At 40.2% G+C, this 144,179-nt stretch overlaps 5 protein-coding genes across 10 annotated transcripts; 3 read left to right on the forward strand and 2 right to left on the reverse strand.

Moving 5' to 3' along the window:
* Nucleotides 1-3,602: 3,602 nt before the first annotated feature.
* rab3gap1 (RAB3 GTPase activating protein subunit 1) lies at nucleotides 3,603-44,368 on the reverse strand. Of its 6 annotated transcripts, XR_003410626.2 has the most exons (26): nucleotides 44,351-44,368; nucleotides 44,194-44,249; nucleotides 38,635-38,710; nucleotides 38,319-38,451; nucleotides 38,152-38,230; nucleotides 35,642-35,761; nucleotides 31,334-31,499; nucleotides 30,905-31,004; nucleotides 29,532-29,613; nucleotides 29,203-29,271; nucleotides 27,925-27,998; nucleotides 26,059-26,151; nucleotides 25,356-25,525; nucleotides 23,132-23,272; nucleotides 22,577-22,749; nucleotides 21,798-21,852; nucleotides 20,305-20,649; nucleotides 17,233-17,370; nucleotides 13,585-13,812; nucleotides 12,150-12,246; nucleotides 11,799-11,902; nucleotides 11,558-11,673; nucleotides 9,568-9,670; nucleotides 7,523-7,603; nucleotides 6,187-6,207; nucleotides 5,075-5,125 (listed from the first exon to the last, which is right to left on the reverse strand). XR_003410626.2 is itself a non-coding variant. In XM_027010036.2 (25 exons), exons 1-25 carry the CDS (start codon nucleotides 44,366-44,368, stop codon nucleotides 4,880-4,882), a joined length of 3,003 nt encoding a protein of 1,000 aa, XP_026865837.2. In that variant the 3' UTR covers nucleotides 3,603-4,879. The 6 variants fall into 6 exon arrangements, 5 of the variants coding, with proteins under 5 accessions (XP_026865837.2, XP_026865839.2, XP_026865840.2 ...); XM_027010036.2 differs by lacking the exon at nucleotides 7,523-7,603 and having other exon boundaries at nucleotides 3,603-5,125; XM_027010038.2 differs by lacking the exon at nucleotides 7,523-7,603 and having other exon boundaries at nucleotides 4,880-5,125; nucleotides 23,165-23,272.
* A 541-nt stretch (nucleotides 44,369-44,909) lies between these two features.
* ubxn4 (UBX domain protein 4) lies at nucleotides 44,910-51,949 on the forward strand. The gene is made up of 13 exons (XM_027010053.2): nucleotides 44,910-45,093; nucleotides 45,701-45,803; nucleotides 45,922-45,950; nucleotides 46,272-46,390; nucleotides 46,786-46,954; nucleotides 47,426-47,558; nucleotides 47,825-47,879; nucleotides 48,164-48,328; nucleotides 48,885-49,012; nucleotides 49,791-49,893; nucleotides 50,384-50,515; nucleotides 50,744-50,970; nucleotides 51,202-51,949. Exons 1-13 carry the CDS (start codon nucleotides 44,958-44,960, stop codon nucleotides 51,338-51,340), a joined length of 1,638 nt encoding a protein of 545 aa, XP_026865854.1. The 5' UTR covers nucleotides 44,910-44,957; the 3' UTR covers nucleotides 51,341-51,949.
* Nucleotides 51,950-52,584: 635 nt separating this feature from the next.
* Nucleotides 52,585-62,927, reverse strand: parp14rs3 (poly(ADP-ribose) polymerase family member 14-related sequence 3). Its single transcript, XM_027010023.2, has 26 exons — nucleotides 62,590-62,927; nucleotides 62,237-62,424; nucleotides 61,860-61,881; nucleotides 61,546-61,704; nucleotides 61,063-61,299; nucleotides 60,736-60,972; nucleotides 58,423-60,482; nucleotides 58,253-58,310; nucleotides 58,031-58,135; nucleotides 57,856-57,918; nucleotides 57,578-57,754; nucleotides 57,303-57,469; nucleotides 57,124-57,175; nucleotides 56,926-57,030; nucleotides 56,499-56,561; nucleotides 56,193-56,369; nucleotides 55,929-56,101; nucleotides 55,712-55,808; nucleotides 55,510-55,629; nucleotides 55,306-55,368; nucleotides 54,956-55,132; nucleotides 54,605-54,784; nucleotides 53,869-54,492; nucleotides 53,516-53,670; nucleotides 53,250-53,424; nucleotides 52,585-53,143 (listed from the first exon to the last, which is right to left on the reverse strand). Exons 1-26 carry the CDS (start codon nucleotides 62,759-62,761, stop codon nucleotides 52,848-52,850), a joined length of 6,102 nt encoding a protein of 2,033 aa, XP_026865824.2. The 5' UTR covers nucleotides 62,762-62,927; the 3' UTR covers nucleotides 52,585-52,847.
* Nucleotides 62,928-63,024: 97 nt separating this feature from the next.
* nmi (N-myc (and STAT) interactor) lies at nucleotides 63,025-67,932 on the forward strand. Its single transcript, XM_027010031.2, has 9 exons — nucleotides 63,025-63,214; nucleotides 63,387-63,446; nucleotides 64,671-64,829; nucleotides 65,235-65,351; nucleotides 65,691-65,862; nucleotides 66,198-66,304; nucleotides 66,431-66,617; nucleotides 66,738-66,841; nucleotides 67,132-67,932. Exons 1-9 carry the CDS (start codon nucleotides 63,179-63,181, stop codon nucleotides 67,336-67,338), a joined length of 1,149 nt encoding a protein of 382 aa, XP_026865832.2. The 5' UTR covers nucleotides 63,025-63,178; the 3' UTR covers nucleotides 67,339-67,932.
* A 33,859-nt stretch (nucleotides 67,933-101,791) lies between these two features.
* LOC113577410 (rho-related GTP-binding protein RhoE-like) lies at nucleotides 101,792-109,176 on the forward strand. Its single transcript, XM_027010041.2, has 5 exons — nucleotides 101,792-102,083; nucleotides 102,378-102,465; nucleotides 106,261-106,370; nucleotides 107,118-107,252; nucleotides 107,369-109,176. Exons 1-5 carry the CDS (start codon nucleotides 101,934-101,936, stop codon nucleotides 107,615-107,617), a joined length of 732 nt encoding a protein of 243 aa, XP_026865842.2. The 5' UTR covers nucleotides 101,792-101,933; the 3' UTR covers nucleotides 107,618-109,176.
* Nucleotides 109,177-144,179: the final 35,003 nt, after the last annotated feature.

A 144,179-nucleotide genomic window follows, 5' to 3' on the forward strand; every position in this document is an offset into this window, starting at 1 on the left:
TCTGCCGCTGGATGCCTCTCAGGGGCGTCTGTGTCTAAAGAGGTGGATTGGTCTGCTGGGTCAGACATACAATTCGAAATGGCAGCATTCACGCTTGCACGAGCCACTCAGGGATTTCTTGAAGCGCTTGGCTCACGTCTGCTTGTATCCTCAAGAAACAGAAACACTTTTGTTTCACTAGCAGTGACATGGCAGGCATAAACAAATCTTTGCATAATATATTTCTTCAGTATTACCCCACAAGCAGCCAGCCAGCCTTGCACTAAATCATGAGGTCTGTTGTGTCTGTAGAAATCCTGCGTTTGATTTAAGGACACCCAGATAAGCTCATGACCTCTGAGACAGCTTCTCAGGCAAACATCATAAATATGAAAGAAAACTGAAAAGACACAAGTCTTATGGTCTGACCAGTTGAGCAAATTATGTACCAAGAATGGCTTTCACCACATAGGCTTGTGTCTGAAAATTACTACTGTTTATTTCAAACACAAGAGCTGCTTTAACTGTTGCTTGGCTATGATGATAATTCTTTAAATATACAAACATTTTCATGACAGTCTCAGCTTCAGTGAATGGCTGAGTTCTAAATTGGGTTGAAGACAAAGGAGCACACTCTGCTCCTGGTGGCGGTGCCTGTTTGTATGCACCACCTGCCTACTGCGAGAGACCAGCGAGCTCCCATTACCTGTCTGCCATCAGTTAATCAACATGCCCACACTTGCACTTAATTCGACTCTAGCAGTCACGCTCTCCGATTCCCACTGCCGATGAGAATCAATTTTCAGGATCTCAAAAGATCAACGGAGGAATATCGGCAAACTTGTGAATCACATGAACCACCGCGTCTAGCGAGCACATCCCTTTGTCCACATTGCCTGAATGGGATCGGTTGTGTAATTGCTCCCCCCCCCCCACACCATTCTTGGCTTGTATAATGGAGAATGTCAGCATGGCACAGCATAGGGTGTCTAATTCACTTTGAGGTGACTGTGTAGATGAGTCCATGGCGTCGCTAACCAGGGGGAGTGGGCAGTGCCCACACACTCCTATCCACTTCCATTCAGGAATCATTTAATCCTGACACTAATCTGTGCGTCTGCCTTTCACAAAGAGCAAAAAGCCAATTCAACAGCATGGGCCCCATGTGGATCTGCCAACATCAAATTAGCTCTAAAAAGTATTTTATATATATATATATATATATATATATATATATATATATATATATATATATATATATATATATAGATAGATAGATAGATAGATAGATAGACAGATAGATAGAATGAATATACATATAGCATATAGTAAACTTTTTTCCCTAACAAGTTTAAGATCACAAGTCACTGCTGTCCATGTTCTCAACTTCCCTTATACTGAGTACTTGACAAGAGTTCGGGTGGTTTTTCATTGGGATCTTATGCAATCTATTTCATGTGGGAGTTATGCTTTTGAGGCACAGAGCCACATTTAGCTAATCCTATACAGTGCTTCCTACTCTAAAGAACTTGTTACAGTGAAAGTTAGCACTGTATTAGTTGAGGTCAGTGCTGACCCAATACTTGCCTCATCCAAGTTGCTCAGGTGAAACCCCATGCTGGCGTTCTCATCATAATGAGCCGATATGTCACTTTGGCAACAGCGTTGGTGGATCTGTACGCCTACATTGTCAGGAAGAGTCCGAACGGCTTGTACAGGGTGCAACAGAAATATTTAAAAATAGACAGCTATTTATGGAATTACTAACAGATTATATACTAGTGTATATGCTGATTCTAGTCTGTGTTACAGAAATGAACAGAGTGAGTGCAGAAGCTCATGGTTGCTAACTATTGGTAGAATCTGTCTTACCTAAGAGCATACATGTGAAACAGTACTTAGATGGTATTGTTTACATCTGGTCTCCAACACTGCAAACATGCATCCTAAACTGTATGGGTCAACACCTATTAAAACACACAGTCGTGCACTTGTATTCTGTTCCAGCCCACTCATTTACCACTGCGTGCTCTAGCAGAGAACAGAGAGCCCGACAATTATTTAATCAGTTGTTTGATATGGCATTGTTGTTTGATATGGCTTTGACCCAAAGGTGTGGCAGGTGGTCAGCTGGGGGGGGGTTCACAACCTGCCTCAGTCTCAGTCGTGCTTGTTGGCATGCTGCAGATTGACCTGTAGCTCTGACCGCACAGTGAAGGGTAAGAAAAGATTTGTCCGAGTAAAAGCCTTATGGGTGACAGTTGCCTCGGAGCTCTGTCACTACTGAGCGGCATGAGCTAGCATCTGCCATCATCCTGCCCGCATCCATCTTCCTCACTGAACTGTGTTTTTTTTTCCAGTGGAGCTGAGCTGGGTTTGATTTATGACAGGCCTATCTGGCTGGGGGTGGGGCGTCGGCATAGAGGAAAGAGGGAACTGAAGTGCCGTCGTTTCTGAAAGTGGAGCAAAACTTTGTGAAATATGGCTTTGCAAAAAATATATAATTTTTTTTTTCTTTCCCTGCCCTCTTGCCAAAGTTATTGTAACATCTTAGCCTTGTTTGGCTTGGATACAGCACTAGAAAGGGGAGGAAGGCTTTTAAAGTAGAAGAAAGCAATAAAGTTCTGAACCTTTGTGGTTTTTTTTGGTTACGCTACGTTGCTTTGTTCTTGACGCCTCAATTTTGCGCATTGTATCGGCTCCATGTTGTGTGTGTGTGTGTGTGTGTGTGTGTGTGTGTGCGTGTGCGATTTTGGACAGCGATTGGCCCGCGAAAAGGGAATTCAAAATAACAAGGCCTCCGTCCTCCGCAGACACACAGGCAAAAATCTGTCCATCGTCCCAGAGAGACCAGTGGGCATGTGTATGTAACACCACCCACGGCTTGCACAGTCAAGATCTCCTTGTGTGTGTGTGTGTGTGGAGGGGGGTGCGGGGGTGGGGTGGGTGTTGGTACATAAACCATAAAGGGGGGGAGAGAGGAATGAAAAAAAAAGTCAAGAGAGGTTGAGGACATAGGAGGGGTGGAGGGGGAGGAAGTGCCGAATGTTGTCATGGCAACAGGAGCGGGAGAATGAAGAGCAGTGCTGGAGAGTGTTAAAGCGTTTCGCAGCCATATCTCTGTTTATGGAAACGCTACGGGACCAGGCAGCAGACACCAATCAAGCTGTGAACCGCTCCCCCACAGCACCGGGCTCATTGTGCCAAGCCAATGATATCTCAAGCTGTCTCACGTTTGCAACGGTAGGGGAGAAAAAAAGAAGAGTTAAATAAATAAGGGTGTGGAGAAATAAAGTTTTGGGGTTTTTTGGAGGCTCCAGTTTGAGTGCAGTGTGTCCAAGTAGGGAGGACATTTAAAGATGTCATCACTTAATTTCTTGAACATAATGCAGACAGATGTCTGACTATTCTGTAATGTGCCATTTTTCCAGTCCACCACCCCATTCTGACAACACTAGTATGCCTTTACAAGCACGAATATGAACAAGTTTCAGGGAGTGGAACCGGTTATTATCAAATGTATCTAGTCAAAAGGAAGGCTAGAAGAAATATTTCAGAAAGAAGCTGAAAAATTAAGTCGAATGACTTGAGAGTTTGGAAACAGTTGATGCAGTGGACAAGAATTCTAGGGTGATATTAAAATGCTTTATTTAATCCTGGGAAAACAGAGCTAAACTAGGAATATCTTAAATTTAAGATCAACATCAGACATTTAGAAGCTTTTCCAGTGGTGGAACCTATTCATGATCAAATACTAATGGAACATACAAAAGAGACCCTCACAAGATCTGATAGAATTACCGTGCAATTGGGATGACTAACAGCACATACTGCCATTTTAAACCGAAAGATTTCTAACATGAAACACATCTCTCACTGGTAAGGCTACAATGTATAATATGTAATTGCACTTTAAACCTGGATTATTATAATATTTTTTTTATTCGACTCAAACTGTACAGACATACTGCTGAAAGGATAAGTCATGGTTGGACACGCAGTAGGTGACTGGCCTGTGATTCACTGCGTCCCTGAAACAGGACTTCAAGAAAGATTGTGAGAAGCGTTGTGATTGAATGCAGAAGATAGTGAGGGAGCAAAACTTTACATACCGATTCGGTGTTGGTTTACAAGCTGATGCATGCTAGTCGGCTCTGGGTGACACTTCAACTGTTATCTATTTAAAATGTTTACATAGCTATAGTTAACAAAAAGGATCATTAGCCAGCTCAGTATTAAAAGCTTTTTTTCTGAAGCAACAAAATACCAGAATGAATGTTCAGACATTTGGATACACAGGTTCAGACTGGTTTAAACCTCAACCTTATCACCGCTTTGGTGTGTTGCCTTGCGTCTCAATTCAGTTTAGCCTAGACAAGGACATATATAGTCTTTAACAGAAAACTGCTAGACACTAGCCTAGAATAGACTAACTGCCCTAAACATTACAAATGTCTATTTGTTTAGCAGAATTTAAGGAATGAACTCACTGAACTAAAACATGGATGTTTCACATATCTCATCAACTTATTAGTGGGGGAGAACCTAACCAGTTGATATAACTGAGGATGTGATAACCTAACAGATGTGAAAAGATCTGAATATCCTCTATCAGAGATGATGACATTGCTCAAGGGTGAAGCTGTCCAGAGGGACAGCTCTAGAAACTGGGGCCTTCACCAGTTATAATTCTAATTGTTTTCAACAGTACTGCTTCCTCGTCTACTCTTAAAGGAAACTTGGATTCAACACTAACAGGAATACAGAGACAACTGGACCATGTTAGGGTTTCCTGTGTTGCTTTTCAGAACAACCAGCATGTGTATAATACGGCGAAATGTGTGTCTCTTGACAAACTCATTCTGTCCTTTGCCCTTCCCAGGTGCTTCAGCATATCCCCTCAGAAGAAAGACGTGTCCGACGAAAATGCTCCGGCGAGCCGGAAGTCCTCCCTCATGAGGACGCAGTAGAGTCTCTGGGGCAGGGCTCTGGAGTACGGAGCCGGACGGGGCACACACGTGCGCAGAAGAATCTCTCGTCCGGCCGGGGGAGGGAAATCTGGAACACCACCTCCTCCCATTGGTTTCCGATTCTCAGGTCCTCCCGCTCGCCCAGCCTCTTCTTCAAGTGGAGCCAATAGGGCAGCCTACATGGGTTGACAGACAACTTCAACCTACACAAATACAGACTGCCTCTATTGTTTTAGGATATTCTTTAATAGATTGTTTGCAATGCCAACCGCTTTTTCAAGCTTTTTTTTTTTTTTTTTTTTTTACATTTCTTCAAATAAATGCAGAGGTTATTAAGGAAGTCTATTTTAAATTAGACAATGTTCAACATGTTTTTCTTCTAACATGAAAGTCAAGGAGAAATGAAGGCAGGAAATACTTAACAAATTCCATGTTACATGCCCTGAGACGTAAATGAGCGTGCCGGGACTGGGAAACTAGCAAATTGGCACAATCTATTTTTTTCAGCCGAGAAACAAATCTCACTAATTAGTAAGCTGATTGCAAATTAGCAAATGTCTTATCACATCCATGAGGTTTCAACTAATGAGGGGAGGAGGAGGTAGGAAAGCACACTCAAAGGACATATTCAAAAGGCTCCTGTGAAAATGGTGGCCATTTCCTTAAGAGCACAAATGCACGTGAAAATGCTGAGGCTTTAGTTTGGCTCGTCTTCACGAGGGGAACTACAACAAAGAGGGTCCAAACGACAATCAGCACTTCTGTCCTAATGGCCCAGCATTACAGGAGAGGGGAAATGAGCCCTTAGGCAATGCTGACCTCCACGTTCACCAGCAAACTCGCGTTATTACACAGCGCCTGCAAGAAGATGAATGGGAGGGAGGCAACGAAAATGAGCGATTATCGCCAGGCAGATCGCCTTTTAAAAGGCTGGGAAATAAAAGGGAACAGTTCAAAAAAGGTGATGAAGCAGAGGCCGTGGACACGCTGTAGCTACCACTTTCAACTAGCTGCCGTACTAATCCCCTCCACCCCGGCCTCCACACACCTGTTCATTAGAGAACTGAGGATCGAGGACCGCTAACTTTAATCATGTATAAACATTCAGCAAACAAAACTTTTTTTCCCTTCTTTCTCTTTATGTAGCGCGGTGGGGAATGGGGCGACTACAAATTAACCCCAGAGAGGGAAGCGCATAGCGAGGAAGTTGTGGGGAAAGCATGTAGCTAGTGGTTACCTCATCACTGGAATCAGCCAGCTTGGTAAAGGGGGAGAGGCAAGCCGCATTGGGAGAGAAAGAAAACAACAACAACAACAACAACAAAAAAAATAACACAAAAGCTCTCAAATTTACACAAAGTTTAGAAATACTTGTGGCCTGGTAATGGGCCCAACAACATCCAGACAGTGAAGGAGCTATTAATACTCAACTTATGTCAGAATAAATCTAAATGAATATGTTTTAAATTAAGAACATATTGTAAAAGTGCAACTATATTGTAGCAGCATTTACACATTTTGAAAAAAAAAAATGCATAGAAATGTGTAAAAATTGCACAGGACAGTTATCTAATGATGTGAATTAACAATTAATTTCTCTCACAAAAAGAAGTAAATGCAGTTTGTCCAGCATCTATTTTTGTGATGGTGTGCAGAGTGATCTCACCCCACATGCTCCGTTCAATAGACAAGCATTCATACAACAAAACTCCACACTTCAAACTACAATGCAAAATGGCCAAGACTGGCGGCAGCTAGTGCGAGCTCTGCGTCTGCTTCACCAAGCTGCTGCATAGCCATCCAGCATGCACACATACCCACATACCGCACCCACCCACCCACCCACCCCCAATGATAACATGCAGTTCTGTGTCAGTCTGTCAACTCAGCGCAGTGGTCAGATTTTAATGACAGGATTTTAGCTGGGCTGACATCTCTCCTCCTCCCCATTGTTCCTCCCTTCCCATCTTTCTCCCTCACTCCTCCTCTCTCACTTTCTTCATTTATCTCGCTTTCCCTTCCAAGAAAGCTCACCTCATTTGAATCCCCCGATTTCACATGATTTACATGAGGATGCTTGGGATAATTATTGCCTTTCTATTTCCATCTTGGCAACATACAGGGTATAATTTCACACACAAACACATGTACACACACACGTGTACACACACACACACACACACACACACAGACCTTGCAGAGCCGAGTGAGAGAAAGAGAAAAAGAGAGAGACAGCAAGAGAGGAAAGAGACAGACTGAGGGAGAGTTTAGGCAAACAAACTTGATTTCAGACAGTTCTTATCTAAAGAAGATGCATGAATCTTAGCACTCTATGTGCACCCAGACTGAGACTGAAATGCACATGCGTCTTAATAATGTCTATACTTTAGAATATACTCGTTCACATGTAAACAGCCAAGATTTAGCAGACAGAGAGGAGCGATTAGCCGCGACACAGAAACAACCGCCTGGTGGGCATTTTATTAGCACACTTTGATCACAATTAACCTGATCAAATATTGTAAACACAGTTGCTGATCAGGTCATGCAGAATTAACTGGTGGAGAACTAACCAGGACTTCACTGCACTGTATCCCTGCACTCATACTATGCTTCTGATTGTCCAGAATATGTAATAATTAAACAGTCACCATCTGCAAAGAAAATTTGCAGTAATCAATCTGACATAAATGACCAGGAGACTTTGCTGCATCATGTGGATTCATCTGGAATGTCTCAGGTTATGTGGCTTACAGCACACAACATTAAAAAAAGCAATGAGGATTAATTTGTATATTTCATTTGTATATTGGCCTACTGACTATACACTAGCACCACTCCCTTTATTAATGCTCATAACTTCATTGTTTGCACTAAACAAATGCATCATCCCAGCTATGACTACATGCTCAATTTCCCATTTCATACAGTAATAAACCGTAATCAGCACTGCATCATGTCTCTGCAATCCTTTCCCATGCATACATAATGTAGATTCTTTTAAAAAAAACCCTCTGATCTAATGCGCTTTTATTCTCTATTCTCTACTGTTAATAGTTTGACGTGCCGGCCTGTTTGGTATGTTACATGAACACTCACTATGTTCCTCATATGCGTAATTCACGGGGCGACCAGAGATCGCTGCGGTTCTGATTGCAACTTCTTGCAGGATCAGAACTACAACAGAATGAGTGAAGCACTATCTGGGCCGTGCCCTGCAGAGCAGTGTAGACAGACCCAGACGTGTCTGCGTTTATGTGTAACATGCCCTGTCTCATGGCCATTCCACATGTTGGGCAAAAGTGGAAACGCCCAATATAGACCCAGCGCCATCATTCCCTCTTGAAGCCACATTTCCTATTACACTTAATGTTTAAAAATAAACATGACAAAAATCTTCCAGCCTGCCATATTAGGCAGAATACAAGCAATAGCAGAAGTGTGTTTAATCTGCACATCCTTGGACTGCACTGGAGTAGGTAGCGGGATTAAAGTTCATGGTGTGCAATTACTTTGGGCTCAGGAGGTTTGGGAACTTCAGATCGCAAAGGTCTACGTTCAGAAATTTAACAGAAGGTTAAAGCAACAAATGACCCCCTAAAAAAGAGAGTTTCGAGGTTTGTCATGAAGAAACTTGAAAGCAGGAAAAAATGCCATCAAACTAACCACTGCAGCAGACAAGCTGATTTCATTTTCCACTTGCTGAGAGGAACGTATTTTTCCCCCACCTTTTAAACAAGTTACTCGACCAATGTGTTCAGTCACCTCTGTGTCACTGTAAAGCCTGCTAAATGAAATACAGACATCTGCTTCATTTAATTAATTTAGTTAATTATGATGAACAGCTAAAAGCAGCTTCTTTATGCCACTCAAAAACGAGTGAGTAATGAATGTCCTCCCAGCAGTTTAGCTGAAGATAGTCTACTTGCTTTGAAAGATGGCATTTTACATTTATGATTCATTCTATTTAACGATATCAGTTATATGTCCAGGGTGTATGATGTAGAAGTATTTTCTTATTTCAGAATGTAATTATTTACTTGTACTAAAAATATTCTATTTTAATGCTAAAAACAATATTTTTTTAACAACCTATAAAATGAAACAAAGAAACAAAAAAGATTTCCTATAGTTTTCCCTTACAAATTTTAAACTGTCCATAGACCGTATATAAATATCCTCTGAGGCCATTTCGCTATAGTAACACTGGTTCAACACACAAACCAGCAGTACCTATCAGCTGGGAATAATCACCTTCCAAGAACCATGGCATACGGCACTCTCCCCAACACTGAGCTGACATGACACTGAACGTTCACAAGATGCTGGAGACCAGGCAGCAGGCCAGCACAGGGTCCGGTCACTCTCACTACTCGGCCCCCATACTCGTTAGCCACACCGAACGGGTTCGGGCCCTTTAGGCCCATGATCGATAGGTGGGCATTTTCCGCTTCCGCTGTTTCTCGACTCCAGGGGGCCTCTGCAGCTGATGTGATGCGCTACGATGCCAACACTGGCCAAAGGGCCCCTGTGGGGATGTGGCAGGCACAAGTGCGTGCGAGAGAGCGAGCAAGCATTCGTGTGTGCGTGTGTGAGCATGCACTGGAGGAGTGTTTACCCGCTGAGCGCTGCCGAACAGCTTGTGGATGATGGTGCCGGCGGGGCCGCGCCCTGCGCCAGTCACGGCTACCTCCGGTTCCTCCAGCAGAGAGCTCACGAACCTGGGAGACACAGCGGAGAGAGAGAGAGAGAGAGAGAGAGAGAGAGAGAGAGGGAGGGAAGCAGGAAACACAGGATAGATTAGATATAGATACACATGACAGATGAGCACATTCAAGATCTGCAGTGAGAACAATCAGAAATGCAGACAGCCGCAAAGACAACAGGAGGATTTAGACAGGAAGATGAGGAAGATGAGCCTTTTAGCGTCAAACAAGTAAGACATGCTCAGGTTCCCCCTTTGCACAGCTGAGCACCTGCTCGATCTGATCTCACTTTTTCACTAAACATGCCGTTAAACACTGCATCTCAGTCAGCAAGCCTCTCTCCCAAACCCTTACCCTGGTAAACACTCTACATCTCAGTGAGAAGCCCTTTCCCCTAAACCCTCACCCTGGCACCTCTCTACAATATACAGGTAGAAGTGATGGTCATTAAACCACAAGAAAAACAAACCAAAAACAGAGCTATGTATTTGCCCTTCTTTTTGGGTACAGTCCGAACCGTTTTAAATATATCCGTCATACTCCAACTTGCACACTATCTCTCATGAACGTACAATGCACACGCGTGCACACACACACGCGCACACACACACACGTCCCTTAAAACCTGTCTACACCTCCCCTCCCCCGGGCCAGCTCCGGGTCTCTCCTTAATGAGGCCGGGGAGCCTCTCATGACTGGTCCCCTGGTGGCCCCCGAGCTCCCCCCCGGGGACTAACGAGGGCCCGGAGCATTCGCCTGACGTGCCCCCGCCTAGCCCTGTCAGAGCAGAACACAGCGGCCGGGCCGGCTCGGCTCTCCGCCTCCGCCTCCACACACAGCCACGCCACCTCCACTATAAGAGCCTGAGCAGCCGATGTTAAAGGGCAGGTTCACCTACTTTCTGGGAGGGCTCTGAAGGAGCTCATGATTGGGAGGAGTCCAGGAACAAGGTCCAGCTAGGGAGAGCTAGCACTTATAACTGGGGCACATTTTTAAGCGTCAGGCTAAATCTTGTAGGAATCTTCAAATGATTTTAGCAGGGAACAGGAGGAAGATGAGCCACGGAATCGTATCTGCCAACGACACCTCTGTGGAAGCGAGAAGAGCAACGAGACCTTGCACAGAGAGACGAGTGCTTCAGAAAGAGCGTTCCAGGGAAAGGAAATGATTCATTTACATGTCTCTTCTACCCATTAATCACTATCTGAGGCATTAACAAATCAGTGTGTTGACGTATGCAGGGGCTGCATGGAGGTCAGATATGTGGGACTTGTATACATCACACAAAGCATCAGCAGGCCATGTGAGCGTGAAGGGAGGCGGTGTCCATCACAAACAAGAGAGCTGAGAAGTAAACAAGGCCATAAAATGAGCACAGAGCCCTGGAGAATGCACAATGGCAGGCCGGCATCCAGGACACAGAGCCTGGGTCATCAGACACTTCTGACACTTCGTCAGACTCTCCCCTAGTCAGACTCTCGTCTACAGAGATTAGCGTGACCTGCTTTGCACACACCCAGCGCAGCCTGGTATGTGCTGTGTCGGCGCTCAGTCCGTTCTGCTATACAGGCCCACTTCAGGGACCTATTAGAGCAGGTTTCTTTAATAGCACCGATATGCTCGGTGGGCCCTTGAAATAAGATTGCTCTTCTCTTTGAGAGGCATCAAGTCATTTCGGGACCCCTGAGTAAACCTTTGATGACCACTCTGGTTATTATTTTATTACCACACCTTAAAAAAAACCCCACCCTTTTATTATGAACCAGAAAATGCCACATAAAAAAAAAAAAAGACGAAAGAAAAACCTCACTAGGGTTTGATTAAAAAATACTAAGATGTCACTCAAGCATGTCCATTTCAATAACAAACAGACGAAATAAAATCTACAGAAAGAAGATTTACTTTTCTAGGTCCTCGGAGTCCTCTCCTTTATCTCCCTTCACCACGCCAAACTTTGCTTTAAGGGAGCGGGCACGGGCCACGATGGCTTCCAGTGCCATGATCTGGTTAATAATGTCCTGGGAATAAAGCCAGAAGGGAGGAGATTAGAGGGGAGATGAATGCGTGCGTGCATGTACGAGGTTCGGCAGCACCGGCTGAGCTGGTTTAGCGAGGGAGCGGGCCGAGCACCACAGAGACTCACTTCCAGTTTCCTGCAGTCAGGGCTGGGGTGGCGAAGAAGCTTGCTGGCCTGAGAGATGACCTGCTGGAGAGCTTTGCGCACTGAGTGGATGTCCTCAGATGCTTCTGTGGGCATGAGAGAGAGGGAAAAATGTTTGTGTAAGAGAGAGAGAAGCAGACACAGAGGGAGAGAAGTGTAAAAAGCAGGCGAAAGAAAGAAACAGCTATAAACAGCAGAAAAAAGGAGCTTCTTTCATAAGGGACAACATGACCTAAGCTATGTCCTAACCACACACACACACAAACATGTATCCTGTACATAAAAGCACACTGGTAAAGAGTTAACCTGGAAAGCTAGTGCGAGTGCACCCACCTTCCTCCTTCACTTTCAGCATGGCAGCGTGGAGGACACAGGGCAGCAGGTGTCTCACAAGGTCGGCGGGTTTCTGCACAGCCAGGTAGTGCAGCACCTATGGAGGAGAGAAACGATGCGCGTCGACCCAGGGCATGAGCAAGGTCCTCACAGGCGTGCGATAGCTCCACGAGAATGTGGTTCGAGCCCATAATGAACCCTTGTTTTGACGCCAACGCCTTGCCTTTACTTCAGCGGGTGCTTGACTCGCGCTGTGTTCAGAACACATGCACGAGGGACAATGTGGAGGCCTGTGTCAGACTGCCAAGAAGTTTTAATTGCTACGAGGTCATTCTGCGTGATTAAGCGTCTGTGCAATATATTCTGGGCCCTATCCCCTCCCCAACGAATCTCTAATGAGACATAAATCCTTCCAGTTCTGGAACATCTGACATAAAAGAGCCTTTTTGGCTGGGTGACCTGTTTTCAGCTCTACTCTTTGCTGTGACCAGACCAAAGGAAACCGTGTACACTTCTGTCATTGCCTGGGACGAGTTACTGGAGCAAAAAAAAAAAGGAAGCCGCAAAATTAAATCAGCAAATTAATTCAAAATAAACCCTGCACCTCAAGTTTCCCCAGAAGAGCTCGACAGACGGTTGAAGGACGTGGAAAGATGGTGACCTCCAAATCTGGGCAAGGTTCCCCCGATCTCCCCTTCAACTCTGCATGGAGGAACTCGTGGAGGGGAACACCTTGCCTGCACCTCCTCGCAATCTAACCCATTTTCATGCAGGCTCGGCGTTTTGATTGGCCGGGTGCGGAGCCGCCCGGGACACACGTTCGAGGCCAGAGCCTGCGTTTGATCAGTGCAGCCACTGAGACCGGTGTCGTTTTTAATAGCACAGGTGACATGCAGTAAGGTCTTTGGGGCTTGAGCATCGTCGTGAATGCTGGGAAACCTTGCAAATTCTCACCATGGTTTTCATGTTAGAGACCTTGAAGTAACTACAATATGGTGGATAGGCAGATGTTTCAAAAACCTGCTTTAAATTAATATAACAATTAATCAGCTTAAGACCAGTTTTACTTTAATAAATAAATAAAATATATAACCCTAAAATGTCAATGATTTTTGAACCATCCCTAAGCACATCAATCTGTCCAACATTAAACAGATTTTACTGTTTTTTCCTTATTTCTCTTGACAATTTGTCTCCAATATGCTGAGAAACACATGTTCACAAAGAGAAGCAGAGAATTAAATCTGTTGAGTTAAAAAAAAAAAAAACGATCCCATTTGCTGTTTCTTTTCAAAAACCTTTCTCTCAGAACATCAGTGAGTTTCGGGTGAAATATCTCTTTAAATCGCAGTGAACAGCACTTAAGCTCCCAGCCTATTGTCTGCTTGGAGCACTCAGAGGTAACAGACGTCCGTGCCAGCCTGAAGGTGCCTACCCTCTCGGCCTCTTTGGTGTCATCAAACAGCCTCTTCTGTCTGCGTGCTGGCGTGGCCTTGGCTGTCTCCCAGGCCTCCACCCACATGTTGCCTGGGATCTTCATCCTGGCACTGAGGTCACTGAGGACGACCGTCTGTCCTGTGTCATCGGTCACCTCCTCCTCCACATAGTCTCTCGGGGAGTACCACCGCACAAAGTCCTCCAGGGAGCAGCCGGGGTTGGCCGCCTGGTGGAGTTAAGCAACACGCACACGTCTGATTAAGAGCCCTTACACAGTACACCATCCTGTCTGTTTCTTCTCTCTCAGCCATTTAGATGTTTGATGAACAAATTCACAAGCAGCAATAAACGATATTGGCTCATTTCTAAATAAATAGTCAGCATGAAGTTGGCATTTTTCGTTTACCATTTTATACTGTGTACTATGAAATTATATGAGAGTATATGAAGAATGACATTCGACTGTACTGCTTAAAATGCCATATCAAACTTGGTAATAATGGCAGAAACATTTTCTTTTGAATACACTCCAAATGAGAAGGTGGGAGAAAACAGTGCAGTAATGAATGCCTCAGTACATCACCACAAACAAGCCGTCTTTAAAAAAGACCACAATACTAGAACAAAAATGTCAACCTTTCTGGAAGCGCTTTATGCGCTTACTAAAATCAATCTGGCTAAATTGGAATAATGACTCCCAGAGTACCTTACACCAAGAGAAAGTCTGTATACATCATTTAAGGATTCTGTATTGCTGGGTTAAAACAAACCACAGCATTGCATCAAAGGCACCTTTCCAAATGCCAGAGCCAGTCAAAACTGTGAGGAATTTTTAGAAGAGGAATTTAATGGAATGTTTACAAGCGTTGCCAGTTTTGTATTAATTGTGCATAATAGCATTCATCTAAAAGAACAAAGATGCTCTGTGTTTGTATGTATAGAGCAAATAAAGGAAGGTGATATATACCGATCCTGAAGACTACACACGACATGAATAGTTTTCATTTACAGACAGACCCATACAGAAAAATGGTACATGACTCTGGTTTAAAAAGAACTGAAAGAATCTGACACACAATAACATGACTATCACAGACATGTTTTTCCTGTATCCAGGACGTTCCAAATCCTTTCGACATTGTTCGTATTAAATCAGAATGCTCTGCATTCTGAACAACAGAATCATGAGATGCAGCTCCTCTGTATCCTCATGAATTACACATGCACACTTGTTTCCCTCCAGAGTCAGTAACAGAACAAAGCTTTATGTCCCACCTTAAGAACTACATGAATGGTTAGCCATGTTTAAAAAAATGTAAAAAGTACCCTCCCCCATCCAAACCCTGAATGACACCGTACCATTCTGTACCCATCAACAAGCGAGGAGAAGTAGGACGAATGAAACGAAACGAAGAGAAGAAAGACAAACACCCCCTGTGATGCGCTATCAGGTTTTTTTTTAGTTATTATTATTACTGGCAAACAGGCATGAGTGCATGAATCAGCCCAGTAGTGAGGAAAGAGGGAGCTGGCTCATCCGCCATGTGCTGTTGTAAATGAGCTGGCTGACAAATTCTAGCAGCAAACTTTGTGTGTGTGACCTTTCCGGCCGCTGGTGAAAGCCCCGCATGCTTTCATGGTCGATAATTACTGGGAGACAGAGCTCCGAGACATAATGATGTGAGTTTTTTATGGGAACGAGACAGCTCAGAGACTTAAGAGAGTGAGGTGTAAGGGGGGGTAATAGCTCAGCAGGCTGACCTGAATTTCAGCTCAGGACATTTACTGGAGACAGCTACACAGTTAAAGTATGTGCTAGAGTACATGAGGTAAAACTCCCAGCCCTTACATTAAACACATCTCCAATCTGATCATGTCCCTTTAGCAGAGTTTGATGGAGATGTCAGGCCTCTTCCAGCTCTAGCTATGATCCATTAACACTACCAAATGTTGCTGAGAAGAAAACTCCAGTCAGCGCCCAGTCAGAGCGAAGAAGGGGGAGAAGCTCAAAATAGGGCAGGGTGGAGACAGATGATAACAGCAAAGCAGCTTGGGACCACAACAGATGTACAGTCAGCTGTGGCCCAGCTCATACTGCAGTCCCTCCAGCGATGGGACGGGTTACTGGTGAGGGCGGGGACGTCGCTGGTGTGGAGAAGGGTGGGGGTTCTGAGCGCTGTCATATTGTTAAGTCGGCCCATTCATCATATCCAAGACTCTCAATTCTCCGCCCAGAGGGAGATGGTAATTAAAGCCAAAATGCCAAATTATGCTTGGCTAAGCACAATTGAAGACAGCGCTTACGCTAAATTTAGAGGCCATCTCCAGCTAAGGGGACCATTTACTGCGATAGCCACACTCACAGTATTTATCTGCTTCAGCCTCGAAGACACGAGGCGAAGGGGAAAAAACAGAAAAGTTGGTGTGTCTGCTCGACAGAAATTAGAGCAGTTTTTTAGAGCAGCGGAATCCAATCCAGCGAACGCATAACCTTCCCTAGTCCGGCCTGCCCCACGCGCTCTGAAACAAGCCATCGGCGCGGGGGATACACAAACATGCTAGAAATAAGAGCACATTTGTTTAAGGAACCCTCCAAATCCTCTTTTTTAAAAAGGCGAAACAGGTCAAAATGACAGGGGTTTAAGGGCTGTGCAACTTCATCCTCGGGTCAGTGAATTCTGCACCACTAAAATTAAGACAGAGGAATGGGCAGAGAGATTTCTGACTCTTGGTCCAAGGATGAGGAGCCCGGTGATCCTACGAGCTTGTCATTGTTAAGGTAAAAGATATGGGGTGATATTTTAACCTGCCTCGCAGGTGGTGACATTTCACCAACAGGGACAAATTTGTTGGGTTACATGGACGAATGTGTTGGGTGTGCTAAACTACCTGCTTTTGATTGAATGCACAAAATCAGAAACATGACCAAAGCCCCAAGAAAGGCAATTACCTTAACCCATATCTTGAAACAGCATCTAATATATGTGAAAAATATGATGAAAATTTTAGCAATTGTATCTCCTCCGATTATAGGGAAGATGAAAAAAAAAATCTGTTAATGTAGCTTAATCAGCTAAATTTCTTACCTTGAATCACTTGAACATCCGACATAGTAATTCATTAGGCCAACTACCTCTTGCATTCCAAACTGAAATTTCTGTTAATTAGCCGCATCCTCCATGGTGACGGAGGTATCAAACACAATTAAATTAAGCATACGAAGGTGGCATCTAATAACATTTCTCCTTTTATACTTAGACACATTATTCCTGCTGATGACTTTGCTAACAATCAGTTTCAACTGACTGAGATGCAGCTGAAGGGCTGATCAGAATGTTCAGCATTTTTTGGTACAACCCATTCAAGAAGCCTTGAGAGGACAGATTGGTTTTTCCATGAGGGTGTACTGGCTTGCATGATCAACACGAAGACCATGACTACAAGTAGCATCAACGCTCTGTCCCAGGCCATCAACTCCATTTGAACACCTAGCATATGGTTATCTCCCTCCCTTCGGTTCACAAATTGTGCCACCCTGGGACATGTTTGACACACTCCTTTGGCAGGCACTTCAAATATGTTTCAAACCTTAATGGAGATGACAGGAAGTGGCGTAACCATGTGTGAACCCCCGTGACGCGCTCACCTTGAAGGACTCCATGTCGGAAAGGAGGCAGGCGCTCTGCATGCGGGCGCGCAGGTGTGCACCCTCAGCCGATGTGCCCAGCTTGGCCAGCACCTCCGACTGCTCCTCCAGCACGTCCTCCGTCATGGGAGCCGGCTCCTGCGTGCCACAGACAGAGTGACGGACCAAAACCATGACCTCCCCTGTGTGTTCGCTACTGTAGCCTTTCTGAAGACCTTCCTCACATGAGTGTCAGAACCTATTTGAAGTCCATTCAGTGGAATTGCTGACCTCAAAGCCAAAATCAAGAGCAAGCAAACAGTAAGGTTTGCGATTTTTAAAGCTTGTATACGTGTGATCCTTGGTGAAACATTCCAAGGCCTTTACAACGCGTATCTCGTCAAGAAAACAATTCCTCCATGGCAATGCAACATAACCTTTGTTGAGAAAAAGGCATTCGCAGGTCTGTTCGTTCAACTGGACAGGGACAGCAAACCGATCTGGCTGTCAGCCAGCACACGTGGACCTGTGGCCAACTGACAGCTCTATAGATTCATTATTATGAACCTGACAGGCCACACCTGTCCTGCAAAAGCTCTGATTCAAACCTTCGACCCACTAATGACCACAGAGCCTCACTAACAAGTCTTCTATGGCAGATCTCAGAACAAAACCAGACAATCACACAGGACGATGTGTTCTAATCTTACCAGTGTTAAGCTGGTAAGGTAAAAAAAACTCAGCTAATGTTATTTTTTGAATGATTTGACAGAGCCTCCCTAAATGAAATACAACACTGATGTCTTCCCATCTCAGGATGGGAAGCCGTAGAAACCGTAGTAATCTCATGGTCTTTACCAGCAGGACCTTCGATACGCAGCTCAATGGCATGTCTTGACCGAGGACCGCGCCATCGCCACTCATTTTCCTGACAAACAGCGGCGGGGGCCTGGATGCTTGGGTGACACGCTTGTCCCTTTTGGGATGGAGGCTTGTGAGGTTTTGCTTGACACGCGCCATCGGCGGCATGGTTCCTGGCTGTTAGCAGAGGGCAGAGGAGGGCGCCCAGCTCCGGAACAAGAGGCCCGTCACTCGGCAGGCTCCCCACAAAACGTGTCAGTAGCCAACCGCAAACGGGGGCAGGAGGGAAGGAGTGCAATATGGAAGAAGAGAGCGGTAAAAAAGCACAGCTGGAATTGCAGCTCATAATGAACGGAGGCAACACGCAGGCCCCTGCTAATGTTCTGTGAGCAGGCATGCAAAGGAACAAAAAAAGTGTGTGCAGAAAGCACGTCCAATTCTTTGGTTTGCAGTTCTCTTGCTAGATGGTGAATAGGTCATTTTTAACTATAGATTTTTAACAATAGCTTTTTAACAATAGCTTGATGCTGTGTTCACCCTGGGATTGTGTGGACTATGTAGAGGGGGATAATGTGTGAGCGGGTTCAGAGAAAGTTCTAATGAAATTAGAAGGGTAAAAAAGCAGCAGTGGGTGTGTGTAGAAAAAAAAAGCACATAGTCAGAGGAGCCATTAGTGGCGCACTTGAGAAAGTGTGGGGAGCATAAATAGGGCCAGTCGCCGCGACCACGGCATAGCAACACTTTACTAGCAGACTAATTAAAACGGGGGAAGGAGAGACTGGAGAGCCTCATTAGCAATGAAGAGCCACTGCTAAGACCTCCCCCCCAAACCTATCCATGGCTGCAGAGCCACCGTTAAGACAGTGGACGAGGGGAGGGGAGAGGGGAGGACAGTGATCGGGGGGGACAGTGATTGAGGGGAAGACAGTGGACGAGGGAGGGGACCGTGGACAATGGAGGGGATCGAGGGCAGGGGTTGGGGTAAGGGAGCATGGATTATGCAGACAAATATAAGGGAATTATGGAATTATTCAACAGAAGTAGCTCAGAAGAAAACGAGAAAGACTGTTAAAGAAAAGAATGTGCTGAAGATCTAAGGGGGAAAGTGGGTGGGGAAACGTGTGAAGAAACAGAATGAAAAACTGTAATAATGACAGAGAGAAAGAAAGAACAGATTCATCCAGCACTACACCCCAAAAACAAACAAGCCAGAAAAAAAAAAAAATCTGCTGACATTCTCTCTCCACTGTTCCCAGGTCAGCCACCCTTTATTTCCCTCTGGCCCGGCATTCTCTGCTGCATCTCCCCAGCAGATCCCAGAACAGTGAGTCATGTGCTCCAGGTGTGCCAAGGGAGATGTCTTCCTGCACAGCGGCAGGCTCTGGTTACTCAGCGGGGTTCAGACGATCGGCTTCGTTAACCTCACCGAAGTGAAGCTGTCTGTCTCCAGATGACAGTGAGGTTCAGGGGGAAAACAAGCAAGCAAGCTAGCAAAAAAAAAAAAAACCCTCAAAAAACAAACAAAAAAAACCCAACAAAAACCTCCAACGAGGACAATGAGGTAGTGAACGCCACGTTGGGTTGGCGCTTAAGAATCAGATCAGGTTTAACTGTAGTTGTAGACGCATACAAGGAGTAGTATCACAGGATGAAATTAATTTTTTGGGGTTCAGGAAGTGCTCGATATTCCAAGGTGCGAAAACGTGTATGAGCTTTCGCAACAAAAGACCGTGCTACTGGCAAACGCCAGTGTTATCCATCTGTGCCCTACTTCTGTGTGCTGACTAACTGCAGAACAATCCTTTTATGTGCTGAGCTTCAACTGCTTTTATATGATTGTGATATAACTTGATTTGAACTCCTGGTTTTGGAGCCAAACAATCTGCATTGAATAATAATAAAAAGAAGATAACGAAGTAGTGGCTTGCAAAGTTTTTTCGGTCTGCAACAGCAATGTCTACAATCGATGTCCAAAAGCCACTTTTTTCTGCATTATGACATAAGTGAGGAGCAAAAACACAAACATAACACACATCCCACCACCACCCACCCACATCTCATCACTGCCATACCTACACCACATAGAAACAGAATTACGCACACACCCAAGACCATTCTGTTAAAGAGAGTTCTATTACCACAGTAAAATGCAAAATATGTATATACATGAGATATTCAGTGCCTCATATAAGAGCCATACACCCAAGAAAGTGTGGCACCCCACCCACGCACCTGTGTGACCGGGACATAGAGTGGCTCGTCTGTATTCAGCAGTGTCAGCTTCCCGTGGGGCTGGAGGCGGCCCTCTGGCTTGGCCCTGCCCACTTCCTTGGCCCCGCCTTTGGCCCTGTCTGCAGGCACATCCTTAATTTCTTCCGTGTCACTCAGGCACTCAAAGAACTCATCTTCACTGTCACTCCATGAGTCCCAAGGCTTTCCCAGCGGGGTCTCAGATAGGGTGGGGCCGGCACCAGTGGAGGTGGGGCTAAGAATTCCATTCTCAGAAGCTGCCTCCTTCCGGTCACGCCCGCTGCCACTGTCCCTTGCCCTCTTGTGCTCAATGCAGCAGTTAAGCATCTGCGTTTGGGTACCAAAAAAAGCCTCTGATCAGGTAGTTACAGGAGGGCAATAAGAAACAGTGTAATTTAATGTGCACTTCTACAACGACTGCCATGATATTCTTTTGGAATATGCTCCAAATGACCCAGTCCCAATGAGGGATCATTTAATAAATTAGAGGAACCTTTTTTGTCTGTGAATAATGAAGAATAGACTCTTGCTGTAAATCCAAGCGAGCCAGCTGTGTGCTTAGCTACACTGGAACAGCTAGGCCACTGACCGGCCTATTCTGCACTGGGCCTCTGAAACTGAACATATGATTTTTATTTTTTTCCTTTTTTCAATGAAGTCCTTTGGGTTACCAGTTTCTTTCCATAAAATTGGCTTGAAGAATTACGTTAAGACAGACAGACAGATAGATACACACACACACGACTTTAGTCAGTGAGAGAATGGGGCAAAGAGAAACAGTCAAACAGAGAGGTAATGGCAGCTTGGGTTACGTTTCTCCCTTTATGACCACAGATTCCGTCTGGGTGCCCCATTTTATTGAAGTGATTGCAGATAAAGAGGCTTTCTCTGCTCCAGCTACCCAGACAGATATTACCCCCTTCTCTCTTTCTCTCTGTGCATTTCTGTCTCTTTCCCTCCATTTCTTTCGGTTCCCTCTGGATAGCTTTATTAAAGTCTCTCTACCTACCTCTCTCCCTACCTCATGGCACAGATGAGTAAATAATAAAGCCCGTTTCCATGCCTGACTACAATGGATGCAAAGGAATAGCAGGGAAATGGTCATCAGAGGCCCCACTGGACCTCCATTTTAAATAAGGGCTTTGGTAACACTTGGCTACTGTGACTAAAATTGAAGAAAAAGGGAGGAACAAAGCCAGTTTAAAGCTATTGTGACACTGGAAAGCTACTAGAGACTGCAAAGTTGCGGTGTGCTATTTAGACTAATTTAGCTACTTTGGGCAACTTCCACTTTTAATGAGACACAGATACTACACAGAGCGCCTTTAAGTGTTTGGATCCCATGTGGTTCAAATTTCCATTAAGTGATTCTGGGGTCTCCAAGTCGAAATGACGCAAGGCCCTAGCGCACCGGGAAAAGCAGGAAAAGGGGTAAAAAAGCCCAAAGACGAGGAACACAAATCATGGATGTTTACCTGGAGCTTCTGGTGGAGGAGGCAACAGCGGAGGTCGGGGGGGCCGGCAGCCAACCTGAAAATGCCAAAGGGAGATCAGCAACAACAACAACAACAACAACAACAACAACAACATTAGCAGACGCATTGCTGATAAAGAATTAACACGTGGACAGGCACACCACACAATGGGCCTCCTTCGGCCAGCTTCCATTGACGTGTTCAACGGGCCCGCCCGGCATTGACGTCCGCAAGCGCCGCCTCTCATTTGCACACAATGACATGGCAGGGCGGAGCAGCTGGGGAGCGAGCAGTACCGGCCCGCTCATTGTTTCTCGGGCCACTTCATCAACAAGCGGGACAGGACATGGCTCTCCCTGCAAACGCCGAACAAAGTCTGGGTCCGCAGTGCAGCAAGACGCTGGCACGCAGAGGGACTCGATCGCCATGTTTGCCAAAGACTCGGCTGAACTCGATGTGGCTTTGGTCCGAGATTGGACAGAGAGGTACAGGTGGGTGGGTTTGAGGACGCGGTCATCTGGTTCTGTGGCTTTAGGGTCCATAGAGGAGGACTTGAATTAGAAGTCATGTGGCGATTTCAAAGTATTTTATGTTGTGCGCATCAGACATTGTCTATTCATTAGTAAAGATTTATGTTTGACATTTTGGTCTTCAGGTCAAAGACAAACCAACCAACCAAAAAAACCTTGCAAAAAACCTAAAACCAATAAGGCCTTCTGCAGAAAACAAATTTCCTATCTAAATAACATCAAATTAAAATCATCATGTTATCATCTTACCCGTAGACGAGGCAGTTATTCTCCCAGCGGTAGCGCATTTCCAGAACGAACTCCTGCCAGAGGTGGGCCACTGCCCTGACGCCTCCGTGGTAGAAATTGACCAAGCACATGCAGAGGGCCAAGCGGAAGGTCAGGCTGTGGGATGGAGCCGACTTCAGCAGGTTAAACAGGTTCTGCGCACAGTGGAGAGAGATGAGGAGGACGTACAAGAACCCTACACACGCACTGCTGAAGGGTTATTCGCCGTTCCCCTTCACACGAGCTGGCCTGAGTTTGGTTAAACCTGGCCTCAATTAAGCCACAGTGCTCATGCTGTTATAAAGGACAGTCCTAGTGAATAAACTCCAATACTGCAGCTCACGAAAACAAGTCATAAATATGAAGTCTGTTGTGTAAAATCATAGAGTCATTAATACAAATGCAGGTTTAATTGACCACTACACTTCACTACAAATACTTTGCAGTCAATAGAAACTACAGTTAATGAAGATGTTTCTTCTGCGTTGCTACACTGTAGTGATTGTTGGGCATCCTGAGACAGTGAAGACGACAGACGTGTGGTAGGTGGGGTTGTATGGCGCCTCCTACATAGTCATCGCTTTCTGTGTCACGTTCACTCTTTCCCCCTGAGCTGGACTGGGGGGATTTGGCATCAGTTAAATCTGGCCGATCCACAGCTGCATCTGGGAAAAGATACTAACAGAGGAGTGTACACACACACGCGTGCGCGCGCGCGCACACACACACACACACACACACACACACACACACACACACACACACACACAGTCAGCAATAATAGTCCAAATTAAACAAGTGTACTGAGAAACAATGTAACACCTAAGAAAAAATGTTTTCCAGGACTTTGACTTTGCGACAAATCGAATCCACCACTCTTGCAAAGGAAGCAATTAGTTTCGCCTAACTAATCAACTCTTAATTGGTCCCTAGTATAAAAAGACTCATTAGCAAAACTTTTTTGCTTTAGTTTCTCACACCTCCGATCACCTAAGTGCATGAGTCCTTGTCTCCGTGAATGCGTCTGTAAACCACAGTATGTAAATGTATGGAACACCCTGCACCATTCACTGCAATGTTTAATTCATTGATGAGTCACTGCTGAGACTCTGGGCCAATGAGATTCGAGTCGATGACTGTTTAGGCTAATTACTAAAAAATTGCTATGTCAGCTCTGTGAAATGGCACCTGAGTTTCATAAAACTAAATCCACAATAACTATGTGCTTTCATATCTCTGTTTAACAACAGGGGTAAAAATAAAAAGACAGCACATTGCAGCATATTTGTATAAAACTGCTTTAGTCATATGCTTCACTAGCCAATGTCGCGCCAATGGAGCAAAAGACATTAAAATTCTTTTCACAGACAAAACAACTTTGTTCAAATCTCAAATTTCTTTGCTTCATTTTGTTCAATTATGACTTGATTCTTCAAATGGCATTTTCTTCAATGGTGGAAGCGCAGTGGTGGAATTAACAACAGTGCAGTGGCACACATGGCCACTTTGAGGCACAAAGCTTCACCGTCTCGTGTCACGGCCGAGCCAAAGCGCTCAGCTCAGCACATCTGTCTGCCCAACCAGCCAGGGTCACATTTAAACAGATTTGCTATTCTTCAGGAGGCCGCACACGTAGTGTTTCTCCCAGAGAAGATAGAGGATAGTCATATGAGTATTATTATATTAATCACAGATGATAAATCAATCCAATTCTGTAGCTCACCTGACAGAGCAGGCAGCGCATGGTGCTAGTAACACCAAGGTCAAAAGGTTCAATCCCCAGGGAGCACACGTACCATCGTACTGTAAGTCACTCTGGATAAGAGAGTCTGCCAAATGCAGTCACCTTAACCCTGGATTCAAGGGTGGAATTACATGTGATGAGTGTGCGGGTTGTTGGTTTGGAGGCACACGTCCGTGTTTGGACGTGGGCGCCTGTTATGAGTCTCTCAGCCCGGGCCCCTCGCGAGCGGGACAGGGACGTGGCTGCTGTCCACCATCCAGCCTACCATCTGTCCTTCTGCTGAATTAAAGCAGACGTGTTGAGTCAGGGGCAGCCCCAAGAACACGCTGGCCTTGAGCTGGCCTATTACAATTACGCTAGAAAGGCGTAATGCAATCTGTTATTGTCTGCTCATACTGTGCTAAAGCCCAGCAAATGTGTTTGTAATACACATCAGACAGAGAAGGAAAACAGAGTCATGGTTTACATAAATGAAACCTAAATGTGATTAACTTTTTACAGTGGACCTAATAGTGTAGGTGATTGTAATTCATTAAAACAAAAAAAGGAATACCGTTTGCTTTTGTGTTTAAGTATATCAACATATAAAGTTATATGTGGAGTCAGTAAATAAGTGTAAAGTTTGATTTCTTTGCTCATGTGCTGCAGCATACCTGATTGCATTAGAATGATTGCATTAGTATTCACCGTTGTAGTATGGAGAGACGTTTTATTCCAAGTTGCATATTGTACTTTGGAACAAACTGTACTGCTGTAGAAGTACTTTGGGACTCTGAGCTCATGTCGGTGATGTCATCTGTATCAGAACGGTTTTATTTCGAGATGCTGTTACTCATACCTCACTTCCCAACTGTCCTCGGATGAACGTGAAGGTGGATCGTAGTAGATGTGCCAATACACATTCAGTAAGGCTGAGCTTGAGAAACTATGGTTGTATGTGTGGTTGTGTGTGTGTGTGTGTGGGGTGGGGGGTGCGTGCATTGCGCACATGTACATGCGTGGGTGTGTGTCCCTCACCAAGAGGATGGAGTTGAGCATGTCGTTGCTGAGGGGGGACTGGTCGAGGCGGCGATGTCTGCGGATGCGCTTCCGGGCGCTGTGCACCATGTTGGAGACGGAGAGCTTGGGAATGGGCACGGCTGCAGGCTCCGTCAGCTTGGACAGAGCTTGCGTGATGTCACTGTTTTCTGCAATGCCGCCACACAGGCAAGTTCAAAAATTAGTCCTAAAATGCCACACACATCAGCAAACCTGTTAAAAGCAGCAATGCACAATATATTGCTGGTTGATCGCCATCAAGAAAAATATTTGCCTCTGCAGTACTGACTTTGTGGAAGACTGCAGTAAGCAAACATGGCCTCTAAAAAAATAAAATAAAATTAGAGGATTTTCTGTTTGTATTGTGTGCTATGAGTACCCTGACCCTTCTTTAGACACTGCAAATGACTGTTCTGTGGGTGTTAGGATGAATCACAGCCTCTACGCATCCCAAAAATGTAAATCATCTTGATCAAATTAAAACATGCCAGTGTTTTACATGACTGTCACATGAAGGGACCACCAACATCACATGAACGGTTTCACTGTATTGTCAAGATGCATTGCTGTGTAAACCAGCAATAAAAATCTCACATCAAAAGCATATGACAGGTATGTAATAAGAACCTCCATGCCATCGTTCAGTAGGCTGGAGCAGCACTGTTCGGATCCAGACACTAACCTTTGCCTTCCTCTTCCACTGAGTTCCTCCCTAGGATCTCTTCTGTGGACTCCTTCTGACTGCACAGTTTGAAGAACTCCATGAGAAAGTCACCTGAGGTTCAAAGGTCATCATCAAAGACTTGGCATAAAGCCAGTGACTGAATCGATCTGTTTGAGCTCATGAGGAAAAAAAATAAAAAATAAAAATCACTGCTACATACACCATTGCCTCACCACCACACACACTCTCTCTTATACTGCCCGCGTACCTCATACAGCTCAGTATGTCTGCAGTTGGTTCTAAATGCCGATGCATGAGTACACAGTGGTGGAAAAAAGAGGAAGCATATTATTCAGTCTCAGCTGCACATCACTGCTTACCAATTCACTTTAGAATTCAACACAATATATTATTTGTTTTATTGTTGTTAAAACTCTGAAGGGTATGGGTCTTGGCTAGATTTCATATCCATTATGTCTGTCTTCTGCCACCAGACCCTTGAGGTTATCTTCACAGCAGATCATCAATGTTTCTCACATTGGATGAAAGTTAAAGGTCAGCCGTGTGTTTGCAGTTGGTGCTCGAAATGCTTCTTCTGTTGCAGATTTTAAAACTAAAAAAACATACTTGTATGCACTGGCTTTTGGACACCAATGACATTATCTGTCACAGGAAATATAGTTTTGTTACTGGAACTTATAAGTTTTTTAAATATTTTCTCTAAATGTCTTCCTTGTCATACAGCACTATGGATCAACAGCAGTTGTGTAAACACGCTCTATAATTAAATGTTACCTACTTACTTACCAGTACAAGCAAACCCCATATTATACATCCTGCCATAGCAAAAAAACCAAGATTTGCTTTTGTAATCTGAGAAATAAACCCAGTTCTGGAAATCCTCTGTTATAGTTAAGAGGTATCAGTACATGTTGAGCCTTGCCGTGTCTGATAAGTTCCCCCTAGGCGCTTCATCGGTTTGCACACTTGCTCGGCACACTGTGAAACTGGCTCGGTGAACTTCCAGGGAGAAATCCGGTGCGTTTTTCCCCACAGGGAAGAATGATAAACAGCAGATGCATGCGGCTGGTAGCTGGACTCGGAAAAGCTCGCTAGATATGTGGAGCACTACGCTCAGTACAGAGAAGGTGGCACAAGGGATTTTGGTGTTACAAGCAGTGAAAGGCAAAGTCAGATATGGAATAATATGGCTTGACTGGTGTAGCTCTGCTCCTGTGAGGCCCTCAATGCTTCTTTTATAAACGGAGGACAATGAGAGCCAGTGTGAAGCACACCTTTAAGAGCCCACGTGCCTATGGCCACCACAAAAATCACAGGCCACTGCTCACGTTTGTTTTCCTGCTCCTTTAAATCCTGCTTACCTTTGCCATTTCTCCTATGCAGTAACCACATTCTGCAGTTATGATTATCCAAACAGAGTCCTACTATCAAAAGGTTTCTCCAGGAAATGAGATCCTACTTCTCACTCCCCTACACTGAGTCATCAGACTCTTCCTGTCCATTTTATTTCACTGGCTGAATGATTATTTTCATGCTCATTACTAAATACTCACAGTGACTTTTGCTTACCAATCTTTTTATGTGCAACTTGAAAACAACAATTTTCTAGCTAATCTCTCTCCTTACAGTAGCCTACGAGAGTGGATTCCAGCTCAAAGTGAGAGACTTCCAGACAGCTGCGTTTTTGTTTCATTTTAATTCTTCTCTTCCACACTGTGCTAATGTGCTAATGATCTATTGCTGCGATATGTATTCCAATATAATATTTGAAATGAAAAAGCATGCTAACTGCATGATGGTTTCAGGTGCTTTCCCGACTGATTGTAAAGCGTTGTTGTTCTAACATCAGTGTGACATTCTTACCAAGTAAGCACTGGGGGTTGTCTGCTTTCCGCACTCTAACAGACCAATGAGGGGCCTGAAGTGGGTCCAAGTCACTACAGGGGGAGAGAGTGGACACAAAGAATCTCAGCAGGCCACTAGCACAGCTTAGAAAAAAATCTAAGACCAATGCTGTGCAGAATTCATTACTGCGAAAACAGCGACAAACAATTAAAAACAAAGAAAACAAACATTTATCATGCAAAGTCAGCTGCTACAGAAACAAGGCGCTAGAATGGAGGCGAGAGGAAAATTCACCTGTGGCAAGCACACCTGAAGATTCATAATTTCAATTTAGCAGCCTATGGGTTTATTCGCTGTTCCTGAGTCATTAATAATGGAGTACTAAATGTTCGTAACCTTATAACTCGTGAAAACTTAAACTTCTGCACAATTATTCATGGTAATCATACAGTTAATGAGCCATGAGCGTTGTTACTCTACCTGTATTCACGAAATGGTGGCGCAAAGGTAGCTAGAAACCTCGAGTGGCTTAAAGGCCCCCCCCCCGATATTGCTGTCCATTGTTCATATTTAAGCTTCAAAACAGTCTAAATCATTTGGGTACAACAGTGCCTCGGAGGGGCTCAAGAGGATATTAAATGAGAACAGTTACATTGTTCACACAAGCACCCTCAGTTATTCTGTCCCTCCTCACCTACAGGTGTTAGTATTTGTGCCTCTACTTAAAAAAAACCCCAAAAAAACCCCACAAAAGCAAAACAGTAAAAAGCTCTTCAGAAGTGAGAGCTCTGTCAGCAGAGTGTCCCAGCGCACTGAATGCAAACGAGGGGGCGGATCCTAAACGACGTCGATGACAACAGCGATAATACAATGCAATGGCTCACAGAGCAGCCTCTCATCAACAAGCTAAAAAGCGTTAAAATCATTCAGCGTGAATTAATTTTGGCTTGGGTGCCGTCCGTCGCCGGTGTCGAGGTACGTTTCGAACCCCCCGCACACACCGCCTTATTTGCCACTTTCCACCCGCTAAAGCTGTTTGGAGCTGCGAGAAATTATTATGAGTAACAGGTTCTTTGAGAGGTGACAAAAAATTCATTTGGCACCGACATCATCTGGGTGTTTTGATTTTTCACACCTGATGCATATTCATGGGCCACACACCCTGCAACTGAGCACCTCATCGTGCCATTTTCTACACCCTAAGTTTTTGCCCCCCTCAACTTCAATGCTTTCAACTTCATAAAGCCACTGTGTGTTCATTTTCTGAGTAGCTGGATACATCTGGTAGGTACTCACGAGTAAACATCGTTGTCCACGACTATGCCCTCTGTAAGGTGGGGCCATGTTGTTGCTAGGTGCAGCTCACTTAGGAAAGAGAGTAAATGGCTTTAGAAGCAATTCATATTGGTGCAAAAGCACTTTCCAGAATACTTATCTTTAAGCCACAGAAAATGCCAAATTCCTAACAATTTGAAATTTTACCGTTTCATATTTATTCATCCACATCTGTTTATTCTCATTTCATTAATTTGACACATTATATCATTCTGATACTCTTACAGTCCAGCCATAACATTAACAACACTCAGTACAGGAACAGGAAAGTCAGTTTTGCAGGGCCAAACCTTATTGGGTCTTCACAAGGACCAAACGGAAGTTTGCCAAACTCGACCCCTCCAACTTCTCCAGCAAGCAGACCATCAAAGTCTACAGTGGGAGGTAGACCATGTGACTTGTGTCAGTCATTTTAGATTCAAGTTCTGCAATTTACCAGTCATATCGATATATGTCTCTCCCGCGTTCCTCCCACACTAATCCATTAAGATATAAATGGAAGAATATCATTAGTCTGAATAAACATTTCAAGAATGGCTTAATACAGAGGTAAACATTCATGCAGCGATGAATCCTATGAGCAAACACAATCTTAAGATGTTCCTATCCCCGCAGCAGCCAGACAGGATTCCATGGCAACAATGCTACGCTTAGGTGGTGTATCAAAAAAATGCTGTTTTCATGCCTCTGAGAGTACGCCCGGTTAAAAAGAACCGGCTCACAGTGCACAGGTGAAGCCCACAGTTGGGACCCGGGTTTGAGTCTCAGCTGTGCCTTATGCTGTCAGTGGGTCCCTGAGGGGCGGTCTGCTCTGTGCCCGTCACCCACGCATCTGCGAAACAGGAGTCGAGCGGCTGCACTGCGGCACTGCTAAATGCTCGACGGTCTCCAGGGAAGACCATGCTGAATAGCACTGATAATGGGGATCCAATGGCGGTTGTGATAAGCATCACAAGAGCTGGGTGCTGCCTGGTGGAGCCCTCCTACAGGAACCACGATGGGACTGACTACGATAACCTACTGATTAAAAAAAAGGAAATATAAAGGTCCAAAAAAAAAAAAAAAAAAGTCACCTTCACCATCCTGCTTGCCACAGAGTATAACAGTGTAACTGGAACAGATAAAGGAGTTTGACAGTAATGTTACTAGATATAAGGCCAAATTCATCGCTAGCCGCTGGCTTCACTAGGATCACTGGCAAAGGCATAGCACAAAAGGGAACCTTAGAGTTAAGCTACGGAAACAACAAAATGAAGGGCCAGGAAGTGAGAGGACGACTCAGAAAGAGAGATTATCTTACAATGTTTTTACTGAGGTACTTACTCATAGAAAAGAGAACAAAAAAAGGGGAGAAAACCTTCCCCGCGCCTCGCACATAGTACACGTGCCACTGCAGAATCTGGCCACCATTCTAACAATGAGCCTACGAGCTCAGCACGGGCCGGGTGGAGTCGACTGTGAAACGGCAAGCGACCAAGAACAGGGGACGCGAGTGTGTGGCAAGAGGAGGTGCTCGATTAGACCTGCCTGTAGGCCAGTGGATAAGGCTCATACACCTAACTTCTTAACTTTCTGCCTCACAGCTTCCTGTGAATAGCAATATTCTGAAGCAAGACCATCGATCAGTTTCTTTCTAATGCTGAGCAGAAAAAATGTGGCATACCAGGAGGTTGCTGGGGCCAAGTATACTGCTGCCAGTCCTGCAGGATGTAGGTGAAGCGGATGGCGATGTTTATGGGTGGCAGTGGTGACAGTGGGCAGCCCTGGGGATTACAAACAGGTATGAAAACCCCGGAAGATAGAGAAGATACCCACAGGATAAAGGATCCACCTGGAAAAGGAGAGCGGGACCGAATGTAGCAATTGAGAAAAATGCCACAAAAAAATCACCTTTTGTGTACTGGGCTGATTAACATTTTAAACTCTAAAGTAACATGTAAAAACTGTTTTAACCAGATTTTAGATTTTATTTGTAATTTCAGTGTGAGGGAAATCACCTCCATCACTGCTTACAGAAATGAAAGCATTTTTTGTTCGTCACATATCGGAGCAAGATGAGCTCATGAGTGTCACATGTGGTAGTGGTACTTACTATCTTGCCCTTGAAGACGTCCAGCAGGCCAGAGAGGTGGTTGTACTGGCTGGGCACCTTGCGAAGGTGCACCATCTCAAAGTTTGTACGAACGCCAGGGCCCTGGCACTCTCCTGAATACATCTTCCTCCACTTCTGTTGGATCTGTACAAACACAGGCACCTGGCTACACACACACCGCCACACCCACATAGGAGAAAGCCAGAAACTGTGTGAGGCTGTACGTTAATCAAAACAACCTCTTAATAGGTGAACTTATCATGTGGTACTGAACGTGACAATCACACATTAACAGATGTCGGTACATGAGGTTGCTCAGAAAGATTTCTTTTTTTTTTTGCGCATTGACTTGAACATTGCAGGCATGTGAAAGGTGTGTTTGGGCTTGTTTGCTAAGATTGCATCGCCCCCTGTGTGCAAGTGCATATTACTATCATTGTTCAGTTGAACTACTGTATTAATCTCTATGATGTAGCAGCACTGTACATACAAGTCACCCACATTAGCAGCTCCTAAAACACCATGTTATGTCACACCCTTAAAGACAGGTTTTCATTGGGTTTTTTTCTTTTTTTTAAGGGGACTGTAACAAGTGTTTCAAATTGGTCTTCATGGCTAGGTACTCTTGTCGATGCACAATAAGGTGTTCTGACTATGTGCATACCTTAACCCGTTAATTAAGCAGGGGAGTGCTTCAAAGCCTTCAAAGCCATTTTTCCACATATTTGGAGGGGTGTCATCTCATGCAGTCTTGCAGGACATTGAATAAGCAGTTTATACCAGAAAAGTGACCAAAGATTCAAGATTCAAGTTTTGATTTTGAAGTGAAGCACTTTAACCCTAATTAAGCATATTTATTAATAGCTTCTCAACCCTGAGGTTATAGTGTGGTTGCATTTGATCAACTGTAATAAGAAAGTCTTTGCAGCTGAACAGCTGGACATTAGACATTTAATTTGTAAGGAAAATACAGCACTTTATTCATGTGTAGTAAAATAAATAATTATGAAGTAGTCTGGTAGTACTGTGACCAAGCCAAAACACAAATGCAGCTCAACATCACCATCTGGTGGCACAGCAGAGCAATTGCTTCTAGTGTACTGAAACGTGCTTACGGTTTAACAAAGAAACAGCTCCAAAAACGTGTCATGAGAGCACCAGGCAGACTTACTTTACATACAAGTCTGATGAAAATAATGTTTAAGGGACGCTGTTCAAATAAAAAACTCATAAACCATTTTATTCAAGCAGCAGCATTATTTAAGCATGTCAGTAGGACGATTGTGGCTCCAACAAAGGTTGGAAAATACTAGAGGTTTTCTAACAAAGAGTGAAAACCTGGACTCTGCAGTGTGTAGTACTGCGTCTCCTACAAGACCCCACAACACCATCATCTGTGCATATCAAGGCCTGTCTGTACGCCGCATCTAAAAAAAGCAGCAGTCGCTCGCAGAAATGCAGTGACCTCCCACCCCACCGGGCCTCGTGAGGCTCCCAGAAGTACAGCAGCGAGTTGCCGGGGGCAACGCTTTCATCCTCCAGCAGCATTCCGGTGAGATATACGCCATAACCTATTGTAGAACGTTGCTCTGGGAAACCAGGCTGCTGGCCCAGCCGCCCACGCATGCACACACGCATGTCCCGCCCACGCTGCCCAGAAACAGCCTGTCACAAGCACACCATCAGCAAAGTGCATGACGGAGCAGAGCGTCGAAAGCTGACACCTCAGTGGTGGAAAGCGAGCCTGTTTTTCAAAAGGCAGGTCATGTAACAGAGCAGGAGAACACACATTTGGTACAGTCTGTCCTGCAATGTACAATCTGACCAAACTATGGCAGTTTGATGAGGGAATGGAGCTGAGGAAATGAAACTTAAAAGTGCATTAATGTGTATTAAGCTCAGGTCTATATTTCAGCAGGATAACTTCACAGACATGCAAAAGTCCATGTTCACAGATAATGTCAGTTTACTGCTGCTCATATCATAGATGATGTCATTTATTACCTAAGTAGGCTATCAAAAAGTAGAATCATTTAAAAAGCAGGCTTGTATGCATCTTCCCCAATCTGCCGGTTTGGCCATGTAAAATTAAATGACAGGAAATTAAATGACATGGGAAAAAAAAAGGTCAATCAGAATAATAAAAACATTGAACAAATGACATCATATCCTGGATTATTGTGTAAATTATGACAATGTAAACAATTGTCAAGAATGTTTGGCATTGAATCATTATTTACCTAATAACTTGGTTGTTGGATTCCCTCCTGCTAACTTGTTTCTTTACCTACTGCTCAACTGCTCTGGAAATGAAACTATTCTGCTGAACTCTTCAGTTACTTACAACATCAACAACAAAACATGCAGAAAATACATATTTGTGAGGAAAAAAAATGAACCAATGAATAAAACGTTTTAGTAAAGTTGATGAGTCTGTCATATCTAAATTCCTATCTGCCTGGTGATTCTGTTGCATTTCCTTGAAAATAAGTCAAAGTAGATGAGTTGTTTTCTTTCCAATTAGTCATGTGTCTGTGCATAAACATCCAAGAGAGACAGTGGTTAAGCTTAATTTGCCACGATAATAAAGTCATTATCTGCCAAAGATGTGGAACTGAAGCCAAGGTAGATTATCTTGCTTCTAAACTGACTTTTGGAAACTCTTACTCGGTCTGACTCTCATGGTCAATTCACCAATTTAACAGGAATGTGATAGTATTTTTCACTCCAAGTGCTTTAGTACATGCTAGTTCAAGTTTACAATTTCATGCTAGTACATGCTGGTTTACTGTACAATTTTGGGAGTAAGACTATAGAATCTGTTCCCTAAAAATGACCAGTTTTCTGAGCCAGTGAAAAAGCTGTTCCCAAATTTTGCCCATCAGACATATGAGACTATGTGTGCAATCCCTTTATGACCACAGTGTACCTTCTGATGTGCATCTTCTGATGGCCTCAAACTGGTTTCTTGAACATGACAATGAGTTCACTGTACTCAAATGGCCTTCATGGTCACCATATCTCAATTCAATAGATCACCTTTAGAATTTGGTGGAATGGGAGATTTGCATCATGAATATGCAGCCATCAAATCTGCAGCAACTGCGTGATGCCATCATGTCAATATGGACCAACATCTCTGAAGAAAGTTTCCAGCACCTTGTTGAATCTACGCCATGAAGAATTCAGGCAGTTCTGAAGGCAAAAGGGGGTCCAGGCACTAGCAAGGTGTACCAAATTAAGTGGCCAGTGACTATAACTTATAACATGCACATTCACATATTTATAAACAGGTGTTTTAAACTCAAGGAAAAGTACCCAATGTCTGCACAATGTTCCACACTAGTAGACTTAAACTCAACCTGTGTAATACCCAGGTGGGTTGAATTTTTATTTATTTATTTATTTATTTATTTATTATTAACTAAGGGACCATTTAGAACAGTGTGCAGGCAATCACTGTTTTTTGCTGCATGTCCAGGTATTTTACATGTGCCTTTGCCACAGCTTCACCAAATAATACAAATATGAACGTGTCTTGTCTTACATCAATGTTTTCTTGTGATATTGATCATGCCCAAACTGGATAGTGCCGTTGTGCATGCACATCAGTAGTTAAGGTACTTGACTTGTAATTGGAAGGTTGCTGGTTCAAGTCCCACTACTGTCAAGTTGCCACTGTTGGGCCCCTAAGCAAGACCCTTAACCCTCAATTGCTCAAGTTGTACTCAGAGATAACTGTAATTCACTTTGGACAAAAGCGTCAGCTAAATGCTGCAAGAGTAAACGGGTGTAAGTCAGGCAGTGAACGTAGATCAGTTGGACAGCCATGGTCCAACTGTGCACTCTCACTCAAATACACACACAGTAACAAATAGATGTGTGTGCACTGTCAAATATACACATAGCACAGAGTAAACAAGTGTGTGAGCACACTGAAATACACAAACAGCATGTAGTAAACAAATAGGTTAGCTCATAAATAGTACTTGCACCCTAATATAAACTTAATGTTCACATGCATTCATCTCTAGATGAGCATCATAAATAATCTTTAATTATTTTTTTAATCTTAAAAGAAGGAACAATCTTTGATAATATAACCACATGTAGCATCAGTTCAATTATCACATTGTTTAAATCATAAAACAACCCCTTATTTACTCTTTGAATTTTTACATCAAATAGACTAATTAACTTTTAAAACTTAAACCTTCCTCTGGTGCCCACAGTAAGGCTTTCAGCCTACCCATCACAGCCAGTGAACAACATTTTTCGATGGGACACTCCAGTGTTGTTGTTACTTACCAGCCAGTGTTGGCGAGAGCAATGGAGACAGAACTGAGAAGGAGGTTGCATTTGGACTCGCTGATGATTGCCTCGCAGTTCGCCCCTGGTGATATCACCACAAATTCCCGAACTCCATACCTACCCAAGAACAGTAAGGTAGTCAAGGTAAGGCCACATTTACAAATAATCTAGATTTAAGTTGTTGTTACCCAATTTAAAAGGTTTCTGTTAATCAAAATGTAATGACATTTTAGTCTTTGTCCCTTTTTTGAAGCCCTTGGTATACTTTAAAACAAAATCACACTGAAGTAGAAGGACCAGCACTACTTTGAAGCATTTACAATCCATAGGACATTAGACCCACATTTAACACCCACTTTGAAAAATCACAGCAACAAAATCATTCACCTCACTGAAATAGGAAGATGGAGGTTTCTTCATATGAATAGCTTTCTAATAACTGTAATCATCCCTTTGATAGATTCTGCCCAAGGACATCAGCTAGGTAAAATAACTAGCTATCGTCTGACATCTAAAATACTACAGTGTAGCATGAATGGTACCTAAATGATTGTGCACAAGAACCTGAATTACTTTGCATCAATGAAAAGCTCCACTAATAAACCACACATGTTGGTTGTTTCTCATCACCATCACTCCTCTCTGTAGGCCTTTCTTCGCAATATTGTAGGCATTTCCCATTCAATTTCACTTAGGCCAGGCGCAAAGTCGAGAAGTGCTTGCAATAGACAAGCAAGCAGGGTGTGTGTCGGTCTTCACCTTTAATGTCTTCAAACATCACTTTGGCAGAAAAGTCAGCAAAAATATGATTCTAATGTATCCCCTTGGGCTTCTATTGTGTTTAGGTAAAGTCGTGATCTAGACTGCCACTAAGCAGTTTAACTTTGTGTCTTTGGACAGTAATGTTGCTAGACTTATAGGCTACTTCAGTTCTTTACAAACATGTTTAAGTAAACTGGTTTCTGGAAATAAACACTGGAACGCCACCTCATTTACACAGGAGTTATTATTGACTAAAAGCACAGTAACTAGCTGGGTAACCTTTTTCTGTACTGAATAAGTGCAAAAGGATTTAAATAATATATAGTCTAGATAACAGAACATATGTAATGTAATGTAGACCATTCAGGAAAAGATATGCAAATAACATTCACTCACTGGAAATAACAAGGTTGGTTAACTGATAAAATGTGAAGTGAGTGTAGGCTGAGCTTTAATCTTCATCTGATTCTTCCACAGGCCAAATGTTAATGATGTAAGCAGCTGCACCCTTGTAACACACTAGGGATACTGCAGAAGTAGAGCTGCACCTCTACTGTGTACCCTTCTTACTGAAAATATACTCAGCACAAGCCAAAAAAACCCCAAAACATTTTGGGATAATAAATGATGAAGTTTTTTAAATTAAACCTCTTTTAAGGTAGCCATCATTAATAGTTTGTAAAAAGCATCTGTAACTGTTCTAGGTGACTCTGTGACTCTAATAATTAAAAATTGCAGTACAGTCTGGCTCAGCTGAAATAACCAATTAGGAATCACATCTACAAGGAGGAGGTCTTCCCTGCTCTTCAGTTATTTTGCATGTGGACACATCATAAACTAGGGTAGGCTAAATGCCAATTGTGGAGGGAGGGGTTTGAGGAAAGGTCTAGATGCAGGGCGTGGCATTCATGGGAGGCATGCACACTGTCAAACTGAATACAACAGCTTTAAATACAGCCAGAAATCAAAACGTACCTTTTAAAACCGTATTACCTCATGTCTTTGATCATATAAAGTACAATTTATAGTGGAATATCATTTAAAACAGACAAAATTCTCCAAAATCTTCAGTTAAAGTGTAGTAAATGTGTCCTGCCTAAAGTCTTTCTAACTTATTTTTTTAAAATAGATTTAAAAAACAACAACAACAACAACAACAGCAGCAACAATAACAAGGCATGAGGTATGTATTTAGTTGTTCTCTACCAATACCCTTGTTCCCCACACCTAAAATACCATGGTTATGGACCCAGTGGCTCAAATCTTCACGTTCTGAACACCAGATTATAGTGGAGGCATTTACACAGGACTGTTTCAAGAACGCAGCTCGCCTACATTACGTTACTGACAGGCAACGAAATTCGGCTGGATACATTTTTTTTTAATGTAAATACAATTTAACAATGCTCTGCCTTTTTATTCATTGTTATAACTGTTTACTGTTATCAAACGTATGCTTCTCATCCAAATACTGACCATCTAGGACTATGTAATGATAAAGTACGTAAACATGTGTTCATTATCATCCACAATGAGAGTCATTTTCCCCCAACGCAATATCCTGTTTTAGTCAGAAATGTCATGTTAATGAAGTGAAGCAAATTCCAATTCATGTTGATTTTAATAATGGATTCATTTTCTGGGCACGGAGTGTTATTAACAGCTTCCTGGACCCCCTGAATCAAAATGTACCCCAGTGGGCACCTGTGAAGGGAGGCTTAACGGTTCAGTGCGGTGATACTAACCATCTGACGAGGCAGTGTGCCCTGGGTGGGAAGTCATTGTTCATGCACAGCAGATCCTGCATGGCCAGAGGGAAAGCATCTGGAAAAGGACACGGTCCAGATTCAGAGATGGGGAGAGCAAGCAGCAGCAACACCTCTCACCAGATTGGTTTGTGGCCAGCATGTACCTTCTTCTACATCCTCCCTCCCCTCACTCTCCACACACTCCTGCTTCAGATAGTGGTGCGTTATGGAGAACCTGAAATCAGCAAAGTTGATGTCCCTGGACTTCTCATCCCAAGTGCGGCTGGTATATTCTCCCTAAACCAGGCAAATCCAAGAGTGGTTATATTTTTGTGGTAAAAAATGACTCCTGTGATTCTGAAGCACACACAAATTACAAATGTGTAAGCCACAATTACAAATGCATGCAATACTGTATTTAAATTTCATTATAACAGGTATTTTAAAGCAATAAAATAGAAAGAAAATTAGGTGAGGGACCTTTTCGGGTGGTTTGCCAAAGTTGCTGCCAATCAGTTTCCAGTCATTCAGCACTTCCTCGACTCTGGATATAAACCTGTTAACACACAATTTACCACAAAGATATATTACAGTGACCACACCAGCACATACACAGAAACGTACTCTCAATAAAACAATAATTTTGAAAAAATGAACATAAGTAACTTAATTAATGCAATATGAGGTACGCCTTGGATTTGTAAAAAAGAGCAGAAATTTCAAACAGAGAATACAGGAAGATGATAATATTATTATTATTTTAAAGTATTTTTTGTATGTGTGTATTCACACACACACACACACACACACACACACACACACACACACACACACACACACTGTCACACACACTTTTAGTTTTTTACACAACAGATGTCCAAGAGCGAGTCATAAACATGAAGAACTGGGAGCCCCTGGCCCTGACATGATCCATGCCTACTGGCTACAGAAACTAACAACTCTGCACGGCTGACTAGCAGAACTAATGAACCAGCTGCTAGCTACCAGCTCCCATCCAAGCTGGCTACCATAAGGTAGGACAGTACTTGTCAGGAAGGACAAACAACAAACAATTACACACTGAAAAATTGCCTGTCCACAAAACAGAACTCCTGTCAGGAATAGAGATGAAACAGTACAAAAATGTAATATTACCATTACAATAACCAAAATTATCATGATTGTCAGTAATATTGCAGTATTGTAACATTTCACAGTGTATTAATATTATTATTATTATTATTATTATTATTAACATTATTATTATTATTATTATTATTATTAATAATAATAATAATAATAATAATTTATTATTATTAACACACACACACACAAACACACACAAACACTCCTATGCTGCATTTGACCATATGCAATGACCACAGGCAAAATGAGTCTTATGAAGAACATTATAGTAATTGCAATGAGCCCTACAACTGACAAAAAAACAAACAAACAAACAAACAAAAAAAAAAACCAGGAGTACAGTTTTTCTCCTGCTGGAACAAGCAAACAGGCCTCTATCAGACTTTAAACTTATTTTTTCGGAGAGCGTCAGCAGATAGACGACAATGTGGAGAAGCTGTGTGTCAAAGCCAGTATTGTTATAATATTAATAATAATAATAATAATAATAATAACAATAAAAATATAATTATTGTTAATATTATTGTTGTTGTTGTTAATAATAACAATAACAACAATAATAACAATTATTATTATTATTATTATTATTAGCCTATTATCGTTGTTAAATGCCCGCATGAAAAATGCTATAGCAAAGCCTAAATCTATTCTGCCCACTAGCATGAAATAGGGTACATCAGTCTCAAAAGTTTTTTATGGATAATATTACTTTCTCAGGCTACAGAAACACTCTAAAATTAAGTGCAGATATATATTTTTAAATGCAAAAGTTAAGATACCTGGTCCAAAAGCCCACGCATGTCGCTCAAACGAGCTTGTAAGGTAGGCGTGAATTTCTGAGTTTAAGGATGCGTTATTCATCATGAGTCAAGCACAAAGCGAAGAGTCGAGTCTGATTGTGCATGTTTCTAAACGTCTTGGTATTTTAATAGGATAATTTGTAGTTTGTTTCAGAATATAATGATAATGCTGAAGAGGGCAAATTAAATAGCCATATTTTCCAATGTTCAGTACCCCCTGACAGCAAAGTAGAATAACTGCCTCAAGACTTCATAACATCTCAAATATTTACCGAACTTCAGACGAATACAATGTGGCCACGTCGTAGTTATGATAGAAAATCTACACAGAAGAAGGAAATAAACTGGTTTAAACAGTGTTCTGTTTCAAAAATATTCAAATACAAACATACAAGGAATTCATTCTTAATGGGCCTTCAGCTAATGCTCCACTACACTACGGGAAAGTAGTGTTTTTACAAGCGTACACAACACAGTTTACACTACTGGCAAGCTATTAACCTAGTAAGTTAGCACGACAGTTAATAAAATCATTAGCTAGTAAGACAGTCAAACCATGACATTTTGCACCATTCTGTAGTGTGTAAACCACACTTCTTAGTTCTTAGAAGGTAGAAAAATCTCCAAAGCACCCACGTTGCATGCTGTGTCTGTGTGTTGCAAAACTATTACTACTGCGGGTTGATACGGAACAGTATTTAACATGAGTTTTTCAAACTGCGGTAATCAACCAGGGTTTTAAAGATAATTAAAATTTGAAAATTTGTTAATACTAACTATTTGGAATTTAACCATCGCTAAAGTGTGAAACCAGTAAATTTCATAACTAGTCAAGAATACTAGCTACCAAAATGAATATGCATATAATAAAGAACTTAAGCTTTGCTCAGAAGCACCGCCTACTGAGAGAAAGAACAGGTTTCCAAGACCAGATAGATCAACCTAAGCATTGCCTGAAAGAAAACAGCTCAGTCACACACCTGGATACTTTAATGCCTAGTCCTGTCAATAAGACCATAAGGGCCTTCATTCAGAACTGAATAGGTCACATGAAACCAACTTGAAGACAACTTCCCAGGTGAACAAAAAGTATGATATATATATACCAAGAAGATGCAGCATCCCTACTGCTGTTCTGCACAGATTCAGAAGGGGTATGAGTACAGATTCAAAAGCAGAACTACCATCAGTCATAAACCATAAAACCACTGATAAACCTGACCAGGATCTACAGCAGGAAAACAGGAATGTCAGTTCATGCTGGATACATGTGGTCAGTTGATAGTAAAAAGTGAATTGAACTTCAACAAGGCTGTATTACAAACCTGGAGGACAGCTACAAACACCTGTGAATTCTCTAATCACTTCATGGGACAGAAATGAGCGGACAAGAACTTACAAGTTTCTCCATGGTGTAAGGCATGTCCTCAAAAGTCAGGTGAATGAGAACAATAAGATTAAAGCCATACACAGGTATGCCGCTGCAGTCATCAGATTCCCAGCACTCACAATAACCTGGCCAGGAGAAGAAGAGGAAGCTGCCCACGTCAAAACCAGAAATCTCTTCATGATGTATGAGGCACTCCACCCAAGATCCAACATCCAGAGGTCGTATGCCAGCCGGAAATAGAGGGAAGGATTCTACAAAGCGTAAGATCTACTGTTTAGAGTAAAAAATAAAACACCCACGAATAAGTCTAAGCAATGGACTCCAAGGATAAGATCATGAGGGAGGGACAGATGAGGAGCGACATCTCTGTGGAAGCAAAGGTGGTGCCATGTCAGTATCAGCCACTCCACGGAATGTGCCACTAGCAGAACAGGCTGGAAAAGGCAGGACTGAAGGACAGCACTCGGGCACTAATCATAGCGTTACTCGAAGCAGGACTGCATCACTTTAGACAAGACCCAAGATGCAGACTGTGCAGAGAACCTCTGAAACAATCCAGCACCTAGTAGTAGGATGCAAGAGGCTGACGGTGACAGCATATATTAAGTGGATTTCACATCTCTGTTTGCTACCATCTCAGTTCCACTGTCCTACCTACCAGCCCATGACCTAGAAACCAATCACATGTCTGCTATTGTTAAGGACATTTCTTTATGAAGAGAGAGAAGGCATGCGAGGAAACCAAGGTCCTAACTGGAAGAATATATTTTTAGCACAGTATGTGGCATATGCCCATGGTATAAATTCTCTACCTCCAGCCACATCTGGTTCAGTTTAAAAGCCATGGTGGGAGCAACATGGCTTCACAAAGTACATTTCATTTTTCAAATTCATTTTGTTCTGTATTTCATATTGAGCTAATTATTGGTCCATTTAGGTTTCTTGTTCAATAAATTGTTCACATTTGGAAATACACAGATAAGCATCCCATCCAAATCCTATTTCATGTGTATGTGTTTTCAGACTGTATAAACTATCAGTACGGCATGTCTTTTGCAATGCAACAGGGTAGGTGTTTGAATAAAATACAACCTTTTGGGTAGCAACAGATCCATAAAAAGCCCAGTGACATGCAATACAGCTGTGCATCACAACATCAACAAGTGATGCTGCCTGAAAGTGATGACAGAGTGAACTAAGACATTTCAATCTTTAACTCTATTTAGCAACAATTCTTCCGCCCTTGGATCTTTTTCTTGTTTCCTCTGAATGAGGAGGTAAGACACGAGGAAAGGAGGCAAGAAAAGGAAACAGCAAAGAACAATTAAAGATACAAAATACACCTATTGAGAGACAGAACCAAGTGACAGGGATACAGGAACACAGGCAAAGCATACGAGCTGAACACCCTCAAGTGCAAAATGGAAGGAACTTCAGAGAGTGGTGTAAAACAAGGCTAAGTTCCCGTGGGACTTCGACATCCAGACAGATAGTCAAGTACTAGCAAACTAACCAGACATTGTGATAATAGATAAGATGCAGAAAACAGAAGTGGTAATAGATATGGCAGTCTCAAATGATGGAAACATTCAAATAAAGGAATATAAGAAGTTGGAAAAATATATGGAACTAAAACAAGTAATAGAGAGCATGTGGAAGATTAACTGGCAATGGAGCCAGAAATGACAACATCTTAGCCCAGAACAGCACAATCCTAGGAACAGTGAAAATACTGGGTTGCAGCTTTAAACTCCCAGACCTCTGGCAGAAATCCTGAGTATGAGTTTTGGCAAAGTGAGACAGGATTTATATATAACTGTTAATGCTAAAGTGCCATATTCATTAGTTCATAATCTGTAAGTGCATTTTCATTATTTTCACCTACCTTTGGTCAAACACTACTTATGAAACAATGTACACAGGAGAGCTACAGGATTCACGTACAGTTAGTTACCTGAATACAATAATATGCCAGCAGTGGTGGAGTACAACTGACTGTAAAATGTATGGAAGATAAAGTAAAACTATAGAGCAGTTGCACTTTCTGTACTGGCATAATTCTCTGCAATATGAGGGATTCTATCAAATGCAGAGAGAGCCTTTGTAAAGTTATAGTAACATTTGTTATGTCAAGATCTTGAGTCACACGAATAGCCACAAGTATCATTTCTACTCTCCAAGCATCAAACCTTTGGTAGCGGAGAACACGTGATGAGCGGGCGTTTACCTTCTTAATAGGCATGAAGCGCTTTAACCGGCGTTACAAACAAACTATGATTAGCGAATGTAACGTTACTACAACTGCCAGTTACGCCAACTGTTTCCACGCAAACAAGAGACGCACTAGCGACATTTGTAGTTACTGGCAATTCTGCTTTCTGGGTTAAATCCAGATAAAGGCGATTTTGCGGATTCCTCACTAACGTGGCAGATAGCTAACGCTAGCGGTCTAAGCATCTGTTGTGTTAGTTAAGCATCAGGACCTTGGGGCGAGTTTTATATCTGCATAATTCCTTACACACAATAAACGAATTAAAAGATAAAGTGAGAAGTGTATTGTGATTCTACATAAGGCATGTCTTGCGAAAGTACCGAACTCTGGTGGCTGTCTAATGCGTTTTACTAATCTCCAGTCACTGACCCTCGCTAGTGTTAGCTTAGCTAGTTAGCTAGTTACCTGGGAAAGTAACATAGTAGCCTTACCTTTCCCATTCGGACGCAGTGGTGAAATCTGTAATCTCAAACACCTCAGACTCAGGCTAAAACAACAACAAATAAGATGTTTGAACTGTCAAATTTATGCAGCAAAATGACACTTCAGTTTTATGACATATATTCCTGCTAAGGATGTAAAACTCACATCACTGTCGGCCGCCATATTGCGCTGTTTACTACGTTGTTTCTTCCACATGCACTATGGGAAATGCAGTCAGTGCAGCGGAAGTCGTTTAATAATGCATCTTGTACAACAGGACCGTTCTTATCCTAAGGCACAAATGTAAAGTAAGTCCCGCAAATATCTGCTCAAATTGGCGCATGGCAATTGCATATAAAAGATTAATGTTACACAAGTAGCAGAATTAATCCAGCCAAGTATCATTTACATTATCAGTTAATGCGTTTCGCAATTTTACACAAGAGAACAGAACTTTGATTCGAGTAACGTGTTACTTTATATGACCCTAAATTATTTCTAATTGTTCTCCACCAAAATCCACAATAAAATTAACTAAACTAACTTATTAAAAATTGAATTTCTATTGCTCCAAATTAAGTGCAGTTTGGCTTGGCTTGCTGTCACTGATGGCGACTGTGATTAATGTATTTAAATATAAAATATGTCCTTGCCGGTCGACCTATAGACGATCTAAAACTGACTACTTTTGCATTCAATTCCCAATATGCTTTGCAACCTTTACGCAACGTCCGTGATGGGCTTGAAGGTTCTAGTTGCTCTGACAGGATAAATGCAACCTACCAACTGCTACATAGAAGTGTCAAAAACAGCTCATTTAGAAAAGATGCGTTGGTTCGACGGCTCTATTCCAGCAGCCATCGCCGCATCCAAGCGATACAATTATATTTTTGTCGTCGTCATCACAGGTAATCCACGATGAATGATGCGTATTACTGTAGGACAGGTTACAGGAAAGGCCTAGCTGCTATGTGACGTGTGCTAGCTATTGTATACATGAGTGTCATCGATGTAGTCTAAAGTAGAAATCGGCTGTTTTACTCTACTGTTTCAGATATCTGTCAGAAATAAATACTCCCGTTTAACGGTAATTTACTAGCTAACTAGCCAGCCATCTGGCTAACAACACCGCTAGGTTAGCAAGATACAGCTGGCCGGCTAGTTAGTTAACTAGTAGTTGTTAGTTAGTTAACTAGTAGTTGTGTAATCTGTGGGGCCAAATACGATGTTTTATTCCTGAATTTCATCGCGTTAGCTACCTGTTAGTTACATCATAGCTACTTTGGCGTCATGCTACTGGGAAGAAGATCATCAGGCCCGATATAGTTTAGCAAGTTGATAAAGATCGCTGAACATCATTGCTAGAAAGGTCAGAGAGTTTTAAACTTGGCCAACTGGTTAAATTAACAATTGCTTTAAGATTGTCAAACATGATTGTTAACTCCGCTAACAGTGTTTTTCGTATTATTTAACTAGCTATCATAGCAATATCGTATTCTTGCCCTTTCTCTCAAGGAGACGATGAGCAATCCACCCAGATGTTGTCAAGCTGGAAGGATGGCCGTGTAGCGGAGGCCACGAAGAATTGCTGTGTCGCAATTAAAGTTGATGCCAAAAGGTAAGGAACTGGGAAGACACAAACTGTACGTACAAAACTGTATTTACTTTACTTTAATAATATGAAAAAAAACTATTTACTTTAATAACATGAAATACATCCATTTTTGTTTTTACAGTGAAACATGTGTGCAGTTTTCGCAGATATGTATCCTTTCTTGCGTCCTCCTTGATCAGTATGTGCGACATCCGTCACCTTAACTTGACGAGCTGTGCTTTTATTAGTTCATATGCTTTTTCAAAGAAATGTTTAAAAAAAAAATCATAGGCATACTAAATATGAACCTGCTGCACAATTTGCAAATGCTACACATTTTGCATCAAGAAAAGTAACATTGGCCAACAGCAGTTTTATTTCTGAATGTCAGTAAAATTGCAGTTAGGATGCTTTAATATAAGGAATCCATTGATGTTTTTGAGAGCTAGATTACTACCTGTGTATCATAACCTTAATGTTGGTACTGTGTAGATCCAGTGGTTTGCATTCCATCCAGTTTCTTCATAGGAGAGAATGGCATCCCGCTGGAGGTGATTGCAGGTGGTATCTCAGCAGAGGAGCTCGCAAAGAGGATAAACAAAGTCAAGCAGGTATGGAGTCAGGTGGCCAGTCACTACAACCATATTAGCTTTACATGATAGAAATGGATCTGGTAGAACATGAACATAACAGAAATGTATATGTGTATTCAAAGGGTGTTTGTGTGTGTTTGTTTGTGTTTGTGTGTGTGTGTGTGTGTGTGTGTGTGTGTGTGTGTGTGTGTGTGTGTGTGTGTGTGTGTGTGTGTGTGTGGTAAGCTAGTATGAAGCTTTTTCAAATCATCCATGCTGCTCTAGCAGTTATAAACTTGACTATTGCTTTTTCCCCCCACAATAAAATATATTGTCAGCGCACAGCCATCTTGGAAATCCATGGGTAATTATTTTTAGAGCATATAACAGCTGTACAGCCCCTCTTATTTGTATCCTTGTGCTGTCATGTGTAGATGCACTCTGCACAGAGAGGCAGCATTCCTCAGCTCGAGGCAGAGGTAGTGATGCAAGTGGAGAGTCCTGGGCCTGCCCCGGAAACGGTTGCCTCTCCCTCTGAAACCCTATCTGTAAAGAGCTCTGCCACAGCAACAGGAAACCCCTCCACTGCTGCTACATCTAAAGGTAACAGATGAAGTGTTTTGTGATAATGGCTTTGGGAATGAACTCCACCAAAGCTTATTTGAATCTAGTTCATTTGCTTTACACTGTTATAGGGGAGATGTGATCCAGCCACTGTCTTTATGTTGCTCATATATAAATTGAACTGGATGGAGAACCATTTATATATGCATGTGTGGGAAACTATGGTCATAAATAAGCTGAATAATATCCAAAACCTCTGTGCATTTAAATTATCAGTGCAGTAATTAAAAGTGTAAGTGTCTGTAACTTTGAAATGTAGAAGTCACACAAAGTGATAATTATGCAAATATTACTTTGCCCGTTCTGAGTCTCAGTTTCATTTGATCAAAGGCATGAGTGCGTATTGCCTGCCTTTCCCATCCATTCTTTTGTCTCGTTTGTGTCTTTACCTGCTTTACGTAGGCCAAAGCACTGCAATGGTTTTAATTGAACTATTCTTTGACTTCCCAGAATCTCTCTCTCTACCTATGGAGGAATGTGGAGCTTCAGGTTATGTGACTCCAGGTGATGATAGAAGCCTGTCCTCCGATGACACGTCTCAGGCCTCTCAGTCAGAAGAGTCTATGGATGCCAAGGTGGAGAGGTAAATCATTTGTGGTAATGTGTGTTTTTTGTATTTCAGCAATGTTCAGCTTCAGGTTTGGCTGCTTGGTTGTTGACTAACTTTGCTTTCATTTTCACAAGTGATAAGCCTGTTGAGTCTAAGATATTAATTCTAATATAGAGATTACATGCATTTTTTTTATTTTATTTTATTTTATTTTTTTGCATTTGTTGCTTTAACGTTAACTGTCAAGTAGATTCTGAAGTTGATTTGTTGATTATTTCTTTAATGATTTTTCTGTTTAGGTTGACAAAAAAACTAGAAGAAAGACGGGAACAGAAAAGGAAAGGAGAAGAAGAGGTAATTTACATTTAAGGCATTTAACAGACACTCTTATCCTCGGCAGCTTACAAAAGTGCTTTGTCATCCACTCATAGAATGCATCCTAGCCAGTACAATAGGTGAGAGTCTAAGATATAATTGAACTAAGATTCTGCTATGTACAGTATTTGGCGCTGATACCTAGAAATAATTACTTTGTAGGTAATTCTCATTTCTCGTCGCACTGCTTCTGACCTGTAAGGGGCGTTAATTCTGAGCCGTTTGCGATTGCCGGAGTGACAATGCTTCTGTTTGCTGCACAGTCCGAGATAAAGAAGGAGATTGAGAGACGGAAGCTGGGGAAGGACATGCTGGACTTCAAGCGGAAGCAGGAGGAGGAGAAGACCAAGCGGCTGCTGGAGGAACGAAACCGGGAGAAGGCGGAGGAGAGAGCTGCCAGGGAGCGGGTCAAACAGCAGATCGCTCAGGTCAGCAGCCTTGTCCTGGGGCCTGCGTGCTTCACCCAGCCAATACAACGCTGACACGATTACAGCTAACATTGGTGGTGTTTATTACAACTGAAGTCAAATTAAGTTGCCTGTTGCATGCACATTGGTGCACATCGTCTGCGGTAGGCAGCCCCTCTAAGAGAAAGGATGTAAATCACCCATTGCTACTGCTATAGCAATAGCATTCTGGAAAAGATCAATCATGGATTTTCTGTGTAGTTACTGGCTGAACATGTATATGAGAATCATACTTTTATTCACCAGTCCATGTCATTTGTCCTGGCATTTATGATGCTACTCGCACAGAAACGCAAACAGCAAGGCCCAGAAATGGATGCCGCTAATGGCAGTTTTGTACGCCACATATTGGTACACAGTGTGCAACTTAAGTAACATATTAAACTCATGGGACAGTATATACTGTGGGGGATTATGTGCAAAATGTTGCAATTTACAATAGCACACCATACACTGCAGTTAAGGACTGACATATGAGGAAGCGAGAATGAGTCTGTGTTACTGCTGTGAAATGCAGGACCGTGCTGACCGGGCAGCTCGCTACGCTAAAACCCAAGAGGAGGCGGAGGCCACCAGGCTGGCAGCGCTACAGGCCAGGCAGGTGGAGCAGGAGCTCAAGAGAGCGGCGTTACAGAGAGAGAAAAGGTTGCTTGTCTTAAACCTCCACCTTCTTTTTCTTCCATCTTCAGGCCATTTGTATTTGCTGGTGTATTTTATGAGTGGCGTCTTGGCTCATTAAATTGGGGTAATTTGTGCTTCCATTTAATTAACTTGAAAATTCACATTAGAGAATTTTCAGAAAGTGTGACCACCACATTCAGACAGAAAAAAACATCGTCTTTTTCTGTTTTGATCTGTCTGATTGCGGTGATCAGTGTATATACAGATCTTTCTGACCATTTTTGATTTACTAGCTGTTTTTGCTGTGTAATTAATTATACTTTGTATATATTGTGTTTGTATGATTTAGATAAATTATGTATAAATGCTCAGGATTATTTTTTTTCTTTGTTCTGTTTGTTTTAGTTAAAGGAATGGGTTAGTTTAATAAGATAACAAATCCAAATAGCTTTTTCTTTTCTTGTTTCCTTACTTAGATTAAATAGGATTATTTCAGTAATAATTTAGTGGTGACCAAATATTAGATCATATTAAGAAACAATTTTCCCTAACTGTGGTGCAAATATATCAAGATTATAAACATTTATAGTGTCATTAGCCTTAGAATGCTATTTTTGTTGCTTGATCTCTACTTTTGGGACGTTTTATTTGTAAACTGACTAGTGGGTCATACACAGACACTCAGATTTGAATATAAAGCATGCGGATATGCATATGAATTCTATAATAGCTTTTGTGATACTGATTGTAAGATGTTACTTACTGAGTCTTTTGTGTGCGCTTCATTTTCCATCCTTCACAGTGCAATTGCCAGGATACAGTTCCGCCTGCCTGATGGTTCATCCTTGACCAACCAGTTCCCTTCAGAGGCTCGGCTGCATGAGGCCAGGCAGTATGCTGCACAGGTTGGCTTCCTCACCAGGAACTCAGCATGCCAGCCCATTGCCTGGTTCCCAGAAACCCTGCTCACTTTGAACTCTGGCACTGATGAAGCTTACTGCTCACTGCCAATTTTTGGCATATTTACAGAGTACTGTAAACAACCGGCCTCCCCTTATAAAGCATTTAAAAGGATTTGCCCATTGAAACAGACACTGAATTATTTACCTGTCAGCATTCTATGTTTAAAATGCTAGTTTGAACATACACTTGACTTTTATAGTTATTTGATGGAGATTTCACAGGCATATATTAGCAAAGTGGAAGCAAATCTCAGTGTGTCGGTGTCTAAAACTTGGATTACAATAATGCTGGTCTGTTTTAAAAAAACAAAAACAAACAAAAAAAAAAAACTGAAAGTTTTAAACACAAGAAGTAATCTCAGAGCAGGGTGATTGAGTTTGCTGATCAGTTTTACTACCTGTGAGGCCTCCTAAACAACAAATCTCCATACAGGAGGTGGGCAACAGGTTTGGGCACTTCTCGTTGGCCACCATGTTCCCCAGGCGGGAGTTCACAGCAGAAGACCTGGAGAAGACGCTGCTGGAGCTGGAGCTAGCCCCCAGTGCCTCCATCGTCCTGCTTCCGGTGAGGAGACCCTCGCTTGTAGGCCACTGGCCACTGCTGAGTTCTTGTCTACAAGAACGAGTAGTATCCTGATGATAGCCATCTTGGTTACAGTGTAATGTTGCTGTGAACTAACACAGCCCACAGATGTTAATTGGGAAAATGCTGTTTTAAGTATATTATGTCTGTCATGTTTGTGAATAGATTGCAAGTTCTTAGTGTCCTCCTTGGTGCTTTTTGTTCTTACAGCAGTCGAGCAGGCCGGCCAACACCGTAGTCCAGTCGTCTGGTGGGGGTGGGATCTGGGCCTTACTGGGCACCATCCTGTACCCCTTGTTGGCTGTGTGGCGGTTCCTCAGCGGGTTCCTCTTCAGCGGGCCCTCTCCTGGGGCAGCTGCGGCAACAGCTGTCCCTCATTCCCAGCCACAACGGCCTTCAAATACCAACACCTCAGCCTCCCCTACAGAACCAAAGAGGTGAGTTCTGTTCTTTTGTTAAAAACAGCAGAAGTATCTCAGGTTTGACCATGAACCATACTTACCTTAGGGCAGAATTCACATTTATGCAAGTACCCTTTGATCAGAAGTGGCCAGATGTTTGCATATAGCTGTACATGGGCGCAAATAACCACCATATTAATTTAAGGTCGTAACCAGAGGAGATGTGATTGTCCCCACCCCCACCCCCCACCCCCATTTTAACGTCAGAGAAATGATTCGCAAAAGGGTCCTAGAGAAGCGATCGGAAGACTTCAAAAAGGATGGCAAGATCTACCGGCTGAGGACTCAAGAGGACAGTGAAGATGACAACAACACATGGAATGGAAACTCCACCCAGCAGATGTAGCATAGTAGTACCCCCTCTAGCTTTCTTTCATTGATTTGCCTCACTGTCTCCTTCTCATCCTAGCCTGATTTTGTTTAAGTGCGTATCTATGGTGGATTACACTGATTTAGGGGCTGCCGTTTGCATTTCCCCTTCCTCCCCTTCTCTACATGTGATCCTTTTCCCTCTCCCTTGCATGGGTAGATAAAAAAAATAAATAAAAAAAAACCGAAAAAAAAAACAACCAATCAATCTCTTAAGTCATCTTAAACAGAGATCCCCTCTGTGTGTAGTCTACTTGATTTTTAGCTTTCAGAGTACATTTGAGTGTAGTCTTGAAATAAGACCTTACATTTGAGACTCAAGGCTTGGAAGCTTAAACGCTGCGCATCTGTTGTTGCAAGGAAAATTGCTTTTTATTTAACTGTATTCTCTGACAAAAAAAAGTTTCCAGTAAAAATGTGTGAGGGGTTTTGATGCATGGGGACCTAGATACCAGTGTCTTTTCTATGGAAGCCTGGGCCCTTTGACATGACCTGACTCGACGGTAAAATGTTTCTTCTAGCTAACCATGGAAGTCACTTTACCACTGTCATTTAGCAAAAGAATAAATGATGTTTTTCAATTAAACATCTGACTTGCTCTTTACTTTTTAGACGAACCTAAAACCTTTAGGCTTAGCTGTGCTTATTTATTGTGCATTATACAATTAATTAGATCTAATTAGAAAATGTTTTTGTCTGTGCCTGTGTGTGGATAGATAGATAGATAGATAGATAGATAGATAGATAGATAGATAGATAGATAGATAGATAGATAGATAGATAGATAGATAGATAGATAGATATTACAAAATTATAGTGAAGTACAGTTTCCATAAAAAAAAAAAAAAGGACATTAGGGCAGTTCAAATATGGTTCTAATAAATTCCAAGTTGAGCCTGACCACTGGTACTTGCATTCAAAAGAAGCTTTCACTGCACTCAAATATCCAAGCTTAGCAAGCGTGTTTAATCAAACTACAATAGGATCAATAAGTCTGCCTTCACTGGCAAAATCTAGTTATTTTAGACAAGGAAAAACCAAAATACACTACATGTTTTTTAGCATTCACCATTTTTGTGCTTTTCATTTTTGCTAGTACTTTCATTTGAATGACTATTAAAAATAGTGTCCAACTGTGTTAAAAAACCTAAATAATTCAGTTCAAGGCCACATTTCCCTGAGGGAAGAAAAAAAAAAACAAAACAAAAAGACATCCCAGTGTAAGATTCTTCAGTTCTATTTATTGTATTTAAGTGTGAAAGCACATTTAATTAATTGATTTTTTAAATCCTTCAGATCCTTCATATTTAGGTATTATTTTGCTTTAAGTGTATTTACTAATCTTCATTTGATTTTGTAAATCAGTGTAAGTATTACACAGAGTGAGAAATAATTAAAATCATTGTTATTGCTTAGGTGGTCTAGGCCTGGGAAACATAAGTCAAAGGAAGCTGAAGTATTAAAAACCCCAAAAGGTTGTGGAGTTATACATTCTTAAAGGTGATGAGGTAGTCTGGGTAGGCCCCTGCATCACAGAACACCACAAAGATGAATGGACATTGTAAATTATCCACCGCACAGTCATATAAGCCAGCCTTGGGGTCGTTTGGGTCCAGGGGGTCTGGCTCCTTCATTCCTTTTCGACTTTTACATGGTAACCCAGTCACAACTCTGGCTTTGTAGATGTATTTGAGTCCATTCTCATCCTTGTTTGAGTACCGATCCTGGCAGGAGTACCAGGCCTCTTTGGCAAAGTAGGTGCCATCACCATGAACAACAGCTTAAAAGAGGATAGAGCAAGACTCAGTGCTATAGGTAAATACTAAACATATTATATACTATACTATATAGTACAAATACGATTAAAAAGACAACTTGTGACATACCATTTCTCCCGCAGAAGCTCCTATTAAAACCATTCTTATTTATTTTCTCACAAATGTCCTTGGTAGTGCCATGATAAAGAAACTGTTCATTTTTCTGTTTGGGATATTTCTTATCAACTGCCTGTTTCAGCACAGAGTATCTTTGCCATTGTCGTTGACTCTGGATTCGCTGTATCTATGATTTGAATAAAAAAATAACATTTTAAAACTTAATAACATTATACCCAAAAATGTAATATAGTGACAAGATTAAATTATCAATATACCTGCACAACTTGGACAGCAGCTATATTTTGAAGTTTACATGAGTGTAAAAAGTCTTTCCCTATTTTCTTGTACTCTTCTGTATCTTCAAGGAGAGTAATTATTTCCAGGTCCCTTCCATCCATTTTATCCCAGGTTGGTGGAGACTGAATAATGGCTGAAAAGCACAAATTTATAGTACATGTGCACCCAGTTTTACCTACAGTTGTTTGCCTGGAAATCTATGCAGCTCTGTTAACTAAAACCACTGAATTATGGTCCATTTTCACGTATACTTAAATACTATGTAATTCAAGTAAATAATATCCCAGTAACCACAGAAAAGGAGGCTTGTAGAAGCTGTTAAGGTTATTACCTGTCTCTGAGTCCCCCAGCAGGGTCCTTTTGATCCTACAGGTGTTCCCCTTTATGTTTACCACTTTCATCTCCTTGAAGTCTACTGTATAGGTGTCTCCTTTCTCCTGGTACGTAAGCATCTGCTCTTTCTTGTGGAATGCTAGTTCCAGTTGGTAGCTAATGCTGGACTCCAGTGATACCCATGCATCACCTTCTGCCTTCTCCCAGCAAAGAGTTTCCCTCAGTCTCCTCTCCTCACCTTTCTGAGTCTCCCTGTCCCTGGCTGCCTGAAGGAAGTTGTTGATCTTCAAGACAGCATCTAAAACATCATCCTTCTTCCCTGACACAGTCAACTTGTCTGGGGCAGCCACAAGCACACACACTTGATTGCTCTGGCTGAGTGCTACAATGGCCTCTTTCTCAGCTTTAGGAAGACTTGCCAGGTGGGAGGACTGGATTTCCTTGCTGGTGCACTCTTCAGAAATAAGATCTTCAAGGAACTTTTTGATCTTGGCAAGGTCAACACTAGAGAGCCCATATACCTCAACATTCGTGACAGGGAACGTCACTGCAGCTGTCGCAGCAGCAAGGCACAATGGTGGGTTGACTGGGTTTGATCCTACCTGGGTTTGTTTTGTTTGGCCTATACAGAAAGCAGAAAACGATAGCGCTGTGATCATTTAAAACTTCAAAATACAGTATGGGTAGTTCTCTCAAAAATTACCTAAACTTAAACTTAAATGACCTAAAATTACCTAAACTTCTCAGGGAGATTTTCTTAAACTTCTTCAGAGCTTCTTGAAAGTCTTGCAACATTTTTTGTTGGAAAATGACAATATGGACACTTTTTAAAAATATTGGTGAGTCAATGGAAAAATTGGCCACAGCGTCAATCATGGCATTTGCCACCTGAGATGCTGCTAAGTTCCCTGCTCCTGTGAGAAAGTACAAATGTCTTTTACTTCAGTCGCAATATTTCATAGAATATAAGCTACTAGAAGCTGTAAAATGTAATATCTAATCACTAAAACAGACTATAACAGACACTTAATAATCATTACCCAATGCTAAACACCGCAATGATTTTGAGAAAACACAGTGCTTACCAGTTCCAAGAGCAGGAAAAGAGACTGACTGAATAGTGCTTTCTTCACACTTCTTTAGAACTTTATACATGGACCTGGTAATTTCTTTCTCCTTGGTCTGACCAACCATGTGAACAATATTCTTAATCGGAAGGTTTCCCGCTTTGGTAAGGACCACACCGTTACTGGGTTGAGTACCTTTATCCAAAGGTGGATTGATTAGAATATCTTTTCATTAGCAATAATCACTAAATCAACTCAAGCTTATCTTAACTTTGTGGAGCTATGCTAGTGAATCTATGTATAACTACCGCATGGTTAGTTATACATAGATTAGTTGGTTAGTTAATGCTTTAGAAGAAGACTCATACCAAATTTCTTGCACTCTTCCTCAACACTCTGTCCTGCAGCTTTAAGAATAGCCCCTGATACACCTGAGATCAATCAGTTGATAGATGAATACTCTACAGAATTTTTTATGTATCTTTCATTATCTTGGTAATTAGTGTAATCAATAAAACCTTTCTGTGAAAAACAATTCTAAGCATGAAATAAACAAACAAAGTAAATCTTACCTGAGCGTAGATTAAGGCTGGTATTAGTGCTGCTCACAATTGCTTCTGTTGCCTGTTTTGTGATGTCACCACAAAACACTTTCACTCTGACTGGACCAATAAGTGCTTCTGTAGGATTTGCTGAATATAAAATCAAAAGAATGTTCAGTATCTCATAAAATATGAAACAGTTTTGTTCACTAAATTGTAACACTGCTGTTACCATTTCCCACATTCTCTTCTTCTTCATCTTCATCCAAACTGCAACATGATTCAAATTCCTCATCCTCCAATTCACCATCTTCATCGTCACTGTCCTCCTAATAACATTGTTATAATGTGTAAGTCATAAGTGCATTACATATTGATTTGTAACCATGCAACTATTTCTGATTATTCTAATTCATATAATGAAGACTGGTCTGCATTAGGTTTTCTACCTGGGTGTTTGCAGCCCATTGTTTCAGACCTTGCAGGAACTCACTCAGAACTTCATCTTGGTCAATTACAACATAGATGAGTTTAATAGCAGTAGAGGCACACATAGATAAATGCTCTTCAAAGCCTTGTAGCATGGCAGTAATGGATTCCATATTCTTAAGCCTGCCCCCACCTTTAGGAAAAGGAAACTTGTATATTAATAATTAAAATTACATTTATATGGAGCAGTTCTCAAAAGGCAATTTTAAAGACTTATTCTATACCAGTGCCAACAGCAGGAAAGGAAACAGTTCTGATCTGCTTCTCTTCACATCGCTCCAATACTTTCTTCACCCGTAAGGTGGCATCCACTGCAGAATGGGGTCCCATCATATGAATGATGTAATCACATTGTAAATTTCCAGCACTGGTTACTGCAGTTGTATCACTCTGAAGTTTCCCTTCAAAGTTAAACAGAAACCAGACTGTCTGTAATTCAGGTTTGTTTTCAAATACTGTGTATACTAAGACAAACATGTCTCAAATTGTTGTCACAGGTATCAGCTTGTGGGTATTTGTTTGGCCCTTACCATGTTTTTGACATTCTTGCTCAACAGAGGGTCCAGCTGCTCTGAATATGGCCCCTGATACTCCTGAGCATAAAAGTTGTATGTTGTACATTTTACATGAAAACACTAGGAGGTTCACTGTATGGGTCATAAGGCAATGTCATCATCCTCCAAAAATCACTTTTGAATCAGAGAAGATGGTATAGCTTTGGAGTGTCACAGTGGTGACACATAGGTGTGCCTATTTGGAATCAATTTGCCCAAATTCCTATAAAACCTTCATTCACAATAAGCTCCATAAATCAAGATATGCCACCTCTATCAAACAAAGAAGAATGCAGAAAGTGCTATGGACTTTCTGATATAATGAGTCATCTGAAAATGATATAATCAGGTTTTATTGTTGAACGTGCTGATATGGCAAGAATAAATGAAGTGTGACACTTACCTCTTTTCAAGTTCATCTGGTCATTGGTGGTGTTGACAATTCCTTGGACAGTTTCATTGGTGATGTTACCTTTCTTTACCTCAATCCTTACACCTGCAATTTTGACTGGGGACAGAGGAATAGGAGAATTAATATTTTCTCTGTTAAAAGACTTCCAATTAAGTAAAAAAAGTAATTAAGTAATTCTAATCTAGAAACCTTGATTTGCAGGCATTGTACTATGTGCTGTTTGTGTCCTTGTAGCAGATGGCTTGGGGATGAAAAACAGCCAATAATTTAAAAAACAAATGATTATAATAATAATAATGATGATGTACAACAGAAAATGTTATGATGATAAGGCATTAGATAAGATAAGGCACTAGATAAGCATTAACCTTCTTGATCCTCTCTTTGAAATAACTGCAGTATGCGTCCAAAACCTTTTGCTCAAATACTGCTACAATGATTTCCTTAAGGCAGGATGACTTTGACTTTGTCAAATGGTTTTCAAGTCCAGCAATTATAGCTTTGATTGATTCTTTTGCTCCAATACTTCCTCTTCCTGTGAAAAATCATCTTAAAAAATAATTCACATCCACCCAAATCTGCTGCTAAAGAATGTGCTTTGTAAGGTGATGGTGCAACAGAAAATAGTGTGGTGTGGTCTTACCTGTCCCAATCGCAGGGACGGCCACTTTGGCAGCCTTACTGCTTTCACACAAGTTCAGGATTTTCTCAATGGAGACTACAATATCATCAGCACTCTTGGGCCCAACCATATGAGCGATATGCTTACATGAAAGGTTACCACCACTTGTGAACACCACTCCATTATGTTTTTGAGGACCTGTCAACACAACACAATTGTACAACACAAAGACCATATTTATGTATAACATTTTCCTACTTTGATGGGAATCAAATGCTGTATGTATATACAATAATCACCATGCTTTTTGCATTCATCTTCAACAGATTTACCAGCTCCACTCAAAATTGCACCAGAAACACCTAACCAAAATGAAAAATGCATTTGATCATTGCATTACAACACTGCAAAGGACACACTTTTTAATTGAAGGATTACATTTTTAATGCTACAAACAGCATGGAAATACCTTACCTGTGTTAAGATCCAATGATATGTTATTGGAATTAACAATGACATCCACTGTCTCTTTGGTGATGTCTCCTTTTTTGAGAGATACCAACACTCCATGAACAGTCACTGTTTGTATCCCCATATGTGTGAAAACAAATGTAGAAATAAATGTAGTGAGGATTCTGAAATTTATGGAAGATTAAGTTACATTTATACGTTGATACCATGATAAGACAAGGATACCTTCAGTGTCTGATTGAGATGCAGTGCTTGTTGGATGGGCAGATGTATTAGAAAAACCCTGTTATGGGAATAAAAAAATAATACATTCTGTTATGGGTACATTTTTGTTTATTTTAACATTCATTGTCAGATACAATATCTGGACTTGTTAAAAATAAATGAAAATATACCATTTGAGCAATGGTCGTGTTGAATTCTTTCACTGTTTTCACATCAGAATCTACCACAAATATGTTTTTCATATTTGTTGTGGAATTTGGATTATCATTGCTGAACTTCTGTATTGCTGCCCTGATTGCCATGCAACTTTCTTTGACAGAAAATCCAAAAGTCCCACAGCCAATTGCTGGCATTGCAATAGAAGCACAATTTTTAATTTCTGCTTCCCGGAGACTTTCAAGAACGACTGATTCCATGTAATGAGAGCTCAAATACTGGCCACTGTCAGGTAACACAGCATAAATAAGGGTCTTGGCTTGGAGATTTCCTGGGTCACTGAGGACTACATCCCCAGCTAGTAAAGTTTGCATTTGTTTCTGGATCTTCTTACACACTTCTTGATTCTGAGAACCTGCAACTTGAAGGAACTCTTTGGCAATGGGATTTTCAAAAGCTAGGTTTCTTTTCATGGGACAAATAAAAGCATCAACTATACAATGCAGCAAATCACCTTCTGCAATTGTTAAAGTGATGCAGTTGCTTATTTTATGGGAGTAGCTGACTGCACACACATTCTTTGTTGATAAGTAAACCTTGCAATGCCACTCCCTGGCTTTGGCATTAACATTGGCCTCATGTTTATGTATGACCTTTGACTCTCCAGCTTTAGAATAAGTTTGCTTCTCCATGCAAATGGAGGACACATGCTTCTTCACCAAACTTATTGCATTCTGGATGTTTTCTTTTGTTGTAGTAATCTTTAGACAAGGAGAGTTCTGTGTTCTACAAGCATGTATGGTTATGCCAAGGTTACAGAACTCTGGGATTTCTGAAAAATTCATACAAGAGTCAACAAACTCCACTTCTTGAAGAGATTTCAAATGGACATCTTCAGTTGCTGGTGTCTTTTTCTCCAGATAATGTTTCACTTTTTGTGAAAGATCTGCCACTACTTGAGCATATCCACAAATAATAATTTGTAGCTCTGAAAGTGTTATGCTAACACTGTGAGCATTATGGCTTAATTCCACTTCATCTTTAAGTGACTTTAGAAAGTACACCCAGTTTTCACTGTTTATCATAGTAGTTAGATCAGGTGTAAGATGGATGACCTCCTCTTTAATGATCTCTTCAACTTTTTTTTCAACTTTCTTGACATTTTCTTTTTCTACAAGGATGCCAAAAAGATCTCCATTGCTCAGAAAGGAAGCTGGAATAAGGTTTGTCACAAAATGATCTTGCTCAAATTTCTTTAGATCTAAGTTCTTCAGAAACTGAAGCAGATGAGTTGAAAGTTTCAAGTGTTGAAAGATAACATTGTCCTGGGATTGCTTGATGACCATCTCAGCATCACTTACATTATCTTTCAAACCTCTAAGATGAAAGGTCAGAGTACTTTCATCTTTAGAAAAATTCACACTCTGAATTTTGGAATGTACATTTTGTGCTACCAACTCAAACATCTCTTTTGAATCAAATTGAATCACATTATCAACAGTGTTCCTTTCTACTTCTAAATCTGCAGTGGCAACCTTTTGAATATTCCTAATCTTGTATAAAATGGTACTGACTTGTTCTTTAAGTCCAACAATTTTGCATTTGTCCTCCATGAATGAAACATTAACATCAAAAGTGAGTAATTGGAGGCATTCATTCTTTATTCGTTTCCACACCTCGACCTCAAGATCCAGCTCAGCCATGCTGTACTTGCTCAGGAAGGCTAGTGCTTCATTTCTGGCCTTGCTCTCCCAAGTGAGACCAACTCGCAATGCACCTAAAGACTCTTTGTCTATATCCATCTCCAGCACAATCACTTTGGGAGATGTGGTCTTGTCAAAAGTGACATTAGCATGAACCATCTTAAGCTGATTTTGAAAGTCATTTTTGTGCTGTTCGTTTTTTTCAATGAAACTGAGGATGTTCTCTTCAACAGGAACGATTATGCTTGTAGGTATGTTAGACAATGAAGGCATTTTTCCCATCAAACCCTTATTCTGACATGGATAGTAAAGCAAAGTGCTAAGCTCTGTGTTACAGAGATGATGCTTCTGCTCCACGACTTGTTGTGCAACTGTTGAAGGAGAAGAGAGACTCAGAATAAATTCTCAAAACTCTTAAATGTTTCAAATTTCATTCCCTCAATTGAAAATTAAACTTACAAAATTCAGTGAATTTCCTTAGTATTATTTGATTTAAATTGTCTTGGTGTAAAGCACTCAGCTGAAATAAAGTACTTCCACTATCAGTAGTGACATAAAAAAAATGAGAATATGAGCTTTAAATGATTCACAGATATTTGTTATAAATATTATATGAAAACATACCGTAACAATCTTCAAATGATATCATCGCACTGTTGTTTTCCTTAACCCATACTAAGGACTTAATTTCCCCTCCTCCACTCCTTTTCTTGTTGCTGAAGTAGAGATTAAGAATATCTTCCTTAATTTTGCTCAGATCCCCCTGTACCAGAACTGAATCCGTGAGCTCTAACTGAATGGCCGCAATCTCCATGTCCTGTAGCCTTTTACTCGCACACTTCTTCAAGAATGACTGTGCATCTAGAGACATAATATTAATAATTAGAAAGTGGTTCTTTAGTTTAATTTTATTTAATTTGTTCAGGCCCATTTATTGCTTTCTGAAATTACCAATATCTTCTTTGAAGGTGACCACAATTCTGTCATCATCTAGAAGCTCCCATGTATGATCTGATTTTTGACTGCAGCTACCAATAAACACTGTAATCAGTTTACATTTGCAGCTGTCTTTGAACCCAGTTAAGATGAAACGATGTGGGTCCCATTTGTCTGCCACATATCCTTCTTTATACACCTCCACAGACAGACCGAATTCATGCTCTTCCTGTGTCAGAATTTTCTGTAAATCTAAGAAACCACATTAGCTTTTTAATTTTAATTTTAATTTTTAATGGTCAGCACACATGTAATTTCATATTTGCACTTTTTGTAATTATTGCTGCAGTAGTGACTATGTCTTCCAACCACAACAGTCAAACATCAGAAATATAACATCCAAGAAATGCAACAAAATAAACTGACTTCATTCCAAGTATGAATGAAAAAATAACATCACAAATAATTCCTTCGATTATCACACATGGCAAAATGTACCTGTCTGGTTGGTTAGCTTTAGGATCCAGCTGTTTTGTCCATGATTTATTATTTCAACGTGCTCTGTAAACTGTTCAAAATACATTGTAAGAGTATCTTTTTCAATTGATTCCACCGTGCTGATGAGCAAGTTAAGTGCATTGGTATTCTTTTCATTTCCTGAAAGACAGAGATTATAGAGATCTTTCTTTTTAAATTCAGTAACTTTCATGTAAAATTTGGCCAGCACAACAGATTTGATATGTGTTAAATATCACTGTACCTGATGACTTACAATATGTACTAAAATATAAAACAAGATTCTCAAAGCCTACCTTTGTGAATTTCAGTCCCAGCCTTCTCACATTAAAGGTACGTAAAGAACAAAAAGACAAAATACATTTAGTCTTGGCTATGTAAATATCACTCTTTCTTATCAGTAGCATGGTTATGTAATAAACATACACAAGGACACTTCCTAATTCTTCAGGTTTACCAGAAGCATGGTCCTCAGTCATTGGATCTTTTAGGGGAATTCACAAAAACAGGCCAACTGAAATGTGTCTGAATTATGAGTTGATTCTTTTTCATGGTCAGAAGTATTGTTCAGCTCAAACAAATGAAGCAAGACAGCAGTTTGTACTGTTATTTAAAACAGAGAAGTAAAAAACAAACAAACAAACAAACAAACGGCAACAATAAACCCAGTCACCTTGTCGCCAGTGCCTTGCGCTACTTTGCTATGTTCAAGCGTTTGTAGCTGACTTGTAGGTGGTACAGAAGCTGTAACTCTTTCAACATCAGTACATTGCTCTTGCAGAAGTTTAACTGTTAGTTCGACGACGCCAATGCCTTTAAAATCGATTCGGTGGACTCGTTTTTCAAGAACTTTCTTTAAATCTAGAGATTGAAAGAGCAAGCAGTATTACACAAATGGCAACGTTTTTCTTTACATAGTCTTAGAATCGATTAATTTCTAACAGGAGTCACAAACAAAACTAAGAGCCAAACTAGTTGTCATGACAGAGCATTTTGATTTCTATAGTACTGGGGAACACATCCTACCCATTTCATTCACGTAAATGAGCAGCGCTTTTCGTTTGTTTTCAGGGTCCTCCCGAATCTGCAAAATCTCTCCGCCTGATCTCCTCTTATTTTTAAAATATAATTCCAGTTTTGATTTCACGCGGTCTAAATAATCCGGCAGACCCTCGAGAATCAACGTTCTTTCACCCATTATGGCTTTTGGATTATATAGATCTTAACTGCCAAGCCCCTACTGTAAAAGTACTACCCGACTTAAGTTAAAAGAAACATCTGTCCCTTTCATTTGGATAGTGATCGTAACAAGTTTAGTCAGTAGTGACCGGAGTAATGTCACCAAGTGAAACGAAATAAATGCATGTTTCTCCTGGCAAAAAAAAACATTACATTTAAGACGCTTTCACTTTTGCTTTAAATATAACAAGACCCATGTGATTTCCTGGAAGAAAGTACAAAGCGACGAGTGCGCAGTCACCAGGAAGTTGAATGATTAGTTCGGCCATGATCCGACATTAAGTCGGTTATTTTATTTCCAAATGTTTTGAAAGACTAAATTAAAATAGAGTAAAATTATCAGGTGTTTATAAAGGTGTTTGTTTCTTTTTCAAATATGTCTGATACCAAACACGGTGAAATCGACGGCGAGGTAGGCTTGTGGGTTTTATAGATACCATTTGTCAAAATAAGCTTAGTAGTCGGCACTGTTTACAGTAATCAGAGGAAATCTAGAATTATTTACAATTATACAATTATAGAATCAAAGTTTAGTAGAGAGGCCTCCTATTTACATCTTATTTTTAACCTTCTGTACCAAACAGCTTGCCATGACATGCAGTCAGCCTCTAGCCGATGCCTTCAAGGAGCTGGAGAAATGGAAGGTAATATTTTATGGGTTCAAGCACGACATGTATTTCTCGTAGAATATAGAAGAGTTGGTGTTGGTTTTGATTCCGCTCTAAAACATATGGTGAAACCATGCTACTCGTGTGGATGAGATAAGGCCAAACCAGCTGAGATAAAGGGCTGCTACAGCGCGTAGTGTTGTGTTAGTGCATTAAACTCCTACATTTTCAACACTAGATCCATGCGTAATTTATAACAAAATGCTTGAAAGAGCCTAACTTTAATAAAAATCAAAAACATACAAAAGAGTACCTCACACCTTTCTGAGGTGACGCTCCTTTCACTTACATAGTTGTAAATCATGAACATTATGACTAGTTCTTACAGAACTTGACAAACTTAAAAAGGGCATGATTTTGACAATACCAAACAATATTGCACAGGTTTGTCAGTAGGGCGTGCTATGAGCTCAACAGTTTCTCTGCAATAACTTATCCAATCATATTGAAAATATTGATTTGCTCTATCTGTTAGGATGGTTCCTAAGATTCACCCAGTAATTGGAAAATGGAGCCAGTAATTGGAAAACATGGCCGGAATTGCATAACATTAGTCCAACAGCAAGGACTTGATAGGTTTAACATTAACCAGTCAACAAGAAACTTAAAAAAAAAAATACAAGAGAACTTAAAGAGAAAAGACAAGTGTTTGAAATTTCATATCAACCATTGGGGGTGCTACTAATAACAGCCAAATTATTAATGAATAGGAGGCAATGCAATGCAAAACAAGTTTATTTTTATGGCACTTGTCATGCACAGTTGCAGTTCAAAGTACTTCACATGTATCATTCCCTCCATTCTTTTTCCTAACTCCCAAACACATTTCAAACACAGATATGTTTCTTGCTTTAAGCCCTATGACTGATATATCAACCTCTACATTTTATCTTATGAAGTCATAGTGCTTGACCCTCTGTAAATGCTGCTTGCGGCAATATTTTCTCTTCTAATACTGTAACATCGCGATAGAGAGCCAGACACAAACGCTGAGAGGAGCGAGATTTATTAGGGGCAAATCCATAATCAGGGCTGGTAGAACAGCCCAGAGTCCAGAAACCAAGGTGAACAGATCCTGAAACATAAACAAAATAATAATAATAAAAATATTGCATCCTGAATTGGTGAATTGGTGGTGTAATTTTATTCATTTATAATGAGTCTTTTGGTAACGTATGTGTTTAACATATTAACTACCAGAAATTAGTCGAGGCAGCAGAGACGGCGAAGTCCACACTGCTGCTGGACAAACTGGATACAGAGGAAACAAAGAAAAAAGCTCAGCAAGAAACAACCGAGATAATGAGTACTGAAGAGCAACTTACAAAAAGCTTTAACAAAAAGGGGAAAATAATAGAGGTATGCTGTATTCCTTGCCAAAAATAGAATATCATTTTTAAATTTCTAGGCTAATATATAATCCTGTGTTTTCCTGCTTAAGCCTATTTTTAGTCTTTTTTTCTATTATTATTCTAATTTAAAGTAAAAAAAAATGAATAGTGACATACAAATTATTATTATTATTATTGTTGTTGTTGTTGTTGTTGTTGTTAAAAATGTTTTGTAATAACATACAACCTAATGTTTCAGACATGTGAATTCTCATACGTCTGGCATTGTAGCAGATCATTCACATTTTACTGCTAATGTCAATGTTCATACTTAAGTTACAATATTTAACTTCTTTTGTTGCCCCACTTATTAATAGTGATTTATTTTTATTTTATTGTCCCACTTATTAATAGTGATTGTTTCTCATTGTAGGAAGAAATTGGTGATCTTGATAAAGTTATTCAGGATCTGATGAAAAAATTACAGCAATACAAAGAGCAACTGAAAGTCAAGAAGGCTGAAAGAGACTCTTTGCAACAGAGATTTAAGGTACTGGCTAAAGAAACTGCTCTGAATGTTTGCTTCCTCTGGTTCCGCTTGTTGGATAAAGCTTGTTGCTTCATTAGCACAACTTCTGCTGAACAGGACTGAATGAATTTTCCTATTTGACTCACAAACAGAACTTTTCCATAATTACAGTTAAATCCCCTTAAGAATATTTTTGTTGACATGTTGCAATGATAATCAGTGAGCAACATAAACCTCAAAGAGTAACAAAGCTTCCGGTTCCAAACATAATCCCACAAATCTTAAATGCTCAAAAGTTGCAAAGAAGAATAATTATCAGCTCAAGCGCATTCCCACAATAGTGTCACTGTGCCTTCTCAGATTAAAGCTCAGATCCCTGAGAAGAGAATGAAGTTTACTCATGTGGAAAAAGAAGCGAGAGATGAGACAGAGGACTCAGTCCAGAACACTAAGGCAGTGTTCACCATCACCCAGAGGCCTTCCCTGCTGCTGAAGGGTGGCCAAGCTCTTATTACGTTCGAGGAAGAGAAAGGTGGAGTCGAAAACAATCATATTGTTTTTGTGATTTCTTTCTTTTCTCCCTCCACCACTTTAAAGGACCACCCCCCCCCCCCCCCCCCCCAAATAATTGGATAATTTCACAGTAGTTTGTTGAGTTTGTCAAGTTTCTCACATCTGGTCAGTAAACACCATAAAATCAACATATTAATTGTTAATAAAAACAAAATATACCTTGAGTCCAGTAGCCTCTACATTCTGTTCTCATGAGAACTGTGAAAATTAATTGAATAAGTAGCCAATGCTGCATTTGAGTGCTTTGTATATGCTATAATAACAGCATATATTTTTGCAAATTCTTTCTTCAAGTGGCTGAGCAGATCCTGAGGCTGGCGAAGTGCACTGTGTCCTGTGACAAGGACAAGGTAGACGTGAAGCCATATGCCATAACTCTGGACCCCTCTGTGAAATTTGAGGTATAGTGAAATGTTTTTGTTGCCTTTAACATTATAATCTGATATCCATTTTAACTATAAATGGTCACTGCAGATGGTGACACGAAACCAAAACTGGACCCTTGTTGATCAATTTGTTGTTTATAGGTGCATGTTAGCATGTCTAAGAAAAGCATTGAGTTTTCCAATGCTCCTCCTCACATATCTGAGGAGCGAATGAGGGACCGGCTGGAGCTGAGCTTTTCAAAGCCCAGCTGCGGTGGAGGAGAGGTGGAGACACTGCATTATGACCCGGAGACTGGCAAAGGTCGCGTCACCTTCCTCAATTCTGGAGGTTTGGAAAAACTAGGATTTTTCTTTATCCTTAGTTCATATTTGAACAATGGAAATCGATTTGTTGTCTTCAGTGTAATTATATTGGGTCTATGATGACATGTTTTGGTTTCACTTTCAGTTGCAGAGAATTTGGCTCTTAAAGAAACGTTCTGTGCTGATATTGGTAATGGCATGGAAATCAATGTTGGACCAGTATATGAATATCAGCTGAAGAAATTTCAGGTGAGATTTAGCAAAGATGGTAATCTTAAAGTCTTATTTAAGGTTCTATTTGGCATTACTGTCGCAAACCTGTTAATGGATGACAGCGATGCAGAAGTATGACCATACGTCTGATCCATTGCCTATTTCCTAATCTTACCTATCAAGTCCACCTGTATTGAATCCTTTGCAATCTCACATTATCTTTTTAGTCAGTTTAAGTGGTTATCCATAACCAAACAATAACATAAATATAAACTATTATGTATTTTGTGTATGTTACTAATGGGGCGATGTTTGATGTGTTCTAGACCTTTTCGGGAGTGCCAAAGCGTTCTCTGCTGCTGGGAGGGATTCAGGATGTGACCGATGATGAGGAACTGCAGGACCATCTGGAGATTCACTTTCAGAAGCCCAGCAACTACGGTGGAGAGGTGGAGGCCATCAAGTACATCTCTACTACAAAAAAGCTGAAGGTTTTCTTCAGTGAGGACAGCAACGATGTGGCAGCCCAATAAGCAAATCTCCTACCCTACTGTACACATGTACGCAATCTCTCTATGTAACTTTAAAAAGATTATCAGGATTTTTTAGCCTTAACTATATGAAAAATGTATATGTATGTATGAAGCAGTTTGCTTGTACATCAATGAAGTACTTTTGAAACATATTGCAATTCATGATTATTTTACTGGGGGTTTTCTCAGGTTTAACTAAATAAAATATTTTTAAGAGTGCTAGGTCTTAAATTCTAGTGGCAGTCTAAACTGGCTTGAGGAAATATTAATTTTTTACCTCTGTAGATCACGTCATTCTACAGTGGGCCTGTGTTATCATAAACCCAGAGATTAACATTCTTGGCTAATGGTTTTCTTTGTCCAATAATCTTATGTGCAAGAGTAAATTCTGTCTCATGGCTGTGCACTCTTCTGTGAAAAAAGGTTTGGTAGTAAAAACAACTGGTCTTTTTAAAATTATTATTTATGCCTGCAACTATACTCTGTGGTTCAAAACTTCCTTGAATCTTTTACATCCTGTGGTAAATTTCATTTTTTTCTTCAGTTTGGACTTCAAGGTGAAGTCTATTCATTAAAACTGCTCAATAATCTCAAGGCATGGTTCTTTTTGTTTCTGAATAGCTGAATTAATTTTGGAAAGATCATTACTTCAACTGCAGCTTTGACTATGATTTGTTACCACTAGATGGCAGCAATAAGCTATGACAAATTGCTAAACGCCTCCGTGCTAAAGAGATTGATAGGTTTAATGTACTCTGCACTGAGAATGATCAATGTATGTAATTTTATAGTAGTGTATAGTGTGTTTTTTTTGTTTTTGTTTTTGTTCATAATGAATGCATTACACAACAATACACAACATACAGTCAGGAGCTGGGTGACCTAGAGTGAAAGCTTCAGAGAAACATAACCTTTTCTAATCAGGATGCAAATATCTAGTCAAATACAAGTCACTTTCCTTTTAATTATTCATTGATAAAACAAAAAGACTGTGAATAAAGCAACAGAGAAATGTATAATGTTCATTACTGAACACCTTCACAGCCACTCAAATAAGATTAGCAGTCCAAAGTTGTAAATAATTCATAGCCACCATGCCCTGCAAAACAATATGATCTATATGGTCATTTTATATATATATATATATATATATATATATATATATATATATGCATACATACATATATCTATCTTTATAGCCCTGGGTCAATTGAAAGAAGAAAGATTAGGTAAGATTGGTGCTCATCCATTGTCATGAAAACATATGGTTCCAAGGTGGAAATAAAACCACTTGGCACAGGAAAGATGCTCTTTACCAGACAAACCAGATGATTGATGATAACAAGTGCAGAGTGAGAAGAACTTAGGGGAGGGATCACTTCAGTGCTCATCATGCATAGACACTACTTTGAGGAACACCCGTTATTTGATCCTTACAGAGGTCTGTGAAACTGGAATGGTTCTGTCTTTTGGCAGCTATACAAATCCAAAGTTGCAAATTGCAACATATAGTCACTTCAAAGGGGGATGATGGGTGTGTCATTAAAATGTTCCATTCTTAAATTAAGAAGCACAAATATCATGGATTTTACTCTTATTAAGCATGTTTAACATTAATTTTTTTAATTCCTGAGAATGGATGGTGCTTTAATACTAAGTACACAAAGGAGAAATTGTTATTAAGCACAAAGCTTTATATTTGGCTGTAAAACAGATTTTTTGCTCCCATGTGACTCAATAAATGTCATCTTATAAAACATTTTGTAATATTTTACTGAAGGGCACTGTTTGGATGGCTGCATGACACCTTTGCAAGCTCTTTGTGACAACTGACAAACATACATAAACACTTAGAAATGCTTATTCCAACAAATGTCAGCTGTGAAAAAAATTTGCTTTTGCCAACTTTGCTATCAAGTTCACATAACTATGTCAAGTAATACATATTTTTGGTGATAACAGAATGTGTCACAACCCTTGGTGGATAAAAATGACATTTGCACATTATGGCAACTGACTTTGCCCCCTTTTACTTTTGCATATCAAGGTGACATAACGTTGATGATATGACAGCTTGTCAGGTGAGACTGCTGGTAAAACTGAGCAAAACTGAATACTTTAAAAGAAGGTCTGTTGTATCTCTTGAGCTGCCTTTAAAATGGCATGATAAACTACTGCATAAGATATTTCAGTAAAATATCTGACACTGACAGTTTTTCTGTAATAATGACAGACTTATGTATTTTACTTGGCAATTAATACAAACTGTGACTAATGGGCTATCGACTATAAAGCACTTTTGCACAATTGTATTTTATCATGTGTGAATGTTTAAAAATCTGTACAACCTGTATTAACCTGTATTAAACTTTTATTAAAGTAATCACATAAGGAATCATTATTAAAGAGAGAATAGGGGATATCAGCTAAAGCTGGTGGTCTTCAAAAGTTTAAATTTGTTCCATTCAGCTATTTATACATTTTTGAAGGAATCTTTATGCACTGTCTCTACAATGACTTATTTATATTTTCTTTAGCCCTTAGATAAATGAGTTTTGTTTATAAGGGTTTTATGAATCCTTGTGCCATGCCATAACACTATAATGACAGAATTGTCCCTAGACCTTAAGTAAAGTCAGTTGGCTGAGTTATTAATTTTACCTTGTGACATTAAAAGTAATATACATAGCATAAAATGAATGATACAAGGCACAAGTGTATAATATTCAAAAAGTGTTATTAGCTAGCATCACAGTGGTTTATAGCAGAAATAGTGCAAGGACCTTGACACGTTGACAGAACACAATTATCCTCAAACACAGAATAAAATGTTTTAAGTTGAATAGTAAAAATTAAACAGTGATTAATAAATTATGATTTTGTTTCCTCTTTGGGGCAGTTACACAGCACTTCTTCATGTCCTTGTTACAACAGTACAGGAGACTTTTTTTGAAGTCCTCAGTTTTGATCAGTTTTACCAGCATGCGCTCTTGGTAATCTGTCATATCAGCATTATGTTACCATAACATACCAAAAATCTACTGAACTGCAAAGTCAGTTGTCATTATGTGCGACATCTTTTTACCCCAAGCAGTATCATGACATCCGAATGTCACCAAAAATTTGACATAGTTGTTATATCAACATCAAAGTTAATAAAAGTAGTTTTTATGACAACTGATGCTTGTTGCAAGGAACATTTTAAATATCTATGTATATTTATGTCAGTTGTCATGAAGGAGTTATGTAGGTGTTGTGTGACCATCTAAAATGTTACCAAACATTTAAAGGTTGCTATAGAGAAAAGCTACATAAAGGTCCAGGTTACATCTGCCTCAGGATGGGAGCAGTGTGCAGATAAAGTTTCAAACAACAACAACAACAACAACATGTAATTATAGTTCAACGTATCACAAAACGTATTCCACTGAGATATGATCAAGGTTGAAAGCAGAATTGTAACGAGTGTGAGGTGGGGGGGCGAACACATGTGCAAAGTACCAGCGACTTAGACTTGAGAACGAGCAGAATCCAAAACAGGGACAGTGAAAATGAAAAACAGGACAATGTAAATAAATGACAAGTTGAATAACAGAAATACCAGGAACAAACAAAAAGGATAAAGAGGCCAATTCAGGTTGAGCATTGGATAAATAAGGGGACTAAATATTAAAAGGGGAACCTACGGGATAACAAGGAAGCATAACACTCAGACAAACAGGGTAAAAAACAAGGAAGGGGAAAGAAACCTAAAGGGAGCAAAGCGACGAGGAAAGAGACTAGACTACGACGTGGGATTATAGATCAGGAAAGAAATTTAGGAGAGTACACAGAAATAATGTATAATGTATAATAATGTATAGCGGACAGGAGATCAGAATCAACTTAACGAACAAGAACCGGGAAGGTAATACTGACAAAGGCGGCAACATAAACTAGAATACCAAGAGAAAGCATGTAGGAACCAAACAAGATATAACACTAACAGGAAAATGACAATAGTAAACGGATAGAGTAACTTAACTTGAAACATAAAGAAAGAGTACAGCGTAACCATAAGCGAGGCAGAGTCAGAACATCGAAGATACATGTAAATGGAATTAGAAATGACCAACCAATCTAAGATGCAGTGACACGGTTTAAATATACAAAGCTAACAAGACTATAAACAAGGAGCAGGTGAAAGCAGTGACGGGTGTTGAAAACAAACGAGGATGTGGAGAAAACGAAACTAAGGACAGGAACACACGGAAGAGATCATGAAGCCGGGGAAACCGGAGAAGCTCCGGTCCGCAAACATGACAAGAACAAAGATTATTTCCACAGATTCAGGGTAAGTTTTACATTCCCCATCAAAAGGTTCATGATTGGAGTGAAAGAAACTACCACTGGAATTCAGGGGTGTCTGGCCATTTCGGTTAGACCTTAAGACTCACAACTGACTTTCTAAAAGGTAAAAACACTTGTCTGTGACACGGTGTTGGCTGTGGTTAAAAAGAGATAAGCTCTGTCATTAAAATGAACTTGATGGGGCAATTCTGTCCGCCAAGTGAACTAACTTCATTCCACGTTATGAACTGGGACACTGGCCAGAATGGATCCGCTATTCACAGGTGAAGCAGTCAGAGGTGTCTGCATTATGAAACAGCAAATGAGTTTTAAGATCGCTCGAAGTTTTACGAGATGGCCGTGAATCATGAACCTCATCTACTGAGCCTCTGTCTACTCACTGTATTTCCTTTATTTATTTGTGATCTTGAATGCAACTTTTAAATGACTGTGCAAAACCAGTAATTTCCCACCAGGCAACACTAGGCTGGGTCATATAATTCACACCATGATGTTTTACCTAACTGTGCAAACAAACAAACAACAATCAATAAACTAGGCAGATTATGGGCTATTACTGCCTATCTATGTCACCTTGTGCGAAATACAGTAAATGTGTTTTTATGATGAATGTATTTTTTAAAATTATCCCTGTGTGGGAAAACACCAAAAGGATGCAAAGGAGTGTCCCTAGTATAGTGTATAAGCTGAGAGTATTGCAACTGTTGTCATGACAACAGGCATGCATTTAAGCAAGGCTATACCTCTGAGGATCAGACTAGATGTGAAGTAACCTTTGCAAGGGCAATAAATATTTAAGGGCTATCTGTGTTTCTTTGGAGAGATGGCTTTGGCTACAGCAGTTTTTTTTGTTTAGAGAAATAGGAGAAATGAATGAGACTGGAAGCCTATTCACAGATTTCTACATTCAGATTGATTTTAACCTGCATCAGCACACTGCAGCTAATGAAACATGTAAACGAAACATAACTGTCAAAGATGTAGCTCTAGCTAATCCTAATGGAGCTTTACATTAGAACATGTGAATTTGTTTTCACTCTGCCCTGTCCTCACATGAAAACATTATTCACCAACTGTTTCCTTCTCAGGAGGTTATCCAACCACACCAAATGTGAAGTATCTTTAAAACCAAAAATGTTCCTTTTAGATTTGAAGATGAAATAGGAGAACCTTTGAACTTCAACTCTAAGCCTCTGGTCTGGAACCTACACTGGCACTCTGTACTTCTTTGTCATTCTTCAGGTGCCTGCAAAGAAATTCCTTTGGTTGTAGTTCACATGAAATGGGAGCCTCCAGTCAGGATGGCCAGGCCTTGGGAGAGGCTGGGCCCACTCCCTGCGCCAGATGGTTATGAGTCCAGTGAGAGAGCTCCATCACTGGGATGGGCGACCATCGTGGACCGACCTGTTGGAGTGTTGTTGCACATGACTGCGCCATCCTGTTTCAGCAGGGCTGGAGGATTTTGAGTGCTCTCCAGTTGATTTTGGAATAACAGTGACTTCACCACATGGGCTAGACACATGCAGCCTTTACCAAGGGGAACTTTTCAAATACAATCAGGATTAATGGCTGAAAAAAGAGGTTGGACCATTGGACTTAGGTTCTGATAAGTTTAACATATAGAAAAGTTATATGAAAAGTATTGGTATTTGTGGGATATTTGCACACAATCTCACCATCTGTCTAACTGCACTGTTACATTGTAAAATGATCATTACCAGAAACTATAAAAGAGTCATGTAAAGAATCACTGCTGTGAAACTCTAAAACACATTAGATGCCATAAGATTGCATTTTTGCTCTTTAGCCTCCTGATATGGCTTAAAATGTTTTTAAAAAAAGCCAAAAGATAAGATTCTGTACTTTGACAACAGCATCTTTCTCAGTTTGTTTTCATTCTGTCATTTATAGTTGCCTTAGCGGTGTCACATGCTAATGTAGGACCACTTTTTAGCTTTCTCTTTGGGGTAACAATGTCTCAGCCACCCTGTGAACCAATTACTAAAGTGTTCATTGACAGGGGTTCAGTCCCCGTGGTAACACCATGGAAACAGAATGGAAACCAAGTAATCATCGCACCTGAGTGGCTGACTGATAACAACCCTGTTGTGTGTTCTGCTGCTTGATTGACGGACATATGTAAATCTGCTGTCTTGGAGATAGGAAATGCTAATGAGAACGTCTGTTAGGAAAAACATCACTTTTGACATGATGTGAATTGGTTATCATTACACACACACATGCACACACACAGACACAAAGAGCAGAGAGAAAGAGTATGTGCCTCATGAAACAGGTACTCAGGTAGCAGCAGACATCATGACCAATATTCCCCATAACAAGGGTAACAATTCACAGGACCTTTACTAAATGGTTTAAAAGATCAGGCCTACTATTTTATCTTCCTGGCATCTCAGTATCCTGGGTTGGCTTAGACGGAACAGGCAGCTTTTCAGTAAAGTACCTGCGTCCAAATGAGAGTTGGAATTAGCATTAAAATGATTACCAAAGAAAGCTTTAAAACATTACAAAATTTTACTAAAACCAAGTCAAACCCACCAAACCAACTGTTACACAAAAGTGCAGTAATAAAATGGTTTGACACAGACATTTTGCAGCAGTCAAATAAAGCATGCAATGGCAATATTTAAATTCTGAACATTCTCTGAAGCACTAGTTGTAAATACTGAGGTGAACTTATCTAACCAGCTGTAAGAGCAAAGCTTTTTTCCCCTCATATGGTTAAAGTTACTTAGTTCATTTCTGGTAGACAGCTACAAAAACACTTTTCAAATACAATTTTGAAACTGGATGTTAATTTAGAGAATAAATTACTATAAAATGAATCTTGGGAATGTTGGATTGTTGCTGCTGACTTGGTTTTAAATTAGGCTATTTTGAAGAGGACATGACTAGATTGTATAAAATATAAAACTCATTGCTAGTTGAATACCAACCATAGACACTTGAGTAAGATATTTCAGGGCGATTCTTATGATAGGCTGATTTTAAGTTATTGTAATGAACTATACAACATAAATAGGTTCCTTGAGATTGCTTAAGTCACTCGGCATATTAACATTTATAGGCAGATCTTAGCTTTTAGGCTGGGGAAACTCTTCCTGAATAGAAATGACAGAATCTGTTTTCTGTGTGCTGTGGCTGTTAAAAGTCCCCAGCTTCAAAGGTACGTACGTGAGCCAAGATGTGTAAATAAATCCTGCCTGATCACTTGGCTTTTCTGGCTCTGATTTGGTGGCATTCTGATAAAGCCCAGGGTAATTGTTAGCATGTGGGGTATTACTCCTGGATTGTTTCCTGAGAAAAGGCACCAAGCACCACACAACAGACACCCCCACTCTCTACTCTGTCTGTCTGTCTGTCTCTCTCTCTCACACACACACACTCCTTGAATTTCCTATCTGCGCCACAATGAGTTCCACATGGTTGCCTTGACACCACCATTGCTTTACAGTTGAGGCAGACCCAAATATGCCCTCTGTTTTGTTTATTTGAAAGCTTGCAAGCTTTGTCCATTCATTGGCTGTAAGAGAACCAAGTTGATTTATATATGTTTTAATTACGCTCATCATTAAAATATACAGCTTTGGACATACCAAGTATAAAAGTCACTGGATATTTGTCTTATCTGTATAGCTTATACATGATGAATTTTCCCTTACATTTGCAAGAACTGCCAAAGATGAAAAAAAGGCAAACGTGAAACCATATCAAAACCCTGTAATGGAGAATTTGGTTTTTGGTGATACAGGAAGTAAATCATGAAAAAGTGTTTACTCTGTACCTTAAAGTTGAAGAACAGATGGTGCATTGCATTCTGGGATCTGCCCTGACCTACAACCCAGAAATGTATTTCTGGACCAGCCAACCCAGCCCCCACCTTCCTTGCCGTTGCCTGCCTGTGAACTCAGGAGGATTCCTGGGGTGGAAAACTGAACCCAGTCCCCTCAAGCAACACCAGGAGACAGAGTGATGGACGAGTCTACTGGGGATGGGAGGAAGATAGTGATGTAGTTTGTGGGCTGGGGCAGATGATCCATCAATGCCAAATGTTTTGCCTAAGGCCTCATTAACAATAGCTGCTATAGCCAGGTTAGTAGGTGAGTGTTAAAGCTGGCCCTCCATACTTCTGCTAAACACCTTGATGGGTAGAGGCTGGTGGTGAATGATTACTTTGGTAAATGATGACTTTGTAGCAGCTGGGAGCTTTACTGTTCAAACTGTTTCACAGACAAGAGACATGACATTGGAAAATGTATTATAAATTATAATTGTAATCACAGTTTTATTGATAATTCTCTGTAAACTGCAAAATTACCAGTGTTTAATTAACTCTTACAAAAAACATTAGGGTCTAGGTGGACTTAAATGAACTCTGTAGGTGTCAAGTTTTTGCTGTGTTGGCAAACAGCAATAAAGATTAAAGAAAAGTACACAGGTCTGTAGATCTGTTTTAAAATGCCTATTCAAGCCAGAATCCTTTCACACATGCCACAGGAAAGCTAGAAAAAAAAATTTAACACAAGCTGAATGATGAGGTTTTGAATGTTTGCCAGGTTGATTGTGTCCAATTGCACCAGGAAGAGGTGAAAGTGATTGTGGTGTCTTAACTACCTCTTGTTTAGATTAGTGAGATCAACCTTCAGATTGGCTTCTCTCCGGCTGGACCAGGTGACACCAATCACCGGACAGACAGGAAAAAGTAACGAGCAAGATTAGAGACTCCAGACACTCTGTATGAAGATGAGGAGAACAGAAAAAAACACAGTCTATCATAAGTGCTGGATTTCCACCATTGACTGGTGACAAAGGTCACTGTCCTGATTGGCTCTGGCCTTGAGATAAATATAAGGGCTGTTATTGGACAATCAATATGGCTTAAACAGGCAGAGGCTCAGGAATAGTGGGGGGAGGGAGTAAAGTGAGGCTGTGAGTATGAATAACTTTAGCAAATGCCAGCCAACTCCATTTGTTTTCCGTCAAATAACTTGCTCAGCATAAGCAACAATATCCAGAGGCTTGCTTCAGGCTAGGAAATTTGTGATTTAACTGTAAACTGACCAGAGCTTTGTGTTCATCATTTTATAGTTAACCTGATGAAACTAATGAATGAATGGTATCTCTGGTCTATATATAAACAGGTGTGTTGAATATTCAGACAGATGAGTTGAATATTCAGACATTATTAGTGTCTCCTTTTTGATATGCATGAGCCATTATTCACCATATCAACATTAAGATTTAAGAATAATAAAATCTCCCACATGAATGCATATGCTAAAGGTTAAAGCTTGCATAAATGAATATTTATGAAAACCGAGGCTTGTCGATTGTATCTAATGATAATGTGTGTTATGTGAAAATAGTGGCTGTTGATGGTGTATGAAGGCTGAGTGAAGTCCAGCTTCCATCAAGAGAATTCAGGATAATTTCACAAAAATTCACAAAAATCAGTTTGAAATATAGCACAATGTTTGGTTTTATTTTTTTCTTGTTTGCACACTGTACAGCTTTGCATCTAAAATTAAGCAAAGGCAAGTAATGAAGTTAAAGTGTAGAATGTCACCTTTACTTTGTAAGGATTTAGAACTCTGTTGAGTGAGGCATACTGTAATTACAGGAATCATTTCATAATGTTGAGGAGTTAAAGCAGGATGCAGGGACGAGTCATGTAAAACTGAAACATACATTTATTCTGACATGACACAGCAAAGACATAGCACGCAGGCTATCATTATTAAACACGGACAATTGGCACACAAAAACAGCAGACTTTTATACATGCATACTAATGACACAAGGATCAGGTGTGGAACACAGGGAGGGTGTGGTCACACAGACAAACATACACACACACGGAGACATTTGGGAGGAGGGGTCTTACCGTGACACATTTTTTATTCACTAGCCCCCCACTGGGGAGGAGGGGGGGACTAAAAGTGATTGGACAAATTAGAATAACCTTAACATTGTCATGGTTTGCAAATCATATTTTGCTGCTCACGGTCATCACTAGGTGAGGCCTAGTCTGCAGCCTGTCCAGTTCTTCCTGGTTTATTGGGTTTTTTGCCTTCAGCTCATGTGATTAACTTGTCCAGAACATCCCAGTTTAACCCTGAACCCCCACAATTGCTTTTGTAACTATATATTTTTAGGGCCATTATGTAGCTGCCAGGTAAAGCTTCCTGTGGTAGGTTTTGAAGCATGGCTGTAAAGCATCTGAGAAACTTATGCACACTTCATGCTTCAGCCTGCTGCTGCTGTCTGAGGTATTATCATCAGGAAAAGATAATGAGCCAGTTCCTCTGGCTGTCATACTGCATACACCCAAGTCATGGCGTGACCTCCAGTGGGCTTCCCAAATTAGATGTCATGGTATGAATAGAAAATAGCTCCTTTTTATCCCCAAATTTCCCTCTTTTGGAGATTCTGGTGAGCTAGTCTTTGTCTCATCTGTCCATCAGTCCGAGAACTGTGCTGGCTTTTCTGAACATTTTAGCAAATAGCAAATCTTATATTGCCTTTGTAGTGAATATTTGGATGTTACACTACAATCTCTTTATGCTAGTACACACTATTTATGCACATCTATGCATATATCCTAGAAAATGTTTATTAATTAATATTTTTTTCTGTCATCTCCTCCTGCAGTCTTCTGTGGTCTTCCAAGTCATCACTGAGCTCACTGGTGCGTTCTTGCATATTAACAATGTACCATTTCAGTTTGAAACAAGTTTTTAATGATTGATCAATTTAGATTTTTCAGCTTTTGATGGACAGCTTCAGTGTTTATGTTGGAGGCAACAGCAGCAGACTCTAAAAGCAAAGCCTTGCAGAATAGACTCTAGATCTTTTGTTAGCTCTCTAAGCATAAACTTATTTTGCAGTGATGCACAGTTGGCAAGTAACAACTGAGCAGAAAATTGATTACTTTTTGTCCCATAAAATGCGCGGGCACTATAAAAGATGTAATTCCTTTAGCCAATCTGGATATACATAAATCCAAATTAAAATTGACAGATGGCACTTGATGACTTCATAGTAATTGATTCAGTTCAAATCTTGTGTGCTAGAATTCAGATGCAAAAGAAGTAACATTTGACACTCTCCCAAGTCTTACAGACTGCAGTGTATCTGGTCCATTACAAGCGAGATGCAGTGGGTTTCAACCCCACAGAGATTACTGTCATTTAAAACCCTATTTAAACTTTGCTTGAAGCATTTGCATGAGGGATTATTGGCAAATCTAGTCCATTAGTACAACAAACCCACTGCAGATAGGCAAAATATTATTTAAACATTATTTAATGAGAAATATCCAGTACAGTTATGCAGATGATTATCAGTGAAAGCCTAAGGAAGCAGTCATACAATATAGTTAATAAATTAATATATAATGAATAATTCATGCTTTCTTATGAGTGAAATGCACTCTGACTGGTGGGCATAAGGCAGTCTTCATTATTCCAACCAGCCAGTATTGCTTGCATGTCTCTCCTCATTTGACCAAGCCCCTAACATGGGTCTGAATCTTTTAGTATGTGATTTACATAGAAATGAAGCTGAGAATTTCTTCAAGCTTCAGCATGCAATCTCTTACATAATCATCAATCCCGAACGGGCCATCCAGTCAATAGAGTTATACAGAAATTTGTCTGAAGAATGAATAGCTCTTTAGCAGAAATTATGTGTTGAAACAATACAAAGTTTATATACTGTTTAAGGGTCATGATTTACTATATATTTCCTATCAAACATCTGAATGAAGTGAACATTATGAGAACTGTAGAGTCAAAATTGGATATTAGCAGTGTCATTGATTGCATAAACCTATGTATATACTGATGAGACAAACAGCATTTTTAATGTTTAATTCTGAGACTGTAATACATCAATGTTCATACATTTCACAAGTGATACTTTATTTTAGTATCTTCTTTTGACAGTATATTTTTTATACAACTTTGACTAAAAGTGCGTACATCGGTATGAAGAGTTTGCTCTTTTTTTCATGAATCTATTGGTAACTATTGTATTATTTTAGCATCTTACTAGAAAGAGAATGCTTGTTAGTCTTGGTACTAAGGTCACAAAACAAAACTCTGAAATCAACTGGGAAAAATGCTATGATGTTATGTTGTTACATAGCATATGACTTGAGCTGTAAACAACCAGACATGGGCTCCTGGACTTGGGCCGAATCCTGCACCAGGAGCTTTGTGGCCTGTGCTTTGGCCCACAGCCCCAGTGTCCTTCTGCCTCCTTTCTGTTCTCTTTGGTGGTCTGTGGCCTCCGTGCCAGCAACCTCTGCTGTTGGGTGAAGCTTCGCTTTGGACTGTCTCCTTCCCAGTGCAGCTAGCATTTGGCATCCAGGAGATGGGTGGCCAAGATAGTAGCAGCATGGATAAAACCCCCAGAGAGGAAATCCCTCGTCCAGACAGAGCAGAGTAGCTTGTTCTGAACGCCATACCACCACAGAGGGAGAATTACTGCATGAGCTGACTGCGGGTTTGGTGGTTTGTTACATAGTCTGCATAGTCAAGTATGTTATTTAGAAAGGTTCTTCTTCTATACAGTCAATCTTAGTTTTGCAGATAAACAGTGCTTGGTCAAAAATGGCAGTAATTAAATTACATAAAATCTACCAAGATAAAATCTTGATCTCCTCATTGTGTTGTTGCACCACCTTAGTGTCACACAGAAATACAACTCTAACCCCTACTCAATGTTTTTAGCAGTAAAAGACAGGAGGTATGCAACTATAGGCAAAGGAATTGGCATATGTCTTTGTATAATGACAGGGGAAAACAGAATGAAAAAAAACAAACAATGTGGGTTGTCATTTTGTCACTCCACTACCTATAATATGCATGTTGCATTGCTAAATTGTTTGCGCTCACAAACAAGGAGTGGGAGGAAAGCTGTCTGTCGACCATCCCTGACATTTTCGTTGTTTTCCATCAGCAGGATGGAGAAAAGGCTAATCCCATTCTTGGCATGGCATGGGCTGGATTACTAAAAGATAAACCTTTTACTGTGTGCACCACCCACCCATTGTTTTTTTTTTTTTTTTTTTTTTTTTTTTCATATATAGAATTTAAGGACACCACCACCAGTAAAAAGTACCACTGATTCACTAGCCAACCTAAATTAGGACTTGGGGTAATTCATATAGCACATGTATGTATAAATATGCAAATTCTTAAATGGGTGGTACTCTAAAATGGACACATTGTGTGTTTTGTGTGTTGGTTTTACCACAACTCAGTTAAGATAAAGAAAATAAAATTCTGCTCATTCTCTCTCTCTCACTTTCATGCACGCACACACACACACACACACACACACACACACACACACACACACACACACACACACACACACACACACACACACACACACCACCCACCAACCAACCATCCAAATTCAAGTGATACCAAGTATAGAACATATACATATACTTAATAAGATGAGGAAATTCTGCACAAAAAAGACTTTAGGATATATCATTTTAATTCTGTGTTCACCCAACTTAAGCTTCCAATTTATAGGAACAGACTATGTCTGATTTAACTTTAGTTAAAACTTAGCCAGAAACCTTTATTATTAAATGTGATTATTTCCCCTAATTATCCTAGATTACAACACAAAAGTCTTCATCCACAGTACCATCTGCACATCTTCTCATAGATTTCTTGCCAAATCTCCCGCTATGTGGAAACAGGCAAATCCCCCAGACCAGAGCAGCGATAAAGGAGGTTATGGGTATTGTCCAGAAACTGACTCCTTGGGGACCTCCTCTGGGTTGCATCGAAAGGAAAGCACATTGACCCTCTGCGTGTCTCATCTTCATCTTCTCCTCCAGTTAGCTTTTCCCCATATATCCTCCCTCTAGAAACCACTTAAAGACCAGTTTAATGACACCCTGTTGAAGTGCAAGGGCTTTCACGTACAAAGCTGTCCATCAACATGGTGATGTCCATGTCAGATTGGACTACTGCAGTAGGTCATTGAGGAAAAGAGGCAATTGGATTCTTTAACTGACATATAATAGCCAACACATTGCTCAAACTGTGCAGTCGTTCTTCTAGTATACAGGTGAGGAGGTTCAATCGGGAACAATGGGGGTGTCTGTGCAGATATTGTCAGGATTGCTAAAATGATTGTTTTTTTTCTTTGCGATGTATCCTCAGTGTTGCCTCTGCCACTTAGCCATGGCCTGAGGTGTCTTGAGAGCATCTTGGGATATCAGCCTCTTGGGCTATTTGTTCAATCTGCTTTTTAATAAGGAATCGCCATTAATCAAAAATGTAAACTCAGGTTAACAATTGCTCTAACCTGGCACCTCGTACACAACTGCTGCTTGCTATAGATTCATAAGCACCTGTCATTCTCCTATTGTTGCATGTAATTCATCCAAATATTTAAATCCAGAATGTTAGTTTGCTAGTTGCTTAGTTTTCATGTTTTCAAACTTTGCCTGTAAGCATCTTACCTCCGAGAATCTCAAAGAGGATTTAGTGTGGAAAATCGCACAGTTGTTACCATGCTGTGTGAATTGATATACTTAAATCCTTTTTAAGTTTGAATGGGTTCTGCAATTAATTAAAAACCCAGAAGTAGAGCTTCCCCTAGCACACATTAAGTATGAACTGATCAGTTCATAACCGATGTTGAAACTGTGAAAGACTCCACATCTAGTGACAGATTTCACCTATAAAGCATGCTTCAGTTAACAGATCATGCACATTAGCTGAGCTAGAACAGAACACATACTGTGATCATTCCTATTCAGAGTCCTGACCTCAGAACTCGGTCTCTTCCAGAATTTCATGTATACATTCATAACTTTAGACCAAACCAATGTGGCAGATGAGCAACTGGGGGTCATCAGGAAAGAACTTCAGTGAAACGTTGATTAGGAGCATCTTGCAGAATGAGATAAAGGTAACAGGGTTTAAAACAGTCCTAAACATAGCAGTTACTATATATTCACTCCATTTTGTTCACTAATCTTTCACATGTGACATTCTACCTGGGGAGCCTATAGGAGAGTCAGTGTAGACCCCCCACTGCAATTGTAAAATTCAAGTCATAAATAATACAAGTTTAATATATATTATTCTAGAGGTCTAAATGAATCATCTCTGCATACTTCATACCACAGGACAGTCAGAATCCTAATAATTTAAAATTAATTTGAAAACACCTTGAAATAAAAGTCCTATTATCCTCTTTTTTTCTTTCTTGGATTAATGACAAAAGAAAAGCTCTGAACTGCTCTTTGGTGCCTGGGCATGTACATGTGGCCTAAGTCATTAACAAATGGCCAACCAAAACATCATAAATTGCAGTATACATTCACTTACTGTTCCAAAGGAAATAATATACTGACATTGTCTTGGTTCCATTTTTTTGTAATGAGCGAATTATCTTGTGAACTAGCACTAAACCATTAACCTCAGTTGGAATATTAACTTTAATTACATTAATGTGGAAAGCTTATGATCACAAATTGTGAATGTTCAAGCTTTTTAATTAGTTCTCATCTATTTATGTATTTCTATTGTTTTTCAAAAAAACAAGTGTAGCTTGTTACCTAGCAACAAGGCAAACAGTACATGCAAGCTTTATGCAAGAAAAGCAATATTCTTCTATCAGTTTCATTTACTTTTTATGTTACACAAAATCTAAAATAGTCCCCCACTGTTTGTTGTTGTACACAATTTTGTTATTAACTGTAGTCTGATTATGCCATATTATAAGATATGTGCTTGCTATTTTCAGGCAAACCTGTGTGTGTTTTTTTGTATGTGTGTATGTGTGTGTGGGTTATGGGGTAAAATTTCCTAAACTGGGATTTGGACACAGCACAGTAAAGTCTGAGTGTGCTCGAGCAGGACCCTTCCATAATAAATCCCCACAATGGAGTTTTTTATGAGCCACAGGAACTCGAGTAAGGCTCAGACATTCCCACAGGCAGCTGCATTCCTCCATAACAGCATGAAGAATACATCATGGAAGGAGTGGGAGCACTAAAAATACATCAAATGTTAAACTTGCTCACAGCTAAGTCTTTTTGAAGTGTAAACAGTAGTAAATGTCTTATGTTTTCTATGTGTGCAGCTTCAATAACAACACCTTATGTCTGCTAAGCTGTGGACTGGCTCCTTTTATGCCATGTTCTAGTAGTGTAATGAAATAAATAAAATAGCAGATCCTGTTTTTTTCTCTTGAGGCTGGAGCACAGATTCCTGACCCTTGGGGGTGAAAGGTGAACAACAATCTGAGGATTTCATACAGAGACTAAAAATCAGATTTACTGCTATAATGTCACTTGAATCACATTTCCTTTTTAATAATGAAATTCCTCTTAAATAAGCAAAAATGATGTTGCCAAGGAGTCCTAGTCTATTATCAGAAACCTTGCTGTAGTCTAGTGCTTTAACCTAAGGTAATGTCTAATGTCTATGCACCACTATGTATCATCCTGTCCAATACTGTAGTCTCAAATGTAGGTCTAACTATATTGAATACCTTAAATGTGTTAGCATTTGGAAGTACATGCTTTCTCTGCTGAAGGTGACCTTATGTGTGCAGGTGTGCTGTTCCTTTTGCTTAGCAGAGCAGCACGCTCTACACCCACCCATGGTGGGAAAGCACCGTGGAAGCAGATAGTGGGTGGTTAAGATGTCCAGAGGTAACCACATTCTTCTGGGCCCATTAACCTGAACCATCTTCTCCAACATAAATCTGAAAGAGGATGAAGACAGGAAAGTCAAAGATGGCAAATTTTTACTTATTGGGCAAGTTTGATTTAGTTTTTATTTAAAAAGTATTCATAATTTCAGCCACCAGAAATATAGTCTGGAAAAATACATAAAAGATCAATGCTGAAGTTTGATCAGTAAGACATGACAAAGATGAAGATGTTGATGGTGGAGAAAACGTCTAAGAAATGGATTACATTTTACATCACTGTTCCTTTGGATCCCAAATCTACAAAAAACACAGTACTGCTGTATACAGTGCTGGAATGCCATCTTAACTCTGACAGGCTAATAAAAATATGTGAAAATGTATGTTATGCATATAACATTTATTTAGCTGTTTATATACCTAGATATTTATCTCCCTAGTAATTTCCATCAATAGGAATTTGATAGTTGGCAAGCTAATGCTGTCCACTGTCTATGGCATCAACATGATGGACTGTGATGTCTGGTGTTTTATGATAGCTTCATGGTACATTTGCTATTAGCCGTTGCTTAGACACTGTATGGCCCATCAATTTTTTATTTTATTTTATTTTTTGCTTCCAAAAGCTTTTCATCACTTTTCTTTCAGCTGTTTACATTTGCAGTTGCATTTTATTGGCCATCCACAGTGCAAACGTCCAAAGGTCTTTAAGATACTGCAGATACTGAACATTTACCCTGCCCTGAACATTTACCATGCCCTGGCATCAGGAGCTGAATCCCTGCTGTGAAGTATGGGAGTATGGTATGAGATGTTTTCCTTTGTCAAGAAAATATCTCCAGCAAAAGTGTAACTAAACACTTAATCTACAATCCTTTTTGATTGAGTGTTCATTTGGAAGAATATGAATATACTTTGCATGACCCTCACTAAATTAATAGTTCTTACTAAGTATAATTCTTAACACAACTCTTCTTGACTGTATAGCTATATTTTTATCATGGATATTATAAAACTCTAAATGGAATAAAAAACCTCAACAAAGCTTTTGGCAAGCACCTTATGAAGATCTTTTGAAAAGTGCAGTAACATTAAGTGTTGGAGCATGCTGGTGCAGTAACGTTAAGAGTTGGAGCATGCTGGTGCAGTAACGTTAAGTGTTGGAGCATGCTGGTGCGGTAATGTTAAGTGTGGGAGCATGCTGTTGCAGTAACATTAAGTGTTGGAGCATGCTGGTGCATGCTGGTGCAGTGACGTTAAATGTTGGAGCATGCTGGTGCAGTAATGTTAAGTGTGGGAGCATGCTGGTGCGGTAACATTAAGTGTGGGAGCATGCTGGTGCAGTAACGTTAAGTGTTGTAGCATGCTGGTGCAGTAATGTTAAGTGTGGAAGCATGCTGGTACAGTAATGTTAAGTGTGGGAGCATGCTGGTGCAGTAACGTTAAGTGTTGGAGCATGCTGGTGCAGTAATGTTAAGTGTGGAAGCATGCTGGTGCAGTAACGTTAAGTGTTGGAACATGCTCGTGCAGTAACGTTAAATGTTGGAGCATGCAGGTGCAGTAATGTTAAGTGTGGGAGCATGCTGATGCAGAGCTTTTTCTCTGCCTTTGTTACGTTTGGTAATTACAGCCAGTGTCTGCCTGTGCATGTGCATGCAGTCACTCTTTGAGGTTAAATCTAAGTCAACTACCCAATATTTTCAATGTTCTGAGGAAAAAGGAGGAAAGCATATTCTGGATAAATTTTAAACTATAAATACTACTAAATTTATGTAAATTGATTTGTTGAGAAATGGCAAATTATAAACAACTGAATACCAAGGGCAAGTCTAATACATATACTGTTCAGAATTAATGATCTTACAAGGTTGTGTATAATGGAAGTATTTCTGTCAAACTTGTTTATACACCCAGCAGACAGGCAGACAGTATTGCAGTGCTTCCACTAGATGCAATCATAACTGGCTCTGAACCTAGTATATATCACAAATTAATCTTGCATCCTATTTATCACTTAATCTTTGGAAAAGGATCTCCTTTGAAGTCAATAATGACTTACAGGTTAATGGAAAATGATTATTTCAGCCTATTTTGCAGTTAATAATTATATTTTGACATCTTGATCATTTTGGTTTTCCCAGAATTAATTTATTTTCTTAGAACTCAGATTATAGAGCCAGTACAACTTGTGCAACATTGTTTTCCACATGATCCATCATCATTAATTATTTGTGGGTGACTCGCACAAGTCTCAAAGTAAGGACCTCATTTCAACATATTTTGGCACATTTATGGAGTTTAGCTTGAGAAGTATCTTGTCTCCATGGCTGTACTGCCCAAGTGCTCCCAAGTTTATTCTGGTTAAAACACAGTGCTTCACCACTTCAGAGTGTTGGCAGCAGGTTCCCTGCAGCTCTCAGTCACCACTGATCCTTCAGTCTGGGCCTGGCGTCAGACTCTGGGGGACCCTTCAGGCTGGCATGCTTGCATACTGTCAAAGTGAAGGCCATGAAGCAAAAACGTGTTCAGTGTCAAGTGTTATTTCCGTGACTCCTCCCCCTCCTGTTCATGTGCTGATGTCTACGGAGGTGAGGAAGAAATATTTTACAAAACGGTATCCAGCAATGAATATCCTCCTTCATAGAAGCTTAAGGCTGTTTAATGCCATATGTGGGAGGGGGTGGATGGGAGGGCTGTATGCTGCTGTCTGTTTGATTAAAGGCTGAGAAAACGTTCAGAGTGAAAAGGGCCAAGGCAAAGTTTTGGAACTCTGCCATTTCAGAGAAAATATACACAATGCTTGAGGTTCCAGACACACACGTGACTGGCTGTTTAGCATCAAAACAGCTTTACTGAGATTTTGCAAGCTGTTATTCTCAGTGTAGATAGATAGATAGATAGATAGATAGATAGATAGATAGATAGATAGATAGATAGATAGATAGATAGATAGATAGATAGATAGATAGATAGATAGATAGATAGATAGATAGATAGATAGATAGATAGATAGATATTATTAGTTGCTTGATTGTACACAAGTAACTGGATCACATAAGAAGTATAAAGAATACACAAATGTTCAGGAAGGATGGAGTATGTATGACAGTAGATGAACACCTCTGGTGTTCCGATACAGTGGATTCAGTACCCAGGCAAATGGGGGGGCAAGATGGCATGCTTGTCATAGTCATTATTTCTCCACTGACACTTCTGGTACTGAATTATAATGAGTCATGGGTTGGCGGGAGGGTGACACAATATAAAGGATATGTCTGGACTGCAGGTGCCTGACCAATCACAGCTGTGGACAGCAAGGCTCCAAGCTGAAGCCAGATTCTTTAAGAGTGCGTTTCACCTGCATATGCGATTGTGACATATCACATAGGGACTCAATAATGTCTTTGAGAGGTAGCTATAAAGCAAACAACCCCTGCCTAGTTATAGGAGAGTCATCATATAAAAGAAAAATAGCTTTAGAATTATACTCACACAAAAATTACATGAAATAATCAAGAGATTGTGTGTGTGTGTGTGTGTGTGTATTCATGTACATTTAGCACTAGTTTCCTTTCCTTCATTTGCCTTGTTTTGTCAGAAATTAAGAAGTCCAAACCCATTCTTTGTTTCATTTTTCATGTCTTTTGGACACTGCTTGTCCAAGAGCTTTGATTTAACCACATGATCGAACAAATATTTACACAAGCATACATTCCATACTAAATCCCATTTAAACCTGCTATGTTGATGGAGATTTTAAGCCTCTGGGAAACTACAAGAACTGGGGGCATTAAAAATTATTTGTTCTTAACATACAATCCATGTGCATAGCACAAAATGAATTTATACACAGCTTGTCAGTCATGGTGGCTGGCATGAAGATTGCCTGTTTATTTATATGAAAATTTGTCCTCTCTCAAAAAATGCTGCTTCTGTGTGACGAGTTCAGTGCATGAATTTTGTTTAACCATACCATCCCATGTTTTAAATTGGCTTTTCCTTTTTTTAGTTAAAGGTCATAGTGAGAAAATCAAGTCCCTTTTGTTTGAATCATGATGTTTCATTATTGACACTATTCATGCCTTTTAGCTGCTGCACCTTTCTTAAATGTCAGTGGGGAAAAATGGTCTATGGCCCAACTAATAAGTCCGGCATCAAAGCACTCCGATATTATTGTAAAAATTGGCCCAACAGGCTTCATGTCTGCATATGCACAACAGCTTGCTGTAAATGGGCTCCATGCAGAGAAGTGCATTCCTGCTTTGCTAGCAGAAATCCCCCTGGGAGGTCCAGACTGTTAGAGTCACGGTCAGGCTGAATGGAGATGTCCTGACTCCCCTGAGTAGGGGGAAATGAATATTGCAGCGATAAGTTGTATAATTCAAAGTTCAAAGAGGCTTTACTGTCATTTCAGCTATATCCAAGTACACAACAAAATGAGACAATGTTCCTCCAGGACCATGGTGCAACACATGATAATTCTGATTCATACTAAGATAGGGTGCACTGCAAGAATGCCTTTTTTACTTTATTTATGTGTAAGGTTTCCTCAAACTGCTCCTTTCTCCACTCACACTAGATTTTTAAATTGTATAAATGAATAGCAGTGGTTAATGCAAAGATGATATTAAGTTACTTATCATAAAAACATCATATTCATGCAGGCCCGTAAGATCGTACCTTAATCCTGTGCAGTTCCGTTCATCTTGCTCCAGTATCCTTTCCTGTAAGGCACTATTGCTAGCATGTCGAACTCCAGTCTCTGAGAAAAACAGAGTTTTCTTATGATATATATTTTGAAATGATACATACATTTCAAATGAATCTTCTGTCCAGTGCTATGAACCTGTAGGGTACATGTTTGATTTTCTATGTTTTTTGGATATGTATATCACAGTCTCTTTCAGATGTAGACCATGAGCTTCAATTCTTGCATCAGGATTTAACCTAATACCGTCCATCATGCCTTGTTGGTGAGCACAGTTAGCATCTTAGATGGAATTCGCATTTTCTGAAAAGTTGATCAGTGAACTTACCACCTAAGTTGTGACATGTCCATTAGCCAAGATTAATCATCCGATTACATTAGAGTAGTGTTGTCTTGGTAACCTATTTTTTTGCAGACAAACATAATGTCCTTTCTGACTGGTCAAGCCATTGTATAGCTTACATAAATCCAAAAAAAATACACACTTTTTGATGAAAATTCAGAATCATGGCTGGATGATGGAATTATAGCTGTTTCACCAAAACATGTTGGAGAAGAATCACTCACAAGTCAACCAGAACCTCATCCAACATCTTGATTGTGTCTCTTTCTCTCTTTAAAGCAAATATGAATTTTATGAATGTTAGCCAGTCTTGGCTTTGTGACTTTGCTGATCTTGTTAAGCTCTGGAAGAAGATCAGAAACGAAGCCCAGTTCTTTACAGTTACAGTACTTCTGGCCTGAGGGATGGTCTGCTGACAGTGTTCACCATAATTAGTTAAATAGCAAACAACAAGCCTGGCTCTTGCAACTGTGACCACAACCAGAACCTCTGTTCTTAGACAAATTACACAATGACACACTACTATTTTTAGAGAAATCTATTTTAGAACATTTATGGTTGCTTTGCTGCATTTAGTGATGTGATGCAGAGAATGGATGCCATGAGTCCTGACAGACACAAGCCAGACATTTTTATCATTCATAAACGGAGGCCAGTTTTTCATCAACCCACTTGTCAAACACAGAGGTACACTGTCCCTTCATTATCAGTTAAGTCCACAAAGCAGACAGTGGTGCGCCAAAGTCTTCCAGTAAACTGTTCTAACTGATGGAGCAACATCCTGTTTTCCATGTCAGCGGCTGGATTTCATAACATGGGTTCATTAACTCAGTCAATGCTGAGTTCTTGTGCAACCTTGCCAACACAGACTAATCCTCTTCCAAGCAGGAGGAGTTTCTCATTTTCTAGCAGTTTCTCATTCTCTCACATGGGTCACTCTCCCAAAAGCTGAAACATATTTCTTTTTCATGATCCAGTGCTTGTTTGTTTCTACTTTGAAAGTGAGGACAAATCAAAGCAATATGTTTCAAACTCTTAGTTGACAACCATGGTAAACCAAGTCATGATTTTTCTAGATACTTCATAATTTAAAAAAAGAGTCTTTAACATTGCTACTATGCATCTGCTATAATGCTATGGTGATACTTTTATAATGGCAAAATCAGAAAAGGGGCCTACATTTATTTTAATAGAAAGCTTAGCATTGCACGAGTGTGTAAATGATGAGGAGAAGAAGGAAGCCTTTATGGAGACTCTATGCAGAATGAGAGAAGTGACTCATATCTAGAATTTCAGCAGGCAAGCATGTTTAGGATTTTTTCAGTGATTCGTGGCTTCTGAGACTAACTGTGTGTAAAACATGCTCGGTTCCTTTCAGGCATGATTTATAGTTCAGGCAGGCACCAAACAAGTGGCATATTGCATTCATCACTCAACTACAGATCTAACACTCTAAGCATATGAAACATTTATGTTTAAGTCAAGCAACATTTATCATACATGTTATATGGCATTTATAAGCCATTCATGATGAATTTTAGCTCACAGTCAATGAGTGATGTCTCTACCCTTTCAAACTGTTCAGCAGTTATGAGAAGCAGCAGGACTTTCCACCACTTTATACCATCTTAAACCGCTTATCAGGATCTTCCAGGATGTCCTGAAAGTATGATTAGGGCAGTAAATCTCAGTAACAGTATGCGTTGAAACTCAAGGTGTCCCAAGGGACTACAGAGGGAATGCATGACCTGTTTGGATGTTTATGAAAACCTCAGGGGACTGAACTAAGCCTCTGCCTTGAAGATCAAGACAACTCAACTCTGTAATCTGAGGCATGCACCTGTAATCATTTATGATCGTTAGAACTCCTCAGCCATGTTCACACTACTCCTGAGTTATGAGATTTGTATTAAAATCATGTAATTTTTCAAATGTCTTTTCAGAAAATGATCTAAACATATCATTGTATATACCTCAATGGCAATCCTTTCAAATACAATCTCTTTGTTTCCTTTTTTGCTGTTTGTTTGTTTCTGTGACATCTTAGTCAGGAGCGAAAGTGCGATGTCAGAATGAAATACACAAAGAAAACAAAGCAGCTTAGAGTAGAAGCAAAAGAGAATAAAACAAAAAGACACCCAAAATAACAAGCAAGAATATTTGAATGCTTCTAGCATGTTGGGTGAAAGCACGCATGGCAGAGTCTGGAACATCAGATTAGGGATCATCCATGCAGAGCACTGGGGTGTGTGTGTGGGGTCTTAAATAGGGAAAAGGTAATGAGGCACATGTAAAAGGAGGATCTAATAAACTGGTGATTGGAACTGATGAAGTGGTTTGAGAGGGCTGGCTGGGTACTGGCAGGGGCCTGACATGTTCATTACCATATGATCCTTTTCATTCCTTTTATGGATTTTAGTGATTCTTCTGTCATTCTTCTGTTGTATTCCAGGATGGCTGCTAAAATGATCATGGATCTTTTTTTTTTTTTTTTTTTTTTTTTTTTTTTTTTTTTTGGTGCCTTGTGGACAATTAGCAAAATAGCTTAGCTTATCAATCACCAGCCAGAGTATTTCTGGTGGAGTTTAGGTCATGTGTTATTTCACGTGTGAGGTCCCTCTGGAAGGCTTGTGGCTTAATTATGACACGACAGTTTGATTAATGCCTTATTTCCTGTTGCCATGGGTGATCAACCCCTGGAACTTGCATATATGCGTCACATACTCTGGTTCTGAGGCTTATCCAAATATGTTAATTTTCATATGCATAATAATTTGTTTTGTTACTTTTATACCCATCCAGTTTCCTGTGATTAAAAGGTAAGACCTCTGCAAAATGTCCATGGTGAGACTGCAATATCATCATGTCACTCCACATAGAATTCTTCGGTCAGACAGTATGAGTATTAAAATGCGTACTATTATAAAAGTATCTGTTTTATTAAGTTGTGTTGTTATTTTGATGTGTTAACATGGGTCATAGTTCACTATCTATATTCTCTTGCAGTAAGCAACTTGCAATTTTCAGAGTCCCGTTTAACTACATTTAACTACTTTGTCAAGATGGCTTATTGGCATTTGTTTTAATTATAATGCAATGAGTGACACATGTAACAAATCCAAACAAAATTTGGTGGTATACTTGAGATGATTCCTTTCTCCTGCCTGGTTAACTGGCATTTATTAGTACATGAGTCATGACAGTATTAGGCTGAGGGAGCCATTGCTTTGTGATGAATCTACTGGCAACCTCGAGGTCACCTTGAAGCATACCAGTAGCATACTGATGTTTTTTTTTTCAGGTGGATTGGTGCAAAAGGGCATGAAAACTGATAGTAATAAAAAGTAGGTATGACCTACTGTCTTAAAGCAGACAGTGTCTGCATGCAGTACAAGGATGTTCCAGAGCAAAATGTGTTCATTTGACAGTTCTGCTGTGATACATCTTTGTTTAACCGACTTTGAAGTGCATTTATATTTTTCTAAAGCATATGGCCAGACTGGGATGCTCAAGTGCTATGTCTGTAGTCACTATGAACAAAGAGTAATTATGGGATGAAATCTGTCACCCTGGGATATAGCATCCCTCCAGAGACAAAATGTCCCCATGAGCCAATTAGAGGGGAGAACAGGTTAGCCCAACCCACCTAGTTCTTCTTTACGCCCGATTATCCACAGCTGATCCCATTCAGGAAGCTTCATGGAATGTAAATACTTTTTAAAAATGTAAATATTGTTTATATAAGATACTGTTAAAATTTTTGTTTTTAATTTTATGTGCGGCAGAACAAATGAAGATAAGCACTAATTACTACCTTTGCCTTGACAGTGTTTAGCAGATTGCTAGCCTCTGAAGAGTGTCTAGGCCTTTCCCCTCCCCCCGCACCACTGTCCTCTCCTCTCTTCACGGTCATGAAAGGCTACCTTGCTCAGCAAGTCTGAAATCTCAACCCAACTCTGCCTATAGCCCAATCCACATGAATAAAGAGGCTATGATGCTGTTTGTCACAGTATGGATGGTTACTGTGGCCCTCCAGAGGGATGTAGACAGAGAAGATCTCCCTGGACACAGTCACAGTAATGAAGCTAGGAACTGTCCCACTGTGTAACTGTGAGCTAATACTACTCTGAAAACCTTTATGTCATATAAAAGGGACTTTCACTTCATTGCATTGGCTATATTCTTGAAAAATGATTGGTTGAAAAATTTGAAAAGTGCTTTTTCATGCCATAAGCTATGTTAGAGCTATTTTAGGTTTTGTGTGTGCTTTCAGCACCACTTAGATTGAGCTATATTTTTGCCAAAATCTGTGCTATTCCCTGGGTTTACCATGAAGCCTCCCCAGAGTCAGTCTGTAGTAAACGTGCGAGGAAAATACAAAAATGTTTATTTGGAGAACAAAAGCTCAAACAGTATGCAGTTGGCAGGCTGCAGGGAATGTCAGTGCCTTTCTGTGACAAAATGAGGTCTGACAGAGAGTCCAGATGCTGTAAAGGAAACAACCTGGAAAGCTGGTGTTGTAATAGTGAATTGGTCACAGTGTGCTTTACATCATTACAAGAATCGTTAATACCCAGGCTCATTCTTTAGCAATAGTGAAAACCAAAGCACTGAAGACCTTATCTCTTTGATGAAGGTAATGTGTTGAAGGAAAGAATAAACAATATGCAGAGATAAAATAATATTATGATATGGTTACATAATTCCTACAAGTGTTGAAAGTGTTGTCCAGCTGGACTATGTGGATCATACTGTAGGTATTGACACAACATTAGGGATTTTGCAGTTCCAAATGTATGTCTCTAGGTGTCCTCCTCTGAATTAACATCCCTACATGATGTTGAGGTTGAGTTAAGGCAGCTTCTGACTTAGGTTTACCATCAAGTGAATGTGTGCACAGATTGTTTTCATATTACCTCCTGTGAATCTCCAATTATTCATTTCCACAGCTCCGGTGTTCAGAAGCCATATCAGTTCTATAAACAAGATGTAATTTGAAAATAGAATAAACTGAAATTTACTTTAATATGATAAAAAAGAATAAACTAGCATACATAGTAAAACAAAAATCTAAATAATAACTTTTACATTTCCTTTGCATTGACCAGAGGTGATAATTGCCCATAATTATTTTAGGAAAAAAAGGCACCAAGAGTTTTGTAGCAGATGTAAATTAGATGTAAGTTCTGTTCCCTGACCAGATGTATTAACAAACAAATGAAATTGTGAATTGACAGCCACTAAAGAATGCGGCTCTGACAAACTGTCATGTTTTACCCTTCTGTGGGTATAAACGTCCTAGTGGAATTTCAGTAGTTTGTTTGACTTGGTATTTCATTCCATAGCCCCTGTCAAAGGCTGCTGAACAAAGTAGTCCCATGATAATTGTTCCTGCTTTTTAAAAAGAAGCTGCCAGAGGTTATATCCTTGTCTCAGACAAGTCCTTGAATTTTTTACCATTCACTGTATAGTCATTCATTCAACTGAATGACAAACATGCATTTGCAACAGTGTATGTTAACATCACAGAACATATGTAAAACATCTCAGTGCAAGAGTTCTATACATAACAACCCATAACGCTCCCATCATTTTGACTTAACCCTGCACAATGTGTATTGCATTGCTGGGGCTGTCTGGAGCCTCGGCTGTACTGGGCTGTCAGCTGGACTTGCAGTGGTGAGGCAGGGGGTAATTGTAGCCTTGTGCGATTGCGAAAGCACCCTACTGTGAGCAGACTGCATCAGAATGCATGTGATTCTCCTCCAGCCAGCAGAAGGAGGAGGAAATCACAGCTCACCCAGCACCTTTGCCACCAGATGGACTGAGAAAAATAGTATGACTTCATCTTTGGCCTTGTGGAAGTGTTATTTATTTATTTATCTGATGGAGGTGGGGGTGATTGTTAATAATTACATGGACAGAATCTTGGTCTTTGACAGATTTTGAGGGATTGGGCTAACAAATGGTGGGCTGTCCTCCAGATCTTCCAGTAGTGTTCCTGCCAGTATCACACATCACACATACTGGGTTTGGGCAATAACTTGTCTTTTAATTTACATAATATAAAGGATCATGTATAACAAAATGCTTGTAGGCTAATAGTGAAATACTATTGTAATCTCATTTAACCAAATAAAATAATGTCTAACGTGAGATAATGTTCGATTTCTATGTTAAATGTGCTTTTTGAATGTCAATGCTATTTTCATGGATTCTCATTCACAATCAGTTCTTACCAGTGCTACAGTGGTCCCTGTGCCACTAAACGTTAGACTTTAACATCCGCATCCCTTTTTAAAGGGCTGTCTCTGTGATCGTTCCTTAATGAATCTCCAAGCTGGTCTTTAGTCAGAGGTGGCAGATGCCTCATGTGACATACCATTGTGGGAATGCAAGACCTGATATCATAGACATTGGCATGGTGATTAACAATGCACATGCAATATGTGGCTGTCCCATCACATTGTCTGTGCCTCAGATGGCAGAACGGCAGCTGCATGCTTTTGTAAACAGTGGTCTAAATCATTGTTTTACACAAGCCACTGACACATAAATTGTGCTCATTGCATTCATTTACAATGCTCCTGATTTTGTGTCAGTAATATATTCTGTCTGGGCATTAAGTTTAATTTCTAGTGTCATGTTTTCCAGATTATGGCTTTGCGGTGAGGTTTTCCCATTCCAGTGATCTCCTGGCATTTCAATGTTTGAGGTAGCGTAGGGGTTCCAGCTCCTCCAGGGCAGATCTGTGTTTGGAGTTCCTTCCCTCCCTCTTGCCACACATGAATAAGGCTACAATTACTCCTCCCGTTTCTCTGGCACACACAAGCATGTATTAATTTCCCATGTCCTAGTTCAGCCTTCGTGCGTGGTTCTTATTTACAGTCTCAAAGATGATGCCCTAGAACATATATAATCCCACAACATATGTAGCCCTCAAACATGAATGACATTCGTTGTTTTATGGAGAGAGGTTGTAGCTCAGTAATCCTTGCCATGGTAAATATACACTGCAGTGATATGACTGCAGTGATATGACTGAGGATGAGATCACTTGAAAAGTGGCTGCCAACTTGAGAAAAACACTAAAAACTGACTCACACCTAGTCATGCAATCACATGACATCTCTTGTTTCATAAACTTGATATTTGTTCAGTGCTATTGTGTGGTTTCACCATGTGAGGGTCAAGATACAACAAAGCATAGCATAAGGAAGGACTAGGGTAATATGAACGTTTCATGCTGTGTTTATTCTTCTCTCTTCACTAGACTGGTGATAGATCAGTCACTCTGGGTGAGGCAGTTCTCTGAAGAAAACTGAGGGGTTTTGGGTGGTGTAATCAGATTATAATTGAGGGGGTTGAATCACATGTTGCTTGATGTTTATGGGAAGATTGTACCATATTTGCATTTCCTCTAATGCTCAGTCGCACTACAGGAGCTGCAGCTAGTCTGCTTAAAGCCTGTTTTCAAGTTAATGAGTTTCATCCAAATTACAAAAATAAAATAAACTTTAGTCTCCATGTACAGTATACACAAGAATAAATAAGGTTACTCTACAGAGAAAAACCTGGGTGTATTTTCAAACAAATACTTAACTACTTACATAATAATTTATTTTTAAACAATTTAAAGTGAAACGTCATCCCTTTAAAAGGGTCAGAAGAAACTAAGGTACATCTACAAGATATTTTCTAAGGCTAATACCTGGCCCACATGCAAAAATAGACCATCTGTGATATTAAGTCATGTTAGTCATGTTTAGCATTATGCAACTAAACTCCCTGCCACTCTGGTAGTTCACAGTTCCTAGTTTTCTTTGAGAGCTCCCCTGCCACACCCTCTTCTGCCAGACCCTCACTGGTGTTACTGGGATCCCAGGTGCTACACATGGAGTGTGTGTGTGTGGTGGGGAGTTGGCATGTCCTTAACCATCCAATAGGCTCCATCAGTTTCTCACAGCAGTCACCATTTAAACAGCTTTAATTGCCAGGTATAATCACCTGGAGACCTGTAAGTTCATTTTTGATGTTCTCAGTGGTGGTCCAGCATGTCTTTAATTCAGCCCAGTTTGGGAGTATAGTCTGCATGAAGAGCACACTTCTCAAGTTAGGCATTGTTGTTGATTGCAAATTACACAGCTAAGGTGGGTGATTCCCATTGGAACTGGTATTGTGCAGCTGATTACAGTGGGAAACAAAGTTTTTGCTTTATTTATACCACAAGCTGAAATAAGCATATCTTATAGTACTTTTTTTCTGCTGAATTCAAATACATTTTTTAAATCTATTTCTATTTTTATACTTCCTATCAAGTATGACAGCAGCTACAATTTACAATATGTATATATTACATATTCATAAATAAGTATGTAATTACACACTGTACAAATTATGTACAAATTTACTTGTACTTGTACTAAATGTACAGGTGTATGATTGTTTGCCTATATTTGGCCTCAGGAAAATCCTTTAGTGTGCAGCAATAGTCTACCAATATAGAGAGGGTTCTCTCCCATCACAGTGGAGTGAGTGAGGATCCTTTTCGTTCTTGTTTAACTAATCTTTACGGCTGGCCCTTGTTCATCACTTGTCCTTTATTTAGTGCAGCATGTGCTCCTGTCAGTCCTGCGTTTGTTAACTATCCCTGGTCCGTCCCACGTGTGTCTCCACCCTGAGTACCACATTCCCCATAACTATAGCGCCGCCCTGCTTATTGTCATCGATCATCCCCTGTATTGGTTTATGTTTGCTTTTGTTTACGTTGTGTGTACCTTGTTCATATTCTCTTTGGTTTGTTAATATGGATCTTAAATTGGAGGGTGACCTCGATTAATCCCACAATTAAATAAAGCCTCTGCATTCTCGCATGTGTCGCCACCTCTCATTTGTGTGTCTAGTTGCCTCCAGCTTGTGAAGTTGGACATGATACTCTACTTTCATTAATACTGCTACTCCATGCTATAAACAATAAAATGTGAGTATACTGGAGCAACAACAACAAAAGACAAATTCTGACAACATATTTGGCTTCAGGGTGCAAAATAGCTATGAACAGGTGGGGTTTTTTTTTTTTTTTTGCACAAGACAAATTTTTCTTAATCAGTGTTATTAATCACTGGGATGCAATAGTATTCTCAGTCATACATTTTCAGATTTTCAGCATTTCAGCATTTCTATCCAAGATAAATTCAAAATTATTATTCATTTTTCATGTAAAAAGGTTTTAATTATTATTTGTATAGATGTGTACACAGTTCATTCTCTACATAATTCAGATTTATTGATTTTTTTCTGACTCTGTATGCAAATTTAAACTCAACAGTGGATTTGGTATGTCAGTAATCCTGTTGTCCATTGATTTTGCTGAAGAGATTTTCATAAGCAAAATAAGTGTACCAATACCTCTGAAACTAAAACAGTGTTTTATTTTACATCCACTGAAACAAACAAACAAAAAAGAAGTGTGTGTGAAGTACGAAAGTAAATTGTAATTAATAGCAACAGCAATAGCCCTGCACGTTTTGGTGTTTTCACTGTCGAGGGGCAGCCTGGCTATAGTGATGTCACTCACACTCTAGGAGTGTTTTAAAATAGGAGCAACCTCTTGGTTCTGAGTATATGTTGCTGACAAAGCAGCAAACATACTTCAGTCAATTATTTGAAAGTGTTCAAAACCTCACAAGAAAGCAACTCGCTTTTCCTCCAAAGCACAATCAGACTGTCACCATGGTTACATACCCAGCACTGGAAATTCCCATCTGTGAAGCTGTGCATGGCAAATAGTTCAAACACTGCCAAACCAGTTTTCATCGTTTGTCCTCATTCCTCTAAGCCATAAACCACCTTGTTATGCTCAACATTCAGTACTGTAATATAATAGCAAGGTGAATGATTTGATATTATAATATAATAGCATTTTGGGTAATTTGATATTGTAATATGATTTCATTCTGTTTATAATAATTCTGGAATTTTTTAGGAATTTATTTAGCGTGTTTTGGATCGTATTTGATAAAGGCATTTTATTGTGAGTATGTGCTGTAAGTATAGACAGGAAAATATTCATGGTAAATTCCATGCAATTAATTCCAAATGTCAACAGCTGCTTCTGCATTCAAAGAGTGATTATGCTTTCCAGGAAAGGTGAGTCAGAGCAGGAATTTAGGAGTAGGAAAAACCCAGATTACCTCATTATACTAACTAGATGACAATGAATACAAAGTCATAGCATTCCCTAGCCATATTTGCTAAAGTCTAAAGACATGATCTCCCTCCATGTCTGTATTTAGACAGGCTAGGGCAGTGTGATATTCCTTTGTGAAATATTTTAGCTTTATTTATCCTAGGGGAAATTGTAGTTGTATTTACAAATTTAAAATTCAAGAAAGTTTATTATAAAAAATTAAATTCAAATTAATTCAAGAAAATAAAATTCAAGAAAATACATTAAAATAACCAAGCCAGGGCTACTGTCCATCCTTACACCATGCCCTTGAAAGGGACTTTTCATTAATTTGTTCTTTAACTCCATGCTATCCTTTGTCCTGATGTACCTGTGTCTCATCTAGACTATTCTCAATATCTTTTTGGAGCCCATCTGTCTTTTCTCTTCTTTGCGTTGGACCCCATCTTTTATTCAAATGTCCATCTGCTCCCATTGGCAGACGGACCATTCTGATTGTGCGTGTGTGTGTGTGTGTGTGTGCGCGCTGACTCAAAGTCATTGTTACATTGCCATAGGTTCACTGAGGGTACTTTGAATTTTCTGAAGACATGTTTCAGTTGCTTCAGTTGCACACCATGATACAGCGTTTATGCACTCAGTGATATGGCCACATATGATTAGTGCAAGTCACAATCAAGGGTCACTTTTCATCTGCATGCTTTTGGTCAACCCTATGCCTTACTGGTTATTGCACTGGCATTGTAAACCACTGTAGAATTGTATTTATTTGATCAGCACATGTAGGTTTCTTACAGTAGCCTATAACATGTGCATCTGCAGGAGTGTAAGTGATGATTACATATTTGAAGTGTGGAATATCCAGCGTACATGTGTTAATTAGCTGTACATTTATCCAAGTTGTTGATGATTTTGACTGCTAAACAGAAACAATCACAACAATATTTTAAATTAATATTCTCTGCTTTATTTATTATGAATAACTTCTGCTCTAAATGAGAGACAAGGGGAAGAAATTAGCAGCATCTATCTACCTAGTAGGCATGGAGTAGAAACACTTACTGTCAGATAACATTTTGAACTGGAATGGCAGTGGTGGGGGTTAACGTGGGTACCACTTAGAGGGTCTTTTACCCTGTTACTCTATTCTGCTGTCCCACTAACCATTATTGAGGAGGGACACCATTCAAGCTGTACAAAAAAAATCAATGCCATCCATGAGATGCATAGCTGGCGAATCGATTCGCTGTTCTTCTCCTGAGGCTGTAACTGAGTCACTCCAGAGAGTTTAGAACCATAAACACTACTCTGGAACCTCGGTGCCCGGCATTCGATAATTAGAGAACTGGGCGTCGGAGGCATGGGCTGGTCAGTATAGTCATCAGTAACATCAGTCAGTGGCATTAATGGCTGGTTTAAACCAAGAGAGGATGGCACTGAATATGGAGCCCATGGGCATGACCCTAAATGAAGTGCGAGGCTTTAGGCTGATGCCAGCCGCTCTGCCGTTAGGTGGGGAAGAGCCGCAGGGCGAAGTTAATGATCCCAGTCCCTTCCTACTGTCCAAAACTAACATCAGGAGCAGTGTCAACCTTGGCTGTCTATCTGTGCACTCTAAGCAGGCCTAGTGTGATTATTCAGAAGCCCAGTTTCCATTATTTCTTACAGACATTCATGTGTAGAGATAAAATATATGCTAGAGCACAGTCATGCAGATATCCATTATTCAGTATTATGGTAGGCTAGTGGTGTGCTGAATATAGTAAGATTCAGAAATCACTGTATTTAGAGTCGGAAGTCATTATATGCAGATTCAAGACTCAACATATTTAGTTTCTGTTTTTTTTTTTTCCTTTTCCTTTCCCTGAAACCGCTTAAAAGGTGGAAGCACGCCGACAAAAAGGCGAGCTGAATTTACCTCAGGACATTTTTCATGTCACTTTTTAAAACTTGTTTGCACACATCCTAATGAAACAATAATGGAAAGTACCGTTGGCCATAGAGGTCGCTGTTTCTGCGGGTATATAAACAGGCAATTTTTGGTCATGAAAGGAAAAGGGGCGGTCGTTTCTACAGATTGGAAAGGGAAAGGATTGGCCATTGGTTTCATGGCATGTGTTTCCCAGCGCGTTAGAAAACATGCTTACAGCGCTCAGTCGGCACAGTGCTGCGATGAGACAGTATTGCCATAACGCGGAGCTGTTTTAAACCGGTGCGCTGCAAATGTTTCCGTTGTCTGGAGTTAATTCTAACGTCATTATCTGAAGGATTATTGCTTTATATCAATGAAGGACAGTATTTCCAATCAAAAGCTCTCTGCGATGTCTGGAATGGATGCCAATCAGAGTGTAAAGTGTAAGATTGTAGTGATTGGGGATAGTCAGTGTGGGAAAACGGCTCTGCTTCACGTCTTTGCAAAAGACTGCTTCCCGGAGGTGTGTAGTGGATGGTGACTCATTTATTTTGCACGTATGCATGTGGAAGGACTTTACTGTAAATATTTAATATTTACTAATTTAAAATGAAGTTAGATGCGCCTGCAACATCGGAATCATTGGTGTTTATTTACCACATAATATAGAATGCATTTGGGTACCCCGTAAGTAAGCGACGGAACCAAGATTTGTTGAAGTTGTCAGTCATCTAATTTGTGCTGATTTTCTGAATGTATTCTCTCTCTCTCTCTCTCTCTCTCTCTCTCTCTCTCTCTCTCTCTCTCTCTCTCGTAGAACTACGTCCCGACAGTGTTTGAGAACTACACAGCCAGTTTTGAGATCGACTCACAAAGAATTGAGCTTAGTCTATGGGATACCTCGGGTAAGATACTTCAGCCTTACATAAACAGGACAGAACATAGGGAAATTACATTGAAATTTGGTTTCAACTCCAAGAAGGTCAGTACTGCTGACATAGCTGCATTGCTCGTTCACAGAGCAAGCACATTTACAAGACTTCATGGCTTTAAGTAATTAACACAAATGCGTAGACCCACTGCGAGCGTCCGGGATGTGTTCCGAGGAAACAGCACATCACGCGTGATGAACAATAAGAACCTTGCTTGCTAGGCGTGAAATGTAAAAGCTTGGAGTCATAGGAGGTGTTGAGCAAGTCCAATCATCTGTGCTTATTTAGAGAAGGCACGCAAATGCCTCTCCTCCCAAATGCCTGCGATGCTCCGTTTGAGGCGACACTAAATCTTTGGGCAGGGAGCATCTCTCGAGCACACCTCAAAGCGTCGAGCCTCATAAATTACCAGCGTCCCTCTACGGTTGCGGTAGTTTTGGTCGGATCACATGTACAGAGACTGGACATTTTCAGCCGGTATGTAATTAGTTTGGCATTTTTGCAGTTCTGCCAGAAAAAGCGCCCGGCAGTGCTCATAAATCATAATTCTGAAACCGTTTTATGCGTTATTTTTTGCTTGCCTCTCAAATTATAAATCCGTTGGTCTGCGGTCTCAAAAACTTCACCCTTGGTTTTTGTTGTAGTTGTAATGCCTATAGCTTACGTAATTGGCTAGAAACAGCCTTGGAGTTCAATGCCTGGAAATTATTAGCGGGCCTCTATTAGTGGACTGACTCCAGCAGCTGACATGCCAGTTTGGGTGGAGGACGGTGTTGACGAGTGGATGCTGCCTGTGTTTGACCTCCTTGCCCGTCCCGGCTGACTTCAGTAGAGCTGGCCTGGGGGTGCGAGACTTGGCTAAATGAGCAGCAGCTAGCCCGTAGAGGACGCACACACTCACATAGCCTGTCAGTCTCAAACATTAGGAATCTGAAATGTGTAGTGCTTCAGGACAAACTTGCCTTGGAGCACATTGTCATTTTCTTTCAGGCAGATGACCTCCAGGATCGGACTGAGTGCTGGTATTACAGTATTAGGGCATAACAGGAAAAAAATACTATTAGAGAACTTTCCAAATGGTGGTTGAGAGGCCTTCAAGCTGCAGTAAACATTAAAGCTTCAGTTCCTATTCTACTGTAGCAGGAACTTGTGTTCACCTTGTTCCTTTGGACTGCATCTTTTGAGTGCCTTATGCACGCCACCTCTGTTAGCGGGCTGACTCCACCAGCTGTCTGCTGACCTGCCAGTCTGGGGTGAAGGAGAAGGTAGAGCAGCAGACACTGCCTGTGGTTGAGTCCTGCCTCCTCCCAGGTGATTTCAGCCATGCCATTGGCTTGCTTCAGAGTGTGCAGATATGTTGCCAAGTTCTAAAAGAGAAAGTTATCTTCATGACTAATGCTTAATAAGCCTTTGTCAGAAGAAAGATGCTAACTGGGAATTAGGATCAAGCACACTCTGCCAATCTGAAAGTAGGTTGGCACAAAGGGCAGCTCCTGCCTAAATTTAGCATGGTTCGCATCCCTTGACATTTGTAGTGTGCTTTGAGTGCTCTCTTAAGGGATCTCCTTTTAAAATGACACCTTAACCCACTTTGTTGAGAACTCTGTGTTGCCTCCCAGCCTGAGCAGATTTCAGTGAGAAATGCTGGAACATGACACCATGTCAGGGGTCAAGGGTCAGGGAAGTGCAGATTCCTATGGGAGAGGTCTCCAGAGGTGCCTGCATCTCCTCAATCATGTCAAGTCATGAACGTAGCCTTTCAATACTGTAAATAAACATCTGATTATTTATTTTTTGAGAAATATGTTTTGTTTGTGGTTTTTTTTTCTTTATTTTTCCTCCGCCTCTAGCTTTATTTGCTGGGGACAGATAAAGTGATTGTAGTAAACTGAGATTACACTGGAAACCCTTCACAGGCAGGCTGGCATGACACATTTATTTATACTGTCCTGAAGCTAGTGCTAAATATTTAGAGTGTGCCTGCAAGTCACATAAACACCTTACATGCAGTTCTTAGTTTTCTATAGAAAAAAGTTTTTTGAGCGAGAACAGATCTTATCTTGAACTAACTGTGGATGGTTTACTATTTTAAACCAGTTTGGCTCAGGTTGTGTGCGGATCAAATGGGAGGCTTGAAGTATCTTCAACCTCCTTCACCTTCCTCCTATAAACTCAGGAAACGCAAGCTGTTGTAGGGTAGCAAGGATTGAGGACTCATTAGGCCAAAATGGGGGGTGAATATTTACAATGAATGATTTTTTTTTTTTTTGAGCTATAAATGACCTACTCTAAGTAAGTAGCTCCAAGTAAGCAGCCTTCTATTACTTAAAACTTCAATTTCATGCATCTGTTTTTAGCACTTCAACCCAAAAATTAAATAAATGTAGTTCTGTAATTGGTCAGACTTATCATGTTGGGTCCACTGAATTACATTCTGAATGTAGGTTTTGCAAATAAAAACCTACTGGTCAAACAAACTAGAAAAATATCTTGACTCTGATTCTTTCATCAAGGAATTAGTTACAGAACAAAAAAGGGGAGGGACAGGGTTTATATATATATATATATATATATATATATATATATATATATAACACATCCAGTGTTGAGTTTTATAGACCGTGTACATCTTCCTGACAAATGATTAAGCATCTAGAGTGTTTGTGTAATGTGTGAGGCTAAGAGGAAACCACTGTCTTTTTAGTATTTGGAGTTTACATAGGAAACCCCCAGTGGCCATTCTGTATTGGGTGGGCGGCTGGATGGGGCATGTCTGGGAGAAATTCCTTAGATTCCTGGCATTGGTAGGGCATTCCAGACCCTGAGATTTCAGATGTTAGTTAAACAGCCTCATGCCACTCTTAACTTTGACACAAAAAACGCCAAAAAGCAAAATACAGCTGTTTCAAACTGTACCACTGGAACATTTGTTGATGGTTTCATGCTATTGAACTGTTGTTATTTTGTGTATTGGTGGTCTAAATTTTTGAGGCTTGAGTCTACAGCTTTTATCTATTTTTGACCTTTTTTTCTATTGACAAAAAGTGAAGTTTCCTACAGGGGTTACTTTCCTCATGTAAAGAACTTGATGTGGAGTAGGCTCTACTGATATAAAAGATGTTAATTTTGTGTTTTGAAGTCATTATAAAAAGTTTCATGCTCAACCCAATGATTCCTGAATAGGTATTTTTGTGACTTGGACTGCTACAAAATATGCGAGTTTGGCTATATCCTAACAGCTATGTGGCAACCCTGTAAACCCCAGTAACGTCAAACCGTTTACCACAAACCAAGGACCATCTGGTGTGCATCAGCTTCACTGAGTATAGCTGTGCTTTCTCACATCATGTGATCTTTACCAACCTACATTTCTTACAAATAAGACTTGCGCCTCTGTGACAATTCTACGTATGTCCTTGTTTGACCTGTGAGAATCATTTTGAAAAGTCAGAGGCACAATATCTATATAATCAAATATATAATATCTAAATATATAATATAATCAAAATATATATGATTATACGTGATTATTTTATGGGTTTCTTGCTGGACAGTTTTCAGACAGATTAGGTGCACAGAAGGAGTCTAACCTTGTCAATGAAGTGTACTTGCAAATGAATGTCTGCCAAGCACAGCTAATGGGTATTTGTGAAGTACCATAATATATATACTTACAGTTGAATAGGACTGACCCAATAAGGCATGAGCCTACATAATTGCATTGATTTAGCATTGATTCACTTGTGTTTTTAACTTTGGTTTATACAGGGTCCCCGTATTATGACAATGTGCGTCCCCTCTCCTATCCTGATTCAGATGCTGTCCTCATCTGTTTTGACATCAGCCGACCAGAGACCCTTGACAGTGTGATAAAGAAGGTTTGTACCAAAAACATCTTGATTTCAGTTTTTGTCAATTTTTGACATTTTTCTTCATTCTTCCAAAGCTAGTAAAGGAATTAAATGTAAAAGTTGTGTTCCGTCAATCTAATCTGGGGATTGTGTTTTGATGTTAATGTGTCAAGTGGCTTGTGGATAAGTGTGTAGACTTCAGAGGATCAGGACACATAGGTCATGCGACGTGGATAGGGGGTGGGTGTGAGGTTGTCGCTCCCTGAAATGGAAAGGCAGGACCTGTGGTGATGTGTTTACGTTCACTTTGAGACACATAGAGCTTTTGTGTTTTCAAGCACCCTGTGACTTGTGATGTCACAGAGACTGAACCCGGTACAAGATGTTGAGGTCATCATTCAGCAGAGAGGAGACTCAGAAACCTGTTCCTCTGGCCCTATCCTGACTGTCTCAAACAGGCCTCTAAATGCATGGTGGGGGCCTTGGTCAAAGACCTGAAAGGGGTAGAGTTAATGTATGTAGTCCAGTGGTCCATATTAGAGGCATAACTGCTGTGTGACATCTGACCTCTGCTATGTGACAAACATTCTGCATGCGTGCTGCTTTTGTAATGATGCTCTCCTGCCAAATTCAAAATTGAGTTTCTATCTTTATCTATTGAAAACAATGTCAGTGCAGTGTATTTCTTGACCTGTCAATTAAGTTCACATACATTTGAAATGAGTGCATGCATTTACTGAAACATTAATTTATTTTAACATGTTTTTTATCCAGTGGAAAGGAGAGATCCAAGAATTTTGCCCCAATACCAAGATGTTGTTAGTCGGATGTAAATCAGATTTGCGCACAGACCTCACTACACTGGTCGAACTCTCAAATCACAGGCAGACTCCGGTATCATATGATCAGGTGAGTGGCTCCAACCCACCACCATTTTGGCAAAATTCACAGATGAAAAATTATAAGACCTGTTTTAAGTGTGTGAAATGGATACAGAACTATTAGACTCTCCTGTTATTGCTTAGGGATCAAACATGGCCAAGCAGATCTCTGCGCCCTACATCGAGTGCTCTGCCCTGCAGTCAGAGAACAGCGTGAGGGACATTTTCCACGTGGCCACGCTGGCCTGCGTCAGCAAGAACAACAAGAACATAAAACACCACAAGTCATCTAGAGCCACCAAGAGGACGTCCCACATGGCCAGCAAACCCTACCTGGAATCTGTAGCATCGGACATGCGTAAAGACAAGGCCAAGAGCTGCACTGTCATGTAAGGAGCCCGGAAAGTGCATTGTTTGCGTTAGCTCTGGAGGTGAGGAACCCTTCAGATAAAGCAGTGAGGAATACAGGAATACTTAATTAAGCTACCTAAGACCACGCCCACAAAAGAGAAGCATGAGCTGCTGGAGAGACAGAGGTGCTCTCGCTAACTCAGCAGAACTCCAGTGCTTGGAATCCCAAATTTCTGATTTAAAAAAACCTACCTGAAGTCTGTATTGCTAAATGGAGAGAATAGCATGCTGACTCTGGCCAGTCTTCTTAGCCCATGGAAATACGTTATTTGAATTACAGGTCACAGACCTTCCAAGGAAAAGAATATATTCTTTTTTCGTACTCAGAAATGTGAAAATGTGGGAGGAAAGGCTACTGAGGAATTCTCTCACAGAAGGCAACACACTGAAGGCACTTAATAGAGAAATGATGTAACAAACACTGTGGCTCAGCCTGCCTTTTTTGTTTTGTTTTGTTTTTGGGGGGGGGGTGCTTTTTGTTTTTATTTTGATTGTTTTGGGTTTTTGTGGGTTTTTTTGCACTTCATATTGTTATTGCCTTGATAAATTGTAAAAATGGGAATAGTGTGTGTGTGTGCATAGGGTTGGAAATATCTGTGAACCTCAAAACATGAGTGCTTCTTATGTTTCTCCTCTTTCACAAAGCCAAAGAAAAGTCAAGGTCAACCTTTGGTGTTCTAGTCCCAGGGGCTTCATATCTGAACTGTTACATCTATGTGCAGTGCGAAGTGTTTGATATATTGTTGGTAGTAGGTCTGGCTTGGCTTGAGGACATATCTAAGGATGTGGGCTCGTGGATCCAGATATTAGTACTTTTTCAAAGCCTCAACTCCAGTGCCTCTGTGTTGGTGTGCCCAAGCTAATCATTGCCTGGGGGTTTACTATTGCTGGACGCTCTACAGGCAGAGTTCTTAATACCTCTTCGTAATTCATTAGCATTTGGAACGGCAAGAGAATCAGCTCAGCTATGCAATATGCTGACTCTAACCTATAAAGCAATTGGAAAATGGTTAGCTTGGAGTAATTTATATTTTCTGTGGCATGATGGCTCAGAGGACCTCCCATACCACTCTACTTTATTGTGTCAAGGGGATATTCAAATGCATCCTTACTCTGTGGATCTTAAAGGAGGAAGGAAAATTCATGCATATTCAAACATTAGTCACTACCAGATCAAGCAGTAATGTAAATCAAAAATGCTTGTGGATTTGTTTGCATCAGTCACTAGTTCAGCTAGTACGTAGTATGACCTAACCTTCATAATTTCCTTTTTTAGAATTTTTATTTATGAGGTGACATTTCTAATGAAACCGGGTTTCTCTGTTAAACAGTTGTCAGATTTGTGCCTCTGAATTATTATTATTTTTAAACCAGTTTGCCAGTGTGCACCTGATTTAAAATGTCAAGTGTTAGGTGTAGAGCGTCACCCTGTTTTGAATGTTGGAATTCATTTTTATGTCTGTATTATGGATGTTTCTGCAATATTTATTGGAGTTACATATATATTTTCTTTCTTTGAAAATAAAATGCAGTATACCGTATGAATGTCTTGGTGGTTTGTGTTTTAGATTCTATCATACACTCTCCCTCACATATTATGAAGAGGGGAAAAAAAGCATGTTTGATATAAGCTAATTGTGCTTGTAAAAACATGGTAATATGACATTCATGCAGACATTTAATATTCATTTATGTATCAAACCTGGACATTGTACGGTCCAACCTGGACATTGTACGGCCCGGGGGCCACATCCGGCCCTCTAACTATCTCTGACCGTCCCGCATGAGATCATTGGAATATTTAAAGTCAAAAGTAAATGTGTAACTACGACACCTATTACACTGTGATAGGTGCACGAAATCAAGGACTTTGACGCAATACAACTACACTGCTTTTATTTTGAAGGCAACTGTTTTGTTTTTGTTTTTTTTTAATTTGCGTCTTATGCACCTTCAACTCAAACGTCTCAATAAAAGAGTTGGATAGCTAGGAGTTAGCTCTTAGCCAAGGTTAGCTGTTGGCCCTTAAAATACGTCGGCTAGTGTTAAAAAAAGAAAGATTGACGCAGAATGCAGAGTTTTTAACAAGGAATGGACTTCTAAATATTTATTTACAGAAGTCAAATGTAAAACTGTGTGCTTAGTTTGTGGAGAGCAGATAGCTGTGTTTAAGAATTACAATTTGAATCACCATTACGAGACTAAACGCAGAGAAATAAAACAACTTGATGGAGGCAGAGCGGGCACGGGCATCTGAAGATTTGCTAGCGAAACTGCAAGGGTTTTTTACAAAGCTCCACTCATCCAGGGATGCAGCCGTCAGGACCAGCTTTGTAATATCACACAAAATTGCAAGAAACAGTAAGCCATTCTCTGATGGGAAGTTTGTCTACCTCAGATATTTAACCTGACTTCAATGCACTTGTTCAAGCCCAAAACAGGCTAGATTTCTCTCATTGAACATTTTTTTATAAAGTTAATGCGATGCTGGTCTTTGAAAAACTAGATGTTTTTGTGTAAAGTTGTGATGCTATTTTTTTTTAAACGTTGCAGAAGATGCTCATTTTCAAAAAATGTTTGTTAAATTGTGCTATAATTCTGTGCTCCACATTTTCATGTTATTGTAATTTACTGTTTCATTTACTGTTTTGTTATGAAGGGATAGTATATATACTGTATACAGTATGTAGGTATTGGGTAGAACTGAGTTAAGTATATTAGTCTGGCTCTCTAAAACCATTCCAATTTCTCATGTGGCCCCATGGGAAAATTAATTGCCCACCCCTGCCCTAGATCCTGCCTTAAATTCAGACAGAATGTAGTAGTCTAGATGTTTCCCAAAGTAGTTATTGTGTAAAATCTACAGTATACATTAAAAAGGGTACAACGAGGTGCAATTACACTCAAATGAATTGTTTTTCAGTGGACTACACGTCTGTCCCTTTTTAGCCCCATGGCCAAAGAAAATCATTTAATGCGTCAACATTTTTTTAGTCAATCTTTATAATCTCAAACCAACTTCATCAATTTATGAAGTAGAATATTCTGTAGACTCTTGACATCATAAAATTAATTTATTTGATGTAACTGAAGACTGTCTGGCTATGCATGTCAGATGAGGGGTCACCAGACAAACATGGAAACAGGAGGCCTCTATTAGCTGTGGCATGCAGCCTGCTGAGCTGACAATATTCACTATTAACGTGCCACATATCTTGCAGATGGAAAATTTCATGCCCTGCTGATGTTTTGTTTGAGCTGCTTGAAGAATGTGCATGGTGGTTCAAGGCTGGAAGGATTACACCCACAGCTGCCAAAAGATGGTCATCTTTATAAATATGCAAGACTTTTGGAAATGTATACTCGAGCAGAGTTAAAATAAAAATTATGGTAATATATTTTCTTTATGGGTACAAAGAGTAATATATATGAGACTGGGTTTACTATATAATATAAAGCCTAAATGAGTCTTTTGTCATAAGAAAAAAGGAACTTGGCAAGTCACACCGCAAATAAGATATGCGCCATCCGTAAATTCACATTCATCAAATCATTTGCAACTATTCCAGAAAATTATCGTCGTTTTTAGATTGTCCAGGCAGATACTGGAGAAGATTTAACATAGTGTCACGGTACGGCCCCTCTCCCCCCAAATGTCTCCGCGCATGTGTATGTGTATTTGTCAATGTGACCACGCCTTCCTTGCGTCGCACACCTGCTCCTTATTGTGTCGTTATCATATGTCATATCATAAAGGTCTGTCGTTTACGTGTTTGTGTTGTCGGTTTTTGCCTCTGTTAGTGTGTGTCTGAATGTCAAATAAACGTGTGTTGGTGTGTCACGCTACTTGTCCCCGCATCCTCCTTAAAACCTCTGCGTTACAGAAAGACTAACCCACCGAGGATACCTGGGAAGGGCAGCAAGAGAAGCAAGGGGAAGAAGGGAGGTAAACGCTCTCCCACAACCCACGCAGTGAGACCCTCCGTCATCCTGGCCTCACTCCACATTTTCACCATGGGGGAGGAGGCCGCTGGACGATTTTGGGGGGGGCCCAAGTATGGTCCAGGGTCGGACTCCGAGGAGTCCTACAGACCTCAGCCGAACTTTGAGGATTGGCACATGGAGGTGGACTCCGTCGGGTCTTATGACCAGTATATGGACTTTTACGAGCGGTATGCGGATCAAGGAGAATACGGGGAGTACAGTGACGTCAGTCTGCGGTCGGACGGAGGGTTCGACTATGGGGAGGATCTGTCTGTGGAGGTGGAGGAGGCCCTCTCTGGGGATCCCCTCAATGGCAGTGACATGGCGTCTGCGGACTCCGAGAGCGACGAAGCCCTGGCACGTCACATACCACCCAAGGCTCCGCCTAGGAGGCGCTGCTCGGGAACGAGCAAACTTTCTCAAGCGGTACAAAGAGGGGCGACCGCGCTCGAGGACACGCAACCCATTAGGGTGTACAGCCCCGGAACTCGCGCGCCGGTACCTAAGCCTCGTAGTGTCAAGGCGGAGGCGTCACCAGTGCCCGCCCCAGAGACAGGAAAAGCAACTGGTGCGCCCCCTGTAGCGGGTGTGCGGAGGTCACTGCCCCCTGAATTGGCGAGAGGTGATCCCCCACAGGCGGGTGGGACTTCAGCCCAGCCAACAATTGGGGGAGAGGCCGGGGCTCCTCCCAGCCTTCTCCGGACTTTTTACGAGTCCTTTATGTAATTTTGTACCCGTCCCTGTCACTGTGTTTGTCCCCATCACATTGTCTGTGCCTGTCACTTTGTCCCCCTTTGTGTCTGTGCCTGTGCCTGTCAGTGTGTCTGTCCCTGCGTCTGTCGTCGTCTTGATCCCCGTCCTTCCCCCCGCTGTCCTGCTCGCGCTGGCCCGTGTCGGGTTGCTCGGTCCTCTGGCCTCGCCGTTTGGCGTTGGTTTCAGGGCTGCAGCCCGATAGGCTGGCGCGCCGGGAGTCGCGCCATTGGGGGGGGGCTCTGTCACGGTACGGCCCCTCTCCCCCCAAACGTCTCCATGCGTGTGTATGTGTGTTCATCAATGTGGCCACGCCCTCCTTGCGCCGCACACCTGCTCCTTATTGTGTCCTTATCATATGTATAAAGGTCTGTCGTTTACGTGTTTGTGTTGTCGGCTTTTGCCTCTGTTAGTGTGTGTCTGAATGTCAAATAAATGTGTGTTGGTCTGTCATGCTACTCCTCCCCGCATCCTCCTTAAAGCCTCCGTGTTACACATAGCTAAGTACAGCATCTTGTGCAGCCTTTTAGATAAGGTTTCGTACAAATAGTGGTTGGGCCTTTAAAACACGCTTTTTAAGACGTCTCCACTCAGAACAGAGAAGTTCTCGACCTCGTCTTTCCAGAATCTGCTCTCTTCACGAGCTACGAGGCTTGTCTTACTAAACGTTTTTCGTAAACAAAGAATGATGCGGTGCGTGACGGCACCCCCGGGAATTTGATCCATTATGCTGAAAACTCCCACCCCCAACTCTTCCATCTGTGATGGCGCTTTTGCAACTCATCACAGTCCCCTCTTCCCTCTGCGGGAAACAGACCGCTATGCAGCGACAAATTAAACATGTGCTCGTCTCGCTTCACAAGGCATCCGATTTGCTAATAGATACAAGCAAAGAATCACACACTGTTTTTACGTCCTGCTGCCTGGGGAACCAAATTAACGAGCGACTAGTGGGGATCTTTCCGTCAGAAAGGCCAGCTATGAATCAGTTGTTATTGCGCGATTATTGTGCCGTTATTGTACACGTTAGTGTAGTAGTGTGTAAAGCGGGTTAAGAAATGAGGGACCCGGACTTCTGAACTGATGGTGATGGGGCTCCAAACAAAAGAAAACCTTGAGAACCAGACCCACATTCTCCAGAGATATAGACAGTATCAGATTTCTTTATACAGCTCGGAATGTGCTAAATTAACAAAAGGAATACAAATAAAAATGCTAAGCAGAAAACATGTCTAACAAGATATTATGGTGAGTCATGTGCAATTAGTTTTATTTTCCTACAGAGATACTACTCCAATTTGCTTACTCATACATTTTGATAAAGCACAACAGTGATACTTTAAAACAGCTTCAGGTTGGCATGAGTGCCTCCACATTTGATTATTTTTGATCTTAAAGCAGCTTCATCCACATCTTCATTGTTCAAGTATTTCTCTCTCTCTCTCTCTCTCTCTCTCTCTCTCTCTCTCTCTCTCTCTCTCTCTCTCACTTACGCACGCACGCACACAAGATATCTTATTTAGAAGCTTTGAACTGTTGTCTAGGTAGCAGTAGCAGTGCTCAAACTACTAGCCCAAGCTCATTCTTCAATCTTTTCCAGTGGGTTTGCTCTTGCTTTCTGATGAGACAATGACGATGCATAAACATTTTTATTAAATAAATTGGCTTTCCTTATGTAGTGGTTGCTCTTCTCAGTAAAAACCACAGCCAAAAATGGTTATTCTGCAGCCTAAAGCATTCTCTATATGAAATAATGTGTTTTGATTAAGTTTCGTTGATTTTTTTTGCATCCATTGTATTGGTGCTGTTAGTATCTGTAGCCTACCTGAAGGATGCTCATCTCCCAGTACACCTGACCACAGGGCTGTTGATTATGGTGTTAGGACAGAGCAATTGCTGTTAGAGCATTAAAACACCTAGGAGCAGGCTGGAGTCGAATTTAGGTTAGAAATAATTCCAGCAAGACCGAAGCTTACATTCACTTACACCTGCCATGCACAAGAGGACACAACTACTGTTGTCGCAATATTAATCTGCATGTTCTAAGATGATGATGACAGCAGGAATGAAAATGTCATAAGCATTACTTTGCTATTTGCAGAAATGCAGTTTGGGAAAAGCTTTGCCACAGTAGCAGTTTTAATCCCCTCTGGTTGCATATATTAATTTTCTTGGCTGAGGCTGAACAATAGACTTTCCAGCGCAGACTGATTAACATACACATGACTACAGCAAGAGGAATTCTTGCATTACAGGATTCCCACTGGAAAGGATCTCATGCCTATAAAGCAAATAAACATAATTTCAGCTTTTTTGTGTTCATAGTTTGTATAATTTATGAGTAAACAGGGCTGGTGGTCATTGGCATCAGACATGGTTTTGTATGGTTTTGATTGGAATATGGGGGAATTTGAAATATTTTGGCTGGCTTCACGCTCCATATGTTTCTTTTTTTATCACTGAAGTTTCACCTTTTGGTAAGTCTCACATGATAACTCTTTGGTAAATGAAAAATAATCAACTAGAAATCAAAAATCTAACTACTGCGGTAAAGTGCATGTATTTCTGTGATGTCTTTGTGAGTAGCTAAAAGACTTCCCACTCAAGCCCAACATAGTCCAACCCAGCCCAATAACGTCCAACTCAATTCAACCCAACCCAGCCCAACACAATCCAACCCAACTCAAACCAATCCAGCCCAACAAAGTCCAACCCAAACATCACTTTCAAGGACCTTTCAAGGACCTTTACTCTTTTTATATGCCATGAAAAACTGATTCATTAACATGACCTTTTTGCCCATGTTGTGCACTTTGAAATTAGGGGGAGTGTGACCTCATGATATAAACAAGCAAATATGGTGCTATGTGGAAGATTTAAATTTCATACTAACATTCAAACATGGTCAAATCTTGAATGCAGCTTGCAAAACATCTGGGAGTTTTCCATGGCTGTGCAAGTGGATCTGTGCCATTTTCATTCAAATGCAGTTCAAACATCCGCCAACAGGAAGATAAGTTTTTTAAGTCATCTGGCTTTGAGAGTTGGCTGCCTGCTTCTTTTGACTTTGTGCATTTTCAGAAGACTATGGTCATACCATGGCATCTTCACACTGGTGTGGGTCCCCTTTCTCTTGTGTGGCTCTCCTCCAAGACTCAATTTACTCAAAGGCAGGGGGCCTGGATGAGGTCTGTTGAGTTTTGATACTCAGAAGTTACTGGAACAAAACATTTAATCTAATGCAGCTGCGGGTAAATAGATTTGCTATGGAATCATAATCTTGATTTGTTGCACATGACAGTTTATGGGACTGGTATACATCGGGGGAGTCAGAGAAATTCTAAAAAGACCTGAAGATGTCTTATGATCTACTGCAGCAGTGTGTGTGTGTGTGTGTGTGTGTGTGTGTGTGTGTAGGTGGGGTTGAGAGTCAGAAGAACAGAATGGATGCAACTGCAGTCACCTTGGAATTAGTACTACTCAGTATGGCCTAATGACTTGCAACATGCGTAATATGCTATAATGAAAGAAGAAAGGTTACAGTGGAAGACAAATGAGTATAACTCAGATTTCTGGAGAGTGAAATGGAGAAGGAGCTTTGTTTCTTGGAAAATTCATTGCTCAGGGGAAAATGGGTGTCTAATTTACCATTGTTCTGTATTTAATGTATGGCTCTCCAGACATCGTTAAACAATGGCAAGCAAAGAGGCTTGACACAAGTACTTTGGAAAGAGGTCTTGGATTTGATTAATGTTTTTCATTTTTGCATGCCAGTGTTGCTCTGCTTATTTTAAAGTGTTATAAAAGCTTTTAACAGCTCAGGGTGTTGTGCAGTTGCAAACATTTAACTAAAAAGCATTTTCAAGAGTCAAAATCTTTCTTAAAAGCCTGTGGGCTGATATCTTTGATGGCTTTCCGAATTTATTCTTTTGTGTCTTTTGTGTGTTGAAAATGTCTTTTGAGGCATTTTGAGAAATGAAAGGGCAGAATGATTTTTTTTTTTAAGCTCCAAGAAATGTTCTTCTCACATGTGAGTATGTGTGTGTGTTTGTGTGTGTGTGTTGGGGGTATGCACAAGAGAGATAAATTTGCATTTCTTTGAAGACAGAGACCCCTGGCTCAGCTTAAGGAAGCACTTTCAAAGAACATTTTTTCTCTTTTCCTTTACCTTTTGGGAACACATTGTGTCACATTGTTCTAGACTCTCTTGGCTTTTGCTCTTCAGCCAGTGCTGTTTAATTTCCCATGAGCTTTTGGGTTTCCCCTCATCTTCTGGGCCCAGAGGGAACAGGCCCCTCCATCCTTCCCTGCTGATCAATGCATGTCTCATCTTCTAAGTGTGCCCTCAATTTATGTGACATGAGTTCACTACTATTGATGCACTGTTGTTTCACATATGTATATATATGACAATTAAAGTGACCCTGTGACTATGTCCAAGGGACATGTAATCTTTTGTAATTTGACATCTGTAATGTCCAAGACATTTTAAAGTTCATGACGATTCTAGCAACAGTATCACTTACTACTGTAAATAACACTTAAATAACATTGCTCTCTTTAAATGATATTTTGTCCAATACAAACTGAAAAGCAACAGCTTCAACTCACCAATCATTTACAGGAATTAAGGATAAAATTTAAAGTTGAACCCATACTGTTAAGCTTTTCTTACAGCTTCATTTACTTACAGATTCATTTATTTATTTACATTTACTTCATTTATTTTCTTTACAGCTTCATTTATATTAAGTCTGCGAAAATTGGACTCATATGTTATAACAGTTCTTATGAAAGCATACTGTTCCATCATCAGCACAATTATATCACTACTATGGCTCCCTGTGTGATTATCAGTGAATCCTGTTGAGACTTCAGGCCTTTGGATCACTGGAAGCTTCTCCTCCTCCAGCCAGCTAGCCCAGGTCACAATGTTATGTACTGTGGGCCATTGTCACTAAAGAGAAGACAAAATGTGACTGACCTGACCAGGCGTCAGAGGAAGACTCATGCTGGGGTCCCACTCCCTCCCCCCAACCCCTTGTCTCACAGGTCCTGAGAGGATCTTCAAAGACCAGCAGCCAGACAGAGCGAGGCACAGAGCATGGCACAGGGAATCAGTGTCCTTCACCCCACATCTGCTCTGGGTGCGACCGATTGTTCATCTTCACCAGTGTCTGCTGCCAAACTGAATAGACAGTAATGGGTTTGAAGGTCAGGTTCAGACAGTTTGCTTGATCCAGGTCTGGTTTGAATAGATAGATTTTCAAAGCCTTCCCAGGATTTAACCTTGAACGTTTCTTGTTGTACACATCACTTGTACAGTTTACTTTGTACGCAAATCTTGTAAAGAAAGTACTTCTTCAAACACAGACATCTCCAGCTGCATGTGGGAAGTACTGGTAATATGTTAGCTTCTGAGTATGTTTTAGATATGACATTAATATGTGTCATCCCATAAAGGAACATGTTATTTTTACTGAAACCAGATGCATAAAAAAAAGGCAATAGACAGCTGTTATAGATTTTTATACTGTAAATGCCATGAGGAGATGGTTTATATGAGCTATGATTAGACCTCACATGCTGTTTTAATAAGGAACTCTAATTGTTCACCTGACTCATCAGCGTTATTATGACAAAGAAGCATAACAGATTATACATCCCATTTATGAAAGCAAGAGAGGGGGATACATAGAAAGAACGAAAGAGAGAGAGAGAGAGCTATTTGGTATTAGTTGCTTGATATATTCGCCTTAAAAATTAATAATAAAAAATTACCTGACTACATTTTTAGAGCACAACTTACAATGAACATATTTATTATTATTCTGGAATGTTAATGACTGCATTATTTTGAGACACTGTATTTTTAATATGCATATATATAATCAAATATAGAAGATATTAGTTAAAAGAGTAACTTTAAACATACTAACATAATGATTAAAGACATATAATTGTATAATAAAGAAATCATATATGCTAATATTAAAATAAGTCTCCAAGTATCCTATCCCTGCCATGACCTCATCATGGAGTATGAATCAATCACCTTATTTTCTGACTCAAAGCATGACCTTTAGCATTTAAACTACATTTCAAATATATTGATGTATTATTGCACCCCCCCCCCCCCACGCACACACATACACACTCCACATACACAAAAAAGGCTTTGCCTTCTTTCAAATGAACACTACCCCTGTTCTTCCATACAGTGACAGGTGACAGTGAAGCTGTGTGGTGCTGATTAGCCACTGAAGGTTGTGTGTGTGGAGAAAGAAGAGGCAGGAGGCCTACCTTTATTAGGCTGGAATACAGTTCCCCTGAGAAGTCATCCACTCATAAGAATGACAAGGAACATGTGTCAGTTTCAAACACAGCCTCTTTCCATTACCTTCCAAATTAGTGACATCTTTATAAAGAAAGATATGAGGGAGAGGGAGAGAGAGAGAGAGAGAGAGAGAAAGAGAGAGAGAGAGAGAGAGAGAGAGAGAGAGAGAGAGAGAGACCCCTTCTTCATTTACTGACACTTCTTGTACTTTGTGTCAGTAAATGTCATTGGAAGCATGATGATAGCAACAGTGATCAGGCGGCCAAATAATTGCATTAGATTGTAAACATCATCTGCACTGAGGGGAGGTTTACCAGATTTGCTTCAGTCTGCTAGGCCTGGGCATTATGGCAACACTCCAGGCTCTTACCCTGGTGATTGCACCACATGAATGTCATTAAAGATCCTGTCCAGCTCCTGCAGTCTGGAAGTTGCAGCATGATGTGAATTTCTAATTCTGTTTCATAAATTACGATGGTGGTGTCCTTTCACTGATTTGAGCCTCCTGTGCTCTCAGTCACTTTGAAAAGTTTCATAATAAGATTAACATTTTCATAATAATAATAATACTAATAATAATGATGATGATGATGATGATGATGATTATTATTCTTATTATTATTGTAAGAAGTAACCTTTTATATTTTAGCAACCTAAACATTTGGTCAAACTGCTCAATCAAATGAGCTACAGTTGGTATTTCCTAAACTAAATGAATTACAAAGCAATCCCACATAGTGAAACCGGGTCATTCTCCTTTAGTGAGCAATGTAATTATGCATGATGTCTGTGAATGACAGAGAATGAAGAGAAATTGACAAGTTCCATGAAGAAAGTCTTTAACTCCAGGAACATGCATGTATTCTGCAGGCTTGTCATTGCTGGAAATCTGGCACAAAACTTTTTCCTGAAGCACTCCCAAACGTGTCCTTAAAGAAATGCATATATCAGCAGTCGTTGCTTTTACTAAAAGTTGCTTTTGGGGTAGGAGGGCTCTGCGCAGTCACTGAAAGGGATCATAGTGTGTGTGGGCAAATACTGCAGTCCACTGTTCAAATCAGCTGGCTGAAGTCCACGAGCAGTCTAAGGTGAATGAGCTTGAAGAAGGCTTTGAAAAACACTATGCTGGTCTAGGATAAAATATTAAAGCAGGACTGAAATGATGTGAAGATTGAATATAAAAATGTATATACCTCCCCTTACCCTTCAGATATGAAGCCCACCCTCCTTTCCCTGCAGGTATGAGGGCCACACCACCCCTCTCTCTCTGCAGGTATGAGGGCCACACCAACCCTCTCTCTCTGCAGGTATGAGGGCCACACCAACCCTCTCTCTCTGCAGGTATGAGGGGGCCACACCACCCCTCTCTCTCTGCAGGTATGAGGGCCACACCAACCCTCTCTCTCTGCAGGTATGAGGGCCACACCACCCCTCTCTCTCTGCAGGTATGAGGGCCACACCAACCCTCTCTCTCTGCAGGTATGAGGGCCACACCAACCCTCTCTCTCTGCAGGTATGAGGGGGCCACACCACCCCTCTCTCTCTGCAGGTATGAGGGCCACACCAACCCTCTCTCTCTGTAGGTATGTCCCCCAGACCCCTCCCTCTCCCTGCAGGTATGACCCAAAGGCCAAACCCTCTCTCCCTGCAGGTATGGCCCCTAGATCTCCAACCCCCTGCAGATTTGACTCCCAGACATACCCTATCTTTCAGGCCATCTGGTCCCCTGTTATGCTAGCCTTTGTCCTTGGTTTTTCTCTACATCAGCTTCCCACAGAGCTTGTTGGGGGCCATTTGACTTATAACTTGTCACATAAAAGGTGAAAAATACTGGTTCATCATACAGTGTTATGAATAGTGCAGACCATCTTAGATCATACGCACATTCTCATAATGCACAGAGTACATGCTGAGAGATATTGACAGTTTAGCATGCATTTATAGTTATTGTCACATTTCAAGGATATAATTAATGTGCACAAATTCCTTACAGATTTAATTAGGCAACAGAAGGCATCAAATCAAATGATCAGTACCCGCACCCCATATAACACAGAACTGTGGTATTTAAAACAGAGACCTCTGTACTTTTAATACAACCTGGGAGTGTTTGCCTTGGACTTGCGGTCATTCAACCATGTCTGATCAATCTTGATGATTTTCAGTCCTTTTTTGGAGTTTTTTTAGACTGCATGTGCAGTTGAAGGTAGTGACTAGCATGTAGTGACCCTCACGGTGTCACATAGTCCTGCACTAAAGTTACCTTATTCACATGTGAGCCAAATTCATAAACAAGTCGTATACTGTTAGTACTGTTTTTCTTGTAGTCCTGATACGAACATCAATAATACATGAAAAATACACACAGTTTATTTCATCTCTCCAATATTTGCATATAAAAGGAAAGGTTCTACAGTAAAACTCATCCTCCTAATGGGTCTCTCTGTAAAACAGTTGCTTCAACCTGCCCTCCAGCTTTCCATTGACATGGAAATGTACGCTGGCAAAGATAAACCTTGGGCCACTGGATCCTGCTGTGCTCGTTCATGTGGTTTCCCATAATCCCTTTTTATGGTCCAGGCACAGGACATGGTCATATTCACCCCCTTCACACTCCCCTGCACAGAATGGCGAGAGCCCCCAAGCCCACTCCCATGTATCGTATTTTCCTAATCAACATGTGCGGTAATTGAGGAAATATGTTGTCAGCATGAAAAATGTCCCTCATTTGATTGAATTGTCTGCAGCTTTTCTGCAGAGTTTCTACAAAGATCTTGTTCTCTACCTCATCCATCTATGTTTGATGCAGAAAGAAAGAAAGAAATCCTTCCAGCAGTGGCCTCTCCTTGCAGACTAAAATGTATTTAGATTATTTTCAGGGACAAACAGTCTACAGACCCCATAGAGACACTCCAAGCTGTGGCAAGACATCGGGGAGATGCCATTATAAGGATTGGACCCCGACGGGGTAGGGTAGGAGTCAGGGATAGATGAGGATGGGGTGGGGGAGAAATGAGTTACAGAGAATGGTGGGGGGTAACGGAACTGACACATACTCCTTCATAATGTATCTGGCCTTTCTCACTCATCCTAGCTGCAACACATCCATTGCATAGGGAGGACTAATTATGCTTCGCCTCAGCTATCTGTATGTTTAATAAGCAATTATGTGGTCTACTATGAAGTGCGAATTGACAATTTGTCTGCCGTGATTAATAAGGCCTGTCGCATTATGAACTGGAACCAAACTGCGCTGTTGTTCCAGACCATTATCTGTGACCTTTCACTGATATTGGGGAAGACATCACAGCATTGAAGTCTTTGAATTGAAGTCGTGGCTCTGTACCACTTCTATACAGTGCATTGATCACTGCTCTTAGATGCAACTCACCCTCTGCACATGGTTTTCAAAAGGTTCGTTGCTGCTTTTCGTCTTTTTAAATGCAATCGAATCACACAGACAGATTGATTAAAATGTAGATGAAGAAGGATCTAACTATCATAGTATAGATTCACTTGCGCCCTAGTGTGTGATGAGATTTGGTTGGATGTACAAAAATTCATTCATGGATCATTTGTTCGCAACCCACTGCCACTTACATATCTTGTTTTTTGGCATTACATGAAAAACCCGAACCCTAACTCTAACCCTAACCTAACTCTAACCCTAACCCTAACTCTAACACTTACCCTAACCCTAAACTAACCCTAACTCTAACCCTAACCCTAACACTTACCCTAACCCTAAACTAACCCTAACTCTAACCCTAACACTTACCCTAACCCTAACCCTAACTCTAACCCTAACCCTAACCCTAACACTAACCCTTGTCCCTCTAACATTTCACATATTTTCGGAGCACCACAGTATAGGAGACTGAGACAAATACATCACTATTTATTTCATTTACTGCAGGTTCATAAATGTGGAAATATGGCGAAACTTGATGTTGTTGTCGATTAGGCTACAAGCCTTTGAGTGCTGCTTGGTGTGTGACTGCTCCATGTCAGTCCACAGATTTTCAATAAGCTTTGCTTTAACTGTGACAGAGACAGTAGGGGATCTCCCAACAGGGCATGTCTTACCATGATATTGTTAGTTCATGCATATTTCATACAAATGGCAAGCACAGTTCATTTCTAGGACATCACAGACTCAAAAGCTACTGTAACTTCACTATTCTAAATCAATATTTGCAATGACAGTCATTGATATTATTAACATTTAAATATGTTAAAATATGCTAAGATGATGAAGTGGTCTGTAAAATTTAGCAGCCATGTTTCTGTGACTAATGCTTTTGATATCTTGTATTTCTGTAGTGTAAACATCCAGATTGCATCAGATTGAAGTAATGAATGCATATGACACATAATGAAATAATACTAAGTTATATTACTTAATTATAAATGCAAAATTTGTAATGGAGGATGGGTCAATATAAAGATTGTATACTTTTTGTAATGTTTCACTAATTTCACCTGCAAAAATATATTGACATTTAATCATGTGAGAAAGACCTTATCCACTTTTAACCTAGACTTACTATAAGAGTTTGGTCAGAAGATGTTTGAAATAGAGCAGAGAGTTTATAGTAGATCAGTGGTCCTCCATAAAGCATGCAGGACATCTGGTTGTGTTTTCACTTAAAATCAGCTTTACCCACGTTCCACTGCCACAATGATACTAGTGAAAATCACTGGACCGTGTGAGAACTGCAAAGTGTTTCATGCATCACCCCTTCAAGCAGTAAGGTCTGCTGACACCATCTGTCTGGCTTAAAAAAAATCTAAGTGTGCAAATCATTACATATAAACCATAACGTGCCGCAGATGGCACTTATCCAATTTATAGAGAAAGCTTTTCTCCAAGTTTCAGACACAGTGCTATGTCACAGAGTACAGCATGCTCTCATTTGTAAAAGGAATATCACAGAGGCAACAGTTATTGTGTTCATGGAGGGTTCAACAAGAAGACCAAAAACATGCAGAGATGTCACTTAGCCACAGAGCACTGCGGGCCACAACGTTTCTCCTTTTTAAAAACCTTACACTAAAAAGAGCATTCTCTTCTTGCTGAAGGCCCAAAACATCATGAAAGACGCACCATGCATCTTTTCGATCATGACAGCTCAGCAGAGTCATGGCTGAAAGGGGCTCTGGAATACAGTGGCCACTACTGAAAAAGCCAAGCACTCTTCTTAATGGACCATGGAGCTTATTTTCCCCCATGTCCAGAGGCTTCCAGGCCCCACAGTTCCTATGGTTTTTCTTTATGTAGCTCACTTAGATATTTGTGTATTTGATGTTCAAATAATGAGATGGCCTAAGCCCTCATACACTAAGAATCAACATTGTTACCATGGGACAAAAGCTTTCATCTTGGCTCTAATCTTAACCCTTTTCAACTGGCCCAAAGCAGCAGTTTTGGACAAGATTTATTATGTCATTAAACTCGATTATGAGTAATATATTTTCAGCCCTGAACAACTGGACTGTGATCAGAGAGCAGTCCTAAGTGCTAAAAATGTAATGATTCTGAACAAGCATTGTTTGGCAAGAAGACAGCCTTTGATCCGTAACAGCCCGAGTGCCACAGGGCAAGGAGTGGGACGTACAGACTCCCTCAACGGGGACAGACATTTATTAACAGATGATAAAGACAATGGCACTCACATATAAACAGTGAACATGAATACAGCTAACATGGACGCCATGAACATAAACATGAACATGATCAATGACCAACAATAACGCACACACCAGCAAGGGTTTAAATACATACAAACATAACGAGACTAAACCAGATGCAGGTGTGTGCTAACAAGTGGGTGTGGTTATAAACAGGATGAGTCACAAACAGTGAACGAGGAACTCCCAGTGCACGTGGCGGACCGTACCACGTCATCAGTGGGAAGGGGAGCATTCCATGACATGATCACTGTTCATGCTTTCTTTATAAAGCTGCTAACCAGTTTTCTGTAGATTTTTGAAGCTGTTGTGCTCCCTAGAACAACACAGTAAATGTGCTGTATATGTATGTAATGAACATGCGGTCTTAAGGTGTGAGAAGGCACTGCAATTATTGACCAGCCCCTGAATGACCCTAGTGACCCTTTAGGTGGATGCCATGTAATTGTCTGTAGTGTCATGAGAAAGCCACTACCACCACTACATCCCCTCCGCCATGGTTTTGCTATCATACAGATAAGTTGCAATAAAGATGTTTGCAAAATGTTCTTGGCACGCTTAGCCTTTTATCTTGGCCTATATATTTTTTTAATATCTTCTGAGGATTGCTAGCACTGTAATTAACCCTCTGAACTAGAACCATTTTAAGAGAGAGCAGGTGCTTTAGGAGTGCAAATCTCATGGATTACAATGGGGTGACCTTACCGTAGAGGGGACATTTCTTACCTTGTGCTGTATTCCCAAGTGCACACTGTAGGACTGACTCATACGTGTGCTCTAAAAATATAGGCAGCTAAATGTGACAGAGGGCCATGATGGTGATGTCATGTCCTCTATCTAACAACACACACCCTGTTCAGGTGTGAATAAAAAGTTTGATATTGACACTGTCTTAGGATATAGAGCAATGACTGCTCTCTTGGCTGGAACATGGACCATGCCCCAAGTACTATAACAAACTTTATTTCTCACAAACCTTATGCACACCTCAAACAGCCAACAAAGCAAAGGAAAAGATCCTAGACTCACTGCTTAATGCACTGGGTGGACTCTTTCTGGCATCGTTTGTTATTTCTTCTCATCTCCAGGAGGAATAGCATTTGTACTGGGACGGGTCATAGACAGAACTGGTAATGGTGTGCCAGTCACAGTCTTGTACATTTATGAGCTACATATGAAGGGAGGACAGAATCATAATAGTGGCAGAATCATAAGAATGATTTGAACTGTACTGTCAACTAAATCTGTACACCTTGCAGATGACCTTTCTTACATCATCACTATGAACCAGCTTTCATGATATCTGATATTTAACAACTGCTAAAGAAACTTGAGGTTCAGTCCCAAGATACAGTAGTTTATTTCCATTCACAGGGATGTAACCTTCTGCAGTAGAGGAAAAAGGCTTGCACTGACTAATGTTTTGTGTCAGATACTATGTGATTATGCTGTGGTAAACAAATATGGACTGTCTTAGAGTTTAGATTATTTGAAATAGCGACCCTTTTTTTGTGATATCTTCACATGTTCTTGGTGTTCTCTTAATTTTATATCTGATTAGATATATATCTGATTTACTTTTTTCTAGTTTTTGGATGCTGCTGTTGGTGAGAATGGGTTTCCCTTTTAATGGAATCCTTCTAAGGATGCATCCTTATGTCACTCAGAGAGTTTTTCCTTGCCACTATCACCATTGTCTAGACCTGGATTTCTGTACAGCTGCTTTCAGACAATATCTGTTGTTAAAAGTGCTATACACATAAAATTCAAGTGACAACTAGTGTAAGAATCTTTAGCTGTAGTCATATCACCCAGTAACAGATGTCTGTGAACTCAAATATGATGTTCATGGCTTACAACACACCAAAAATGAATTTATTACTAGACATTATAGTCACTTGACTGTCATTCATCTGCAGTACTTCATATGAACCATGCAGATGAAAACACTACAGATTTCCTTGGCAACTAATTTTATTCAGTCAGAAAGAAACAGAAAAACCCATGGGTGCATAAATAGTTAAACATCATGTAGCAATTCAAACAACCCAGTGCCAGTGAACACATTTGACTGACACACGAAGTACCACAATTTGATAATTCCAACCCAGTGTCTGTTTTCCGAGAGTGCATGTGAAGATCTTGACAATCTTATATGACACTAATCCTGCTTCTCCATACTCTGGATGTTGACACTCTGGGCAGGAGTCCTAACATATATCTTACTGGGCAACCAAAAAGAGAAAATCATGAAGACCAGATCAGTGCCAAAAACAAAGACCACCTGTTAAGGGTCATGCAGTGCATACAGTGACAACTCACTAATTAATGATTCCAGAGCAAAGCACACAACCAAATTATGTGTAATTTCAGTTAAAATATTTTTTTGGCCATTTGCAAGTGCACTAAATGTAATAACAAATTATGCTATTTGGAAGAATATTTAAATTAATAGAATATTTCACAATATAACACGTTAAAATTATGCAGTCACCTAAGAGCAAAGTTTAAAATGTATTAAAAGGAATCTATGACAGTGTATGTGTTACTGCGGAGACTGGGTTTTATGAACGATTCTCCCCGTCAGAGGCCATGTTGGAAAAAGAGTATGTTTGCTTTTTTAGCCTGGGGGTAGATGCTGTTCCTAAATCTGGACATTGCAGTTTTGATGCTGCAGCACCTCTTGCCAAGTCCCAGAGGACAGAACAGTTTGTGACTTATATGGTCTGCATCCATTGCCTGGGTCTTTTTCATCCAGTGGTGCTGTGTGTACACATCAACTCAACCCCATGTGATTACTTGCATCCAACTTGAAGCTTCCTCTGAGGAGTACTCAAGCATCATGTTTTCAAACTTGGACACATTTCTGCAAGCTGTTAATTTAAAGTCTAAAACTGGGTTTTCAGTGCCAGACAACCATTTGTATCTCTGGAATACATTGATCATGGTGATATATTGCTGTGTGGACTGTGACGACTGGTTTGAAAAGACCCTGCAGGAAGTGAAGGATTCATCTGGTTTCAGCATGACTTTAGTGTTGCCAGGTTCTCTGAGATCTGCAACCCAGTTAATGGGAGCCAGCTAACGTTGCTTTCAGCATATGCATATTTCAATTTATTTCATTTCATTTATGTATTTATAAAGCACATTTATAAATATATCGTGATATAGATTTGATTTCAAGTGCTGTGAAATCAAATTAGCAAAAAACATAAATAGAACAATAAGAAACAAAGATGAAAATAGGAGTTTAACTAACAACATAGGACAAAGAACACAGATAAAAAGAAAATGACACAATAGACAAAAACAGTAACACAACAGAAAAAATAACTCTCATACTGAATTAAAAGTCAAGTGATAAAAGTGAGTTAAAGACGATATTTAAAAGCAGGCAGTGTAGCGGCTAGGCTAACAGAAAAGCAGCTCATTCCAGAGTTTGTGAGCTGTAACTGCAAAAGCATGATCTTCTCTATGCGTCAGCCTTGATTTTGGGATGACCAAAAGGAGATAGTTGGTGGAACTAACTCACTTTGATCGAATGTGTATTTTTAATAGGTCAGAAAGATAGGTTGGAGATATGTAAAATAATACCAAGCCTGAACAAAACGTGAGTGTGATTGTTGGAAAGGCAGAGGGTGTCGCGGAAGGCTCCTCTACCCACAAGTCATGTGGTATGGCCCACCGCATGCAGGGGATTCACATGTGTGTTTGTAACCACATCCCCCGGGATTGCACACACCTGCACAGGGTTCACTGTTGAATGTTTGTCTGTCTATTTAAACCCCTGTCAGTGTGTGCACCCTGGTTGGTCGTTGTCGCTACATGTGTGTTAATTTCGATCTCTGTAGCCGTAATGTTAGTTTGTGTAGTCCCGTGCTAAAGTGTATGTGTTCTTCGTTTAATGTTAAGTGTAGAGTCATGTTTACTCTAAGTGTTACGTGTGAGAGCCACCTGTGTCGTATGTTAATAAACGTCTTGCACCGTCGGAGAAGTCTGTGCATCCTGCCCCGCGCCCTGCGGCATTCGGGCCAGCTACAATACAAGGCTTCTGCTACAAATGGTGTCAGAAGTGGAATGGTATCATGAGATCATCGGGAGTGCACTCATAGTTAGAGGCGCAATGCCTAGTGTGGACCCCTGTAGAGGGGCGTGCGTGTACCCCAGAATAAGGGGTGGATGGATGAGGATGTGAAGGAGACTGTCCACATTGAAGGGGAGCATAGAGTGATGGACATTTCCCCCTGCCACACCCAGAAGTAGAGGGTAGTATGATGGAGTGTGTCTCCTTGGCAGATGAAAGCTGCTCTGGTGGTCAGAGTATGTTTTCAAGTGGAAGACGCAGGGTGGGTGTGGTCGCTGCCGTTGCTACACTGATGTTTTGCCAAAACCTTTATGCATGGTGTAAAAATGTAATAATTGTAATAAAAACTTTTAAAAATTGTAATAAAAGATTAAGTGATCCGGTTGCCATAAGATTTTGAATCTTAAAACAGTAAATAAAAAACAGATTCATGTTATCTTGAGTCAAAATATTTTTGATGTGCCATACCAACAACTCTAGTGTACTGTAGTTCAGAGAAAATCAGAAATATTGTATTTTACAAACTGATGGAGAGCCTGCTTGATGGAGAGTTTAATTAACTAAGTGAAAAAGAAGGTTCCAGAAGTATACCTTTTCCCCACAATATTTCAGCTTAGAAATAGATTCACTGTTTTTATGTTAAGGCATAGGACCAAGATTCATTGTAATATAGAATGTTTCTGATGTTAAATTTGGCACTAACATTGCCATTTTGGGACATTGTTGCAGACTGTACAGATAAACAGTCAATTCCCTTGACTACCACTTTCTTTCTGGAAAAACAAATTCCAGTTTGGCCTCTCTGATGTTGGCTTTGATAAGATATTTTTACTGGAGTAGTAAAATTCATAGTTATAGTCTGAGTGCCAGCAGGGGCTCACTGAGGAAATCAACAGTATTGCTTGTTGGCTTGTTTTGTAAATGGCTCAGAATAAGGGTATGTGCTATATGCTGTACTTGTAAATGTAAATCACACAGTCCAGGATGGTGAATCTGCTTGTTGAAGATGTCCAGAGATGTTGATTCCCCTAATGGCCACTATAAAGGCTTTTCTTATTGGCCAATGTCAAATTCCACATGACTATACCAAAACAAAAGACAGACTCCATAAGAAACTGTTATGATTGCACACACACACAAGGAGAGGATCGCAAGAGTTTTTTTTTGTTTGTTTGTTTTTTTTTTAAATCAAAGAGATTAGAGGGGTCAGGCAGGTATTCATAGTCAGGTTGGTCCGAGGTCGATAACACGGCAGAGGCTGGTGGGTGTCCAGGGGTGAGGCAAGAGACGAAACACAGGCAGGAGTCGAAAACCAGGAAGACAAACACATAACTGAACCGCTTAATACGCAACACAAGGTTAGCAGTTCTTTGTGACATGAGTGTGAGGGAGGGGAGCTTAAGTAGGGGAGTAGTAATGAGGAAAATGATGATCAGGTGTGTGCTAGTATTCTGGTGAACCAGATCGGAGGCGTGTGGGAAGAGGTAGGCATGTCACTGTGGACCTGAGTCCTGGTGTTCGTAACAGAAACATATTTTGCATATATCAGTGCAGAAATTAAAGAAAGATTTCATTTTCACCCAAACTACAAAAGTTATGGAATCATTTTAATAATAACCTTCACACTCAGTTCAAAGCGTATGAAATAATACCCAGGAATTTTTAGATAACTACCAATTCAAAATCATCCCTAGTAGTGATGCAGATTAGACTTATAAATTGGCCATCTTGTAAGCAAAACATAATCATGGAAGAAATGTTTGTTCCCCAACTCAAAGTAAATATAATACTACATATTGTATTTTTAGTCAGACACCTTTTATTCTACACTTAACTGCGGCTCTGAAGTCGAGTGTTATATGACGACTATCAAATATGACAGACAACCGTTGACCTCTCTGTTTCAAGGGTGACAGCTAAACATGGCGGTGAGCCAAGCAGACACAGGCGACCTCCGACACCCTTACGGGCCTTACGGGTTCACAGTTACAGGTTCACAGTAGGATCGGTTTTCTGGTCTTACTGGCAATTACCATTGACAGTCATGGCACGTGATGTGATCGTGAGGACCTGTCATACACTAGGTGACTGGAAGGTGCTTGAGGCTGTCATGGCAGTTCTTTGAACAGTGACTGCTTCTATTGATTTCTTTTCATTTGATCATTTCACATGTTAGCACCTCGTAGACATGTATAATCAAAACAAGAATAAACAAGCCAAAATTTTAAGAGCATCATATGCTTATAAATAAAAAATACTTATTAAAGGATTCAGACAACCTATGAATGGAGTGCATGAAACTATATAATCTATATATATCTTCTATAGTCTTGTTTATATATAGTGTAAGTATACCTTTATAATGACTTGTTTGGACTTACATCAAATTAAATGTTTTGTGTTATATACTGAGAGTTTTCTGATATTATGCATTATGATAGTAAGCAATGTCTTTAGCCTTTCTCCGCAGACATCATGAAATATGACAATTAGCTGAAGCAAAACTGAATTTACTACTTGTCTTAGAATCAATAGCATATTCACTTTATAGTGACAGGTTGTCACCTAAATGAAATCGATATTTGGATACAAACATAGTTATTGAACAGCACTGTTATGTTTCACAGACAGAATCCCTTTCACACACATGCAGTCAATAAAGTCCATTATACTCGGCAGTGTAAATTCAAACCATAAAATAAGTCTTGGAGCTGAGATCTTCAGTGTATATCTTCAGTAACATGACAATTGGCTGCAAGCATACTTAAAAGTGAACTTGAATCCAGCGGACATCATTTAAGATGTATACTACAGATACTTCACATACTGGTCAGTGTTCTTCAAATGAGTGTGATCGACATCTTACCATAAAAGAAACAAGAATATACTGGGTACTGTCACATAAACTGGTTTCCTCTGTGTTTGGGTTAATATGATGTAATTTCTGGGTCCTGACAATATATTTGCTCTGTGGAAATAGCATCTCTGCTTCTTTCATATCAGCTTCAACTCAGGTTCATTTCTACAGTATGAAAATGCATAGAGCATTACACTATTTTTGTGGAAAGTATTAGTGTTAAAGCTCAGAAAATCCAAATATGATTGATGAAAATGAGACAATAACTTTTCAGCATATAAATACTTTTATGTATAGGGGCAATAATAATTTTTTAAAACTTGGTTATAAAGATCAGCTGCACTTGTAAGGAAGTTTTTTAATTGGTTACAGTCTTTGTCATCAATGTAACAGAGAGCCGTGAGGAGGCAGATGCATGTACAGAGAAGAGCAAGATTTTTCAGGGGCAAATCCAAAATCAGAGTCATTGTAGCAGTCCAGGGTCATAGAGCCAACATAGAGAGTACAGGGATACATTACAAACATACAAACAAACAAAAACACATGAAAACAGGGGAAGGAGGATATAACAGAGGTGAGAAAACATGAAGGCTAGGATAACAAAACAGGCTAACAAATGAAGGCTTTGGAACAGACGGGCTTTCAAACATCCAGACATTAAACCAAACAATGAACCTAACACAAACGGAACCATCAAATAAACAATGAGCAGCCACAGATTTTCCTTGTGCTCTGTTGTAATAAATATCACAGAAATGTCTTTACTATTGAATAAACAAAGGTCCAACATTTTGCCCACCTGCACTTAAATTAGCACAACAAGGAACCTGGCTCTGCATATAGCATATAGATTGTATGCCAGAATTTCACAATGTCAAAACCAACAAATACAAGATCTGGCTAAGTGCCATGTCATCCTCATTTAGAAATTCGGATCCTTGACCGCATACACAGAGTTAATGTTGCAGTCAATTGGCGGATGAAGCACTTAGTAAGATAAGTAAACTGTGCCAACTAGGACAGACACTGCAAACCAAAAGACAAACAAAAGATGGATAATAGAAATGATATGCTGAGAGGAGTTGACTTCCCAGTCATAAGCCCAAGTATTTGGGCAGACTGTCCTTTGCTTGCACAGGCCACCATCACTGCTAACACAGCCACCCTGAGGTGAAATCGGACTTTGGTCCATTTTTGCTTTCTGATAGTACGTGATGTGTGAATAAAACTGCAAAGTGCATGCCGACAGGACAGGATTTGTTAATGTAGAGTGGGAGTGTGAAATTAGCATGTTTATGAGCATATGTAAATGCGGGACAGAGTGCTGATCTTTTTATGTGAAAGCTTGTGGGTTCCTGAGGCAAGCTGCCAATAATTAATCCTTATTACACGTTAAATATATGAATATGAGGAGAACATTGTGTAGTACCAATTAGAGCTAAATGTGAAACTGAGCTATTTATTACAAAGTTCATAAACTGGAAGAATAGTTCAACATAATTGAGCCTGGGAGCTGGGCCCATATTACTGAAATTGACCAAGAACAATTTTGTTGAAAGACATATCAGCATTTAACATACTACTTAAGAAGAACTAGTAAGGAAATAAGATAGCTGTCATTACTACTGCTGCAATCATTTCTACTGCTTTCACTTTAAAAAGAACAACAGCATTGAGTTTTCTTTTGGAATTGTTATAAGTTAAGCCCAAATCATGTTTATCTAAGGCAATACACTTGGTTTAATTTTAAAGATTTTTTTTTAAATATTATTTTAAGATCTAAAGTAAGATTTTGTTAATATAAAAAATAAGTACTTAATTGTCACTACTACAACTCCGCAGGTATGGTCTCTCACTACCACAACTCTGCAGTGTAGTCTCTCCCTACCACAACTCCGCAACTCTGAGGTGTGGTCTCTCCCTACCAAAACTCTACCCACCTTCCAGCATTCTTCGGCCACAAAAGTTTTTTGCAATATGGGAATCACTGGGATTGGTAACTACTGCAGTTCTCAGTGAACAAGACTATTCCACATCAACAATTACAGCTACCGTGCAATGAAATACCCTTGAAAATCTCCCAGTAACCTGTTAACATTCCCTTAGTCTGCATTCCATTTTGGTGACTCAGGTTTAGGTGTTGACAGTATTTTTTACAAGAGTGATAGATGTGGTCTTCTACCTCATGGAAAGACTCTATAAGAAGGTCATGTCATATACCCATTGGGCATAGCCTGACAAGCCATTTTACAAGCCCCTTTTGATGTGAAGGCTGTGTTCTGGATTTGACCCTTTACTGTATAGTGAAATACTACCCCCTCTCCTACTGGGGAGGCCATCATACATGTCGGAGCGAAACAAATGTACTCTGTTAGCTGTAAAACCAAATCTTCTCTCTATGGACAAAAAAGGCATGGCTAACCAGCATATCTCATCTGATGAGATGGCAGGCATAATGAAGTCTTACATTTTAAATCAATGGTAGTTCAAAATAACTGTAAAAGGGAACAAAACAAGAATTTTCTTAGGAGTAGAAATTATGAATGTATTTATAATTATTTATCTAATAATTTGCTATCATAAGTTATGTAACTTATTAGTATTACTAGTAGTGTTTCCAAATATGTGGTTTCACCACTTGTTCAATACCACGTTAGTGCAATTATTTTGTACCTGGCATGTTTGATATAACTTGCTCTGGGACTACACTTGTCTCTTGTTCTGATATTGATAACTATTCACCTATGCAGCCTCACAGAACTCTAGAAATTTTTCCTACATAAACTAACCCACAACGCCAGTGAATCAATTAAATAATGTGGGTTGAACTACATATAATAGTTCCAAGATTATGATTTCAGCCAGAGTAGGAGGACAAAAAGTACTGCATCTGTGCAGAAAGGAACACAGGGTGTGGTAGCCGCACCTATAGTTTCCATCAGGAAGTGTGGGAATCCCTTTCGGCACGAGGCAAGAGGGTGTGTTGGATTTGACAGATTACTCGGACACTTGGGTAAATGCCTTAGCTTGTGATTTATGGAGACAATGAGCCAGTGTCTTTTTATTATCCTTCATAGTTCCTTACCCAGCAGGGAATATCTGTCATAACACAAAGGAATGTCGTTTAGTTTCCTCTGTGTCTTCCTTGAAAACATTGCTCCTCTGAGATAGTATTGAAGCACTTCTTTGACACCTCAAGCCACTCCCTCTTATGACCTCAGTAAAGACATGTTTGAATCATGTCAGTTACTTGTCTGGTGTAGAACTGCAATGCATATTCTGTGCACTCTGTTAAACTGCATGAAGGTTGAACTCTTAGTAAGTGAGCTCAGATGGAAGCCATCTCCTCTGGTATTTGGTATTTCTGTCCATGGGCTTGTGATACAAATCAAATTTCCTTCTTTGATATATACACAGCCACATCAGAGGGGTTAATAGACAAATACAAAACACAAGTCATCCTAACAAAGTAAAACAGTAAGTACATTATTGTGACAGTAAAATAAAAAGCATATGTTGTGTAATAAAGTTGCTGGTACAGCTGAGATTCAAACATGGATTGGCTTGTAAGTGCAAGCACCAAGATGTAGTATAAACCAGAAGCAAATAAGCACTCTTCATGAACAAGGCATACATTGGTCTGGGACGAGCAGTGGATGAAGGTAAGGGTTTACTGTGCTTAGATGCTCTGGCACTGGTTGACAGACACCAAAGGAGTGGCCAGTACATTGACAGGATGTGCAGGGTATGTGATAATGCTGTGAGCTTTCCGTAGACATTTTCTAGCATAAAGATCCTGTTGATGCAGGAAAAGAGCTCCAGGGATTTTGGTGCTTACACCACCTGCAGAAGAGGCTTACAGTCAGCAGTAGTGGGGTCTGCACATTAGTGCGAGATGCAGCTGGTCAGGATACTCTCCAGTGTGCTTCTGGTAAACCAAAGCTAGCGCTTATTGTCTGTCCGGTTTAACCTCTACCATTTCATGAGTTTTAGATGTTTTAAATGCAAAGAAACAAACAACAAGTGTTCTTAATTGCATTATAAATTCAAGGTATTGGAACTGACCAATTATAAACAAGAAAGGCTTTTCCTCCTTTAGGGTCTTTAATGTTTTTGATAGCCTGATTCCTTGCCCATGTAGCAGTTAGAATCATATCAGAGTGGTAGGTTCTAACATTCCTGCCCTTCCATTGTTTGCTGTCAGTGACCTTACTGACCCTAAGGTTTAGAGAAGCCACATAGAGCCAGACAGAGCTATTCACTGTTAGTTCTTTGCAGAACCTTTAGGAAAAGTTCTGTCCAATCAAATAATAATCCTGAATTTTGAACATTTGGAACATGAAGAACATCAAGGCGCACTGGACTAGACATCAATGAATATGACTTGAACTGCTTGAACTTTTGGTCAATTGATCTAAAATAAATTGTTTATTAGTAGCAATAACTATTTACATAATTTAGCTGATGCTTTTATCCAAAGCAACTTACAATTATGACTGGATACAACTAGAGCAATTGAGGTTTAAAGGCCTTGCTCAGGGACCCAACAGTAGCAACTTGGCAACGGTGGGGCTTGAACCAGCAACCTTCTGATTATAAGTCAAGCACCAGAAACACTGAGCTCCCCTGCCCATATTTATTTTTTGTTACTGTGGCACTTATTTTACAGTACAAATACTGTTTGTTCTCCCAGAGTTGGTATAAATACAGTTAATATTAATTGTAAAGGCAATGAATGATTTCCTCACAACTTAACTCAGCTTAATAAATAATTCTGACATGTATGAGTTAGTCTATTTTAGCTTCCATTTAGCAATATAGCCAAACCTTTTCTGTAGGATTAAAATAGTTTTTATATTTATAATTTTACTTTAATAAAATGAGTTTTGCATGCACATTTTTTTTATTGCTGTGAAGACTGTTGAGTGTTAAATATTCACACTGGCCTAATTTATAAAGCTGTGACTTTGCCAGGGGCTTTGGCTCTCTGCATCATAGACATGGGCCACTTCAGGTCATACTCAGTGAAGAGTCAGAAAAAACCTACTCATAGCCTGTCCTTCCAATTTCTTTCTGAACTAAAAATCTAAACCAAAACAGTATTCATCATATCAATATGACACATAACAATGAATTAGAGCTGCTTTGTTAGTTTGTTCATTTATTTATTTATTTATTATAATTGACAATTAAGCAGTACCAGCTGTACACTGTTTCACAAGTGCTTGTGTGAGCAGCACCTGATGCCATGTTACCTTGTCATAAGACATCCTAGGCACCAGCTGGGCATTTCTGATGCCAGCTAAAATAAACAGCCATGCCTTCCTTACCCTGAAGGCTTTGTCTTCCACTCATGTTCATGTGATCATTAATAAAACCCCCTACCTTGCTGAGTGTTTGTTTGATGACACACTCTTGGGGCTGTTTGATCTTTGATGCTTGATCCTTTGGCTGAAATCTGAATAAGATGTTCTAGAGCTTGGTGTCCTCTTTGGGAAAACTGTAAGAATGTTTTCCCACTTCTAGGAACCTGTCTCACATAACCCCTGCCTAATGAAGGATGGATGCTTTGAGGAAGCTTTGAGGGAGAAGGAATATGGCTTTGTGTCCCGGTGGGAACGGGACTTATGCCCGCACATTGAATGGGGCTGTTTCAAAGGAATATTTGCCATTCATCTGAATGAATGGGACACAGAATTCCTGACAAGAATGCAATGAAAGAAAAATGATCCTCCCAAAGAACCACCTGGACATTGAAATGACATCAAAAAAGCACGCCTGTTTTCACAAGCATTTGTATGCTTGTCATAACTGGGCCGTTCACAGAGAAATTGAACTGAGCTGGATGGTTTCCTAAACTTTCCCATAGATTTAAAGCATTACTAAAACCCCTTCAAATCTTTGTATTGTGAAGCGTGGAACACACGGTATAAAGGCTCCACTGATGGACTACTCTTTTCGTGATTTGAAACATGAGTATTTAATGGCATAAGACAGAAAAAATACTGTTTTCTTGTAAATGATGAATAGGCTAAGAGCACCTTATTTCTAGTTCAAGAAGACAGCTATAGTTCAGTGATAAATGTGGGTTTGTTATATAGTAACCTTCAATTTTCTAATGTGGATTATTATTATTTCATTTGGTATTGTTCTGTTTCAGCTTTATTCCTTAAAGTCTATTATTTTCTGTGTAAATAAATATATAGGAAAGATTTACATATTAACAATGATGTTACTATAATCTGTTATTGAGCAAGGCACAAATGCTTCCATGCACCGTAAATGTATTTTTACAAGCGTGTCACATTAACATTTTTATTGATGTTAATTAACAATCACAGGTTGTACGATGGCTTTCTGCAGGACCTGCTTCTGACATTAGACTTCCACATAAGCATCTGGTTTCAATCTCAGCCCTCCAGAGTTGGGAAGCCCAGTCTGAAATTCCTCCACCCAGCTGGGTTTTTAAAGAACATCCTAAGTCCTGTTAGATTTTCCTTGCTTCAAACCCTGCTGAGTCTTAGACTGAACCCGGATGAACCAGGGAAAGGGATGGGCCAGTGACTGCACCATCCCCCATGAGAGACTGGGATAACCTTGGACTGACGCCAGAACATGCAAGATAAAGTCCCACATTATGCAGATGATGCCTTATGTAAGATGGGAAATGAGATAGCAAGCATGATGCAGCTGTGCTTGGTTTGAGTGAGCGCTGGCTACCCACAGGGGTGATACACTTTGCCAAATTCACTTAGCAGACATTGGACGCAAACCAACTAGAGCGTTTCAGTTTTCATGCTGAAAAATGAGTAACTTGGAGCTCCATAAGGGTGGATATAGAAATATTGATCCTAGGGATGTGTAATTAACATCAGCTGGAAATTTGTTCATTTGGTTTTAAAAAGAATAGTCAAAATGTATTGACATAATTGAGAGGAACATGCAGCCAAATTCTTTAAAGTTGAAGAAAGTATATAAAATTTGTTGAAAGGAAACAAATTAGGTTGAATAGCACTTAAAAAAAAAAAAAAAAGTTTGTGAACCACACCAAGTACCTCTCAGATAAATGATAGTTAAATGAAGTTTACCTGAATTAGATGGACAATATGTTTGCAGGTCAACAAAGCCTTGCTTTTCCCAGATCCTATGATTTAAGGTGTTTTCCTATATATACTGGTTTATTATATGTAAAGGCTCCACATCTTTACAGCCAAAGATGTTTATTCAGTATGTGAACAAGGGCTTTCTAATAATAGGGCTTTTTAGCGATCTTCAGGCTTCACTAAGGGTGGATCTGTCTGCATTCTTCGCTTCTCCACAGGACACAGGAAGTATAATGTGGAGATAAACTTATCAATGATATTAAGCTACACTTATATCTTTCTCAGTACCCAACGACACTTCAGTGTAATGGAGCTCAATGGCAAAAATGTAACTATTACAATTTTTTACTGAAAATTAGAGACAATTTTAGTAATAGCCTCCTGCCCTTTGAAAAATTATAGTATTATTATTTTTAAAAGGTTAAGGGTTGCGCAGTACATTTTTTCATGCAGAGGTTTCTAAACCTCTTATTCAGAAAGCAACCTCCATGATGTGGACATAAATATTTTAGCATTGCTATGTGCATTTTCCCTACTCACAAGTGTATTTCCTGTCTTTTGTCCTCCAGACAGTACATGCTAATTTCCCATGAGTCTGACTTCTCTTTCCTGTTATCTGGACATTGCTTTTTCCATCTCATGATCTTGGTGGCAGAGGAAGTCAGCACTTAATGAGTGTGATGAAATATCTTTTGTGAATTCTGTGTTTCATCTTAAATAAGTGATTTTTAAAGTAATTACTGCATAAGAATAATGCTTGACCACTCTTTAGAGATATGATGGACATATATCAAGAAGGCCATTAATTCACTGACTGATTATCCAGCCTGGGATGATAGTTACATTTGTTTTCTCACAAATAAATACAGATGTATTATTGTAACATAATGAGGCTAAGCAGGATGCGGGGATGAGTTACATTAAACACATACGTTTATTCATACAGAAACAAAAAATACGACATAGCAATGAAGCTATCGTAACATCACACGCCGACAACAGAACCATTGGGGTTTATATACATACGTAAATGACAAGCAATTACAAACAGGTTTGACACATGGGGGGGGGGGGGCGTAGCCACACAGACGAACACACACACATATACACAGGGAGACATTCGTGAGGAGGGACCGTACTGTGACGATTATAGCTAAATTATTTGCTACATTTTGGTCATTAGCCCAGAGCAGTCTTCTTCCTCTCTGGTTCTGGTTCCCTGATTCCCAGTTAGAATATTACTCTGCGGGTTTATGATACAATCCACTTGGAGTTCAGTGACACCTGATCATAGCTGTGTGTGTTTACATTTTTTTTAAAGTTATGTAATATATGTTAGGTCCACCTGTGTGTGTGTGTGTCTTCCTTGTGTTTCAGGTTTTGCCTCTAACTCTCCAGTGTCCCCCATCCTGATCCATACCAGGTTATAAAAGGAAGTAAGTATAAGAGAAAGTAAAGAAGGGCCAGTGTAGGGCTCATTAGTGGAGACATCTGTTGCTAGTGTTTTGACTTGTGTCTGCATTGTACTATTGTGATTGCTTGGACTTGTGTATATGACTTTGGATTCAACCCTTGATTTCCATTTGTCTTTGTCCCTTATTGTTTTGGTTGCTGGTTAATATATGTCTCTTGTATATATTGTCCTCTATATAGTAGCTACACACTGGTGGCAGGGAGTGGCTGCCATTTTGTTTGGGTGTGGATTTATCTCTGTTAATACCAGTGTAGTCAGTGTAGTCAATGTATGTTTCTTTTTGTTAGCTTAGTCAGTTGTCTTTTTGTTTCTAGTGTGGTTTTGTTTGTTGTGTCCAAACACCAAAACTTGTAAATACACTTGACCTATGCCGCCAACCTGCTTGCATGCCATCATTCATTATTACCGCTGTTACACTCAACAGTGGCCTCTCAACCTAGAGAGGGTCATAACAATATATATGTGATGAAAGGAAACAAGAACAGACCGTAGGCTTGGATCAGCATTGAGTTCCGGTGAAAAGCGTGACTCCTAGGTCTGCTAATGTGCAGCGCTGACTTCAAGAACCTGTAGGCTTAAATAGTGAGACAGGAAAATAAGAAACAGGTGACGCAGGTTAACATGTGGGTGATTGGGACCGTGGCAGGTGTATGGTGCGGTTCTGAGCAGGAGTGGGTGTGTCCTTCCTGTTGGATGAACTTCTAGGTATCAGCATTCATCCCTGTATTCTAGTTCATTGGTATGTTTGATTCTAACCTACTGTATTGTACTAGGATATTCTATGAGTAAACTAGAAAGCACTTTGTAAGTGACTCTGGATAAGAGCGTCTACTAAATGTAAATGGATGACTTGCCTACTGTGACACACACACACACATATTCTTATCCATTGCTTGTGTGTTTCAGTTGCACAGACTGTATACTGTATATTATGCACCACAGCAACTGATCTTAGAATCAACATAAAACACACATATACTTACATTTTAAACATGTAAAATATCTCTGTAGCATCGGAGTGATCAGTTTATTTCATTTGCCAAGTTTAATTTGGAAGTATAACTTTAAATGCTATTTAAAATAGCAGTAAAAAGAACATGTTCTTTGGTACATCTGTTCTGTACTGATAAAGGAATCTTAAACATCCAGGTAATTATTTTCTCAACCTGACATGCACAAATGCTTATCACAAAAAAAAAAAAAAGTGCTTTAAGACTTGTTGAAGCCCCCACTTTAAAAAGAAAAATAACATGGATTTTACTGCAGTTAGCAACTTTAGATTATTATTATATCTTAATAATTACCTTATATTAATAATTAAGCTTACCTGAATCTTCTATGTTAGTTTTGAGCTAACATCTACAAATACTTTGTTAATAAAAAAATATTTTGTTAATAAAAAAGTGATACAGTTATACGTAATAATTAGTTCCAAATTGACCCACTCCTCATTTAGGGGGGCCCTCACTGGTGACAGACACAAAGCATGTGCACATATACAGAACTGTGCAAAAGTCTTGTTTTAGCAAAGGTATAATGACCATATATTATTTCTAAGTCTCTTTATTAAGTTACAATCAGAAAACACAGGAAATATGTACACAAAATAAAAAAACCACAATTTTTGGAAAAAAATAGTATCTACAGGCAAAAGTTAGTATTTAGTGTGACCTCCCTTGGCATTAAGCACATCTGGACCTTTTTTGGGGAGGCTGTCGTGAAGATTTCTCAAGTAATCTTCTACTATCATTCCATTCAGATTCCATTCCATTTAGGTTTAAGAGAGCCAGGTTCCTGCTATTGCTCAAGTGTAAGGTCACACTAAATAACACTAAATACCCTCCACTGTAGCCTATAGAAGCTTTTTTTTCAGATGTTTTTCAGTTTTTTAATATTGCATCCAAATTGTATGGTTGTATTCTAATAAAGAGACTAAAAAATAATTAATTAAATATTTTAATATATTATAACATTGCTAAAACAACAAATCCAACGGTGGCCCTTTGCACAGTACTGTATGTGTTTGGCATGTTTGAACAACACAGTCTAATTTTTGTAATAAATTATAAATCAGATAAGGGTGTACACTGCCATGCTGTACGAGAACAAAAACTAATGAGCTATGTTGACTGAGCTGCATAGTTCAACTTAGCAACTTAGCAAAGCAAATTTCACACTATTATCTAACATAACCTATTTAACTAAGGATACAGTAGCCTGCCAAGAGGTCACTGATAAATATTGCTAAAAGAGGCTCTAGGACACTGTTGGAATGCAAACCTTTTCTTGGTAATCTTGTGGGAGTTCAGAGTTGGTGCCACTGGTCTGTCTTGAAGATGATCAGGTTTCAGGCAAAAGGTTTACTGGCAAAAAAAAAAAAAAAAAAGGTTTTTACTGGAAAATTACATTTATGAATCAAAGTTAGGAGAGAATGTGACAGTTACATATATCATTATGGGTTATTGTGAACTACAGTATAACATATAGAACATAAATGAAAGGAAGGGAAATTAAGGTAAAGATATAAATTTGTGCCCTGATAGCATTTTTTTTACAAAGTTAATGAGACATACACTTGGTCAAAGACAAGAACAACCTGCCGAGACACTTTGCTTGGTAAATCACAGATTCTAACACATAAGATGGTAGCTGATAAGTATAATAACATTTTAATGGGTTATAGAGTTATCTTACCTAGCCATGTAACAATATATAAAAAAAAAATTAAAAAGTAAAATACCAAAAAGTTAATCCTATCAAATATACAAATATACATGATAAGCAAATAACAATGATAAAGTGCTGTACCTTCTTAATATGAGAAAATAAAATCATAACAATTAAAGCTGACCTCAATTTAAGATGTGTGCTACAATTTAGTGTCAATCAAAAATAACCTAAACTTTAAAAATTAGTCTGAAATCAGTCCAGTCATATAGTGAAGACTGGAATTGTTCAAAATGATTATTCCAAGAAGTGACCAACACAAACACATATCAGCAGGGCTATTTTCTACAGTGGCAATCACTTTTTCATTTTACACTGTTAATTATACTATTCTTTCCAGAGATTTTTTGTACTCTTTAAACGATACATTTAAAAATTACATCCAGTTTTTCACAATTTTTTCCACTACATTTACATTTACGGCGCAGCCACATCGGAGGACCCACCCCTACATGCCTCAGCCATGCCTCCAGACCTCACAGACTGGTCTCCTCTGAACGCCGTGGCCACGCCTCCGGACCCGCCACCACCGAACACCACAGCCACGCCCCTGGTTTTGCCGCTGTGGAACGCCGCAGCTACATCCCTGGGCCCGCCTGTTTCTGGAGTAAAGAAAGCCACTCCACAACTCCCCAGGCCTCGTGTCAGACCCGTCCCTGGAGTTTGCACTACTGACTCTCCTGTGGCCAAGAAGGCTGCCACACGTGTTCTCCTTGAGACACTTAGGACTCCTTCTGCGACACCTCTGCTCCCAGAGACTGCTGTGCCTGCCCCCAGTTCTGCCCCTATGACTCCTTTGTCTGTGTCCCCAGTTCCAGCTTTGCCAGCTCCTTTTCATGCATTTATCTTCGTGCCTGTCCAGGTGTCAGTGCCTGTTTATGTAACCTCCATAAGATCTGTGACCCTGCCTTGTGGTGTTAGTGTATCCCTGCCCGTTCCTGCTTCTGTAGCCGTGCCTGTTATACATTTTGTTCCTGTACCTGTAGCTGTTGTAGTCCAGATAATCTCCTCGGTCTTTACCTCTGCCCCTGTCCCCGTTTCCACAGCTATACCCGAGCCTAACCCTTCTCCTCTTCTTTCCTCTCTGTGCCCAGATCTTGTTCCAACCATATTTCCTGTTCCCTTCCTTTGTCCTGTCCTGCCTCGTGTTCAGTTCCTCATTCTGCCTCATTCTGTGTCTGTCGGGGGTCTTGTCCCAGGTCCGGGGGAAGGCACACGACCAATCTCAAGTTCTCTGCCTTCTCCTGTTGCCCTGGTTTCTGTGTCTTCCTTGGGGTCCAATATTTCTTTGTCTCTTCTTGGTCCTGTCCCTACTCCTACTTGTCTTGCCTGTTCGATTCCTGTTAGTGTTCCTTGTCCTTCTGTCCCTGCTCCTGGTTCCTTCTCCATTTTGGTTGACTCTGCGCTTCAGGAGTCGCATGTTGGGGGGGGTTCTGTCATGTCCGCAGACCTGAGCGTCCCTCATTGTCATGGCAATCAAATCACTTCCAGGTTTTTCATTCGTCTCCATGGTTCCCTGTCTCCTCCCCTTTGTCTC

The sequence above is a fragment of the Electrophorus electricus genome, chromosome 25 (genome assembly GCF_013358815.1).
Source record: "Electrophorus electricus isolate fEleEle1 chromosome 25, fEleEle1.pri, whole genome shotgun sequence".
Classification (NCBI taxonomy): domain Eukaryota; kingdom Metazoa; phylum Chordata; class Actinopteri; order Gymnotiformes; family Gymnotidae; genus Electrophorus; species Electrophorus electricus.

Bases quoted from the DNA above. Each gene is read 5' to 3' on its own strand.
- LOC113577410 (XM_027010041.2), top strand. From the start codon at position 101,934: ATGAAGGACAGTATTTCCAATCAAAAGCTCTCTGCGATGTCTGGAATG. The intron at 102,466-106,260 runs GTAAGATACTTC...TGGTTTATACAG, and splicing joins TAGTCTATGGGATACCTCGG to GGTCCCCGTATTATGACAAT. The intron at 107,253-107,368 runs GTGAGTGGCTCC...GTTATTGCTTAG, and splicing joins CTCCGGTATCATATGATCAG to GGATCAAACATGGCCAAGCA.
- ubxn4 (XM_027010053.2), top strand. From the start codon at position 44,958: ATGCAACCTACCAACTGCTACATAGAAGTGTCAAAAACAGCTCATTTA. The intron at 45,804-45,921 runs GTAAGGAACTGG...TTGTTTTTACAG, and splicing joins ATTAAAGTTGATGCCAAAAG to TGAAACATGTGTGCAGTTTT. The intron at 45,951-46,271 runs GTATCCTTTCTT...GGTACTGTGTAG, and splicing joins TGTGCAGTTTTCGCAGATAT to ATCCAGTGGTTTGCATTCCA.
- nmi (XM_027010031.2), top strand. From the start codon at position 63,179: ATGTCTGATACCAAACACGGTGAAATCGACGGCGAG. The intron at 63,447-64,670 runs GTAATATTTTAT...ATTAACTACCAG, and splicing joins AGGAGCTGGAGAAATGGAAG to AAATTAGTCGAGGCAGCAGA. The intron at 66,305-66,430 runs GTATAGTGAAAT...TGTTGTTTATAG, and splicing joins ACCCCTCTGTGAAATTTGAG to GTGCATGTTAGCATGTCTAA.
- parp14rs3 (XM_027010023.2), bottom strand. From the start codon at position 62,761: ATGGGTGAAAGAACGTTGATTCTCGAGGGTCTGCCGGATTATTTAGAC. The intron at 60,483-60,735 runs GTATGTTTTCAT...CTCCTTCAACAG, and splicing joins ATCATTTGAAGATTGTTACG to TTGCACAACAAGTCGTGGAG. The intron at 53,671-53,868 runs GTAATAACCTTA...TGTGCTTTTCAG, and splicing joins GCTGGGGGACTCAGAGACAG to CCATTATTCAGTCTCCACCA.
- rab3gap1 (XM_027010036.2), bottom strand. The intron at 31,005-31,333 runs GTAAGTACCACT...TGTAATCCCCAG, and splicing joins ACGTCTTCAAGGGCAAGATA to GGCTGCCCACTGTCACCACT. The intron at 11,674-11,798 runs GTGAGTCTCTGT...CTTTATTCCCAG, and splicing joins CTGACTGCAGGAAACTGGAA to GACATTATTAACCAGATCAT.